Source organism: Rhinoderma darwinii, chromosome 3 (genome assembly GCF_050947455.1).
Source record: "Rhinoderma darwinii isolate aRhiDar2 chromosome 3, aRhiDar2.hap1, whole genome shotgun sequence".
Lineage (NCBI taxonomy): Eukaryota > Metazoa > Chordata > Amphibia > Anura > Rhinodermatidae > Rhinoderma > Rhinoderma darwinii.
In genome coordinates, this window is record NC_134689.1 from 144,956,231 (window position 1) to 145,100,409 (window position 144,179).

General features: G+C 43.7%; 1 long non-coding RNA gene across 1 annotated transcript; it reads right to left on the reverse strand.

Annotated features, from left to right (window-relative positions):
- Positions 1–43,597: 43,597 nt before the first annotated feature.
- Positions 43,598–99,090, reverse strand: LOC142751120 (uncharacterized). The gene is made up of 3 exons (XR_012882715.1): positions 99,014–99,090; positions 50,104–50,217; positions 43,598–43,677 (listed from the first exon to the last, which is right to left on the reverse strand). It is a non-coding gene; the product is annotated as an uncharacterized LOC142751120 (long non-coding RNA).
- Between the last annotated feature and the right edge of the window lie 45,089 nt (positions 99,091–144,179).

Consider the following 144,179-nt stretch of genomic DNA (forward strand, 5'->3'; position numbering starts at 1 on the left):
GTAAAGAGAATGGATTTTTTCTGTCGCCATGTTGTGAGAGCCATAACGGTTTTAAATTTTTCGTCGACGGAGCTGTATGAGAGCTTGTTTTTAGCGAGACGAGTTATAGTTTTTATAGGTACCATTTTTAGGTACATGCGACTTTTTGATCACTTTTTATTTCAATTTATGGAAGACAAAGTGACCAAAAAATAGCAATTATGTCAGTATTTTTTAGTTATTTTTTTTACGGCGTTCATTGCGCGGGATAAATAACATAATATTTTTATAGTTCAGGTCGTTACGGTCGCATCGATACCAAATATGTATGGCTTTATTATTTTTTTCAATAATAAATGACTTGATAAGGGAAAAAGGGCGATTGTGTTTTGTGTTATTATTTGAAACTATTATTGTATTTTTTACAACTTTTATTTTTACTTTTTTACACTTTTTTTTACACTTTTCTTTAGTCCCACTAGGGGACTTGAAGGTCCAACTGTTTGTTTGATGTTCTAATACATTGCACTACCTATGTAGTGCAATGTATTAGAACTGTCAGTTGTTCACTGACAGCAAGCCGATCAGGCTCCGCCTCCGGGCGGGGCCTAATCGGCTAACGTAATGGCAGATAGGAAGCCATTGTTAGACATCCTGTTGCCATAGTAGCAGTCGCCAGCCTTGCCATCGCATGGCAAGGCTGCCGATTGCATACAAACCACTTTGATGCAGCGATTGCATTGAATCGCTGCATTGAAGGGGTTAATGGCAGGAATCGGAGCTAGCTCCGGTTCCTGGCGATAGATCGGAGTGTCCGCTGTAACATACCGCGGACACCCACTGCTGATGACGCCGGCTCAGCTTCTGAGCCGGAAGCTGAGCCGGCGCCATCTTGCCGATGGTACCGGAAGCCTCCTGGGCCCCGCCGACGACGGGGCATAGGAGGATTCCGTTACTGGCGGACCAGGAGGTAAGTATTAGCCCTCCGATCGCCTTTGCAGCCACCGGCAACCCAGCGATTACGTTGCTGGGGTGCCGATGGCTATAAACTCCTCACATGCTGCGATCTCTATTGAACGCAGCATGTGAGGGGTTAATCGGTCGGATCGGAGGCTAGCTCCGGTCCTGGCCGATACCTCAGGGTGCCAGCTGTAACATACAGCTGTCACCCGGCGGTGATGTCGCTGGCTCAGCTCCTGAGCCAGCTTCATCTCCTTCACGTACAGTTACGTGGAGATGCGGGAAAAGGCCATCTCCCATGACGTAACTGTACGTGAAATGGCGGGAAGGGGCTAAAGAGAACCTGTCACTATAACGTTTTAAAAAAAATGGCCAAGTGAATACACCCATAGAACTTCATTGTTCTGAAAACCGCCATGTGACCGCTGTTAAAAAACCCACCATCACACAGTCGTTTTTCACTGTCATGTGAATATAGCCCGAGGTGTTTCAAAGTTAAAGGATCTCTTTAATGTCAGTCTCCTGACAAATTTAAGTAAGCTTTAATATTGCTAAAAATGAAAATAAACTAATAATTCTGTGCTGTTCCTACAATGCCAGTACCCATATGTCCCCAGTTCTGTTTGTTTACCTTTGTCACGATCTGTGGGTATGTGGACCCACTATGGCCACACCGCCATAGCAGGGAGGCAGTTGGCCAAACAACAGGGAACCCCCGCAATACAAAGTCCCGCACAAGGGTACCTGGATAGTCCAGACAGTGGCTGCAGCTCTGGCACGGATGGAGGTGGGTGCAGCAGGTAACGCCAGAGGTGGCGGATGACAGCAGGTGCCGCAGGTTGTGCCAGATGTGGCGAATCCCTCTGGACGTGGCATATGACACTGGACGTGGCGGATGACACAGGTGCTGTAAAGGATCTGCCAGGCACAGCTTCGGGGTTAACTCCCAGAACTAATCAGTCAGCACCTGAGAATACATCCCTGAGACTGACTCCTGCTTCCACCATTCAGGCTGGCAGGCTTAGGAGTGGGAGAGCCTATCGTAACCTGGCCAGACTCAGCTAGCTCCCGCCCTCGGTCTATTTAAGCCTGCCCTTCCTGTCCCTCGGTGCTTGTGACTCTTTCCTTGTGGTTTCCTGGCCCAGCTACAGCTCCTGCTATTTTTGATCCTGCTCCATACAGACCCTGGCTTACCGACTACTCTTCTGCTTTTCGTTTTGTACCTCGCACACTCCTGGCTTGACTCGGCTCGTTCACCACTCTGGTTGCTCACGGTGTTGCCGTGGGCAACTGCCCCTTTTCCTTGCTTGTGTTCCTTTGTATGTTTGTCGTGTTTGTCGTGCACTTACTGAGCGCAGGGACCGCCGCCCAGTTGTACCCCGTCGCCTAGGGCGGGTCGTTGCAAGTAGGCAGGGACAGAGTGGTGGGTAGATTAGGGCTCACTTGTCCGTCTCCCTACCGCCTGCCATTACATAATCACAAGCCCATACCTAGTCTACCCCTGGTCCCTGACACCACTATGGATCCCCGTGAGACCCTGGCTCAGCAAATGCAGGGTCTCTCCCTACAGGTCCAGGCCCTGGCTCAGAGGGTCAACCAGCCTGATGCTACCCTGGTAGTTCCCCTCACCGCACCTCTTGAACCCCACCTCAAGTTGCCCGACCGGTTCTCAGGGGACCGGGGGGCTTTTCTCTCCTTTCGGGAGAGTTGTAGGCTTTACTTTCGTTTAAAGCCTCATTCCTCAGGTTCTGAGAGCCAGCGGGTGGGTATAATTATGTCCCGGCTCCAGGAAGGGCCCCAAGAGTGGGCCTTCTCCTTGGCTCCTGACGCCCCTGAACTTTCCTCCGTTGATTGTTTCTTTTCTGCTCTCGGACTTATTTATGACGAGACTGACAGGACTGCCTTTGCCGAGAGTCAGCTGGTGACCTTAAGTCAGGGTAAGAGACCTGTTGAGGAGTATTGCTCTGACTTTCGGAAGTGGTGCGTAGCTTCTCGGTGGAATGACCCTGCCTTAAGGTGCCAGTTTAGGTTCGGTCTGTCGAATGCCCTGAAAGACCTGCTAGTTAGCTATCCCTCTTCTGACTCCCTAGACCAGGTTATGGCTTTAGCGGTACGACTTGACCGACGTCTCAGGGAACGACAACGTGAACGTTTATGTGTTTTCTCCTCCGACTCCCCCATGATGCCTCCCGAAGCTCCGTTGCTTCGTTCCTCCCCGAAAGATTCAGAGATACCTATGCAACTCGGGGCCTCCGTGTCCCCCCAACAACGTAGAGAATTCCGCAGGAAGAATGGTCTCTGCTTCTACTGTGGTGACGACAAGCATCAAGTGAACAACTGTCCTAAGCGTAAGATTGCAGCCAGAGAACTTCAGCGTCTAAGTGATCATCGGGGAGGTCACTTGGGCGCACAGGTATTTCCCGTAAATATGAAACGTACTAAGATCTTGCTTCCCTTTCAGGTCTCCTTTGGTGGTAGGTCTGCTACCGGCAGTGCCTTCGTGGATTCAGGGTTCTCTACTAATATCATGTCTGTGGAATTTGCTATGTCCCTTGCTATGCCTCTGATTGATTTGCCTAAACCTGTCCCGGTAGTGGGTATCGACTCCACTCCTCTTGCTAATGGTTATTTTACACAGCATACCCATGTTTTTGAACTCCTTGTTGGCTCCATGCATTTGGAGCAATGCTCTGTACTGTTGATGCAGGGATTATCGTACGATTTGGTTCTAGGTCTTCCCTGGTTGCAGTTGCATAATCCCACGTTTGACTGGAATACTGGGGAGCTAACCAAATGGGGTAATGAATGTTGTACGTCATGTTTTTCTGTTAATTCTATTTCTCCCCCTAAGGAGGCAAATACGCTACCCGAGTTTTTTCTCTAGGGAGGCCTCCGAAGTGTTACCTCCTCATAGAGAATACGATTGCGCTATCGAATTGGTACCAGGAGCTAAGCTTCCTAAGGGTAGGATATTTAATCTTTCTTGTCCCGAACGTGAAGCTATGAGAGTGTATATCCAGGAATCCCTGGCCAAGGGTTACATTCGTCCCTCTTCTTCTCCAGTAGGTGCTGGCTTCTTCTTCGTGGGGAAGAAGGATGGTGGTCTTAGGCCATGCATTGACTACCGCAGCCTGAATAAGGTCACGGTAAGGAACCAGTATCCCCTTCCTTTGATTCCTGATCTCTTTAATCAGGTTCAGGGGGCCCAATGGTTTTCTAAATTGGATCTACGGGGGGCGTATAACCTTATTCGCATCAAAGAGGGGGATGAGTGGAAGACTGCGTTTAACACGCCCAAAGGCCATTTCGAATACCTCGTCATGCCCTTTGGGTTGTGTAATGCCCCTGCGGTCTTCCAGAATTTCATAAATGAGATTTTGAGAAATTACCTGGGGATTTTTCTGGTAGTGTACCTTGATGACATACTGGTGTTTTCCAAGGACTGGTCCTCCCACATTGAGCATGTCAGGAAGGTGCTCCAGGTCCTTCGGGAAAACAAACTGTTTGCCAAAACTGAAAAATGTGTGTTTGGGGTACAGGAGATTCAATTTTTGGGTCAAATCCTCACTCCTCATGAATTCCGCATGGACCCCGCCAAGGTTCAGGCTGTGGCGGAATGGGTCCAACCTGCCTCCCTGAAGGCGTTACAGTGTTTTTTGGGGTTCGCTAATTATTACAGGAGATTTATTGCTAACTTCTCGGTCATCGCTAAGCCCCTTACGGACCTCACTCGCAAAGGTGCTGATCTCCTCCACTGGCCTCCTGAGGCTGTCCAGGCTTTTGAGGTCCTTAAGAAGTGCTTTGTCTCGGCCCCGGTGCTGGTTCAGCCCAACCAAATGGAGCCATTTATCGTGGAAGTTGAAGCATCTGAGGTGGGAGTGGGGTCTGTCTTGTCCCAGGGTACCAGGTCCCTCACCCATCTCCGCCCCTGTGCCTACTTCTCCAGGAAGTTTTCGCCAACTGAAAGTAACTATGATATTGGCAACCGTGAACTCTTAGCCATTAAATGGGCATTTGAAGAGTGGCGCCACTTCCTGGAGGGGGCTAGGCACCAGGTAACGGTCCTTACCGACCACAAGAATCTGGTTTTCCTAGAATCTGCCTGGAGGCTAAACCCGAGACAAGCTCGATGGGCGTTATTTTTTACCAGATTCAATTTCTTGGTTACCTATAGGGCTGGGTCTAAAAATATTAAGGCTGATGCACTGTTGCGTAGCTTCATGGCCAGCCCTCCTTCGGAGGAAGATCCTGCTTGTATTTTGCCTCCAGGTATAATCATTTCCTCGATCGATTCTGATTTAGTCTCTGATATTGCTGCTGATCAAGGTGCAGCTCCCGGGAACCTTCCTGAGAACAAGCTGTTTGTTCCCCTGCAATTCCGGCTAAGGGTACTTAGGGAAAATCATGACTCCGCACTATCTGGCCATCCAGGCATCCTGGGTACCAAACACCTCATTACCAGAAATTATTGGTGGCCTGGGTTGCCTAAAGACGTTAAGGCCTACGTCGCCGCTTGTGAGGTTTGTGCTAGGTCCAAGACTCCCAGGTCCCGACCAGCGGGCTTACTGCGTTCGTTGCCCATTCCCCAGAGACCTTGGACACATCTCTCCATGGATTTTATCACCGATTTGCCTCCATCCCAAGGCAAGTCGGTGGTGTGGGTGGTGGTGGACCGCTTCAGTAAGATGTGCCACTTTGTGCCCCTCAAGAAACTACCCAACGCCAAAACGTTGGCTACCTTGTTTGTCAAACACATCCTGCGTCTCCATGGGGTCCCTGTCAATATTGTTTCGGACAGAGGGGTACAATTTGTTTCATTGTTTTGGAGAGCCTTCTGTGTGAAGTTGGGGATTGATCTGTCCTTCTCCTCTGCCTTCCATCCTGAAACCAATGGCCAAACGGAGAGGACTAATCAATCTCTAGAACAATACTAAAGGTGTTTTGTCTCTGACTGTCAATTTGATTGGGTCTCTTTCATTCCCCTCGCCGAATTTTCCCTTAATAACCGGGTCAGTAATTCGTCAGGGAACTCTCCTTTTTTTTGTAATTTTGTGTTTAATCCACGGTTCTCCTCCGTTTCCCCCTGGTAGTTCCAACAATCCCGAGGTAGAGGTCGTTCATCGGGAACTGTGCACAGTCTGGGCCCAGGTTCAGAAAAACCTAGAGGTGTCCCAGAGCGTACAAAAAACTCAGGCTGATAAAAAACGTTCTGCTAACCCCCTGTTTATGGTCGGGGATCTGGTGTGGTTGTCGTCTAGGAACTTGCGTCTCAAGGTTCCGTCCAAGAAGTTTGCTCCCCGGTTTATTGGGCCGTATAAGGTCATTGAGGTCCTCAATCCTGTCTCCTTCCGGCTGGAGTTACCCCCGTCTTTTCGGATACACAACGTGTTTCATGCCTCCCTCCTCAAACGCTGCTCCTCGTCCTTGGCTCCCTCAAGGAGACCTCCTGTTCCCGTCCTCACCCCTGAGGGGGTGGAATTCGAGGTGGCCAGGATTGTGGACAGCAAGATGGTCCAAGGCTCCCTCCAGTACCTGGTCCATTGGAGAGGATACGGGCCCGAGGAGAGGACTTGGGTACCTGCCCTGGATGTTCACGCTGGGGTATTGGTCAGGAGGTTCCACCTGCGTTTCCCCAGTAAGCCAGGTCCACTTAGAAAGGGTCCGGTGGCCCCTCATAAAAGGGGGGGGTACTGTAAAGGATCTGCCAGGCACAGCTTCGGGGTTAACTCCCAGAACTAATCAGTCAGCACCTGAGAATACATCCCTGAGACTGACTCCTGCTTCCACCATTCAGGCTGGCAGGCTTAGGAGTGGGAGAGCCTATCGTAACCTGGCCAGACTCAGCTAGCTCCCGCCCTCGGTCTATTTAAGCCTGCCCTTCCTGTCCCTCGGTGCTTGTGACTCTTTCCGTGTGGTTTCCTGGCCCAGCTACAGCTCCTGCTATTTTTGATCCTGCTCCATACAGACCCTGGCTTACCGACTACTCTTCTGCTTTTCGTTTTGTACTTCACACACTCCTGGCTTGACTCGGCTCGTTCACCACTCTGGTTGCTCACGGTGTTGCCGTGGGCAACTGCCCCTTTTCCTTGCTTGTGTTCCTTTGTATGTTTGTCGTCTTTGTCGTGCACTTACTGAGCGCAGGGACCGCCGCCCAGTTGTACCCCGTCGCCTAGGGCAAGTAGGCAGGGACAGAGTGGCGGGTAGATTAGGTTGCACTTGTCCATCTCCCTACCGCCTGCCATTACAGGTGCAGTAAAAACTACTCCAACTAGTAGGCACAGGAACAAAAACATAGCACGGAATACAGGAACAGGTAACAGAGCACGGGTAACAACTGGAATGGGAAACACTAAGGGACCATTTGCAAGACAGACTTGGAATATACTAACAACACTCAGGCAAGGATCAAACGGGATGGGGCCTTCTTATAGTCCAGGAAATCATGTGTGTTCATGATGATGATTCTCTTCATGTGCGCGCGCTGGCTCCTTAAGAGCGGGCGCGAGCGTGTGCGCGTGCACCCTATGGGACACAGCGGACCGAAGCGGAAGTGAGCGCTGGCATCTCCTTGGAAGGAGATGGAGACCAGCGCTCACAGATCCATGGCTGCGGGCGTCAGGAGGTGAGTTAACCCGATGGCTTGCAGTCATGGACTCTGCAAACTTACTCCACTAAGGTCCTTTTACACAGCACTCATTTGCTTCTTTCACTAGGAGCTATGATCGTTACTGCGATTGTTCATCCCCACAGCACATCTCCCATGTCCACAGCACATCTCGCTGCCGACTAGCAACCATTTGTTGATCAGCCAATGAACAAGCGCTTTCCCACAAGGCAATGATCGTTTGACCGATCATTGGCTAGTGTAAAATGGCCTTCAGACATCACGTCACTTGATTGTGGAAGCTAATTTCGGCCTTCTACTATGACATTATGTTCATGCTAATGTACCTTCCTACAGTGGTAATTGGCAGTCGCAATCATGTCATGTCACTTGGAATATATGCTAGAGAATATATTCATGGGAAAAGGAAAGTACACCCACTTTCAATACCATGGCTATATTTATCAGGGCCTAATTAACAATTGTGTGGTCCTCGCCAACTTCTATAAACAAACAAATAATTTTTGGTGACAACAAATAAACAACAGATTTCAGATTTTATCCAAAAAGTAAACCAATATTCAGAAACCAAGTGGAAAGAATAGTGGGCCCAACTTTTTCCAAAACAATGTGAGAGACCAATAAAAACCTACAGAAAATGCTTACTTTAATTATAATTGCTAAAATTAGTTCTATATGAATTATAGTGTACTTATTTTTTCCCACACAAGCCTAAGATGCTATACTATACAAAGCCATTTTAGACAATTGTATGCTGCCAACTGTATGGTTCCAGTATGACTGGGCCCCTGTGCACAAATCATGGTCCATAAAGACATGGTATGACAAGTTTGGCATGGAGGAACTCAAGTAGCCTGCACAAAGCCCTGACCTCACCCCCATAGGAGAGCCAGACCTTCTTGTCTAACATCAGTTCCTGACCTCGCAAATGCTCTTTTGGCTGAATAGGCACAAATTCCCACAGACACCCTCCAAAATCTTGTGGAAAGTCTTCACAGAAGAGTGGAGGCTCTTACAGATGCACAAAGGGGCCCAACTGCATTTTAACACCCATGGTTTTGGTATGGAATGTTCAAAAAGCTCATGAATGTGTTATTGGCGAAAAGTGTGTGGACACCTGACCATGTAACTAGTTCTAGAGCACAACAAAATTATGATGTTTCTTTTGGAATCCTTATACTTGGAAATTACTGATAGACCTCTATGTAGCCTAAATACATTCAGAGTGACTTAGTCATATGTGAAACGGGAAAAAGAGATTAGCAAACGTTGCACATAGCTGTCATAGTTTTGATCAAATAAATGTAGACAGCAATGACTTCTAAAATCATGCTGCAACACTAAATATGTAAACGTAAAACATAGATACATATACAATTCAGAAACTGTCCAATCATCCCAAATTACTTTTCCTATTACATATTTAGATTTGGGAATTCACATATCAACATAATTTTCTTTCCATCCAGCAAAATGCTTCAATTGGTGTGAAGGAAATGTCAATGTCATGTCTAGTCCCTCTGTAATGGAATCTCAGTGCGGTCACTTGTTCGTCTTTCTGGCATAGATCCGTCAAGTTCAAACACCTGAAAATAGAAACAAATTTAAATGTCACATATTTTTCTGTGCATAATGAAGAGTACTGACATTGATCAAGATATTTAATACAGTGTTAAAGGAAAATCTTTTTGTATGAAAGAGGACATGTCAGACAGATAAAGCAAACACACTCCAAGAATTACATCCAGGAAGCGGATCACATAGTTAAGTGATGGCAGTTCTATTTACAGCAGGGGTGTCCTCAAGAATTGCAATTATGACCTAGAAATGAATGGATCCTATCTCAAGTGTATTTCCATGAAGGAAGGAGAAGTCTTCAAGTATCAACTTGACAAACAGACTGTTATGTTATGTCAAAGTTAACTAATATAGTTTAACCTTACACTACTGTACTATGTCGTAGATACAATAGATATCTGAAAATCCAAAGGACAACTATGGAAATTAATAAAATTAATTATCCACTAGTATCCATCCTTTATGATTGCAAATAAAAAAGTATTTTAACTTAATTTAAAGGGGTTTTCCCATAATCATTATTTATAACCTATCCACAGGTTAGGTGATAAATATCTGATTGATGTGAGTTCGACTGCTGGGACCCCCACCGATCACGAGAACGGACTTATCTTGTCGTTCTCGCGAGCCCCATAGGAAAGGAGCCGTAGTGCGCATGCTCAGCCACTGCTCCATTCAATTCTATGGGGCTGCCAAAGATAGCGCTCAGCAGCTCCGCAGAAATGAATGGAGCGGTGGTCTAGCATGCGCGCTACCGCCCCTTCCTATGGGGCTCCCAGGAATGGTAAGGCATGCACATTCTTGTGATCGGTGGGGGTCCTAGCGGTTGGACCGCCACCTGTCAGATATGAATCAATAACAATGACAAATACTCAATCAATCACAAATAATGATTATGGTTGAACCCCTAGAAGTCCCAGGCCATAATTCCAATTGAGAAATTAGCATTAATCCTTCACACAATACTTTGGCTATAATCATTTTAAATCTCAACCACTTCCAACATACAAAGGACATGAGAAATAAAGACCTGTTTATTTTCATTATAGTTATGTTAATAGGTAGAGGGAGGTACTGGTTGTCATTTATACTGTATATATATCATAATTCAAACCTACATCTTGAAGTTTCTGGACACCAATGCAAAATCTATAACAGGGCCCCCATCTACCATGACTCCTACTTCTATATATATGCTGTGATCCATTTTACACGACACGTTTGCAAGATGACTTGCTACAAACTATAGGAATAAAACAGCATTTACTAATTGCAACTTGTATCAATAAATATTGTTTACTGTATATCTATTATATAGAGAGGGTGCCTAGGAGACGCCTATTTCTATTTTTCTTAAATCAAGTAATTTTTTATTTTCAGCAAAAATAAAACATTTGTGATACAACATCACAACCCAAATACAAACTCCCCCCTCCCCCATCTTCCAGAGTATATATGATCATGAATACACAATATTAGCACATATAGCAGCACCAAATACATTACATAACATACATAAATCCATGGTATATATATAAAATAATCACCAAAATCCTCCATATGCCAATCAGGTTTCCCTAAGCAGCAGGCATGGTCTACAAGGCTATTACGTTCCAGAATGCAGCTCAGCCGCAGCATCAAGCGATGAATTCAGGCCCCGTCTCTCCACCCATGAAGACCATATTTTATCGAATGTGTGTTTAGCATTCCTAGCCGTGTAAATATATTTTTCCATACGTATTAGCCACGTGACATTGTTACAAAATTCTGATAACGTAGTCGGTCGATCGTCCAACCAATGTTGTGCAATAAGCTTCCTAGCCACATATAACATACGGGCAATGGCTAAGTTGACATGTTCAGAAACAGAGATATCCTCCACGTACCCCAAAACACATACAAGCGGAGTGAAATCCACCGACACCTGGTATACAGAAGAAATAGTATCCACTACCTCAGACCTCAAAACTGTCGCAGCTGCACACATTGCCACATCATATGTATCAACGTGCCAGGTTACCCACCACATCTGGGACAGTTGGGGGAGTCCCTGAAGCCAATTTCAGTCAGAAATACTGGTGTTCTATAAACCCGGTGTATCAGAAATAGATTTGAAATACGATGGGCCTCATTGATAGATAATTTAGGAATCCGCGATAATATATCCCCCCACTGACTTTCTTCTATGGGCCCAAGATGTCTTTCCCATTTACCACTCAACATGGAGGGTAATCCACCTAGAAATCTTGTCAGAAGACTTTTGTATAGAAGAGATATAAGGCCAGAGGTGTGACTTTCCTTGCTAATAATTCCTATCAGGACATTGTCCATTACTGTGACAGCAGTAGTCCTACTCTCCATTCCATCCGCATGACGAACCTGAAGATATTTATAAAATTGAGTATGAGGGAGACCAAATTCTGATTCCAGACATGAGAATAACTTCAGTTCCTGATTTTCCAACAACTGGTCTATTCGATGTACCCCTTTATTCTTCCACAAAGCAAAATCTGTTAGAGTAGTCTGGAGTCGACTATTTCTAATTGTTGTCTTTTTGTATTGCAGAGGGACACTTGGGGCCCCTCAAGCACCAGGGTCCACGTGTGACTGCTATCTCTGTACACTGTATAGCTATGTGCCTGTATATAAGCAGTGCATAATATATATGTAAAGGGTTTGCCAGACACAGGTTCTGTGTCGACGCCCGGGGTTAATCAGCCTTCATCAGCTTCAAGGTCTGCTAGAGTGACGCGATCTGTTACCACTCAGGCTTGCAGGCTGAGGAGAGGGATAACCTATCACAGCCTGGCCTGATGGTGCTAGCTCCCGCCCTTGGTCTATTTATACCCTCACTTGCAGCATGTTCCTTGCCTGTGATTGTCTGGTTTCCTGGCTCTGCAATTCCTGCTATTTACCTGATTGACCGCTGTTACTTATTGACCCTGGCTTGCCTGACTATTCTCCTGCTCTGATTTTGTTACTACGTACTCTCCTGGTTTGACTTGGCTCGTTCACCACTGCCTGTTGCTCACGGTGTTTCCGTGGGCAACTGCCCCTACTTCCCCCTTTGCTTCTGTGTGCCCTTGTCTTGTGTTGTCTATCTTGCACTTACTGAGCGTAGGGACCATCGCCCAGTTGTACGCCGTCACTTAGGACAAGCCGTGCAAGTAGGCAGGGACTGAGTTGCGTGTAGATTAGGGCTCACCTGTCCGTCTCCCTACCCCGATTCATTAAAAAAAAAAGGTGTTCTGAAACTTAAAGTAGGATGCAAAATAAAGTTTTTTATTTTTGGATTTTCCATATTTTTTAGAAGCCTGACATTCGTCTATTATCACAACAAAATGTATTGAAACTTAAAAACAACAAATGTTAATTAATTCTCATATAATATGCAAATTGAGAGAAAATTGTGTACCATAAGTACATATAAATCTATCGATCAGTTCCGATATAAGGACATTTTATGAGCCAAAAAGTGAATTAAAGGGATTGTCCAGTTTCAAATTAATGTTATGTTTTGTATAAATAAAAGTTATACAATTTTCTAAAATACTTTCTGTATTCATTTATCACAGTTTTTAAGATCTTGTTGTTATTCAGTAGGAACATTCATTGTATACTTCCAGTGGATAAATTCCTGTCCATGGAAAAATGTATAACTTTTAATTATACAAAAATAACATTAGTTTGCTGAAACCGGACAACTCTTTTAAAACAATGTTTGGTTTCCCCGCAAACAACTGTTTTTCTTTGGTCCTTTGAAAGCTATTGTATGACAGCACGGGGTGTTCCATCTGTGTTTAATTCTATGTAGAAGAAAACATATGTTTAGTATGTCTGCATCAGTAGATAAATGTATGTGTAAGTGCATATACAGTAGTTCATCTTAACAGCAACTGTTACCATATGTCCCTTTGTTGCTATTTTTAAAACCTGTTAACATGCAAATTTGAAAATGATGCAACAAAGATTAAAAAAAAATTCCACACAGACGGAAAATTAAAAAAAGATCACTTTAATAAAGATTCTTAGCTATGCTCCCTTTTGTTATGTATGCCATGCCAAGGTTTTCTATAATTTACTGAGTTATAATTTGCTTTGAAAATTAAAGTAATAAACCCCAGTTTGTTGTTAGTCTGAGTACTGGCTGTGATTGTCACAGTGGGTGGTTGTAAACGCGGCGGAAAAAAGTATTGTCAAAACCATATGCAGACAACATAAATGCTATTTTCTAAAGCCTATTATCAAAGCAGTATTTTTAGACAGAGCATCACGTTTAAAAATTCATCCCACGTGATAGAAACTACAGTTAGTGTCAATTCACTCTAGTCTCACCAGTGTCTGTTATTTTCCTTTTACATCTCTCTAATTTTCCATTAATGTTCAGATGTAGCAATCTTTAACTTGACTTTTAACACATTAAATACACAGTGGCAAGAAACTATAACTTGGCTTTTTAAATTGTTTTCAATGGCTTAAGTGATAAGTTATCCTGCTGCAGCAAGATATCAGGTTTCAAGATTAGGATAGCTACATCTGTATGGTAAGATTATATGTATATACAGTTAGCACTTTAATTATTTGGACAGTGACACATTCTTCATGATTTGAGTTCTGCATGCCACCACATTGGATTTGAAATGAAATAACTGAGATGCAATTGAAGTGTAGACTTTTAGGTTTAATTCAAGGGGTTGAACAAAAATATCCCGTGAAACGTTTAGGAATTGCAACCATTTTTCTACACAGCCTCCTCCAGGGACTTAAAATCAGCCCTGGCATTTTTAAGCACACAGGCTCACCGCAGGCCATACGCAGCCGATAGTTGGGCTGGAGTACATGCGACCACCTTTCAGCTATACAAGACATGGGGAGATTTATTAAATGTCACGGTTGGTGGGTTTGTGGACTCACTAGGCCGCACCGCCGTAGCGGGGAGGCAGCTGGCCAAACATCAGAGCACCCTAGTAATACAAAGTCCCGCACTAGAGTACCTGGGTAGTCCAGACAGTGGCTGCAGCTCTGGCACAGATGGAGGTGGGTGCAGCAGGTAACGCCAGACGTGGCGGATGACAGCAGGTGCCACAGGTAGCGCCAGACGTGGCGAATCACTCCGGACGTGAAAGATGATACTGGACATGGCAGATGACACAGGATGTGGCAGATGACACAGGACGTGGCAAATGACAGCAGGTGGAGCAGACATGACTCCAACACTAGTAGGCACAGGAACAAGTACACAGCACGGGATACAGGAACAGATAACAGGGCACGGGTAACAACTGGAACGGGAAACGCTAAGGGACCATTTGCAAGACAGACTTGGGATAAATTAACAACGCTCAGGCAAGGATCAGAAGGGCAAGGGCCTTCTTATAGTTCAGAAAATCATGTGAGTTGATGATGATGATTGTCTTCATGTGCGCATGCTGGCCCTTTAAGGAAGTGAGCGCTGGCGTCTCCTAGGAAGGAGATGGGGACCAGTGCTCACAAATCCATGGCTGCGGGCATCGGGAGGTGAGTAAACCCGAAGGCCCGCGGCCATGGATGCTACAGTATCCCCCATCTTACACCCCCTCTTCTTGGGGCCAGAGCGAGAGAGCAATTTCTTAATAAGAGCAGGGGCACTGAGGTTCTCTTACGGCTCCCAGGAACTCTACTCAGGACCAAACCCCCTCCAGTCCACCAAATAGAAAGCCCTTCCTCCTACCCTTTTGCAGTCCAGGATCTCCCTCTCCTCGAACACATCAGAAGAACCGCTGGAAGCAACTGTGGAAATGGAAGTCTTGCTGTAGCAAGAAAAAGTCAGCCCTGGCCGGGCAGGAAGACTTTCGTATGAAACCCCTCTCCAAATTCTCCTTGATATAGGCCGACATGGATAGAGACTCTGGCAAGGAGAGAGGATATACCCGTCAACGGGGAAGAGAGGCATTAGGAACAAATTTAATGGGGCAGTCATAAATCCAATGTGGAGGCAGCATCTCAGCCTCCCTTTTGCTGAAGACATCTGCAAACTGAGCAAAATGGGGGGGGGGCAGTCCCGCCAATGACTGAGGCAGAGGAGGCTGGACAGGATAAATCTGAAACAGACAATGACCGAGGCACTTGCAACCCCATTGGAGAACCTCTCCAGAACTTCAGTCCAGGACTGGGGCATGCAGTCGAAGCCAAGGCAGGCCCAGCAGAACAGGATTGATGGCCTTGGCCCTTGGGCAAAACAAGGAAATAAATTAGTACAAAATGAAGGACTCCAAATTGGAGCCTCAACGGCTTGGCTTTAGAAGCTATCGAGTCAGGCAGAGGCAGTACATTCACTGAGGCAACAGCCAAAGATGTCTCCAGGGGAACTGTGGTCAACTGGAGATGATCCACTAGCTCCTTTTGGATGAAGTTTGCCGCAGACCTGGAGTCTAGATAGGCAGAAACCCGATGTGTCCTCTCGCTGGATACTAGGGTCACAGGAATAGTCAACATGGAACAGAATGCTTTTGTAAAGGATCTGCCAGGCACAACTTCTGTGTATATGCCCATAGGTAATCAGTCTGCACCTGAGTCTATGTCTCTGAGACTGAATCCATCTTCCACCACTCAGGATGGCAGGCTTAGGAGTGGGAGAGCCTATCGCAGCCTGGCCAGACGGAGCTAGCTCCCGCCCTCTGTCTATTTATGCCTGCCTTTCCTGTTCCTCCTTTGCTTGTGATTCTTCTCGTGTGGTTTCCTGGCCCAGCTACAGCTTCTATCTATTTGATCCTGCTCCATACTGACCCTGGCTTACTGACTACTCTCCTGCTCTGCGTTTGGTACCTCGTGCACTCCTGGTTTGACTCAGCTCGTTCACCACTCTTGTTGCTCACGGTGTTGCCGTGGGCAACTGCCCCATTTCCCTTAGCTTTGTGTACCCTTGTCTGTTTGTCTCGTGCACTTACTGAGCGTAGGGACCGCTGCCCAGTTGTACCCCGTCGCCTAGGGCGGGTCGTTGCAAGTAGGCAGGGACAGAGTGGCGGGTAGATTAGGGCTCACTTGTCCGCTTCCCTACCCCCACCATTACATAATCACAAGCCCATATACCTAGTCTACCCTGGTCCCTGACATTACTATGGACCCCCTTGAGACACTGATCCAGCAAATGCAGGGTCTCTCCCTAAAAGGTCCAGGCCCTGGCTCAGAGGGTTAACCAACCTGACGCTACCATGGTAGTGCCCCTCACCTCACCTCTTGAACCCCACCTCAAGTTGCCTGACCGGTTCTCAGGGGACCGGAAGACTTTTCTCTCCTTTCGGGAGAGTTGTAGGCTTTACTTTCGCTTAAAGCCTCACTCCTCAGGTTCTGAGAGCCAGCGGGTGGGTATAATTATGTCCCGGCTCCAGGAAGGGCCCCAAGAGTGGGCCTTCTCCTTGGCTCCTGATGCCCCTGAACTTTCCTCCGTTGATCGTTTCTTTTCTGCTCTCTGACTCATTTATGACGAGACTGACAGGACTGCCTTTGCCGAGAGTCAGCTGGTGACCTTACGTCAGGGTAAGAGACCTGTTGAGGAGTATTCTTCTGACTTTAGGAAGTGGTGCGTAGCTTTTCGGTGGAATGACCCTGCCTTAAGGTGCCAGTTTAGGTTGGGTCTGTCGAACGCCCTGAAAGACCTGCTAGTTAGCTATCCCTCTTCTGAATCCCTAGACCAGGTTATGGCTTTAGCGGTACGACTTGACCGACGTCTCAGGGAACGAAAACTGGAACGTTTTTGTGTTTTCCCCTCTGACTCCCCCATGATGCCTCCCGAGGTCCCGTTGCTTCACTATTCCACGGAAGACTCGGAGGTACCTATGCAACTCGGGGCCTCCGTGTCCCCCCGACAACGTAGAGAGTTCCGCAGGAAGAATGGTCTCTGCTTCTATTGTGGGGATGACAAGCATCAAGTGAACACCTGTCCTAGGCGTAAGAATAAGCAGCCGGAAAACTTCCACGCCTAAGTGATCATCGGGGTGGTCACTTGGGCGCACGGGTATTTCCCGTAAATATGAAACGTAATAAAATCTTGCTTCCCTTTCAGGTCTCTTTTGGTGGTAGGTCTGCTACCGGCAGTGCCTTCGTGGATTCAGGGTCTTCTGCTAATATCATGTCTGTGGAATTTGCTATGTCTCTAGCTATGCCTTTGATTGATTTGCCTAAACCTGTCCCGGTAGTGGGTATCGACTCCACTCCTCTTGCTAATGGTTATTTTACACAGCATACCCCTGTTTTTGAACTCCTTGTTGGCTCCATGCATTTGGAGCAGTGCTCTGTACTGTTGATGCAGGGATTATCGTCCGATTTTGTTTTAGGCCTTCCCTGGTTGCAGTTGCATAATCCCACATTTGACTGGAATACTGGGGAGCAAACCAAATGGGGTAATGAATGCTTGACGTCATGTTTTTCTGTTAATTCTATTTCTCCCCCTGAGGAGGTGAACACGCTACCTGAGTTTGTTCAGGACTTCGCTGATGTTTTCTCTAAGGAGGTCTCCGAAGTGTTACCTCCTCATAGAGAATACGATTGCGCTATCGAATTGGTACCAGGTGCTAAGCTCCCTAAGGGCAGGATATTTAATCTTTCTTGTCCCGAACGTGAAGCCATGAGAGAGTATATCCAGGAATGCCTGGCCAAGGGTTACATTCGCCCCTCTACTTCTCCGGTAGGTGCTGGCTTCTTCTTCGTAGGGAACAAGGATGGTGGTCTTAGGCCATTCATTGACTACCGTAACTTGAATAAGGTCACTGTAAGGAACCAGTATCCCCTTCCTTTGATTCCTGATCTCTTTAATCAGGTTCAGGGGGCCCAATGGTTCTCTAAGTTTGATCTACGGGGGGCGTATAACCTTATCCGCATCAAAGAGGGGGATGAGTGGAAGACTGCGTTTAACACGCCCGAAGGTCATTTCAAATACCTCGTCATGCCCTTTGGATTGTGTAATGCTCCTGCGGTCTTCCAGAATTTCATAAATGAGATTTTAAGAGATTACCCGGTGGTATTTCTTGTAGTGTACCTTGATGACATACTTGTGTTTTCCAAGGACTTGTCCTCCCACATTGAGCATGTCAGGAAAGTGCTCCAGGTCCTTCGGGAAAACAAACTGTTTGCGAAAACCGAAAAATGTGTGTTTGGGGTACAGGAGATACCATTTTTGGGTCAAATCCTCACTCCTCTTGAATTCCGCATGGACCCCGCCAAGGTCCATGTTGTGGTGGAATGGGTCCAACCTGCCTCCCTGAAGGCGTTACAGTGTTTCTTGGGGTTCGCTAATTATTACAGATTTATTGCTAACTTCTCGGTCATCGCTAAGCCTCTTACGGACCTCACTCGCAAAGGTGCTGATCTCCTCCACTGGCCTCCTGAGGCTGTCCAGGCTTTTGAGGTCCTTAAGAAGTGCTTTATCTCGGCCCCGGTGCTGGTTCAGCCCAACCAAATGGAGCCATTTATCATGGAAGTTGACGCATCCGAGGTGGGAGTGGGGGCTGTCTTGTCCCAGGGTACCAGGTCCCTCACCCATCTCCGTCCCTGTGCCTACTTCTCCAGGAAGTTTTCGCCCACTGAGAGTAACTAAGATATTGGCAACTGCGAACTCTTAGCCATTAAATGGGCATTTGAAGAGTGGTGCCACTTCCTGGAGGGGGCTAGGAACCAGGTAACGGTCCTTACCGACCACAAGAATCTGGTTTTCCTAGAATCTGCCCGGAGGCTAAACCCGAGACAAGCTCGATGGGCGCTATTTTTTACCAGATTCAACTTTTTGTTTACCTATAGGGCTGGGTTTAAAAATATTAAGGCCGATGCACTGTCGCGTAGCTTCATGGCCAGCCCTCCTTCGGAGGAAGATCCTGCATGTATTTTGCCTCCTGGTATAATGATTTCTTCTATTGATTCTGATTTAGTCTCTGAAATTGCGGCTGATCAAGGTTCAGCTCCCGGGAACCTTCCTGAGGACAAGCTGTTTGTTTCCCTGCAATTCCGGCTAAGGGTACTTAGGGAAAATCATGACTCCGCACTATCTGGTCATCCAGGCGTCCTGGGTACCAAACACCTCATTGCCAGAAACTATTGGTGGCCTGGGTTGCCTAAAGACGTGAAGGCCTACGTCGCCGCTTGTGAGGTTTGTGCTAGGTCCAAGACTCCCAGGTCCCGACCAGCGGGCTTACTACGTTCTTTGCCCATTCCCCAGAGACCTTGGACCCATATCTCCATGGATTTTATCACCGATTTGCCTCCATCTCAAAGCAAGTCGGTGGTGTGGGTTGTAGTAGACCGCTTCAGTAAGATGTGCCACTTTGTGCCCCTCAAGAAACTACCCAATGCCAAGACGTTAGCTACCTTGTTTGTCAAACACATCCTGCGTCTCCATGGGGTCCCTGTCAATATTGTTTCGGACAGAGGGGTACAATTTGTTTCATTGTTTTGGAGAGCCTTCTGTAAAAAGTTGGAGATTGATCTGTCCTTCTCCTCTGCCTTCCATCCTGAAACTAATGGCCAAACTGAGAGGACTAATCAATCTCTAGAACAATATTTCAGGTGTTTTATCTCTGACTGTCAATATGATTGGGTCTCATTCATTCCCCTCGCCGAATTTTCCCTTAATAACCGGGTCAGTAACTCGTCAGGGGTCTCCCGCTTTTTCTGTAATTTTGGGTTTAATCCACGGTTCTCCTCCGTTTCACCTGGTAGTTCCAACAATCCCGAGGTAGAGGTCGTTCATCGGGAACTGTGCACAGTCTGGGCCCAGGTTCAGAAGAACCTAGAGGCGTCCCAGAGCGTACAAAAAACTCAGGCTGATAGAAGACGTTCTGCTAACCCCTTGTTTATGGTCAGGGATCTGGTGTGGTTATCGTCTAGGAACTTGCGCCTTAAGGTCCCGTCCAAGAAGTTTGCTCCCCGGTTTATTGGGCCGTATAAGGTCATTGAAGTCCTCAATCCTGTCTGCTTCCGACTGGAGTTGCCCCCATCTTTTCGAATACACGACGTGTTTCATGCCTCCCTCCTTAAACGCTGCTCCCCGTCCTTGGCTCCCTCGAGGAAACCTCCTGTTCCCGTTCTCACCCCTGAGGGGGTGGAATTCGAGGTGGCCAAGATTGTGGACAGCAAGATGGTCCAAGGCTCCCTTCAGTACCTGGTCCATTGGAGAGGATACGGGCCTGAGGAGAGGACTTGGGGACCCGCCCGGGATGTTCACGCTGGGGTATTGGTCAGGAAGTTCCACCTTCGTTTCCCCAATAAACCAGGTCCACTTAGAAAGGGTCCGGTGGCCCCTCATAAAAGGGGGGGTACTGTAAAGGATCTGCCAGGCACAACTTCTGTGTATATGCCCATAGGTAATCAGTCTGCACCTGAGTCTATGTCTCTGAGACTGACTCCATCTTCCACCACTCAGGATGGCAGGCTTAGGAGTGGGAGAGCCTATCGCAGCCTGGCCAGACGGGGCTAGCTCCCGCCCTCTGTCTATTTATACCTGCCTTTCCTGTTCCTCCTTTGCCTGTGATTCTTCTCGTGTGGTTTCCTGGCCCAGCTACAGCTTCTATCTATTTGATCCTGCTCCATACTGACCCTGGCTTACTGACTACTCTCCTGCTCTGCATTTGTTACCTCGTGCACTCCTGGTTTGACTTGACTCGTTCACCACTCTTGTTGCTCACAGTGTTGCCGTGGGCAACTGCCCCATTTCCCTTAGCTTTGTGTACCCTTGTCTGTTTGTCTCGTGCACTTACTGAGCGTAGGGACTGCCGCCCAGTTGTACCCCGTCGCCTAGGGCGGGTCGTGTAAAGTAGGCAGGGACAGAGTGGCGGGTAGATTAGGGCTCACTTGTCTGTTTCCCTACCCCCACCATTACAGCTTTATTTGGTACCGTTCCACCTAGGCTTGTCTCTCCAACCAATCCTAGGCACTGGGGTCTCTCTGGCCTCTGGGGACACAGACGCGCAATATGGCCTCCGAGGCCGCAATACAGAAAAGGTCCAGTAGTGTGTCTGCGTTGTCTCTCCTGGGTAGACAATTTGATGCGGTTCATCTGCATAGGATCCTCTGGTAGGATGACTGAGGAGGATGGTGAAGATTGCTGGAAAGTAGAATCCAGCCTAGGAAGTTCTCTCTCCCGGAGAACCTCTTGGGAATGCTCCCGGATCCTCCTGTCAACCTGCGTGGCAAGTAGGATGAGATCGTCCAGGGTAGATGGCAGATTGTGAGCGACCACCTCGTCCTTAATCCCCGAAGACAGACCCTGCCAGAATGTGGCCACTAAAGCCTCGTTGTTCCAGGATACGGAACTGAATGGAATACTCGTCCACGGAGAGGTCTCCCTGGTGTGGGGTCAGCAGAGATGCAGCAGCAGAAGAAACTCTCCCAGGTTCCTCAAAGATTGAGCGGAAAGTCCGTAAGAAGTAGCCCAAGCCACTAGTCTCTGGCCCCTGATGTTCCCAGAGAATTTGCCCATGCCAGGGCTTTGCCAAAAAGGAGAGAGCTGATGAAGGCGATCCTGACGTCATCAGAACAGAAAGCCCTGGCATGTAGTCTGAAGTGGATCTGGCAGTGATTCAAAATTTCCCTGCAGGTCCTCGGGTCTCCGTCATAGCGTGAAGGTAGCGGCAAGAAGCACAGGGGATTGGCACTGGTACAGACAGGAAGTGTAGCAGGAGGAGCAGCAGGAATCGGTGCGGTGACAACTCTGGTTGGAGCAACCAGCCGATGGGCAATGGCGTTCACCGACAGGAGGAGTTGGTCTTGCCGTGACTGGAGATTCTCCATCCCGGCCAGCATGGCTTGTGTCATCAAGGTCTCAGGTTGACCAGCGGGGTCGATGGCCTGAGCGTATTGTCACGGTTGGTGGGTATGTGGACACACTAGGTCGCACCGGCGTAGCGGGGAGGCATCCGGAAAAAACAGGAACAGGTAAGAGGCCACGGGTAACAACTGGAACGGGAAACACTAAGGGACCATTTGCAAGACAAACTTGGGATAAACTATCAACGCTCAGGCAAGGGTCACAAGGGCAAGGGCCTTCTTATAGTCCAGGAAATCATGTGAGTTAATGATGATGATTGTCTTCATGTGTGAACGCTGGCCCTTTAAGAGCGTGCGCGCGCATCCTACGGGACAAAGCGGACTGGAGCGGAAGTGAGCGCTGGCGTCTCCTAGGAATGCGATGGGGACCAGCGCTCACAGATCCATGGCTGCGGGCGTCGGGAGGTGAGTAAACCAGACGACCCGCGGCCATGGACACTACATTAAACCAGGTGTAAATGAAAGAGGAATAGTCCTGGTAGCTCCAACTCCAACAAATCCATTGCTCTTACACAAGAATAATGAATTTGCTCATTATTCTAGGGGATTTTTTTTTGCGGAGCGGAAAAAAATTCAAGCAGACTTCTTTCCGCTGCAGGTGAATGGGGTATAAAATAGCCCATTCACTTCTAATGGATGCAGAAGGTTAGTGTATATGAAAGGGATTTAGGTGTGGAATCAGGGACTTTTTAGTCCCAATCAAATCTTGATTGCGTGATCATGGCCTAATACTGATGTATAAAGATTGCAAATTATACCATTACACAATGCTAAAATATCACCATACTGTAGCTAAATAGTATGATTTATATTTTATATTCAGCCATATACACACACACTCACATGCTGGACAGATGATGTATAGATTCAACCCTGAAACTGGACATGCAGCATTCGTGCCTCTCACACCTAGGACACATGCGCACGCACACCCCTCACACCTAGGACACATGCGCATGCACACCTAAGGACAAATCCGCACGCACAACTCTTACACCTAGAACACATCCCTCACTAGGATATATGCCGCACATGCACCACTCACACCTAGGATATATCCTCCACTCTCGCCAGTCACACCTAAGAAAAATGCCACACGTTGTCTATCCACACCAAGGAAACATGTTGAACACGCACTACTCACACCCGGCACAGATGCTGCAAACACCACTCCCATACTAGACACATACCACTCACACACTAGACACGTACCAGACACTAGACACATACCACACACACTACTTACACTAGAGACATACCGCACACACCACACAAATGCTAAACACATAAATCACATAACACTTACACACTAGACCTATACCATACATACCACTCACACTGAAAACAACACGCATGCAAATGCCACTAATACATTAGAAGAAGAAACTAAACTCAAACAAATGCATACTTGTGCTCAGGGGGCAGTAGAAAAAGCCAGCTCATCACTGATTGGCTGATGCTCAGTCAAACAGAGTTAGGTTTGATTTGTACATGCAGACTGGGCAGGTACTGATTCTCCTTTTCCTGTGCGGCGCCAGAGATGTGCACTAATGAGTGAGGCATCAGTGCAGAAAACAAGTCTAGAGCTGATTGGCTGTGGCTCGGCCAACAAGCACTATACTTCATTTCTGCAGTGCTCCTTCCCAACATTGCAGAGTACACAGCAATAAATCTCAGAAAGATGTGGGTTTAAACACCAGGAGGCAGTAGTTATTGTAATGTTGGTGATTGTATTCACCACTGTTCGCAGGGCCGATTCTAGCTTTTCTACTGCCTAAGGTGAAAATTGAAATGGAGCCCCCCAGATTTTGATTGACATCCCGCTGGCTGTTCTACATCACTAGCAGCCTACACCAACTCTTGCGGATGTGCCGTTGCCTTGTATCTGCATGTGGGGTGCAGCCGGGCAGAGTACACCTCGCTGCACCATGTGTGCCCAAGTAGTACAAGGCAATGGCACATCCGAGAAAGTTGGAGGAGACTGGTAGTGATGTATAACATGGACAATTGGGGTTGGAGGCAGGACTCGGACTCTTCAGGATAGCGGCACCTCCCCATGACCCTTTAATGAGTAATTAGAATATAGTGTGCGACGGTTAAAAAGTTGATTTTATAGATTTTTCTGCATCTGAAAACAGCATACCTGTGAGTGTTTGGAAATATAGTACCAGAACAAAGCTCCGTACATATATACAGCATCAGAACAAAGCTCAGTACATATATACAGCACCAGAACAGAGCTCAGTACATAAATACAGCATCAGAAACAAGCTCAGTACATATATACAACATCAGAACCAAGCTCAGTACATATGTACAGCATCAGAAACAAGCTCAGTACATATATACAGCACCAAATCTAAACTCAGTACATATAGTGCCAGAACCAAGCTCAGTACATAAATACAGTACCAGAATAAAGCTGAGTACATATATACAGCACCAGAACAGAGCTCAGTACATATAGTGCCAAAACCAAGCTCAGTACATAAATACAACACCAGAACAAAGCTCAGTACATATATACAGCTTCAGAACAAGGCTCAGTAGATATATACAGCTCCAGAACCAAACTCAGCACATATATACAACACCAGAACCAAGCTCAGTACATATATACAGACCCAGAACAAAGCTCAGTGCATAAATACAGCACCAGAACGAAGCTCAGTACATATATACAGCTCCAGAACAAAGCTCAGTACATAAATACAGCACCAGCACTAATACAGCTCGATTTAGTGCAACCCCTGCCGTATAGGTTTGTACAGCGTAAAACTACAGCTCCCAGCATGGACCGAACAATGATAAGGATATGCTGGGAGTTGCTGTTTAACACAGTCCTGATTAGAGGCAGAATAAACATTTACATTAAGTGACTCACCGGTGACTATCTCAGATTCCAGTTGTTCTTTTTCTCTTTTCTTCTCCATCCGGTCCAGACGTCTGTGACGACTTCTCCCAGCCATTTCTGCAGTTTGCCGCTCAGATGTCTTCAGCTTTTCACTGTTCAAACATTTCTGCATCTATAAACAAAGATAAAATTCTCATGGTGACACACACTGTAAATGTGACAGACACCCCTAAATATAATAGTTATATACACTGCACCTCTAATTATAATAGTACCTTACACTGTGTCCCCGATTATAATAGCACCATACACTGTGTGTGTGACACACACACACACACACACACGCACACACAGTGCTCCCCATAGATAGTGCCCCCCATAGAGCCACATGTAGAAATTTCCCCACATATAGCCCGCCTGTAGATAGTGCTCATATATAGCCCTCTGTAGATGGTACCCCACATATAGCACCCCCTGTATATAGTGCCCCATGTAGCGCCCATGGCCGCGGGCCGTCGGGTTTACTCACCTCCTGTGAGCGCTGGTCTCCGTCTCCCTCCTAGGAGATGCCAGCGCTCACTTCCGCTCCGTCCGGCTGGGTCCCGTAGGGTGCGCACGCACGCTCGCGCCTGGCCTTAAAGGGCCAGCGCACGCAATTAGGAAATCATCATCATCAACTGCCACGATTTCCTGGTCTATAAGAAGGCCCCTGGCCTTCTAATCCTTGCCTGAGCGTTGTTAGTCTTTCCCAGTCTGTCTCGCAAATGGTCCCTTAGTGTCTCCCGTTCCAGCTGTTACCCGTGCCCTGTTACCGTTCCTGTATTCCGTATTGTTCCTGTGCCTACCCGCGTTGAAGTGTCTTCTGCCACGTCAAGTGCCATCTGCCACGTCAAGTGTCTTCTGCCACGTCAAGTGCCATCTGCCACGTCAAGTGCCATCTGCCACGACCAGTGCCATCTGCCACGTCAAGTGCCGTCTGCCACATCAAGTTCCATCTGCCACATCAAGTGCCATCTGCCACATCAAGTGCCATCTGCCACATCAAGTGCCATCTGCCATGTCAAGTGTCATCTGCCACGTCAAGTGTCTACCGCTCATCGGATACTGCCCGCCACGTCTGGCGCCACGTGCCGCACCTGCCTCCGTCCGTGCCAAAGCCACAGCCACCGCCCGGACTATTTCAGGTACCCAAGCATTACTGTCTGCCATTTTACTTTCGCATAGACTGTGACCTGGTCAGCTGCCTCCCCGCTACGGCGGAGCGGCCTAGTGGGTCCACTTCTGATGTATTCGAGGTAAAGGAGATCCTGGACCGCAAGAGGGTAGGAGGAAGGACTTTATATTTCGTGGACTGGAGAGGGTTTGGTCCTGAGGAGAGGTCCTAGGAGCCAGAAGAGAACCTCAGCGCCCCTACTCTTATTAAAAAGTTCCTCTCTCACTCTGGCCCCAAGAAGAGGGGGCGTAAGAGGGGGGATACTGTAGCGCCCATGGCCGCGGGCCGTCGGGTTTACTCACCTCCCGACGCCCGCAGCTATGGATCTGTGAGCGCTGGTCTCTGTCTCCCTCCTAGGAGATGCCAGCGCTCACTTCCGCTCCATCCGGCTGTTAGGAAATCATCATCATCAACTGCCACGATTTCCTGGTCTATAAGAAGGCCCCTGGCCTTCTAATCCTTGCCTGAGCGTTGTTAGTCTTTCCCAGTCTGTCTCGCAAATGGTCCCTTAGTGTCTCCCGTTCCAGCTGTTACCCGTGCCCTGTTACCGTTCCTGTATTCCGTATTGTTCCTGTGCCTACCCGCGTTCAAGTGTCTTCTGCCACGTCAAGTGCCATCTGCCAAGTCAAGTGTCTTCTGCCACGTCAAGTGCCATCTGCCACGTCAAGTGCCGTCTGCCACGTCAAGTGCCGTCTGCCACGTCAAGTGCCATCTGCCACGTCAAGTGCCATCTGCCACGTCAAGTGTCATCTGCCACGTCAAGTGTCTACCACTCATCGGATACTGTCCGCCACGTCTGGCGCCACTTGCCGCACCTGCCTCCATCGGTGCTGAAGCCACAGCCACCGCCCGGTCTATTTCAGGTACCCAAGCATTACTGTCTGCCATTTTACTTTCGCATAGACTGTGACCTGGTCAGCTGCCTCCCCGCTACGGCGGAGCGGCCTAGTGGGTCCACAAACCCAGTGTCCGTGACACCCCACATATAGCCCCCCTGTTGATAGTGTCCCACATATAGCCTCCCCTGTATATAGTGGCCCACATATAGCCCCCGCTTAGTGTCCCACATATAGCCTCCCCCGTAGACTGTGTCCAATATATGGCCTCCCCTGTAGATTGTGTCCCACATATAGCCTCTCCGGTAGATAGTGCCCCACATATAGTATCCCCTGTAGATAGTGCCCCACATATACCCCCCCTGTATATGGTGTCCCACATATAGCCCCCCTGTATATGGTGTCCCACATATAGCCCCCCGGTATATGGTGTCCCACATATTGCCCCCCCGTGTAGTGAACCACATATAGCCTCAACTATAGAATGTGTCCCACATAGAGCTCCCCCTGTATTTAGGGCCCCACATACAGCTCCCACTTAATGTCCCACATATAGCCTCCCCTGTAGATTGTGCCCCACATATAGCCTCCCCTGTAGATAATGTCCCACATAAAGCCTCCCCTGTAGGTTGTGCCCCACATATAGCTCCCCCTGCATATGGTGGCCCACATATAGCCTCCCCTGTAGACTGTGCCCCACATATAGCCTCCCCTGTAGATAGTGTCCCACATATAGCCTCCCCTGTAGATAAGGCCCTACATAAAGCCTCCCCTGTAGTTTGTGCCCCACATATAGCCCCTCTTAGCGTGCCACATATAGCCTCCCCTGTAGACTCTGCCCCACACATAGCCTCCCCTGTAGTGTCCCACATATAGCTCCCCCCAATGTAGATAATGCTACTCACACTTTTAAGTGGAAAAAAACAACTTTACATACTCACCTTGATTCCGATCCCACGCCGTCCTGTGTCTGAACGACGGCGCTGATTGTTAGGGCATTATGACTTGCCCCGTCAATTAGCACCTTTCAACAACGGAAGCGGTGCAATGACGTCATCACACCACTAGCATCGTTGAAAGGCGCTGATTGGTGGGGCAAGTCACCCTGCCCTGCCAATCAGCGTCATTGTAAGGCAGGTACAATTAGTGCAGGAGGGGTTGGCGGTGGCTCGTTTCAGTGGCTCATACTCAGAGAGGCAGCAGGCCGCCGGCACTAATTGTTTGGGTGGCCAGCAGGCTGTTCACCGGCCCATCTGGCATTTGCCAGAACTGCCAGATGAACAGTCCGGCTCTGGCCTCCTCATCTCAGGGGCTCAAAAGTAGTTGGACAAATGTGTTTTTTTTATTTGTTTAGAAAATCCTTTGCAGGCAATGACTGCCTGAAGTCTGGAACCCATGGACATCACCAAACGCTTGGTTTCCTCCTTTGTGATGCTTTGCCAGGGCTTTACTGCAGATGTCTTCAGTTGTTGCTTGTTTGCGGGTCTTTCTGCCTTAAGTTTTGTCTTAAGCAAGTGAAATGCATGCTCGATCGGGTCGAGAACTGGTGATTGACTTGGCCATTGCAGAATATTCCACTTCTTTGCCTTAACCAGTTAGTGACCACCAATACGCCTTTTCACGGCGGTCACTAAGGGGCCTTAGGCTAGGCCGTTGCCTTTTCACAGCGGCCCAGTCTAAGTCCTGCACGGGTGTCCCGAGCAGGCTGGAGCCGGGGCTGATGACAGCCATGCTCCTGCTCCAACAGCCCCGATCGAAGTTTACTTTGATCGCGGCCGTTTAACCCGTTAAAGGCTGCGGTCAATAGCGACAGCAGCATTTAACTTGTTTACAGATGGAGATTGCTCCCTCCCTCACCCATCAGCGGCCCGCAAATGCAACCGCGGGCCTCCGATGAGGTGCCATGGCAGCCGGGGGTCTGATAAAAGCCCCCAAGTCTGCTCTGGGCATATGCCAAAGGCACGTCCCAATAAATTGCAGTTTTACACTGACAGGCAATAATGGTTTGGTATACTAAGTATACCAAACCATTATAGCAGCGATCTAAAGATTGCATAGTAAAGTCCCCTAGTGGGAATAAAAAAATAAGTAAGTAATGTGAAATAAAAATTATTAATAAAAATTACAATAAAAAACATTTCCATAAAAAGTGATTTTATTTAGTAAAAGTGTACAAAATAAATAAAAGTACACATATATGGTATCGCCGTGACCATAATGACTCAAACAATAAAGTTAATATGTAATTTAAAGCGCAAGGTTAACACCGTAAAAAAAAAAATACAAAAAACAATGGCGAAATTGCTATTTTTTTACATTGCCCCCCAAACAAGTCCCATGTACCCCAAAACAGTACCAATCAAATCTACATCTCATCCTGCAAAAAACAAGCCCAAAACATCACGGCTCTTGGAAAGCGACGATGCAAAAACAAATAATTTTATTTCAAAAGTGTTTTTATTGTGCAAAAATTGTAAAACAGATAAAACCTAAACATATGCGGTATTGTTATAATCATACCGACCCATAGAATAAAGGTAATGTATTATTTACACCGCACATTGAACGGCGTCAATTTAAAACGCATAGAACAATGGTGGAATTTTAGGATTTTTTTCTATTCCCCCAAAAAAAGTTAATAAAAGTTAATCAAAAAATTATATGTACCCCAAAATGGTGCCATTAAAAGGTACATCTAATCTCACAAAAAAACAAGTCCTCATACAGCTATGTCGACGAAAAAATAAAAAAGTTATAGCTCTTTGAATGCGACTATAGAAAAATGAAAAAAAAAAAAAATAGCTTTGTCATTAGGGCCTGAAATAGGCTGGTCACTAAGGCGTTAAAAACTCCTGGGTTGCTTTCACAGTATGCTTTGGGTCATTGTCCATCTGTACTGTGAAGCGAAGTCCAATCAACCTTGCTGCATTTGGTTGAATCTGAGCAGAAATTACATCCCTGAACACTTCAGAATTCATCCGGCTTCTTCTGTCTTCAGTCACATCATCAATAAACACCAGTGACCCAGTGCCTTTGGCAGCCATGCATGTCCATGCCATCACACTGCCTCCACCATGTTTTACAGAGGACCATGAGTCGTTCCAAGCCTTCTCCATACTTTCTTCCTCCCATCATTCTGGTACAGGTTGATCTTAGTTACATCTGTCCAAAGAATGCTGTTCCAGAACTGGGCTGGCTTCTTTAGATGTTGTTTGGCAAAGTCTAATCTGGCCTTTCTATTTTTGAAGCTGATTAATAGTTTGCACCTTGTGGTGAACCCTCTGTATTTGCTCTCATGAAGTCTACTTTTTATTGTAGACTTAGATACTGATACACCTACTTCCAGGAGAGTGTTCTTCACTTGGGTAGATGTTGTGAATGGGTTTTTCTTTACCATGGAAACGATTCTGCGATCATCTACCACTGTTGTCTTCCGTGGATATCCAGGCCTTTTGAAGTTCACGAGATGAACAGTGCGCTCTTTTTTTTTTTTTTTCAAGAATGTACCAAACTGATGATTTTGGCCACTCCTAACATTTGTGATATCTCTCTGATGGATTACTTCATTTTTTTTTTTTTTTAGCCTAACGATGGTCTGTTTCAATAGCATTGAGAGCTCCTTTGACCTCATGTTATGGGTTTACATCAACAGCTTCCAAATGTAAATGTCACACCTGGAATCAACTTCAGACCTTTTACCTGCTTAATTGATGATGGATTAATGAGGGAATATAAATATATACTATTTTTACAAGAACAAGTTTAGTTGTGAAGTGGCTTTGAGGGTCCCATACGATACAAACCCCCATAAATCACCCCATTTTAAAAACTGTACCCCTTAAAGTATTCAAAACAGCATTTAGAAAGTGTCTTAACCCTTTAGGTGTTTCACAAGAATTAAAGCAAAGTAGAGGTGAAATTTACAAATTTAATTTTTTTTGCAGAAATTCATATTTAATTCATTTTTTTTCTGTAACACAGAAGGTTTTGCCAGAGAAATGGAACTCAATATTTATTGCCCAGATTCTGCAGTTTTTAGAAATATCCTATATGTTTTGCTAATGGACTGAAACACAGGCCTCAGAAGCAAAGGAGCACCTAGTAGATTTTGGGCCTTCTTTTTATTAGATTATATTTTAGGTACCATGTCAGGATTGAAGAGGTCTTGGGATGACAAAACAAAAGAAACACCCCGAAAAAGACCCCATTTTGGAAACTACACCCCACAAGAAATTCATCCAGGAGTGTAGTGAGCATTTTGACCCCGATTGTAGTGAGCATTTTGACCCCACAGGTGTTTCATAAATTTTCTGAGACTTGAGCAGTGAAAATAAAAAAAAAAAAATGTTTCCAATAAGACGTCGCTCTAGCTAAAAAAAAAAAAATTTCCCAACAAATAAAAAGGAGAAAAAAAGCACCCCAATATTTGTAAAGCAATTTCTCCCAAGTACGGCAATACCCCATATGTGGTCATAAACTGCTGTTTGGGCACACAGTAGGGCACAGAAGGGAAGGAGCGCCATTTGGCTTTTGGAGTGTAGATTTTGCTGGATTGGTTTCTAGGCACTATGTCACGGTGGAAACCCCCCAGAAGTGACCCTATTTTGGAAACTACATCCCTCAAGGTAATTCACTTAGATTGTGTAGTGAGCATGTTAACGTAGCAGGTCTTTTCCAGAAATTTGTCTGCACTCGATGTTGCAGAGTGAAAATGGCAATTTTTCCATACATATGCTAATATGTGGTGCCCAGCTTGTGCCATCATGAAAATACAGCTCCCTAATTATTATGCTGTGCTTCCCGGTTTTAGAAACACCCTACATGTAGCCCTAATCTTTTGCCTGGAGAACGGCAACGAGGAGCAATGTCGCACTGACATATGCAAACATGCATATGGACAATTTTGAACACCATTTTGATTATTCCGAAGTGAATTTCACTGCCCACTGTGTGGTTACGCTACATTGACGACATGTTTGCAGTATGGCGGAGTGACATTGACTCTCTGTAAGCATTTGTGGCCAGGTTAAATTCTTCCCCTACAAAGATAACATTTACATGTCCACTCTTAACTTTTCTTGAATGCGTTAAGTCAAACAATTTGTCATAATACCAATTCAATACAATCTCACACCCAAAAAAATACGCTAACGTATACATTCTTTTAACATTGGAGTATATGTGCGACAGATTTCTGACCACCAAAGGATTGCCAAAGGCATCTGTTGCAGCCACCCAGTTCAAAACTTTATAAATTAAACAGATACGTCTTTTTAACATGAAAGTCTATGGGCCACGGATGACTAATAGATGAGATCCGTTGGAGGTATACTTTTTTTTTATACATGTTTGTATAACATCTCGCACCACACATCTTGGGATATGTCAGGTTTAGAGATAAGTTAAGAGAGGGAATACACTAAATGGACAAACGTATTGGGACACCTACAGGAGCTTGTATTACATGCTATTCTAAATGCATTAATATGCAGTTGGTCACCCCCTTAGCAGATAAAACAGCTTCCACTCTTCTGGGAAGGCTTACTACAAGATTCTGGAGTGTTTCTGTGGAAATTTTTGCCCATTCATCCCAAAAAAGCATTTGTGAGATCAGACACTGATGTTGGACGAGAGGGACTGGCTCGCAATTTCCGTTCTCGTTCATCTCAAAGTTGTTCGATGGGGTTGAGTTCAGGACTCTGTGCGGGCCAGTCAAGTTCTTCCACACCAAACTCGCCTAACCAACCATGCCTTTATGGACCTTGCTTTGTGCACTGGGGCATAGTCATGATGGAACAGAAAAAGTCCTTTCACAAACTGCTTCCACAAAATTGGAAGCATGCAAATGTCAAAAAGGTCTTGGCATGCTGATAGATTAAGATTTCCCTTTCGAACTAAGTGGCCTAGGCCAACTCCTGAAAAACAACCCCCATAGCATTATCTCTCCTCCACCACACTTTACAGTTGGCACAATGAAGTCAGGCAGGTAACGTTCTCCTGGCATTGGCCAAATCCAATCTCGTCCATCAGACTGCCAGATAGAGAAGGATGATTCATCATCACTCCTCAGAATATTTTCCAGTGCTCCAGAGTCGAGTGGTGGTGTGCTTTGATCGTAGAATATTTAGGAGGGTAGAAACTTGATGAACTGACTTGTTGCAATGGTGACATCCTATTATACTACCACGCTGGAATTCAGTGAACTCTTTAGAACGACACATTCTTTCACAAATTTTTGCAAGAATTAAACGGTGTGTCCCAATGCTTTTGTTCTGACAAATAGAATAGAACTCAAATTTACCATCAATCTCCTGCTCTATTCCTATCTAAGGTAATCTTGGGCATTTGACATTCGGACAAAGTTTAGATAAGTTTTCAGTAGTATCAGCTATTTATTCAGCTGTGTAGAAGAGGCCATTTTAATAACACCCATAAAATGAGAGACTTTATTTGTGAATCTTATGTAATTTTGTATTCCTACCCTACATGGCAGATCAAGCTGGAATAGTCAATTATGGTAGGCTTGGCTGTATACATGACCAGGAAGATAACAGGGAAATAAAACATAAGGTCATGCCGAATTCTACATGTAAATCTGATACAATTCCCCGACAAATTCAAATTTTTAAATTTGGGCTTTTTCAGACAAGCATTAACATCCATTTACTGTTCCACTTCCACTTGTAAAATAAGAAGACTCAACCACATGACCTACTGTAGGTCTACAAAGAAACTATCTAGTTTGGACTGTGTTGTTCTAAAATCTAAATTTTTGATACACAAACGGTTTTTATTTAAAATTTTGATATTTTATTCCTTTGCTTATTACCTAAACTCATTCTAGTACTGCATTTTTTGATTGATATTTGTTATGGCAGGAAGAAGGGCAAGGGGATAAGTGAGCCCTAATCTACCCACCGCCCTGTCCCTGCCTACTTGCAACGACCCGCCCTAGACGACGGGGTACAACTGGGCGGCGGTCCCTACGCTGACTAAGTGCAAGGGAAAACAAACAGGGAACAAGCAAGGGAAGGGGCAGTAGCCCACGGAACACCGTGAGGAACCCAGAGTGGTCAACGAGCCAGTCCGAATCAGGATGTCACGAAGTATACGAACGCAGAGCAAGGAGCAGGAAGCAAGCCGGGGTCAGAGCGAAGCAGGATAAGCGGAAGCTGTAGCAAGGCTGAAGCAAGGCAGTAGCAGGCTGGAGCAGGGCTGTAGCAGGGCCAGGAAACCAGGAAGAATCACAAGCAATGAGGAAGAGAAAACGGCAGGTATAAATGGACAGGGGGCGGAGCTAAATCCGACTGACCAGGCCGCGATAGGCTCTCCCACTCCTGAGCCTGCCACCCTGATTGGTGGGAGCCGGAGTCAGTCTAAGAGGTCCGGCCTCAGGTGTCGATTGATTAATCCTGGGAGTATCCACAGACGTAGTGACTGGCAGATCCTTTACAGTACCCCCCCTTTTATGAGGGGCCACCGGACCCTTACTAAGAGGACCTGGTTTAGTGGGGAAGAGAAGGTGGAACCTCCTGACCAATACCCCAGTGTGAACATCTTGAGCAGGTACCCAAGTTCTCTCCTCCGGCCCGTATCCTCTCCAATGGACCAGGTACTGGAGGGAGCCCTGGATCATCCTACTGTCCACAATCTTGGCCACCTCGAATTCCACCCCCTCAGGGGTGAGAATGGGAACAGGAGGTTTCCTCGAGGGGGACCAGGACGGGGAGCAGCGTTTAAGGAGGGAGGCATGAAAGACGTCGTGTATGCGAAAGGATGGGGGCAGCTCCAGACGGAAGGATACAGGGTTGAGGACTTCAATGACCTTATAAGGCCCAATAAATCGGGGAGCAAACTTCTTGGACGGGACCTTAAGGCGCAAGTTCCTAGACGACAACCACACCAGATCCCCGACGACAAACCGGGGGTTAGCAGAACGTCTTCTATCAGCTTGAATTTTTTGTACGCTCTGGGACGCCTCTAGGTTCTTCTGAACCTGAGCCCAGACTGTGCACAGTTCCCGATGAACGACCTCTACCTCGGGATTATTGGAACTACCAGGAGAAACGGAGGAGAACCGTGGATTAAACCCGAAATTACAGAAAAACGGGGAGACCCCTGACGAGTTACTGACCCGGTTATTCAGGGAAAATTCGGCGAGGGGAATGAATGAGACCCAATCAAATTGACAGTCAGAGATGAAACACCTTAAATATTGTTCCAGGGATTGATTAGTCCTCTCCATTTGGCCATTAGTTTCGGGATGGAAGGCGGAGGAGAAGGACAGATCAATCTCCAACTTTTTACAAAAGGCTCTCCAAAATAATGAAACAAATTGTACCCCTCTGTCAGAAACGATATTGACTGGGACCCCATGGAGACACAGAATGTGTTTAACAAACAAAGAAGCTAACGTCTTGGCGTTAGGTAGTTTCTTAAGGGGCACAAAGTGGCACATCTTGCTGAAGGGGTCTACTACCACCCACACCACCGACTTGCCTTGAGATGGAGGCAAATCGGTGATAAAATCCATGGAGATATGGGTCCAAGGTCTCTGGGGAATGGGCAAAGAACGTAGTAAGCCCGCAGGTCGGGACCTGGGGGTCTTAGACCTAGCACAAACCTCACAAGCGGCGACGTAAGCCCTAACGTCTTTAGGCAACCCAGGCCACCAATAGTTTCTGGTAATGAGGTGTTTGGTACCCAAGATGCCAGGATGACCAGATAGTGCGGAGTCATGGTATTCCCTAAGTACCCTTAGCCGGTATTGCAGGGGGACAAACAGCTTGTCCACAGGGAGGTTCCCAGGAGCTGAACCTTGATCAGCCGCAATATCAGAGACTAAATCAGAATAAGTGGCAGAAACGATTATACCAGGGGGTAAAATACAAGCAGGATCCTTCTCCGAAGGAGGATTGGCCATGAAACTACGCGACAGTGCATCAGCCTTAATATTTTTGGACCCAGCCCTATAGGTAACCAAAAAGTTAAATCTGGTAAAAAATAGCGCCCATCGAGCTTGTCTCGGATTAAGCCTCCGGGCAGATTCTAGGAAAACCAGATTCTTGTGGTCAGTAAGGACCGTTACCTGGTGTCTGGCCCCCTCCAGGAGGTGACGCCACTCTTCAAAAGCCCACTTAATGGCTAAAAGTTTGCGGTTGCCAATATCATAGTTACTCTCCGTGGGCGAAAACTTCCTGGAGAAGTAAGCACAGGGGCGGAGATGGGTGAGGGACATGGTACCCTGGGACAAGACAGCCCCCACTCCCACCTCGGACGCGTCAACCTCCACGATAAATGGCTCCATTTGGTTGCTCTGAACCAGCACTGTGGCCGAGATAAAGCACTTCTTGAGGGTCTCAAAAGCCTGGACGGCCTCAGGAGGCCAGTGGAGGACATCAGCACCCTTGCGAGTGAGGTCCGTAAGAGGCTTAGCGACGACCGAGAAGTTGGCAATAAATCTCCTGTAATAGTTAGCGAACCCCAAAAAACACTGTAGCGCCTTCAGGGAGGCAGGTTGGACCCATTCCGCCACAGCCTGAACCTTGGCAGGGTCCATGCAGAATTCATGAGGAGTGAGGATTTGACCCAAAAATGGTATCTCCTGTACCCGAAACACACATTTTTCGGTTTTCGCAAACAGATTATTTTCCCGGAGGACCTGGAGCACCTTCCTGACATGCTCCACGTGGGAGGACCAGTCCTTGGAAAACACCAGTATGTCATCAAGGTACACTCTAAGAAAAATTCCCAGGTAATCTCTCAGAATTTCACTAATAAAATTCTGGAAGACAGCAGGGGCATTACACAACCCAAAGGGCATGACCAGGTATTCGAAATGACCTTCGGGCGTGTTGAACGCAGTCTTCCACTCATCCCCCTCTTTGATGCGGATAAGGTTATACGCCCCCCGTAGATCAAACTTAGAGAACCATTGGGCCCCCTGAACCTGATTAAAAAGATCCGGAATCAAAGGAAGGGGATACTGGTTCCTTACAGTGACCTTATTCAAGTTACGATAGTCAATGCACGGCCTAAGACCATCATCCTTCTTCCCCACGAAGAAGAAGCCAGCACCTACAGGAGAAGTAGAGGGGCGAATGTAACCCTTGGCCAGGCATTCTTGGATATATTCCCTCATGGCTTCACGTTCAGGACATGAAAGATTAAATATCCTACCCTTAGGAAGCTTAGCACCTGGTACCAAATCAATAGCGCAATCGTAATCTCTATGAGGGGGCAACACCTCGGAGGCCTCCTTAGAGAAAACATCAGCGAAGTCCTGAACAGACTCAGGTAGCGTGTTTACCTCCTCACGGGGAGAAATAGAGTTAACCGAAAGACATGACGTCAGGCATTCACTACCCCATTTGGTGAGATCCCCAGTATTCCAATCAAACGTGGGATTATGCAACTGCAACCAGGGAAGACCTAATACCAGATCAGACGATAATCCCTGCATCAACAGTACAGAGCACTGCTCCAAATGCATGGAGCCAACAAGGAGTTCAAAAACAGGAGTATGCTGAGTAAAATAACCATTAGCAAGAGGAGTAGAGTCGATACCCACTACCGGGACAGGATTAGGCAAATCAATAAAAGGCATTTTTAGAGACATAGCAAATTCCACAGACATGATATTAGCAGATGACCCTGAATCCACGAAGGCACTGCCGGTGGCAGACCGACCACCAAACGAGACCTGAAAGGGGAGCAAAATTTTATTGCGTTTCATATTAATGGGAAATACCTGTGCACCCAAGTGACCTCCCCGATGATCACTTAGGCGCGGAAGTTTTCCGGCTGCTTATTCTTGCGCCTGGGACAGGTGTTCAGTTGATGCTTGTCATCCCCACAATAGAAGCAGAGACCATTCTTCCTGCGGAACTCTCTACGTTGTCGGGGGGACACGGAGGCCCCGAGTTGCATAGGTACCTCAGAGTCTTCCGTGGAAGAGCGAGGAGACGGGACCTCGGGGGGAATCGCAGGGAAGTCAGAGGGGAAAACACTGAAACGTTCAAGCTGTCGTTCCCTGAGACGTCGGTCAAGTCGTACTGCTAAGGCCATAACCTGGTCTAGGGAGTCAGAAGAGGGGTAGCTAACAAGCAAATCCTTCAGGGCGTTAGATAAGCCTAACCTAAACTGGCACCTTAGGGCAGGGTCATTCCACCGAGAAGCTACGCACCACTTTCTAAAGTCAGAACAGTATTCCTCAACAGGTGTCCTACCCTGACGTAAGGTCACCAGCTGACTCTCGGCCAAGGCAGTCCTGTCAGTCTCGTCGTAAATGAGTCCGAGGGCAGAGAAAAAACGATCAACGGAGGAAAGTTCAGGGGCGTCAGGAGCCAAAGAGAAGGCCCACTCTTGGCGCCCTTCCTGGAGTCGGGATATAATGATTCCCACCCGCTGGTTCTCGGAACCTGAGGAGTGAGGTTTTAGACGGAAGTAAAGTCTGCAACTCTCCCGAAAGGAGAGAAAAGTCTTACGGTCCCCTGAGAACCGGTCAGGTAACTTGAGGTCTGGTTCTAGAGGTGAGGCGAGGGGTACTACTATGGCAGCGTCAGGCTGGTTGACCCTCTGAGCCAGGGCCTGGACCTGTAGGGAGGGGCCCTGCATCTGCTGGGTCAGGGTCTCAAGGGGGTCCATGATAGAGTAGGAGAAAGGGTAGACTAGGTATAGGCTTGTGATTATGTTATGGCAGGAAGAAGGGGAAGGGGATAAGTGAGCCCTAATCTACCCACCGCCCTGTCCCTGCCTACTTGCAACGACCCGCCCTAGGCAACGGGGTACAACTGGGCGGCGGTCCCTACGCTGACTAAGTGCAAGGGAAAACAAACAGGGAACAAGCAAGGGAAGGGGCAGTAGCCCACGGAACACCGTGAGGAACCCAGAGTGGTCAACGAGCCAGTCCGAATCAGGATGTCACGAAGTATACGAACGCAGAGCAAGGAGCAGGAAGCAAGCCGGGGTCAGAGCGAAGCAGGATAAGCGGAAGCTGTAGCAAGGCTGAAGCAAGGCAGTAGCAGGCTGGAGCAAGGCTGGAGCAGGGCCAGGAAACCAGGAAGAATCACAAGCAATGAGGAAGAGAAAACGGCAGGTATAAATGGACAGCGGGCGGAGCTAACTCCGACTGACCAGGCCGCGATAGGCTCTCCCACTCCTGAGCCTGCCACCCTGATTGGTGGGAGCCGGAGTTAGTCTAAGAGGTCCGGCCTCAGGTGTCGATTGATTAATCCTGGGAGTATCCACAGACGTAGTGCCTGGCAGATCCTTTACAATATTGTACTGTAATGCAGCCTGCCTGTTTGAATTTGAAACTTCTAACATGCAGCTCCTGAAGCTGTCATCTGCAGACTGCAGGGCACCAAAGCTCCTGAGACATCCTTGGACAGCAGAGAGCAGGCCCAAGGAGGAGTGCCACACACACACACACACACACACACACACACACACACACACCCTGGAAGAAACTGCTGCACACACACCCCTGTAGAAAGTTCCACCCCCCTGTAGATAGTGCCAACCCTGCAGATAGTGCCCCACACACCCCATCCTGTCGACAGCGCTACACCCACCTTCCTGTAGATAGCTCCATTGGGTCTCTCCCTAGGAGTGGAATTCCTAGCCAGAGCGTTACCGATGCTCTGGTCGGGGATTCCTCCCCTGGAGGAGCCCCTGATGTCACTGTCCCATCAGGGACTCCCCTGGACTGGAATCCCCGGCCAAAGCGTTGCCGGCGCTCTAGCCGGGGATTCCGCTCCTAGTGGTGGCCTTTTCCTGTGGCACTCACTACAGAGGGCACTGTGGCATTATCTACCGAGGGAACTGTGGCATTATCTATGGGGGGGTGGCACTATCTACAAAGCGCAAAGTGGAATTATCTACGAGGATGTATGGCAATATCTACAGGGGTCACTGTGGCACTATCTACAGAGGGCATTGTGACAAGTATCTACAGAGGCCACTGTGGCTCCATCTACAGAGGGCACTGTGGCATTATCTACAGAGGGCACTGTGGCATTATATATGGGAGGAGCACTATCTACATAGCACACTGCGGCATTATCTATAAATGGGTTTGTGGCATTATCTAGACAGGGCACTGTGGCACTATCTAAAAAGGGGCTGCCCAATCTTGACATTCTTGTGTCTGCCAAAAGCTGCCAACTAAGCTGCCAGACTGCATTTAGCGACACTTAAGCTGGATTGTTAAAATAAGCACGTGGAGTAAACACGCTAATTTCTGGTAAATTTAAACCTAGCGGTATTATTAAGGTAATGTAGTATTGTCATTGTAATGTAGTATTATTATAGTAATGTAGTATTGTTATAGTAATGTAGTATTATTATAGTAATGTAGTATTATAGTAAAGTAGTATTGTTATAGTAATGTAGTATTATTATAGTAATGTAGTATTGTTATAGTAATTATAGTATTATTATAGTAATGTAGTATTATAGTAATGTAGCATTGTTATAGTAATTATAGTAATGTAGTATTATAGTAATGTAGTATTATTATAGTAATGTAGTATTATAGTAATGTAGTATTATAGTAATGTAGTATTATTATAGTAATGTAGTATTGTTATAGTAATTATAGTAGTATTATAGTAATGTAGTATTATAGTAATGTAGTATTATTATTATTATAGTAATGTAGTATTGTTATAGTAATTATAGTAGTATTATAGTAATGTAATATTATAGTAATGAAGTATTATTATAGTAATGTAGTATTGTTATAGTAATTATAGTAGTATTATAGTAATGTAGTATTTTTATTATAGTAATGTAGTATTGTTATAGTAATTATAGTAGTATTATAGTAATGTAGTATTATTATTATAGTAATGTAGTATTATTATAGTAATGTAGTATTGTTATAGTAATTATAGTATTATTATAGTAATGTAGTATTATAGTAATGTAGTATTATTATAGTAATGTAGTATTGTTATAGTAATTATAGTAGTATTATAGTAATGTAGTATTTTTATTATAGTAATGTAGTATTGTTATAGTAATTATAGTAGTATTATAGTAATGTAGTATTATTATTATAGTAATGTAGTATTATTATAGTAATGTAGTATTGTTATAGTAATTATAGTATTATTATAGTAATGTAGTATTATAGTAATGTAGTATTATTATAGTAATGTAGTATTATTATAGTAATGTAGTATTGTTATAGTAATTATAGTAGTATTATAGTAATGTAGTATTATAGTAATGTAGTAGTATTATTATAGTAATGTAGTATTGTTATAGTAATTATAGTAGTATTATAGTAATGTAGTATTATAGCAATGTAGTATTATTATAGTAGTTCAAATAACTAATTGATTTACAATAATTTTGTATTGTAACAAATTTGAAAGTAATGCGGCCGTCAACTTCATTTTTACCCGGCCGAGTTTGAGACGCCTGTTCTAGACCATGGTTGACCTTTCATGACTGGACAGGGTGTATTTGGATGTACTTGTCAACCATGTCTACCTTATACCATATGATGTGACAAAGCTTTATCAGTGGTGGATATTGTCAGGACGAATGCCACAGATCATTGTGCTTAGATTCTAGCTCACTGGTTTTTACAACATGATAAATAAGTGAAAAATCTACTGAGCCCTTCCAAAAATTCACTGAAAGTGTTTGGGACATAATCAAGTGTAACCTTGTATGAGAAATTGCACTAAATATCTCTTGATAATTTGTGACAGTCTATATCGCAGAATATCTATGTGTTGGGAGATAACTTGCATGCTCCCTCCCTTTATGTCAAATTGTGCCTATATTCTTTTGAATACTGCTTTAAGTGTTTCATGTTGCCATGCTATATGTAATGTCTTTTTTTATATGTTTGTGTTTACTGCGCAACCTGTTTGCTATGATGAAAGGCTGGCCGGTCGTCGTACGCAGCTGTCTTCAGCTTTTGCCATCACTGCTGGAGGAGACGATGAATGTCAATGCGGACCCACGACTTGGGCGGACATATTGTTTGTGCAGCCTGTGAAGCTTCATAGCAGCCCTGTAGGAAGGGGGTTGCAGCCAGACAGCAGGAGCTAGAGTTTTAGGAAGAGGGGAGGATCAGGTGTAGTTTTATATCTTATTTCATTCCCGGCAGTAATGGGAGAAGATTTGCAAAGGGGCAGAGCTTTGCTAGTTGGGGCTGAGATCCTCATGGCAAGGAAGTGGGGGTTGGCAGCCATTTAAATGACAGCGGAGCGGTGTCTTAGGCTATTGTGATAATTCAGAAGTGTGAAAAGAGTAACTTTGACTGTGGAAAGATTTTTAGTCCCAGACAGTATTATTTGGACTTATAAGAAACTTCTGATCTCCATTGCTCATGCAAACGTATTAGTTAAACAGTAAAGCCTAAAACAAAGGTCATCCAGTGACCAAACTATGTAGGTGAAATCAGAGAAGAATGACCATACTAGCCAAAATTCAGGAAGACATTTACTAAAATGGTCATATGCTAGTGTGGTGGTGTGCCAAAGGCCATCTCTGAACATACAACATTTGTTATAATAAAATGGTGGGCTACCGCAGCAGAATATTACTCTGGGTTCCACTCGTGTCAGTTGAAAAAATAAATCTGAGGCTATGGTGGATACCAAGGTTCAGTTGTTCAGGCTGATGGTGGTTGTGTCATTAGAGAAAGATTTTGTGCTTCTTTTAATTTTTCAGTCATTCTGTGAATGCGCTCCATATTTCCTATGTACATTCTAGAGTCCACACACAGCAATCTAAGCAGTGCTTATATCCTTTGGGTTAGGCAATCAGTGGGGAGTCAGCAGCCAAACAAGATCAAAATGTCTGACATGTTTCTAGGTACCCTTTTAATATAACTTCAACACCAATCTAGCAAATTCCTTATCCGCTAATGACAAGTGTTAAATAGTCACATGAAAAGCAGTTGCAAATTGAGGTATATTAGCAGACATAATGCTCTTATGAATGATCTCCTTTTTGTCTGGACATTAGCCGTTACATTTAGTCGGCACTGGCATTTAATGAACACTATCCTTCTATTGGCAATTACCATTAGAAGGGTTAAGGATGCCCTTGGCGATATCGCACGTATTCTGCCCTAGAAGTGTCTCTAGGAGTGCTTTAGAGGGGAAATGCAGTCTGATAGACATCATCGACTGGAACAACCTCATATGAAAATATACATCCACAAGGAAGAAAAGAAAACCTGGACCACACATCCACTTGCTATAATTGATCTATTGCGGCTCAGCAAAATAAAATGTACGAATATGAGGTTCATTTTGATCAAACTGCATAAGCCCACTTGCCACTTCACGGCGACCTCTTTCAAGTTGGTCTCTACTCTACTCAGTGTAGTATCCCATGGTAACCAATGCCGCTGCAACAAAGCACAAACAGAGGGAGCAACCCAGGAGACCAACAGCACCCATGCTGCCAGTCTAAGCCACCTTGGCTCTGGACCACGTCCTGCCACAGATACAGCACTACAACAACAAAATATTACCACAAAAAAATTAACAGATGGAAAAAGCTCACCTTTCCTCATGAAAATATGGTGGTATGCATGCCTCCGAAGGAATTAATACTTACCACTAGATTCATGATCCATGACTCCTGAATCCTGCATTTTGTCATGTGCATGAGGCCGAACACACTAATATGCCGGCAGAGTTTTTTTGTTTTTTTTACCTAGATTGGTATTTCAATCAAATATAAATTTGACTTGTTTTCTTTAATTCTTGTTTTATACTTTGGTGATTGGTTTATACAGCATTTTCATTCTTTGCCATATGTATTTTATTTTTTTCTGCAACTGATCCAAGTTGATTGTAAACTGCTGAAAACAGAAAAAACTTTTGCATCAGTTACGTAATCTAATACCCACTCACCTCAAAGAAAAACAGAACATAATGGGAACATGACAAAAAAATGACAGAACTGATATATTTGGACGATTCAAACTGATGCATCAATTTGTCCCAAAAATGAATAGGATCTGTCAACATCAGTTTAAAAAAAAAAAAAAAAACATACTGCAAAACTTTTAAATGTAGTCTGAAACCAAAAAGGATAAAAAGGTTCCCCAACAAGTAGCAATTCTTACACCAACAAATCCAACAGATATACATATCTAGACAGATGGCATGATATTGAACTATAGTTTAATTACAAACACAATTTTTTTAATCATTATCATTATTTTGAAAAATTACTTTTCAAAAAATGCTAAATACCATATACAGTGCATTCATCATAAAATTCTACAAAAGAAGTATATTCCTTATCCCCCCCCCCCACCCGATGGATTATGAGGATTGACCCTTCAACGTTAAAAGAACACTCGTAATCATAAATCCGTCTTTTCAGTTTAATCTAAGCTTCACATATTATTAAATGAGCAAACATCAATTTTCTCGCTATAAAAAGCCTTGTCTTATGACTCATTTCTCTTTATGTATAGAATGAAAAGATCCTGCTGGCATGTCGCCAAAGACAAACAAGGGGATCCAGAGGGAATACCATATTCATTTTAAGCTGTATATATCAAAATCTTTATCCAGTATGTCACGACCGTGGGGAATGTGGACCCACCTTTGCCACTCCGCCATAACGGAGTAGCAGCTGGCCAAACAAATATATATAACAGTCGCTTGGTCGAGGGTACATGGATGGCAGGCTGGTGCCGGATAACTGGAAGCTGGCTTGTGCTGGATTATCGGACTAGTCATGGATACAGGACACAGATACGGAAGTCGTTACCGATACAGGACTTGACACGGACACTGGACACTGAAGTCGTCACGGACACTGGACTTGACATGGACTCCGGACATGGATACTGAAGTCGTCACGGACATTGGACTTGACATGGACACCGGAGACGGATACTGAAGTCGTCACGGACACTGGGCTCGACACGGACACCGGACACGAATACTAAAGTCGTCACGGATACCGGACGGAAACAGATACTGACGTCATCACAGACACTGGATACGGAAACAGGCTATGGAACCTTTGCAGACTAACACAAGTAGAGGACAGAGCGCGCCGGAATCCCTGAGAAGGGAGACGCTGGCCGAATAGACATAGACCTGTGGTCGCATCTTCCGGTAAGAGGGGGATGCAGGCAGTCCGCGGCTGCGGGCATTACACAGTATAACTCAATTCCGAGGAAAGGCAAAAGTTTTAAATAGGCTGATTCTATCTTCCTTAGTTAATTAAAGACTACACCAGGTCTTAACACTCGCTTTAATATTTTTATTCAAAGGTTTAATATTTAAGTCAATAAAAGCCTCTAACCTAGATGATATTGAAAGTATGGAAATGAAGAACCTTGCACTACAACTATTATGTTGCAATCATTACCCAGTTCACAACTACCTATAGGCAGGAGTATAGACTTTGCCAATTTATTCTGAGGCCAGAAAAATATCTAAATCTGTCACTAGCTACAGAACGAAAGAAAGATCCTCAGAGGTATTAGAGAGAGGTACATCTGCGTAAAGAGAGATTTTATCCTCTCTACCCCTTTGCACAAAGCCCTTAGGCTGCCTACCCTTCTGAATGCACTCAGCCAGAAGCGCGGTAACCAAGGCAAACAAAAAAGGGGAGAGAGGACAACCCTGTCTAGTAAATCTAGAAGGAAAAAAAGTTCTCCGACAATGAGCCATTAATAACTAGCCGAGCTTTTGGATTTGGATATAACTGTTTGATCCAACTCATAAAATTATATCCCATATTTTTCAAGAACGGCCCACATGTATTGCCACTCCATGCTGTCAAACGCATTTATAGCATCCAAAGATAAAATAGAGTAACTTTCCATACCCGCACAGTTCTAAATGTTATAGAGCAATCTCCTAATATTAATGTTTGTAGATTTTTTAGGAAAAAAATCTATTTTGGTCCAGATGAACCAGATCAGCAATCACTTTTGCCAATCTACTGGAGTTTAGCAACACAGTTTAGTAAGGAGATTAGATTAGACGAAATGCATCCAGTGACAAAACATATTTCCCCTATTTTGGGATTAATGTTAGATTTGCTTCCAACATAGAGGGTGGAAGGGCCCCTTTTCATATTGGAATTTTAAAGACACTCTTAAGTTCGGACGACAGGGGGGTCTGAAATTCATTTAAAAAAAATCAAACGGGAGCTTATCAGCACGGGGGATTTACGCAGAGCTGATTCCTGCAGTGCGCTCTGTAATTTCGCCATAGTGATTGTTGCATCCAGTAGGACTCTTTGTGCAACAGAGAGAGAAGGAAAGAATATTTCGTTAAGATACTCCTCCAACTCCCTTGATTTTTTTTTGCACCCTGGTAGTGTATAGTTCTGTGTAAAACTCGACAAAAATTAACGCATTCTTATCTCTAATATTATGAATTTTACTATCCCTATCTCTTATTGCCAAAATGACGTGTCTTGCATCCTGCACCCTATCCATATTAACCATTAACTTACCTGGCCTCCCAGCTTCAGCATACAACCCTCTCCCACAGAAAATATTAGAAGTCTGTGCCTTTTTTTTCTAAAAGCGGCTTTAAAGCTTCCTCTGCTTCTGCCCAGTTCTTCTTCACTATAGAGGACCCATATTGCAGGAAATCATTTTTCACCTTATTCAGTTGACATTTAAGCGGAGTCTCCTCATTAGCATTTGATCTTTTACATAATACAGCTTTTTTGATAAGCAGTCCCCTGATAAAGACCTTAGCAGAATCTCAAATTGTCTGAAAAGAAGCTGGGTGGCCATTAATCTAAAAAAAACTCCACTGCTTGTCTAAGTGTATCCTTCCATGTTGGAATCAGCTTCAATCAATAAGGATTGAGCCTAAATATTGGTTTAACATGAGTATTACCAATTTCTAGTTTTATCTAGGTTGGAATGGTCGAAAACACCTCTGGATTCATAGGACACATTTTGGATGTAATAAATTGATTTATTACGGTCATGTAGCTGTGCAAGAAAACCTCATGAGATTTGTTAAAACAAGAGTAAATTAATCTATGATGATACGACAGTCTCCACGCACTGTGCCAGCCATATTTCATCACCTAGACTGCCAAGGGAAAGGAATACATCCTAAAGTCATGTCCTCCCATCCTTTGCCAATCTCTCCACTCATCTAAAACGTAATTAAAATTGCATACCACTATAAGTGGATATGTAGTTTTATCATTGAGAAATAGTTGTAACTTCACGGGGACAATGGAAGCGAAGGAAAAGGGGGCATAGATTGAAGTCATAAACACTTTCTACCCTATAAGTTTGGTAATAGGAAGACATACTGGCCCTCCTCATCTATTCATTTTGAAATAACTTGACACTTAATATCCTGATGTATTAATATACTCACCACTCTGGAGGAGTTTGTGTAACAAGTATGGAATTGCTTAGGTATCTATCGTTTTTGTAATGAGAAAATTATTTTCATTGTCACATGTGTCTCCTGGAAACCCACTATGGCAAGAAGATAGTGTTTTATTAGATCGAATATTACAAGTTTTTTAGTCTTGCAGATTGCACACATGTCACGATAGAATATGTATCAACACATGTCATAGTAAGGAAATTAAAAAAAAAATAAAAATAGGGAAAAAAAAGGCCTTTCTCCTACCAACTTATTTCCCTATCGAATCTTCCCCCTCCCAAACCTCCTAGTTGACCAGCTGGTGTGTTGCCAAAAACCCACTAGTCCTTACATGGATATTAACGCCCACCCACCATACGCCACGCCAGACCGCCGCCAACCAAGCGAAAAGTCTAGAACATAATTTAGTACTAAACTCACACCATGCTGATGCTCTATTGCCACACAGTAAGCAGTACTGAGCTCCGGCCATGCTGGTACTGGTCATAGCAACTGCCCCAACAAATCTCCAAAAACACACAACAACGAGAACAACAACAACTACTATGACTCAGCAGGTAATTCCTACTTTAGCAGACGGCATTGTTGATTGGTAGCTCTAGATACCCTAAAAGTCCATCCTCATCGCTGCGTCCGGAGCAGAGAGAAAAAAAAAGTCTTAATTTAGATCGAAAAGTCGTAAAATATCTCTCACCATTTTTAAAGGGCCAATTCTGATTTCTCAATCTCTGTATTCAGTACCACTGCCTCTAATGGTCCTAGGGATTATGTGGGGACAACTGTCATAAGACAAAGCTGTTGGGTCTTGCTAGATCTAACACAGCCCTGATTGTTACAACATTATCAGAGCTATATTCCCCTGTAACTTTGAACAAAAATTATTCAATGTGTCCAAAGCCCTAAAAGCCCCTGTTCCGATGCAGTTCCCTTACGTATACTGGTCCTAGGTGGGACTGCTACCTCTGCACCCCCCCCCCATTACAGCTATGCCCCTGCGTCTTAAGAATTGATTACATTTGATTTTATGAAATAAACAAATGAACACACATGTACATATGAGGACAGATTTATCAATTTCTGCTATAAATACGTAAAAAAAATGCCATATTGGCCAAACGCCATATTTGTGAAGTCCCTACTACGCTTTTTCTGAAACATAGTTACTGTCACACTGTGTATAACTCATTTCTCATTTATTAAATTTTTCCTACACTTTTTTCACTATTTCTCTTTTCTGAATCTTGTCCCACCAAACAGTTTTTTCCTATAGCATGAGTCATAAACAGGACACACATACAAATGTGTTAAAAAAAAGTGGACGAGACTTCAGATTTTCGTTGTGTGTAACTGATCTATGGAGGATTTTGACATTCTTCTAAATAAAAGTGTTGGAATACAATGGCAGGTCTGACCTTGCGTTACTTTAAGACAACGGCAGATTGAATAAGTGCCCTGATGAAAAATTTGGCGGACACTGCGCTGGGGGAAGAGACTAGTGCACCACTTGCATTCAAAACTTCTCCCCCATTGTATTTAAATGTTCAGGAATGAGCTTTAGTATACAGGTCACACTGGTAAAAGGTTATGTGCAATATATCTATAGGCAGTACAAAATAATTTTAAGAACAGCTGCTCAGTGTTTATTACTTGCTCTCTGATCCATTATAATGAGGCTGATTAATACTCAGCACAGCGAGATCATTAATCTTCTTCTAGTACTTTAGGGAAGAAAGCAGTTCTCTTTTGCTTTCAGTACAGAACTAAAGCATTCCATGAGCAACAACAAGTCATTAATAAATGTCAATAATACTAAGAGTTTTGTTTTCGAAAAAAATTAAATATGATGGTTTGAGCACAATTTTATTTCCCCTGATAATTGAAATATAATTTTTTTTATATATACAGGCATGATTTGTTTAATCCAATGCAAATAGTGAATATTTTACATAATTAGAATTACTGTATGTTATTAGACATTTTATACAATTAGATTTTGTCAAGGATTAGATATTGGCAATGAACGACGTTGAATGTTTATTAAAATTCTGAAAGGAACAACATTCTATTGTAAAACATACTTTAGATTTATACTGACAATAGGTTCAAATTCACTGACTTTTTTTATTCCAGGTATTGCTTTCACCTCTAAAAATATGACAAACATCAATGAATATAAAACTACAGTATAATAAAATTTGGGTTACATGCAAATATATCACATAGCTCTATTCAGGCATCATTAAAGGGGTTGTCCAGTCCCTAAAAATTGATAGCCTATCCTCAGGATAAGACATCAATAGCTGAAGGGTATGGGGTCCGATTCCAGTGACGCCAAACTATCAGCAGTTTTGAGGGGGGTGCAGCGCATGTACAAGCGCTGCTACCCCTTAATTCCTACTTGCTCACTGTGAATTGTCGACATGCATGTAGCGGAGATTCACAGTATTGCAGCCTTCTCCTATTCACTTCAATGGGAGAAGAAGGCTGCAATACCTGTGAATCGCAAGAAGAAATTAAGAGGAAGCAGCGCTTCTACAAGCACTGCACCCTCTTTAAAACAGCTGATCAGTAGGGGTTCCGGGAGTCGGATCCCGACCCATCAGCTATTGATGGGTTATCCTGAGGATAGGCCTTACATTTTTAGGGACTGGACAACTCCTTTAAGACGCTATCCTCAATAGTTTTGAATACAACTTCCCCATCTAAACACACTAGGACCAATTTCACGGGATTAACCTATCAGTATGTTTTTGGAGTGAGGAAGGAAACTGGAGCATTGCCATTCATTGAATTTGAACCCAGTACTAACCACTGAGCCAAGTTTCTGCCTAAATACATACCATTAAAAGGTCTTGATTCATACAGAAGAGAAGTGATATTAATTATACCTTAAACAGAGGCGTAGCTAGGTTCTTCAGCACCCGGCGAAAAGATTCAGTTTGGCACCCCTTCCGCGAACCTCTTTCCCGACATCTCCTTCCTCCTCGCCAGGTTTGCTTTCTCTACCAATAAATGAGATGTGATTTTTTTTTCATCTTTTTTTGTACATTTTACAAGTAATATATGTAGTTATATAAGGGAGGGAGTTAACATAACAATAAGAGGTCAGTGCCTGACTAAAACAAATAGTAAAACTTAGGCTAATGAGACTATATTTTGACGTAATGAACAGCCTCCTCTTGTAGATAGTGCCACACACCCCCCGTGCAGATAGTGCTACACACCCCCCTGTAGTTAGTGCCACACACCTTCTCTTCTAGATAGTGCCACACAGCCCCCCTGTAAATAGTCGCACCTCACTTGTAGATACTGCCACACAACTCCCTGTAGATAGTGCCACACCCACCCACCCACTTGTAGATAGTGCCACACAGCCCCCTTGTAGATAGTGCCACACAGCCACCCTGTAGATAATGCCACACAGCCATCTGTAAATAGTGCCACACACCCTCCTGTAAATAGTGCCACACACACCCTCCTGTAGATAGCACTGCACCCCTCCTCCCTTCACATAGCACCATTGGGTCTCCATAGAGGAGCCTCACATGTCACTGTCCATATACGTATAGTGACATCAGGGGCTTCTCCATCAGTGGAATCCCCGGGAAGAGCGTCGGCAACGATTTGGCCGGGGATTCCTCCATACCTTCCAACTTGCAATTATCACAAAGAGGGACAACTGATGTGGCATGCATAGCAACACAGTATAATGCCCTCTAGCTGCCCTCACACAGTATAATGCCCCCTAGCTGCCCTATACAGTATAATGCCATATAGTTGCCCCATACAGTAGAATGCCCCCACAGATGTCCCATACAGTATAATGCCCCGATAGCTACCTCCATACAGTATAATGCCCCCATAGCTGCCCCCATACAGTATGCCACCTTAGATGCCCCTAGTGCCAGTGCCCACATAGATAGGGCCACAGTGCCCATGTAGATAGTGCCCACAGTACCCATGTAGATAGCGCCAGTGTCCCCTGTAGATAGTCCCCCTAAATAGTATGACAGTGCCCATGTAGATAGTGCTACACCCCCTTGAAGATAGCAGAACCGTCCCTGTAGATAGCGCTACCTCCCTCCCCCTGTAGATAGAGCCATTGGGACTCCCACTAGGAGCGGAATCCCCAGCCAGAGCATAGGCCGGGTATTCCGCTCTTAGATGCTACTTTTTATAAATGCACAGTAACATCACTGTCTATATGTGGACAGTAACGTCAGGGGCTACTCCTGAAGCTGAAACCCCTGCCATAGTGTCGGCAACGGGAATTATGCTACAGAGGGGCCACTGACTTCACTGTCCATATATGGACAGTGACGTCAAGAGCTTCCGCGGGCATATCGCTCTAAGCATGGCTGTGCCCGGGGAGTCCTCGCGAGCGGAGGAGTGCCCTCTGCTTCTCTGCTCTGAACTAATGATGAAGCAGGGAGCTTACTGTTCCCTGGTTCAGCATTAAGTTCAACTGTATCTGCATCCTGCGGATGCAGATATAGTTGACTGCGGGCATACCACAGGCCGCCCGGGATGGATGGGAGGCATGTTTCCTCTCCTGGAGGATAGTGACGTCAGGGGGGATTCCGCTCCAGGACCAGTAGTCAATTGTACCTGCGCCCAGCACGGCGTTCCAGTACCGTCTCTCCCTGTTGTGCCCGGGGCACACCAGTTGCCCCACCTGCAGCCCCCTAGCTACACCACTGCCTTAAACTCTTAAACTTTCCTTTACAAGGTGCTCAACATTTAAATAAAAATGTTAAATACATTTATTGGCATTTCAATGATATGTCCCAAAAGTAAGAAGAGCTATATTTGTACATAATAATTGAAATTTTTCACACATATATATGCTGCAATCATTTCAAGAATATATGCAGCTTATTCACTTGTCATTACAGGGGAACGGATTTATGTAGGAGGGAAGAATGTGTCAAGAAGTTTGTATGAGTATGAAAATAAAAGAAACCCCCCCCCCCCTAGTTGAATATAAAACAATTATTGGTGCCACTTCTGCCCTTCTTATAGCTATGCCCCTGTCTGTGGTTAAAGGGATTTTACTATCTTGGATATTTATGGCATATCCACCTCTGGGACTCAACTCTATCCTTAGAACAGGGCCCGGGATCCCATCTTACCTTTTCTTGCTCCTGTTGATCTATGATGTTTCGTATCTCCCATAGAAGTAAATGGAAGTTAGAAAAACAGCGCAGCACAGCGAGCTATGCTGTTTCCATAACTCGGGGGATACACTCACTGTGCTACACTGTTTCCGTTACTCCTATTTACTTCTATGTGAATTACGGAAACAGCGCAGCTCAGTTGCTTTTGGTCTCCCAACCACCTTGATAGCCCGTGGCCAAAGAGCAGCGAGAGCAAGAGAAGGTAGAATGGGGGTCAAGGGCTCCATTTTAGAGATAAGTGCAGGTCCCAAAACAAAAGTTCAAAAACATAATATGAATTAATTGATGAAGACTTCTGTCGCTAGCAAGTAAAATAATAACGTTTGTCTATAACTAAATAAGGCTTTTTCATCTATTTGGAGCCTAAATGCATAATAAGGATTATTTAGAAAATATTTTGGAAATATTTTTCAAAGGAATGTAGGTCTAGATACATTCGGATTGCCAGTTTTGTTTTGAACTTTCAGTCAATATAGCCTTTTATTGCATGCATTGTTATTCCCACTTTACTGCTTTTATATAGACAAAGCATTATTAAAAATATGTAGTCCATTCTTCCTAACAAACTTATTTTGTGACTAAATAAGGAATATTTTCTGGAGTCTCTGTTGTCAGCAAAATAGTTTTAAACCACTTGGAGATTCAAGCTTGTTTCTAATAATACATTTTTTATTAGATAGATACTTCAATGTCAACACATAGTCATTCATCAACAACCAATGTAAGAAAATACAGCCATAGAAATTGATATATGTGTGTGTAACATGTATACAATTCCAAATATAGAACGAAAACTAGCACACTATAGCTATTACGGTATATAGAAATCAAATTAGTGTAAGCAATAAACACCAGTAACTCAGTCCTTTCTAGTTTTAAGTAGAACTTTTCTATATCAATATCCTAAATGATCACTCCAAATATAAATCAAATCGCACACATCAATAAATTAATCCATAGACAAATAAAGGCATACACAAAGGAGATGGAATTTTCATTGTTTGTTTCTAGAATTTGACATGACTTGCATGAACTTTGAAATCATCACTATATTCAGCACATGAGCATAACTTCCTATAACTGTGCACATTTACCAAGTTTGAAAGCTGGATTTTTTTTAATTAACATATTACCTCAAAAGTAATTTGAGTATTGACGTTTTTATGGTCCGAATTACTTTTAACCATGAAATAAAATACAGGTTTAGCAGCTAGGCAGATGCTTTCTGTAGTAATATAGCAGATTTATTAATGCAAATCTGTTCATTAGGTCAAAAAGAGGGACGTTTAAGGAGCAAAAAGGGACAGAGAGATTTCAGTCGAAAGTAGGGACTGTCCCTCCAAAAGAGGAACACTTGGGGATTTTATATTGGTAAAGTCGGATAGAAATAATGTAACATTGGTTAAAGAGCAAAAGTGGAAACAACTATGGCAGTTTTTGGAGATTTGGGCAGGGAAAATATACAATAGTCAGGAGAGAGTATGTGTGAGTATCCTTTGAACAAATAGACATAAAAGAAAACAGTCTAATTCAGGGAAGTAACAGGGACGTCCTATAGCAAAACTTAAAACAGCACACAACGTCACCCTTACCATCAACACTGCAGGCGTAAAAGTTGTAGTTATTATGTTTTTCACCTTGTCCCTTATGTCTTTTGCTGCCTTTCAATGATCCGTTAGTGCTTTGCTTTCCAATACATTGTCTCCTTTTTCTCCTTCGCTTTCAGTGAGTTCAGTGTGTGAGTGTGTATTAGGGTCAGAGATAAGAATTTGCTGCAGGAGTTACACTTGCAGAGCATGTCTATGCAACCAAGTCTCCATCAGTTATTACAAAGTGGTGATGAGAGATCCTATGATCGAAGGGATGAGTAAGAGGATAACAGTTGAAAACGTGGTCTTCCTGGTGATAGTTATGATTATATCAACCTTAGAATTGGGTAGAGGCAAGGATAATAATGCTGGACAGCACCGGAGAACTTACTAATAATAAATAATCACTCTGTGGTAAAAGACACAGTAGGAGCAACAATGGGACAAGTATAAAATTTAAAAAAAGGCAGCTCTTGAGCGGGAGGATATTTGGAATTAAATTTTTGCTCGCAAACTAGTCAATCAATCATAAGCTATTCTAAGAATTTGGAGAGAGATGAGCTGCCCAATATGTCGGGTGTGAAAATTTTGCCAGATTATTAGATGATACAGCTATAGAAGTATTCCTTGTGAATTAAAATAGCCAATATCTGTTGATGTATTCTTGCCACAGAAAATCCATGGGCAGGAAGTTAGTTCTTGCAAACAGGGTATCATCAGAAAATCTCAACTGTTACTGTATGACAAGATTATAGGACTTTTGGATAGCCTTCTTTTTGATTTTTGATGAGGGTATGTTCACACGTACAAAAAGAAGCGGCTAAAAATTACAGAGCTGTTTTCAAGGGAAAACAGCATCTTGAATTCAAGGCTTTTTTGAAGCTGAAAATGAAGCTTTTTTCATTTGAAGCATCTTTTGTGGGAGTTTATTTTAAGGTGTTTTTTGAGGCTTCTTTTTACAAGGGGTTTTTAAAATTCAGCAGCGTAAAAATACACCTCATGTGCACAGCTGTTTTGCTAGTGTTTTTCCAGACGTATTTTAAGGCGTTTAAGCTCAGAAATACGCCTGAAAAACTACATGTGAACATACACTAAGAGCAACTTGATGGATTTTTGCCAGTTACTTAATGGCAACTCAAACTAAACCACTATGAGGCCACCAGATAGTAGAAGCTGTAAGCAACTCCAAAGTTACTGTATGCTCTGCATGTGTTGTTTGACAAGGAGGAGTTTCTCTATTCCCCATGATATCGCTGCTCTTATTCCATTGTGGAACCATTGCCAGAAGCAAAATTGTGTCTACAGCAATATGATGGAGATCTACTATACTACATGACCAAAAGAACGTGGGCACTTGAAAAGTACAAATTTGCTTGTTGAAAATTTCATTCCGAAACTACTGTCAATAACAAGATGCACCAACTAAATGTTATTAACCCCTAGCCGCACTGGTCAGTATATATACATCAGTGCAGTAGGTGACTTCCCACACGAGGATGTATAGTTACTGAGACGTTTCCGATACACACTGTGAGTGACTGTGTGCACCGGAAACAAGGAGAGCAGCTGTGCCCGAAGCTAACACTTCCAAGTCACCAGCAATGGACCCCGAATAGCAGTCCGCTGCTGGCGATCGATGTGATCATGGATCTGTACAGATGCACCAACCACATTGTATCTACGTCAAAAAGTTTTAAAAACCGTTCCCAGGACTTTTAGTTAAGTCCAGGAATGGTTACAAAGGTCCCCCCTCACTGCCCCATGCCCCATGTGACCGGCAATGGACCAATAGAAGCGGTCCATTGTCGGCAATTGCTGTAAATGGGGGGTTGGTTCAGACCCACCAATCACAGTGCGTTTTTTTCCAGGGCTAGCAAAAAATACTGGATACAGTCTCTGATCTCTTAGTTGGTGAATAGAAGTTGGGGACATCAGAGCCTGTATCGTGTTGTCAGCCCATCATAGTTAAAAAAGCAGAATTACCCCTAATTTTCACATCCCCCTGTTCACAGTCTGTGACACCACCACCTCCCAGTGTATAATGGAGATTTTTTTTTAATTTTTTCTTTTTATCATAATTCACAAAAAATAATTTCGTTCTTAGGTAGTTTTCTAGCTCGTCTACGTCAATTAGTCACATCAGTTGTCAGTTACTCAGCGTTAATCCGTCGTGTCAGCTTGTCAGTGTCAATCCGTAGCGTCCGTTTGTCCGTCGTTTCACTTGTCAGTCAGCGTCAACCATCACTGTCAGTCGCGTCACTTGTCAATTAGTAAGCGTCAGTGCCAGTTAGGGCCTGTTCACATCAGTGTTCGCTTTCCGTTGAGGGGTCCTGTCAGAGGTTTCCGCCGTGGAACCCCGCAACGGAAGTCAAACGGAAACCACAGCTTCCGTTTGCATCACCTTTGATATCAATGGTGACAGAAACATCGCTAATGGTTTCCGTTTCTCACTATTCCGGCAGGTTTCCATTTTTACGACGGAATTAATAGCGCATTCGACTGCGCTATTGATTCCGTAGAGAAAACGGAAACATTCCGGAACGGTGACAAACGGAAACCATTAGCAATGTTTCCATCTCCATTGATATCAATGGTGATGCAAACAGAAGATAAGGTTTCCGTTTGATTTTCCGTTGAGGGGTTCCACGACACAAACTGACACGAACGGAAACCAGAGGTTGATTTCAATGGTGACGGATCCGGTGCCCATGGTTTCCGTTTGGCTCCAGATCCGTCATTTTGCCTGAAACAATAGCGTAGTGGATCAAAGCTCAGACGGAATGTCAGAGCGTGAACCCATCGCAGATGTGAACAGAGCCTAAACCCAGACTGTGCATAAAGGACTGCTTCCGCATCTACCACACCTCCCTGGATTAAAAATTTTATACTTTTAAACCCCCACCCTTCCCTTTATCATTCTGGTCTTTTGCAAATTTTTTTAATTGGACACCCTAAAAAACAACAACTTATAATAAAACTAAAAGCCCTCATTATACTCCTAGATGAATACCTAATACTCTAACAAATGTGTATGATCTGCACAATTATTTTGGCCTATGCTTGTGGCCAAAAAGCATCCAAGTAAAATGAATGCCTCAAAATCCTTGTGGTGCTCCTTCATTTCCACACACTTCTACATATTCAGACAACATATTTAGACTACTTTGGGGGTATTTCTGCCCCAATAAATGTTGAGGTGCTTTCCTTCACTTACATGCTCTGTGTCTGAAAAATCTGTCCTATAATTGACGCATTTGTGAAAAATGTAACATTTTATTTTTCATGCCAGATTTCTACTAAATTCAGCAAATAAAACAATGGGGTCATAAAAGTGATCACACCCCTAGATGAATTCTTTATGGGGTGTAGTTTCCATCCAGCAAAATCTGTGCTCCAAATGGTTCTCCTTCCCTTCTGAGTCCTGCCGCGGGTCCAAGCAGCAGTTTATGACCACAAATGGGGTATTGCCGTAATCGGGCGTAACTGCTTTTCAAATGTTGGGGTGCTTATTGTTCCTTTATTCCGTGTAAAATTTTAAAAATTCTATGTTTTTTCAGAAAAAAAGTATATTTTCCTCTTCAGAGACTAATTTCCCTAAATTCTGCAAAAAACCTATGGAGTCAAAATGCTAACTATACCCCTATATAAATTCCTTGAGGGGTGTAGTTTTTAAAATGGGGTCACTTTTGTGAGGATTCAACGTTTTTGCTCCATAAGACCCGTTCAAACATGACATTGTGCCTAAAATATATTCTTAAAAAAAAGGAGGCCCCAAAATCCACTAGGTGCTCCTTTGATTCGGAGGCCTGTGTTTCAGTCCATTAGCAAACTAGGGCCACATGTGGAATATTTCTAAAAACTGCAGAATCTGGGCAATAAATATTGAGTTGCGTTTCTCTGGCAAAACCTTCTGTGTTACAGAAAAATATGTATTACAAATGAATTTCGGCAAAAAAATGAAATATCACCTCTATATTGCTTTAATTCCTGTGAAACGCCTAAAGGGTTAAGAAACTTTCTAAATGCTGTTTTGAATACTTTGAGTGGTGCAGTTTTCAAAATGGCGTGATTTATGGGGACTTTCTAATATATAAAGCCCTCAAAGTCACTTTAAAGCTGAACTGGTCCCTGAAAAAATAGCCTTATGACATTTTCTTGAAAAGTTGAGAAATTGCTGGAAAATTAAGAGGACGTTGAAAAAACAATGCAAGCATAAAGTTGACATATTGGAAATGTTAACTAGTAAATATTTTGTGTGGTATTACTATCTGTTTTACTAGCAGATACATTAAAATTTAGAAAAATGTGAATTTTTGCACATTTTCTCTAAATTTTAGCGGTTTACACAAATAAATATTGAATATAATCGACCAAAGTACAATATGTTATGAGAAAACAGTCTCAGAATCGCTTGGATAAGTATAAGCACTCCAAAGTTATTACCACATAAAGTAACAACACGTCAGATTTGAAAAAATCAGCTGTCTCCTGAAGGCCAAAACAGGCTGTGTCTTGAAAGGGTAAAGACTGTTCAAATATGCCTTATGGCATGCAGCGCTATTCTTCTCATCAAGTATGACAGAATTTACAATTACGTTTTTGAAAGCAAATGTTAACAGAGCCTTACAGTTGAAAGGTTGCACATAGAAGTGGCAGAAGATGCTAAATATGAATTAATGCAAAATTATGCACATATTAGCGGATAGCAAGATGGACTGTACCTGACTGTCAGACAGTCAGATTATAATGTGTGTGGCCCCTGCCTCTTACCTGGTACCCCACTTAAGGATGGCACTGTAATAGAGTCAGACACAGTGGTGGTCAACAAAAACCTAACTTTACTCTACTTAAGTACTGCCAACGAGCTTAATAATTACAGCTCACAGCTTGATGGTTACAGAGTAGGGTACACAGTGTAGCAGTTACATTCACAAATGGGCACAGGTTGGCGGTTACAGTCTCAATTAGGCACATAGCTTGGCGGTTGCAGTCTCTTAATGAGTATAATTCAACTGTTGGCACTTGCAGTTCATAGGGTCTACTTTTTCTGGCAGGGATGCACAGCCTCCACCTGCCTCGGTATAGAAGCTTTCTCTCACAGGAAGTGGTCCATAAACACTTGTAACAGTCACAGAGCCTCCAAGTCCTCAGGGCCCTAATCAATAATGTCGGCCTTCTCAGATCAAGCAGGATTCATAGGGTCTGCATCTTCAGTGATGTGCGCTTGCACAATCCAACTCCTCTCCACAGATCTTCCTCCCATCTCAGCTATACTGTCAGTCTTGTGTGGCATCTCCTACGTGCTCTCTCCCTCTCTCCCTGAGGCACGCAACAGCACCTAAACTTGTTCCACCTATGATTGGAACCCATGCGATCCCACGCTCAGTCGTTCGCACACATGACCAGAGCCCACCAACCTCTTCCACATGCCCACCGTGTTAAATCAAACAAACATAGATTCATAATTTAAGACACTGTACCAACATTACAAACATATGAACAGCAACACAGTATAATGTGAACAACATTATGGGGACAGTTCAAGTGAAGCACCTCTTTACATTTCCCCCGAGTTAAATGGGTGCAGTCCTCGGCACTACCTATCTACTATGCCCGTCCAACTCCAGAGCAGAATCTCCACCTGTAGGAAGCCAAGGACCACCCAGACAGTGGGTTCTTCATGCGACGGGCAGTTCTCGGAGACTGTAGGTAAGAATGGACCTGTATGGTTGGTTGGGTCTGTACATGAATGTAACAGTCTATTATCCCACGGTCAACTCTCTTAGCAACCCGTGACCTACATCAGTCGGGGAGGCAAACAGGCTTCTCCACAACAGCCTCAGCAGTGACTCACACTTTTGGCCATGGGTTCATAAGTCTCCTCTTACCATGGCAAACTCGAATGTGAGAGCAGGATCAAAACCCTGACGCCACTTCTGGTTCTGTGGGCAAATCCGGCCTTGTCACTGCAGCAGCTCAACTGTCCTTATCTCCCTTCCTCAGGTTGAACTCTACCTGCTCCACATGGCGTATATGCTGCGGTGGCTTGGGTATGAGTCCCCCACTTGATTGACCGCTTGTGCACAAAGATCTTCTCACTGGTGTTGCTAAAGTGCACAAATACGTACTCTTGAGTCCGGTTGAACCAGACCACAGTTCTGGCCTGTCTCTCAGCTTGTACTCATCCCCCTTCTGGGTGGACAACCACCTTCTAAAAAACTGTGTTATTTTTCTGCCGCTTTCACACCTGCACTCTGCTTCATTCCTAGGCCAACACTGGTCTCACTAAGGCCCCTCCATGCCACCCGTCTTTCAGGTAAATGTCCTTCTCCGTACATGCTGCTTAGGCAAATTAATTTATGGAATACATCAAAAGGGTCATGATGAAAGCATTAATTTAGCATTTATATAAATCCCTTGGCATAGGAAATATAAACTCTTGTTGACCTTAGTTTCAAAGCATTTCCATGTTTCCCCGCAATAGTTTATCCTGGGTCCATAGAAAAATGATAGGCAAATCATATAGATCACAAGGGAATGCTTAGCGTAGTATAAAGCTTAGATAAGTCCGATAATTGCAGTTTGTAATGGGAGGTTCTCATGCGAGATGCTCTTTTCTGGGTGAACGCCCCACATTATAAGTAGAGTAGTCTAATTTAATAGGGATTAATAGGGTTTAATAGGGACAATAATTACATCTATTGCTCGATTTTTCTGAGTGGTTTGTTTGAACTAGCTATGAGCTGATTTCCCAGAGTACCGAAGTCTAAGGGCCCTTTCACAGAACAGTCGTTCCCGATAATTGTCCTGTGTACACAGGGCTACGATCAGCCGATGAAAGAGCCAATGCTCATTCATCGGCTGATTGTATAGTTTTAAATGCCGAAACTATTATTGTTGTCGGCAGAAGATGTATGTAAACAGGAATATGTGCTGCCGACATGATAGAAATGTATGGGGACGAGCGATCGTAGTAACAAGCGCTCGTCCCCATACTAGCTGCTTGTGAAAGGAACAAACGAACGCTAATCAACGAGCTGTCTCGCTGATCGGTGCTCATTTACACGGCACATGTCGGGCCATGTAAAAGTACCCTGAATTGTAAGGCTATATTCACACGCTAAAGTAAAAACGGCTGTAAAATACAGAGTTGTTTTTAAGGGAAAACAGCCTCTGATTTTCTGCTGTTTTTAAAGCATTAAGGGTATGAGCACAAACAAACTCAAAAACATCTGAAAATATGGAGCTGTTTTCAAGGAAAAACAGCTCCTGATTTGTAGCCGTTTTTTTTAGCAACTTGCGTTTTTCGCTGCGTTTTTTACTGCCCTTTTTAGAGCTGTTTTTCTATAGAGTCAATGAAAAACGGCTCCAAAAGCGGCTCAAGAAGTGACATGCACTTCTTTTTCGCGGGTATTTTTCTACGCGGCCGTTTTGTAAAAAAACGCCCCGTCGGAACAGAACGCCCTGTTTCCCATTGAAATCAATGGACAGATGTCTGGAGGCATTCTGCTTCCGATTCTTCGTACGTTTTTTGGCCATTTACGACCCGAAAAACGGACAAAAGTAAGCCTTGTGAACATACCCTAAGGCTGGGTTCACACGACCATGTTACGTCCGTAATGTACGGAACGTATTTCGGCCGGAAGACCCGGACCGAACACACTGCAGGGGGCCGGGCTCCTAGCATCATAGTTATGTACGATGCTAGGAGTCCCTGCCTCGCTGCAGGACAACTGTCCCGTACTGTAATCATGATTACAGTACGGGACAGTTGTCCTGCAGCGAGGCAGGGACTCCTAGCATCGTACATCACTATGATGCTAGGAGCCCGGCCCCCTGCAGTGTGTTCGGTCCGGGTCTTCCGGCCGAAATACGTTCCGTACATTACGGATGTAACATGGTCGTGTGAACCCAGCCTTAAAGAGGCTCTGTCACCAGATTTTGCAACCGCTATCTGCTATTGCAGCAGATAGGTGCTGCAATGTAGATTACAGTAACGTTTTTATCTTTAAAAAAACGAGCATTTTTGGCCAAGTTATGACCATTTTTGTAGTTATGCAAATGAGGCTTGCAAAAGTCCAAGTGGGTGTGTTTAAAAGTAAAAGTCCAAGTGGGCGTGTATTATGTGCGTACATCGGGGCGTTTTTACTACTTTTACTAGCTGGGTGTTCTGACGAGAAGTATCATCCACTTCTCTTCAGAACGCCCAGCTTCTGACAGTGCAGACACAGCCGTGTTCTCGAGAGATCACGCTGTGTCGTCACTCACAGGTCCTGCATCGTGTCAGACGAGCGAGGACACATCGGCACCAGAGGCTACAGTTGATTCTGCAGCAGCATCAGCGTTTGCAGGTAAGTAGCTACATCGACTTACCTGCAAATGCCGATGCTGCTGCAGAATCAACTGTAGCCTCTGGTGCCGATGTGTCCTCGCTCGTCTGACACGATGCAGGACCTGTGAGTGACGTCACAGCGTGATCTGCCAGAAGCTGGGCGTTCTGAAGAGAAGTGGATGATACTTCTATACACAACGCCCAGCCAGTAAAAGTAGTAAAAACACCCCGATGTACGCACATAATACACGCCCAGTTGGACTTTTACTTTTAAACACACCCACTTGGACTTTTGCAAGCCTCATTTACATAACTACAAAAATGGTCATAACTTGGCCAAAAATGCTCGTTTTTTAAAAATAAAAACGTTACTGTAATCTACATTGCAGCGCCGATCTGCTGCAATAGCAGATAGGGGCTGCAAAATCGGGTGACAGAGCCTCTTTAATGTTTTTTGATTCGTTTTTTGGAGCAGTTTTTGGAGCTGTTTTTCTATTGACACAATGGGAAAACGGCTCCAAAAACGGCACAAAAAAATGCCCCATCTGAACAAAACGCAGTTTTCCGATTTAAATCAATGGGCAGATGTTGGGAGGCATTCAGCTTCCCTTTTTAAAGGCGTTTTTTGAGGTGTTTATGCCCGAAAAACGACTGAAAAACACAGCGTGTGAACATACCCTACTACTTTACACCAGACATTATTAATTATAGCTGAGGTTTTATCAATTCATGTCCCATATACATATACATTAAAGGTGTAATGAGATTTATTTCCACAATTGATTAAGGTGCCATCTTGTGTGGACGAATTTTGTCTAAGGCTGGGTTCACACGACCTATTTTCAGACGTAAACGAGGCGTATTATGCCTCGTTTTACGTCTGAAAATAGGGCTACAATACGTCGGCAAACATCTGCCTATTCATTTGAATGGGTTTGCCGACGTACTGTGCAGACAACCTGTCATTTACGCGTCGTCGTTTGACAGCTGTCAAACGATGACGCGTAAAAATACAGCCTCGTCAAAAGAAGTGCAGGACACTTCTTTCAGACGTAATTTGAGCCGTTCTTCATTGAACTCAATGAAGCACAGCTCAAAATTTAAGGCTGTCATAGAAGCCTCGGAAAATGCGAGGAGGAGCATTTACGTCTGAAACGAGGCAGCTGTTTTCTCCTGAAAACAGTCTGTCATTTCAGACGTAAATGCCTGCTATCGTGTGCACATACCCTAAGGGTATGGGCACACACACTAATTACGTCCGTAATTTACGGACGTATTTCGGCCGCAAGTACCGGACCGAACACAGTGCAGGGAGCCGGGCTCCTAGCATCATACTTATGTACGATGCTAGGAGTCCCTGCCTCGCTGCAGGACAACTGTCCCGTACTGTAATCATGTTTTCAGTACGGGACAGTAGTTCCACGGAGAGGGAGGGACTCCTAGCATCGTACATAAGTGTGATGCTAGGAGCCCGGCTCCCTGCACTGTGTTCGGTCCACTACTTGCGGCCGAAATACGTCCGTCAATTACGGACGTAATTAGTGTGTGTGCACATACCCTAACACTACCTTATTTATACAGTGTAAACAGGTTTTATGTGGTTTCTCCAAGTTCAGTACATGTTATTTGTGCAGACAGTGATAGGTAAACTAACCAAGTTTGAGGGGAAAAAAAATAACTAAACTATGTTATTGCAGTCTGTAAGATAATTGAATATACCACAAAGGCTTTCAGCTGAGCCACAGGCATTAGTTGTTATTGATTCAGCTAGGGTTTGTTAATGATGTAACAAGTAAAAATACCATTGTCCCTAATGAAACATGCTGTGCCGACATCAACATATGCTCTGCCTGTTCTGTTTATTAGCTTTTGATTAATACGTGAGCAGCATCAACCTGAATATCTCAGAGCTGCAATTATGTTGAGTTAAGTTATTTCAAGTGATTTTAATAAAACCATACGTCAACTTATTATCATCAGGGATATAGCAATGCACCAGAGTAAAATTCTAATAAAAAGAACACTTCAGTGAGAGAACTACAAAAAAAAAGAGATATGCCATTTTTGTATATTTAAAGGGGTTGATTTAGAACAGGCAATCCCTTTAATATGAGAACCGCTACAGCAAATAGATGATTATGTGGGCCCTGCACCTGAGAACCCGGCAAACAGCTAATATTGGCGGGGGTGGATACTCTGCAGAGGAAATGTACTACAACATGTGGCCATTCAGATTAATGTTTCTCCATGTAATATATTAACTGACTGGATCCACCAGAGCGATTTGTGGGGCTTGTTAGCGCTCTGACTTAGGGCAGATTCAGACGAACGTTGCGTTTTTGCGCACGCAAACAACGCGGCGTTTTGCGCGCGCAAAAAACATTTGACAGCTGCGTGTGTCATCCATGTATGATGCGCGGCTGCGTGATTTTCGCGCAGCCGCCATCATAGAGATGAGGCTAGTCGACGCCCGTCACTGTCCAAGGTGCTGAAAGAGCAAACTGATCGGCAGTAACTCTTTCAGCACCCTCGACAGTGAATGCCGAACACAAAATACAGCAACCTGCTAAAAAAAAAGAAAAAGTTCGTACTTACCGAGAACTTCCCGGCCGTTGCCTTGGTGACGCGTCCTTGGTGACGCGTCCTTGGTGACGCGCCTCTCTTGACATCGGGCCCCACCTCCCTGGATGACGCGGCAGTCCATGTGACCGCTGCAGCCTGTGCTTGGCCTGTGATTGGCTGGAGCTGTCACTTGGACTGAATTGTCATCCCGGGAGGTCAGACTGGAGGAAGAAGCCGGGAGTTATCGGTAAGTCAGAACTTCGTTTTTTTTTACAGGTTCATGTTTATTGGGATCGGTAGTCACTGTCTATGGTGCTGAAACATTTTAACTCTTTCAGCACCCTGGACAGTGACTATCTCCTGACGTCGCGTACCGGAAATTTTTTTGCCGGGTTCGGCCAAAACGAGTTCGGCCGAACCCGGTGAAGTTCGGTTCGATTGTCCGGGTTCGCTCATCTCAAAGACACTCCATTTGGATGTTTGGAAACAGAAAAGCACGTGGTGCTTTTCTGGTTACATTCATCCTTTTGACAGCTGGTGCGCTGTTTCAGTCGGTTCGCACGGAAGTGCTTCCGTGCGACCTGCGTGGTTTTCACGCACCCATTGACTTCAATGGGTGCGTGATGCGCGAAATACACGGAGATATTGAACCTGTCGCGCTTTTTGCGCAGCTGACAAACGCTGCGCAAAAAGCACGGACTGTCTGTACTGCCCCATAGACTTGTATTGGTTTGTGCGTGGCGCGTTAAAACCACGCGGCCCGCACGGACCGAATACACGTTCGTGTGAATCCCCCCTTATAAAGGGAGTGTCCTAGTGGGGGACCCTTTGTATGACATCCATATACTCTTATAGGGCATATAAAAAGGGGTTGTCAAGATGAGACAACCACTGTAAAGATCAAATGTATGGTCATGATGTTCACTTATTTGTGTAAGCCTAATAAAAATGTACTGTTTAAAAAAAAATAATAAAAAATAAATCTATATATACACAGTATATAATATGGCAACACTTAGGCTGGGTTCACACGACCATGTTAAGTCCGTAATGTACGGAACGTATTTCGGCCGGAAGACCCGGACCGAACACAGTGCAGGGAGCCGGGCTCCTAGCATCATAGTGATGTACGACGCTAGGAGTCCCTGCCTCTGCGTGGAACTACTGTCCCGTACTGTAATCATGATTACAGTACGGGACAGTTGTCCTGCAGCGAGGCAGGGACTCCTAGCATCGTACATCACTATAATGCTAGGAGCCCGGCTCCCTGCACTGTGTTCGATCCGGGTCTTCCGGCCGAAATACGTTCCGTGCATTTCGGACGTAACATGGTCGTGTGAACCCAGCCTCAAAGGGTATTGTCCAGGATTAGAAAAACATGGCTGCTCTGTTGCATAAACAGCGCCACACTTGTCCATAGGTTGTCTGTGGTATTGCAGCTCAGTTCCATTGAGGGCGGATTCACACGAACGTAATTTACGTCCGTGCAACCCGCGTTGTTTTCACGCGGCTCGTGCAGACCACTACAAGTCTATGGGGCAGTGCAGACAGTCCGTGTTTTTTGCTCGCGACGTGTTCTATATTTCTGCGTTCTTCGCGCATCACGCACCCATTGAAGTCAATGGGTGCGTGAAAATCACCACGTGCTTTTCTGTTTACAAACATCCAAACGGAGTGTCATAATGATGGCGGCTGGGCGAAAAGCACGCAGCCACGCATCCATATGAACAGGACACACGGAGCTGACACGCTGCTGTTACGCCCGCAAAACGCAGCGTTTTTTGCGCGCGCAAAACGCTCACGTTCGTCTGAATTTGGCCTGATATGAAGTTGTTAGAGTTGCAATACCACACACAACCTGTGGACAGGTGTGGCACTGTTTCCTAAAGAAAGCTGCCATGTTTTTTGAATCCCATACAACCCCATTAACATCTGTAATATGATATACAATAGAACATTCCACTATTAAATAACAGTCAGGTATAGCTATAATGTGACTGACTAAGCAGATATTAAACCCTTAATGATGCAGCTAGTTTGGGCCTTAAAGCGACCCTCCGGTCCCAGGACAACAGTTTAAATATGACAGAGTATATGGAGTAGTATCAACTGGTGCCCTCCAGTTGTGCCCCTCTGCGGTGGATCCGCCATTTTAGAGTCCCCCCTGTCTGAACTGCTTCTTAGACTACAAGTCTGAGACACTCCCACTGTTCTCGGATAGGCCAGAGCTGCTCATTTGAGCATTTCTATACAATCCGTGAACAGAGGAAGTGTCTTAGACTCTGAGAAGCGCTGTGGCAATTTTGGACAACCCATAGGAGACCCTAAAATGGCAGTTTCACAGCAGAGGTGCACAACTGGAGGGCACCAGGTAATATAAATCCATATACCCCATCACATTTATAATTTTGTCTTGAGACTGGAGGGTCGCTTTAAGGCTCAGACCCCATTTTTCAAATCTGACATGTGTCATTGTATGTGTATAACTTTGGAATACTTTTATTTATCCAAACGATTATTTTCTCATGTCACATTGTACTTTATGTCAGGCTGCGTTCACATCTGCGTTGTGGCTTCCATTATAGCGTATCCGTCAGAGGACCATAAGAACGTTAACGTTTCTGGCAAGAAACCCATTGATTTCAATGGGTTTTATTTTTGCATCAGTTGTGCTTAGTTAGGCTTCGTTCCATCAGGTTTAAGGCGGGATTCACACGACCGGGTCGTTCCCGAGCCCGAGTGTCGGCCGGTAAAATCGGCCATTTTGCCCGGCCGGTTTGCATAAAGTTATGCATCCGTGCCGGGCCGGGCAGATCCGGACAGTGACATCAGCGGCAGCTCCTGAAGGGGAATCCCCATGTATTCGGGGATTCCGCTTCAGGAGTTTCCCCTGATGTCACTGCCCAGATATGGACAGAGACATCAAGCGCTCTGTCCAGGAGCGGAATCCCCGAAAACACGGGGATTCCGCTCCTTCAAGGAGCTAAAGTGCGGCTAGCACATAGCAGAGCGGGGAGATACCTCCCTGCTCTGCTATAGTGGCGTCGCTGCAGTAGTAGCAGCCGCAGCAGCAGCAGCTGCTGCTACTAGCGGCGCCATCGAAGGTGTCGCCGAGCCAGGGTGCTTTTAACAAGCAGGGGAAGGGAGCCAGCGCAGCGCTCCCTTCACCTGCTGTACACCCCGGCCCTGCAACACAGTGTACAGCGATGCCATTCGTCAGAATGGCATCAACTCCTCCTCCTCACATGCACTCTGCGCTGTGAGGAGGAGGAGATAGAGCGCAAGCGCCGAGAAACCCGGCCATCACTCGGAACACATTCCGGTGATGGCCGTGTAATACCCGGCCCCATAGACTTCTATGGGAGCCGGGTGGCCGGGTGCCCGGGCAAAGATAGAGCATGTCCTATTTTTTGACGGCCGGATTTCCCGGCCGTCAAAAAATCGGTCGTGTGAATAGCCCCATTAGGGGTCTATCATTCCTAATGCAGCCGGGTGCCGGCCGATTTATGAACGGCCGGCACCCGGCCGGGAAACCCTGCCGTGTGAATGAGGCCTAAATTTTTTTGACAGAAGAAATACAGTAGTCTGCTGCGCTATTGTTTCCATCAAAAATAATGGAAACCTGACAGAATGGAGCTTTCCGCTTTTTTTCTAGCATTGAAGTCAGTGGATGACGGATATAAATTGATATGCCATCCGTTTGTATCAGTTATGCATTACATTTAACGGATCCGTATTTTTCTGCACATGCGCAGACTAAGGGCCTGTTTACATCAGCGTCGTCTTTCCGTTGAGGGGTTCCGTCTGAGCCTTCCGTCGGGGAAGCCCCTCAACGAAAAGGCAAAAGGAAACCATATCTTCCGTTTGCATCACCAATGATTTCATTGGTGACAGATACTTTGCTAATGGTTTCTGTTTGTCACCGTTGTGAAAGAGTTCAGTTTTTTTACTGAATCAATAGCGCAGTCGACTGCGCTATTGAGTCCATCAATAAAATGGGATCAATAAACAACAAGGCTTAAAACTTTAGGGTATGTTCACACGGCAGCCTCCGTTACGTCTGAAATTATGGAGCTGTTTTCAGGAGAAAATAGCTCCGGAATTTCAGACGTCATGGCAAGTGCAGGCGCTTTTCGCTGCGTCCATTACGGACGTAATTGGAGCTGTTTTTCCATGGTGTCAATGGAAAACGGCTCCAATTACGTCTCAAGAAGTGACAGGTACTTCTTTGACGCGGGCGTCTTTTTTACGCGCCGTCTTTTAACAGCGGCGCGTAAAAAAATGACCGTCGGCACAGAACATCGTAAAACCCATTCAAATGAATGGGCAGATGTTTGCTGCCGCTTTGGAGCCGTATTTTCGGACGTCATTCGGTGCCAAATGCCCGAATTACATCCGTAAATAGGATGTGTGAACCCAGCCTTAGCAACAATTTCTCACATTTTCAAGAAAACTTCAAAAGCCTTTTTTTCTAGGGACCAAATCAGTAATCAGTTCTGAAGTGGCTTTGAGAGGCCTATAAGTTAGAAACCTCCATAACCACCTTTTAAAAACTGCACCCCTCAAAGTATTCAAAACAGCATTTAGAAAGTCTCTTAACCCTTTAGGCGTTTCACAGGAATTAAAGCTAAGTGGAAGTGAAATTCACAAATTATTTTTTGCAGAAATTTAAATTTAATCCATTTTTTTATGTAACACGGAAGGTTTCACCAGAAAAATACAACTCAATATTTATTGCCCAGGATCTGCAGTTTTTAGAAATATCCCGCATGTGGCCCTAGTGTGCTAATGGACTGACACACAAACCTCAGAACTAAGGCAGCACCTAGTGGATTTTGGGGCCTCCTTTTTATTAGAATATGTTTTAGGCACCATGTCAGGTTTGAAGAGGTCTTGTGGTGCCAAAACAAAGAAAACACACTAGAAGTGTCCCTATTTAGGAAACTACACCCCTCAAGGAATTAATCTATGGATGTTGTGACCATTTTGACCACACAATTTTTTCACAGAACTTATTTGAATTGGGCTGTAAAATGAAAAAAATGGCCAATATTATTTTGGGTTTGCTCAAATTTTCTTGTTTTCACAAAGAATAAAATAACTAATTTTGTTACAAAATTTCTCCTGAGTGCTGCAATATCCCATTTGTGATCATAAACTGTTGTGTGGGCCCATGGCAGGGCTTAGAAGGGAAGGACCACCATTTGGCTTACTGGAGCTTTTCTGGTGCAAAGTCATGTATGCATAGCCCTTGAGATAACAGTACAGTAGAAACCCCCCAAGAAGTGACCCCATTTTAAAAACAACACCCCTTATAACATTCATATAGGGGTCTATTGAGCATTTTGACCCCCCAGGTACTGTGTAAAAAGTAATGCTAAGCAGATGGTGCAGAGTGAGAATTGCAATTTATTTTTTTCTGTTTCAAAAGAATTTTATTGAAAATTTTCTAATTTCAAACAGTAAAACATTTACAGAAAACCCAACCCCCCACCCGGTATCTCCACTCATGAGAAGCCGCACAGCAGCTCAGAATGTCCATCTTGTACTGTTCCAGGTCGAGAAGTCCTCCATATATCACCCTGAGGACAGAATTCCTATAAAATAAGTCACTTCATTTCCACAAATCATACAAAATATATATAGAGGGCACACATATCAGACAAGTATGTCATGATCGAGGACGCAGCCCAGATAGAAAGGTTAAGTTTTGTTCAAAGGAAAAGAAGACTCAGCGACTAGCAGCTCCCGCAGCCCACCCAATCGGCATGGCCAACACCAGTAACATTCTTTACACCAGGAGAACATTTGGAGCTAAGCCCGGAGTGTCCAGCCAAGGAGACCATAGGTCTTCAATTTTTTCCACATTGCCCCTTTTCCCATATATGTACTTCTCCATTCTTAGCATAGTGTTGACCTTTACTTTAAATTCAGAAAGTCTAGGTGGGTCAGTATCTTTCCAATGAGAAGCAATCAATTTTCTAGCCTGGTGCAAAAGGCGCATCACCACCAGTAGCTGACTCTCCATCACAGGCAGGGCATCAGTGTAACCCAGTATACATATCACAGGATTTAGATCATTTGACAGCCATATATCATGTTAATAAAATCAACCGTGTCTCTTCAGAAACCCAAAAGTGTAGTACAACTCCACATTACACGGAGTAGGTCGGCTCCGTTTTCCCCACATTTCTAACACATAAAACCCTGTTTATAGCCCATTTTGTGTAAAACTAATGGTGTTCTGTAGACCCCGTGTAGAAGATATAACTGGGATAGTCTATACATTTCACTTACATAGTTACATAGTTACATAGTTAGTACGGCTGAAAAAAGACACATGTCCATCAAGTTCAACCAAGGGAAGGGAAAAGGGAAGGAAAAATTTCTACACATAGGAGCTAATATTTTTTTGTTCTAGGAAATTATCTAACCCTTTTTTAAAGCCATCTACTGTCCCTGCTGTGACCAGCTCCTGCGGTAGGCTATTCCATAAATTCACCGTTCTTACTGTAAAGAAGCCTTGTCGCCTCTGCAGCTTGAACCTTTTTTTCTCCAGACGGAGGGAGTGCCCCCTTGTTTTTTGAGGGGGTTTTACAAGGAACAGGATTTCACCATATTTTTTGTATGTGGCATTCATATATTTATATAAGTTAATCATGTCCCCCCTTAGTCGTCTTTTTTCAAGGCTAAATAGGTTTAATTCTTTCAATCTTTCCTCATAACTTAAATTCTCCATGCCCCTTATTAGCTTCGTTGCTCTTCTTTGTATTTTTTCCAACTCCAGGGCATCCTTTCTATGAACTGGAGCCCAGAACTGAACTGCATATTCTAGATGAGGCCTCACTAATGCTTTGTAAAGTGGCATTATTACATCCCTGTCCCGTGAGTCCATGCCTCTTTTAATACACGACAGTATCCTGCTGGCCTTTGAAGCAGCTGATTGACACTGCATGCTGTTATTGAGTTTATGATTTACAAGTACACCCAGATCCTTCTCAACAAGTGATTCCGCCAATGTAGCGCCCCCTAGGACATATGATGCATGCAGGTTGTTGGTACCCAGATGCATAACTTTACATTTATCTACATTAAACTTCATCTGCCAAGTGGACGCCCAAACACTTAGTTTGTTTAAATCTGCCTGTAATTCATGAACATCTTCCATAGTCTGAACTATATTACATAGCTTGGTGTCATCTGCAAAAATAGAAATAGTGCTATTAATCCCTTCCTCTATATCATTAATAAATAAGTTGAATAATAGTGGTCCCAGCACTGAACCCTGGGGTACACCACTTATAACCGGTGACCATTCAGAGAAGGAATCATTGACCACAACTCTCTGGATACGGTCCTTGAGCCAATTCTCAATCCAATTACAAACTATATTTTCTAAACCTATAGTCCTTAATTTTCCCATTAGGCGTCTATGGGGGACAGTGTCAAATGCCTTTGCAAAGTCCAAAAACACTAAATCCACAGCGGCCCCTCTGTCTAGACTTCTGCTCACCTCTTCATAAAAACAGATTAGGTTAGTTTGACAACTTCTGTCCTTAGTAAAACCGTGCTGGCTGTCACTTATAATGCTATTTATTGTCACATAATCCTGTATATAGTCCCTCAATAGCCCCTCAAACATTTTCCCCACGATGGATGTTAAGCTTACTGGTCTATAATTACCCGGGGAAGACCTAGAGCCCTTTTTGAAAATAGGCACCACATTTGCCCTGCGCCAGTCCCTTGGCACTATACCAGTCACTAGAGATTCTCTGAATATTATGAAAAGGGGGACAGAAATAACTGAACTAAGCTCTTTAAGAATTCTAGGGTGTAACCCATCTGGTCCCGGGGCCTTGTGCACATTTATTTTATTTAATTTAGCTTGGACCATCTCTACATTCATCCAATTCAGTATATCAACTGATATATTAACAGCACTGGCACCGGCTACATCAGCTGCTCTTTCTTCAGTTGTATATACAGAGCTAAAGAACCCATTTAGTAACTCTGCCTTCTCTTGATCCCCTGTGATCAACTCCCCATTACCATTATCTAGGGGTCCTACATGTTCAGACCTTGGCTTTTTTGCATTTATATGCTTGAAGAATTTTTTGGGATTTGTTTTACTATCCCTGGCCACCTGCCTTTAATTTTGTATTTTTGCTAATTTTATTACATTTTTACAGATTTTATTAAGCTCTTTATATTTTACAAAGGCTAAACCAGAACAAGAAACAAGTCACGACCAGGTGTTTGAAAAAATACAAAAAATCTTTATTAAAGTAAATTAGACACATGAAGAAAACGTATAACACTTAGACATACTAAAATGCCATGGACCCTTGAACACAAACGGAATCCGAACGTAAAAGCAGCATGGCCCCCCAGATGTAAAAATGGTCTGACACAACCTATAAATGGCTAAAGTGCATAAATATATATTAATGAGCAGGTACTAGGCATGGTACGCTTTTGCACAGATGAACACATAAGTAAGTGTAGAGAATATATATAAGGTACAATCTTAAGTAAAAATGACATGTAAAGTAATATACCTACACCTGCGTATAAGAGGATAAATAGGAGATCAAGACCAGGAGGGCGACCTCTGCTTAACCCAACGCGCGTTTCGCTGGTGCTTCGTCAGGGGTTATCAACCCCTGACGAAGCACCAGCGAAACGCGCGTTGGGTTAAGCAGAGGTCGCCCTCCTGGTCTTGATCTCCTATTTATCCTCTTATACGCAGGTGTAGGTATATTACTTTACATGTCATTTTTACTTAAGATTGTACCTTATATATATTCTCTACACTTACTTATGTGTTCATCTGTGCAAAAGCGTACCATGCCTAGTACCTGCTCATTAATATATATTTATGCACTTTAGCCATTTATAGGTTGTGTCAGACCATTTTTACATCTGGGGGGCCATGCTGCTTTTACGTTCGGATTCCGTTTGTGTTCAAGGGTCCATGGCATTTTAGTATGTCTAAGTGTTATACGTTTTCTTCATGTGTCTAATTTACTTTAATAAAGATTTTTTGTATTTTTTCAAACACCTGGTCGTGACTTGTTTCTTGTTCTGGTTTAGTTGTAATTAGTCACTAGGACCACTAGTATTATTCGGGTTTTTATTCGGTTTGCTATTTTACAAAGGCTGCAGCTGTACCCTCAGATTTGTATTTTTTAAATGCCCTTTTTTTGTCATGTATTGCCCCTTTCACAGAAGGTGTAAGCCATGTGGGGTTTAATTTGAGTCGTTTATACTTATTACCTGTAGGAATAAATTTTGCACTATAATAACTCAAAGTAGATTTGAAAATCTCCCATTTATCATTTGTTCCATTATTTGACATTAGTTCTTCCCAGTCTATATCCTGAATTGCAGCCCTCATCCTGGGGAAATTGGCTTTCTTAAAATTAAATGTTTTTGCCCTCCCAGCCTGCGTTTGTTTTTTACAGTATAGGTAAAATGTAACTATATTGTGATCACTGTTACCGAGGTTTTCACGAACATTGACATTCCCAACAAGATCTGCATTATTAGAAATGACCAGATCCAACAGAGCTTCACCTCTAGTCGGGTCTTCCACAAACTGGCCCATAAAATTTTCCTGCAACAGGTTGAGGAAATGTCTCCCCTTTGCAGTTGAAGTCTTAGGGACCTGTTCCAAGATCATTCGCCAAACTTCTCCTCTATAGGGCCCACATCTTTCTCCCATCTCCCTTTAAGGGATATAGGCTGTGCTTTAAGGGTGACTTCCAATAGACATTTATAAAATAGAGAGAGAAGTCCCTTCACCCCCCCCATCTGGGCCACTAAATCTAGAAGTACAGATTGTGGGGCCTGTGACATCGGAGTCTGCCTACTCTGTAACTCCCAGGCATGTCTCAGTTGTAGATATTGATAGAAGGAGGAATGTGGCATGGCAAATTCCGATTGAAGATCCTCAAATGTTCTAAATATATCGTCATGAAAAAGCTGGCTCAGAACTTTTACACCTCGTGTTTTCCAACCATCAAATCCCTCTAGTTTATCAAATTCCTTATAATACAGATTACGCCATATAGGGGAATGTTTGGTGTAACCCTCAAAACCTAACACTGCCTTCACCTTGGTCCATACTTTGTGTATTAGAATCAACGTGGGAAGAGCCAGGCTTATGTCACCAAATCTCACCGACTCAAGAGCCAACAAAAGGACTCTCTCCCCCATAATATGTTCCACTAAATGTTCTGCTGAGTGACCCGGCTGTCAGCGCCCCATCCCCTCAGATGTTGGAGCTGCGCTGACAGGTAATATAGCCATGGGTTTGGTACAGCTAACCCCCATCCTCCTTAGGCCTCTGGAGTGTCTCTAGTCGTATCCTCGGCACACCTTTCTTCCAGATAAGATCTCAAAAGATTGCATTAAACTTATGAAATATTCTAAGGGGTAGCCATATCGGGGTATTATAGAACAAATATAAAAGCTGCTGCACATGGTACAAAGCATAATGTGTATGCAAAGCAAGGTTCAGTCTGGCGAATTGCGAAGTTGGCGCTGATGTTGATCTAACCAGCGTACCGCTGCCTGCGGTTGTTCAAAGATGTGTAGCTCCTAGGGCAACCACCCTTAACCGAGTCGGGTATATCATTGAATATGGAACTTGAAGGACACTCAGACAGCGTTTGATATCCATGAACTGTGATCTTTTCTTCTGGACATCCATAGAATAATCAGTGCACAGAAAAATCTTTTGTCCATTTTTCTCCAGGCCAGGATGGTCTCTAGCTTTCCACAGGAGAATGTCTCTGTCTCTGTAGTGCAGTATTTTCACCAGCATGGTACAAGGTGGACTTCCAGGAGGCATAGGCCGCAAGGGAACACAATGCGCCCTTTTCACTGCAAATAGCTGGGTTAAAAGATCTTTGACAAATGTATTCAACAGCCATTTTTCAACATATTCCGTGTGGTTGACCCCCTCGATCTTTTCTGGCATACCAACAATCCGTACGTTATTGCGCCTCAGGCGCTTTTCTAGATCATCCTGCTTAGCCTTAATGGCCGCTATAGCAGCAGAGTGACTGTCCATGTGCCGTTGCATTGATAGAAGCATATCCTCCACTTCCCCAACTCTTTCTTCTAAGGCAGTGGATCTTTCAGATATTTTTTTAACATCTTCTCTAAGTATAGAAATGCTCTCCTTAAGACTGCCAACTTGGAATGCCAGTGATTTGTGACAGTGAGCAAAAGCTTTCATCACATCAGTAAGAGTAAGCATGGCGGGATTCTCCCGCTGTGCTCCCACCACTGCAGCACCTCCATGCTTCTGTGTCCATGAGCATGTTAGTCCGTCTTCATCAGTCTCCACAATCTCCCGACTTTGTTCGGCGATGGAGAGCAGTGCAGCAGCACACTTATCACAGTCTGCAGAGGCAGTACAGGCATACTTGCTGAGCCTCACCACCACCTACCTCTGCTGTTCCAAGGCGTGGCTGGAGCGGGCCGGCGTATGCTACATGGCGCCATCTTGGGTCTATTCCTCTCCTCCTTTGCCTGCCTTACCCTTCGCCATGGGACTGCAGTTTTGGCTCAAATTGATACCGGTAAGCACTAGGGGTATTCCCTCACAGAATAAGACCATTGTGGCTGATAGTAGCGGGAAGTAAAGGAAAATTATTCAGGATCTCTGCAGGAGCTCACGTCCTCTTCACCCTTTCAAATCGCACGCTAGCTCCGCCCCTGAGAATTGCAATTTTCTAAACATATATGCCAATTCAGTGCCCGATATATTGTGCCTAGCATGTGCTATCGGAGACATAGACAACAGAAAATTTAATTTGGGTTCTACCGGGTATGGCAATACCCTACATGCGGCTGTTATCTGCTGCCTGGGCACACAGCATGGCTCAGAAGGGAAGGACCACCATTTGCACTGTTGGAGCTTTTCTGGTGACAAGTCATGTATACAGAGCCCCTGAGTTACCTGTACAGTTGAAACCCCCGAAGGAGTGAACCCGTTTTATAATACTTCATCCCTTAAGACATACATCTAGCTAAAGGTGAACTGAGCGTTTTGACTCCACAGGTACTGTGTAAAACGTAATGCGCCGCAGATGGTGAAGAGTGACAATTGCAATTTTCTAAACATATATGACATTTCAGTGATCAATATATTGTGCCTAGCATGTGTTATCGGAGACATACACCATAGAAATTGTATAGGTATGGCAATACTCTACATGTGCTGTAATCTGCTTCCTGGGCACACGGCGGGAATCAGAAGGGAAGGACCACCACTTGGACTACTGGAGCTCAGAAAGGAAAGAGCAGGGGATAAGCTGTGCGGAGTGCATCAGGGTAAATAAAACTGGGGTAAATTAAAAATCAAGGGATGTATGATAAATTTTAAAACACTCTTTCATACTGTAATGTCGGGGTAGGGAAACAGACAAGTGAGCCCTAATCTACCCGCCACTCAGTCCCTGCCTACTTGCAACGACCCGCCCTAGGCGACGGGGTATAACTGGGCAACGGTCCCTACACTCAATAGGTGCACGACAGACAAACAGACAAGTTTACAAAGAAGCCAGGGAAATGGGGAAGTTGCCCACGGGAACACCGTGAGCAACAAGCGAGGTGAACGAGCCGAGTCAAACCAGGAGATGAGCGAGGTACAAAAACGCAGAGCAGAAGAGTGGTCAGAAAAGCCAAGGTCAATCACAAGCAGAGGATTCAGGAAAGGCAGGTATACATAGACAGAGGGCGGGAGCTAGCTCCGTCTGGCCAGGCTGTGATAGGCTCTCCCACTCCTAAGCCTGCCATCCTGGGTGGTGGAAGATGGAGTCAGTCTCACAGACATAGAAGCAGGTGCAGACTGATTACCTATGGGCGTCGACACAGAAGTTGTGTCTGCCAGATCCTTTACAGTACCACCCCTTTTATGAGGGGCCACCGGACCCTTTCTAGGTGGACCTGGTTTATTGGGGAAACGAAGGTGGAACCTCCTGAGCAATACCCCAGCGTGAACATCCAGGGCGGGTACCCAAGTCCTCTCCTCAGGCCCGTATCCCCTCCAATGGACCAGGTACTGGAGGGAGCCTTGGACCATCCTGCTGTCCACAATCTTGGCCACCTCGAATTCTACCCCCTCAGGGGTGAGAACAGGGACCGGAGGTTTCCTCGAGGGAGCCAAGGACGGGGAGCAGTGTTTAAGGAGGGAGGCATGAAACACGTTGTGTACTCGAAAAGACGGGGGCAACTCCAGTCGGAAGGAGACAGGGTTAAGGACTTCAATGACCTTGTATGGCCCTATAAATCGGGGAGCAAACTTCTTGGACGGGACTTTAAGGCGCAAATTTTTTGACGATAGCCACACCAGATCCCCGACCACAAACAAGGGGTTAGCAGAACGTCTTCTATCTGCCTGAGTCTTTTGTATGCTCTGGGACTCCTCTAGGTTCTTCTGAACCTGGGCCCAGACTGTGCACAGTTCCCGATGAACGACATCTACCTCGGGATTGTTGGAATTACCAGGTGAAACGGAGGAGAACCGTGAATTAAACCCAAAATTACAGAAAAAGGGGGAGACCCGTGACGAGTTACTGACCCTGTTATTAAGGGAAAATTTGGCGAGGGGAATGAATGAGACCCAATCATATTGACAGTCAGAGATAAAACACCTTAAATATTGTTCTAGAGACTGATTAGTCCTCTCAGTTTGGCCATTAGTTTCAGGATGGAAGGCCGAGGAGAAGGACAGATCAATCTCCAACTTTTTACAGAAGGCTCTCCAAAACAATTAAACAAATTGTACCCCTCTGTCAGAAACAATATTGACAGGGACCCCATGGAGACGCAGGATGTGTTTGACAAATAAGGTAGCTAACGTCTTAGCATTGGGTAGTTTCTTGAGGGGCACAAAGTGGCACATCTTACTGAAGCGGTCTACTACAACCCACACCAACGACTTGCCTTGAGATGGAGGCAAATCGGTGATGAAATCCATGGAGATATGGGTCCAAGGTCTCTGAGGAACAGGCAAAGAACAAAGTAAGCCCGCTGGTCGGGACCTGGGAGTCTTGGACCTAGCACAAACTTCACAAGCGGCGACGTAGGCCTTAACGTCTTTGAGCAACCCAGGCCACCAATAGTTTCTGGCAATGAGGTGCTTGGTACCCAGGATGCCTGGATGGCCAGATAGTGCAGAGTCATGATTTTCTCGAAGTACCCTTAGCCGGAATTGCAGGGGAACAAACAGCTTGTTCTCAGGAAGGTTCCCGGGAGCTGAACCTTGATCAGCCGCAATTTCATAGACTAAATCAGAATCAATAGAGGAAATGATAATACCTGGAGGCAAAACACAAGCAGGATCTTCCTCCAAAGGAGGGCTGGCCATGAAGCTACGCAACAGTGCATCAGCCTCAATATTTTTAGACCCAGCCCTATAGGTGACCAAAAAGTTGAATCTGGTAAAAAATAACGCCCATCGAGCTTTTCTCGGGTTTAGCCTCCGGGCAGATTCCATGAAAACCAGATTGTTGTGGTCGGTAAGGACCGTAACCTGGTGCCTAGCCCCCTCTAGGAAGTGGCGCCACTCTTCAAATGCCCATTTAATGGCTAAGAGTTTGCGGTTGCCAATATCATAGTTACTCTCAGTGGGCGAAAACTTCCTGGAGAAGTAGGCACAGGGGCGGAGATGGGTGAGGGACCTGGTACCCTGGGACAAGACAGCCCCCACTCCCACCTCGGACGCGTCAACCTCCACGATAAATGGCTCCATTTGGTTGGGCTGAACCAGCACTGGGGCCGAGATAAAGCACTTCTTAAGGACCTCAAAAGCCTGGACAGCCTCAGGAGGCCAGTGGAGGAGATCAGCACCTTTGCGAGTGAGATCCGTAAGAGGCTTAGCTATGACCGAGAAGTTAGCAATAAATCTCCTGTAATAATTAGCGAACCCCAGGAAGCACTGTAACGCCTTCAGGGAGGCAGGTTGGACCCATTCCGCCACAGCCTGGACCTTGGCGGGGTCCATGCGGAATTCATGAGGAGTGAGGATTTGACCCAAAAACGGTATCTCCTGCACCCCAAACACACATTTTTCGGTCTTAGCAAACAGTTTGTTTTCCCGAAGGGCCTGGAGCAACTTCCTGACATGCTCAATGTGGGAGGACCAGTCCTTGGAAAACACAAGTATGTCATCAAGGTACACTACAAGAAATACCCCCAGATAGTCTCTTAAAACCTCATTTATGAAATTCTGGAAGACCGCGGGAGCATTACACAACCCAAAGGGCATGACGAGGTATTCGAAATGACCTTCGGGCGTGTTAAACGCAGTCTTCCACTCATCCCCCTCTTTGATGCGGATAAGGTTATACGCCCCCCGTAGATCAAACTTAGAGAACCATTGGGCCCCCTGAACCTGATTAAAGAGATCAGGAATCAAAGGAAGGGGATACTGGTTCCTTACAGTGACCTTATTCAAGTTACGGTAGTCAATGCATGGCCTAAGACCGCCATCCTTCTTCCCTACGAAGAAGAAGCCAGCACCTACCGGAGAAGTAGAGGGGCGAATGTAACCCTTGGCCAGGCATTCCTGGATATACTCTCTCATGGCTTCACGTTCGGGACAAGAGAGATTAAATATCCTACCCTTAGGGAGCTTAGCTCCTGGTACCAAATCAATTGCGCAATCATATTCTCTATGAGGTGGTAACACTTCGGAGGCCTCCTTAGAGAAAACATCAGCGAAGTCCTGAACAAACTCAGGTAGAGTGTTCACCTCCTCAGGGAGAGAAATAGAATTAACAGGAAAACATGACGTCATGCATTCATTACCCCATTTGGTAAGATCCCCAGTATTCCAGTCAAACGTGGGATTATGCAACTGCAACCAGGGAAGGCCTAAAACCAAATCGGACGATAATCCCTGCATCACCAGTACAGAGCACTGCTCCAAATGCATGGAGCCCACAAGGAGTTCAAAAACAGGGGTATGCTGTGTAAAATAACCGTTAGCAAGTGGAGTGGAGTCGATACCCACTACCGGGACAGGTTTAGGCAAATCAATCAATGGCATAGCTAGAGACATAGCAAATTCCACAGACATAATATTAGCAAAAGACCCTGAATCCACGAAGGCACTGCCGGTAGCAGACCTACCACCAAAAGAGACCTGAAAGGGAAGCAAGATTTTATTACGTTTCATATTTACGGGAAATACCTGTGCGCCCAAGTGACCTCCCCGATGGTCACTTAGGTGCGGAAGTTCTTCCGGCTGCTTATTCTTACGCCTAGGACAGTTGTTCACTTGATGCTTGTCATCCCCACAGTAGAAGCAGAGACCATTCTTCCTGCGGAACTCTCTACGTTGTTGGGGGGACATGGAGGCCCCGAGTTGCATAGGTACCTCCGAGTCTTCCGTGGAAGAACGAAGCAACGGAACCTCGGGAGGCATCATGGGGGAGTCAGAGGAGAAAACACAAACACGTTCAAGTCGTTGTTCCCTGAGACGTCGGTCAAGTCGTACCGCTAAAGCCATAACCTGATCTAGGGAGTCAGAAGAGGGATAGCTAACTAGCAGGTCTTTCAGGGCGTTCGACAGACCCAATCTAAACTGGCACCTTTAGGCAGGGTCATTCCACCGAGAAGCTACACACCACTTCCTAAAGTCAGAACAATACTCCTCAACAGGTCTCTTACCCTGACGTAAGGTCACCAGCTGACTCTCGGCAAAGGCAGTCTTGTCAGTCTCGTCATAAATGAGCCCGAGAGCAGAAAAGAAAAGATCAACGGAGGAAAGTTCAGGGGCGTCAGGAGCCAAGGAGAAGGCCCATTCTTGGGGCCCGTCCTGGAGCCGGGACATAATTATACCCACCCGCTGGCTTTCAGAACCAGCGGAGTTAGGCTTTAAGCGAAAATAGAGCCTACAACTCTCCCGAAAGGAGAAAAAATTCTTCCGGTCCCCTGAGAACCGGTCAGGCAACTTGAGGTGGGGTTCAAGAGGTGAGGTGAGGGGCACTACCAGGGCAGCATCAGGCTGGTTGACCCTCTGAGCCAGGGCCTGGACTTGTAGGGAGAGGCCCTGCATTTGCTGAGCCAGGGTCTCAAGGGGGTCCATAGTAGTGTCAGGGACCAGGGTAGACTAGGTATATGGGCTTGTGATTATGTAATGTCGGGGTAGGGAAACAGACAAGTGAGCCCTAATCTACCCGCCACTCAGTCCCTGCCTGCTTGCAACGACCCGCCCTAGGCGATGGTCCCTACACTCAATAGGTGCACGACAGACAAACAGACAAGGGTACAAAGAAGCCAGGGAAATGGGGAAGTTGCCCACGGGAACACCGTGAGCAACAAGCGAGGTGAACGAGCCGAGTCAAACCAGGAGATGAGCGAGGTACAAAAACGCATAGCAGAAGAGTGGTCAGAAAAGCCAAGGTCAATCACAAGCAGAGGATAGTAGTTCAAGAAGCTGCAGCAGGGCCAGGAAACCAACAGAGAAGAATCACAAGCAAAGGAGGAACAGGAAAGGCAGGTATACATAGACAGAGGGCGGGAGCTAGCTCCGTCTGGCCAGGCTGTGATAGGCTCTCCCACTCCTAAGCCTGCCATACTGGGTGGTGGAAGATGGAGTCAGTCTCACAGACATAGAAGCAGGTGCAGACTGATTACCTATGGGCGTCGACACAGAAGTTGTGTCTGCCAGATCCTTTACACATACAGAGCCCTGGTTTTTCAGGACACGTGTCACAGTGACGTATTGTGTCCTTCCTTGTACCCATTTTTGAGCATACTCTACACTTCTTTTGACTCCCTTCCCACCAGTTTGGGGAACTTTTCCTGGAAAGTGTTGCACTGGTATTGTGCGTGTGGCCTCACTTCAAGAAGTGCTGGCTGCCCCCCCCCCCTTCCTGGTCCCTAAAGGTAAGGTTCTTGATAACCACCTCTTGAAATTCCAGGAAAGTTCCCCTCTGGCCTGCACATCGATGTAGTACGTACGCATTTTACAGTGCCATCTGTATGATGTGCACGGCCAGCTTCTTATACCACACCCTGGATTTCCGCATGTTGCTGTAAGACCTCAGGACATGATCTGACAAGTTCTCACCTCTCATGCACCTATTGTAGTCCAGGATGCACTCTCTCTTGTCCTTGTACTTGACACACAATAAGTTACTGCTGGATTGTGCCCTGCTCTCACGCCTTCTGAGTGTTTGGCCAAGCGGTGTCTTAGGGAGGACTATCAGATTTTTTTCTAACAGTGCCATATGCCGCAGTACTTCTGGAAGCGATGCACTTGAAGAGTTATCTTCAAGGTATACAAAATAATCAGGTAGAGATGATAATCCTGGTTCAGCAGTGGGTGCACCAAATCCCACCCAATTTTTGTGTTAACTCCTAGTAAGGAAGGGGGGGCATTCTGGGGGCTGAATGCTGGTGTTCTTTCCTTCATATACCCTAAATTTGTAAGTATACCCTGATGCACTACACAGCTTATATATCTTCACGCCATTCTTTTCCCTCTTACTCGGCAGGTACTGGCAGAAATAAAACCTCCCTTTAAAATGTAGCAGGGACTCGTCAATACAAATACACTTCACGATGGTGTATGTTTGGGCACTGAAATGGTCTAATAGAGGTCTCAGCTTATAAAAACGGTCAAAACTGGGGTCATGTCGGGGTGGGCACTCTTCATTATCAGCATAATGTAAGAAGCAAAGTTTTGCCTCATAACGCATCCTGGACATGGCCATCTGGTACATCAGGGTGTGGTATAAGATGTCCGTGCTCCAGTAGGCCAAAATGAATGGCTTCTTCAGAAGCCCCATGTTCAAGAGTAGTCCCCAGTATTTACCCAACTCTGCTGCGGGATTGGGCATAAAATGATGTGCGGTTCTTGGTGATATACTGTTGGGCATATAAATTTGTCTGGAAAACCATAAGCTCTATAAAGTCATTAGTGAAAAAGAACTTGAAAAAGTCCATCTCACTGAGCCCTGCCATGTTAAATTTGATCCCCGGGCTGCCCGTGTTCTCAGGGATTTGGGGCTCATAATTGTCTGGTGTGGGGATACAAATTAGTTCACTTCGCTCGGGTGTTTTAACTGCGGCGGGATCACATCCCTCAGGGGCTTCAACTGTGGTGGTGGTCCTGGGGCGTCTCCTTGCGGGTCTCTCCTCTTCATCACTGGATAAGGAGGTTTATAAATAGAACAGAGTCTCAACATTTGACGAGACTGTGTTGGAGGCAAGAAATGAATATGCCTCTTTGGCAGTAAATGACCATTGGACATGTTTATTATGTTGTGGTTAGACACGTGTAAAATGTATGCTGTTATAAAAATTTAAAAAATAAGTATTAGGTATACAGCAAAAAAAAAAAAACTATAGGAAACTCGAAAAAAAATCTATACAAATATGTTTCCCTAACCAGGAGGATCAGGCTGCTACCTAAACTATACAAACATTTTTGTGTGTTTTTTTTCGTTGTTTTTATAGAACAAGTGGAATTCCCTTGACGGTTCCATGACACTAACTAACCATAAAACTAAACTAACTAGGTGAGCTGCTGCAGATAACTATCTAAACAAACTTTCTTTTATTTCATTTTTTTTATTTTTATAGAACAAGTGGACTTCCCTGACACTAAACCTAACTAGGGCGAGGATTCCTAACACTAAGGGTATGTGCACACACAAAATCAAGGGAAAACAGCTTCTGATTATCAGACCTCTTTTAATCATACTCGCGTTTTTCGCTGCATTTTTTATGGACGTTTTTGAAGCTATTTTTCTATAGAGTCAATGAAAAACGGCTCTAAAAACGGCTCAAGAAGTGACATGCACTTCTTATTCGCGGCCGTTTTTTTTACGATGCCGTTTTTTAAAAACGGCCATGTAAAAAACGCCCCGTCGGAACAGAACGCCGTTTTTCCCATTGAAATCAATGGGCAGATGTTTGGAGGCGTTCTGCTTCCGAGTTTTCAGACGTTTTTCGGAGACGAATACGGCCCGAAAAACGGCTGAAAACACTCCGTGTGCACATACCCTTAACCTAACTAGATTTTTTGTTAACTTCTCTAATGGTAAAACTAACTAGTTTAGGGTCAGGCGACGATTCTCTGACCCTAAACCTAACTAGTTTATTTAGTGCATGCTTTCCTAATGCTAAATGTAATTATTGTGACGGTTACCTGACACTAAACCTAACTAGATTATTCCAAGCTTTCCTGACGCTAAACTTAACTAATTACGATAATGAATGCCTAAGACTAAACCTAACTATGGTGATGGATTCCTGATGCTAAATTCCCTGACACTAAACCGAACTATGCTTTTTGACAGCTCCCTGACTCTAACAGTAAGGCCCAGTTCACACAGAGTTTAGAGACAGATTTTGGCCAGCCTGCACTTCCTGTGTTTTTTTCGCAGCATTTTTTGACCACGACGATTAAGCTCCGCGGGCCAAAAACCCAGAGAAAAACGCTTTCTCTGCTTCCCATTGATTTCAATAGGAGGTCAGAGACGGAACTGCAGGAAGAAAGAGCATGTCGCCTTTATCTCCACCCCTCATTGAAATCAATGGGAGGCGATTTTGGAAATGTTTTCCCGGTTTCCACGTCAAAAACAGCGCCAATAAACTCTGTGTGAACATACCCTAACACTAAACTAACTAGCTGATAACTATCTAAACTAATTTTTATATATTTTTTTTATAGTTTTATACAGAAAAAAAAAAAAAAGACCGAGTGCTCCCTCCTTGCTTTCTCCTGTGCATGTCAAAAAGAAAAGCAAATAATTTTTATTTATTTTTTTGCTTTAAATTCGTGACCGCAGCAGTTACACAATTTACAGTTTGATACAAATTAATACAAGTGTACAACATCATAATTCACATACATGATTATATTACTTTTAATATCAGTTTAATATTACAGTAACATTTAATAACATTCTAATAATTATGTAAAATGTACACATTCTCAGAGGTTGAGAACATGCCCTCTACTACCATTTAATATCTAAATGAAAGATACTGTATGGGATTTAAAAATAAGCGCTTAAAGCATGATTTGGATATTACATATGAATTAAATAGTTAATCTTATTAAGCAGCCATCTGTCATGCAACACACTGTTTTAAGGTCATATTCAAAAAATCAATGAGTAGAGGTAAAGGTTTCAAAATTACATGCATGCATACATAGCCAAAATGCTTCTGATTCATACAATACGTTGGAATTCCCTTGCTGTATATGATATTTTTACTCTCAGAGAAGGATTAAATGAGGGATGTTATGTCTTGATTTAGTTAGCCTTCAGACCATGATGTTCTCACAATAATTTTGGCTTGCAAATAAAGATAGTCATTAAATGTTTTAAAAATCATAATGTAAAAGAGTAACTGCACTTTCAAAAAAACTTTTGATATATCATAGAGACATTTCAGAAGTTTTGATTGGTGGCGGTCCGGCTGCTGAGACCCCCACCATTGCTGTAACGAATGTGCAGAAGCACTCAGTTGAATTGCATCATCGCTGTGGTCAGCACTCCGTGTTAGGCTAAAGACGACGTCAATGAGCCCATCTTCATCCTAACAAGGAGCACCGATCAAAACATCTGATGTGTCTTTATAACATATTAAGAGATTTTTTGGAAGTACAGTTATTCTTTTTAAGCATTTTTTAATTGTTATAATTTTAGTTACCAAGATCAAGAGTACTAGGTAAGCATCCACAATTGCACATCAATTACTTTAGAAAAACATTATCATAATTCACAGTTTAGAAAACCACATAAAGTTGAGATATGTTTGGTAACTTTAACTCGGTTACACATTGAATAATTTTGGCATTCATCAAGATTATCGCTCATTGAAATTTCACATAATTCTTATGTATGAATGACTAACATATCTGAGAAAATCAAGTGTTAAATTGTTATTGATGGCACAGGAAATTTCAGACTGCCAGAACATAAAGATAAATGTCGTTGAGATCCCATAAAAAACTAATGTGTATATTTGATGGCAGGTAAAGAACTGTGTGTATTTCTTGGCATGTAAAGGGCTCCAAATACCCTGCATAGTCATTAATTTAAAAGATAACATGCTGCCTACCTGTAGTTACCACTAGGGGGAGCTTTAGAGTATTACGGTTGGCCAGTACCTTGGCGAGGATCTTGTAGTCCACGTTCAGGAGAGAGATGGGACGCCAGTTTTTCAAGTCCCGTCTCTCTCCCTTCCGCTTATACAGGATTGTGATCATTCCTTCCCTCAATGACAGAGGCATTCTGCCCTCCATCACCATCTCCCTGCACAGCTCCAACAGGTCCGAGCCAATGAGGTCCCACAGCGCTATGTATAGCTCTGCTGGGAGACCATCACTGCTCAGGGTTCTGCTGTGCCTGAGGGATGTAGCGGCAGAGTGAAGCTCCTCCATAGTCAAGGGTGCATCCATTGCTGATGCACCTGCAGGATCAAGAGGATTAGTGATCTGAAAGGAATTTGTCAGCAGTATTCGGATCAAAGGTCTTCAGGGAGTAGAGGTTGCTGTAGTAGTCTCTGACTACTGCCATCACTCCCTCCTTCCCCGTCATGATGTTTCCTGTCTCGTCTCGCAGCTCTGACATGGGTGTGTGGCTTGCGTGGAGCTTCCTGAAAAATAAAGAGTTATACATCTCACCCTTCTCCAGGTGCTCCCCCTTGGAGCGAATGATGATGCGATTGGACTCCTCCACAAAGTGTCCTTTCAGGCCCTTTTTGGTCTCCTCCAGCCCAACTCTGACGTCCCAGCGCCACTGGTGGAGGTCTTGCAAGGAGCATAGCTGTCATTGCAGATCCCTGAAGTCCCTCCTCCGCTCACATGCCTGTTGACGGCTCTTTGCCTGAAAGAAATTTAACTTTAACATATTCCCACCAATCAGCAGTGTTGTTAGACATTTATCATTCCTCCACAAATGTAGCCATTCCTAAGTTCCTTCAGCATCTCTTCCCTTTCAAGCAGGGCACAGTTAAGCTTCCAGGAACCCGGGCCGGGAGGAAACCCAGAGCCCAGAACAGCTCGCAGCCTAACGGCCCTGTGGTCAAAGAAAAAGCAGGGGACCATGGAATAGCAAGCATGTTTCACCGCCTAAGAGGTGAACTCAAAGATTAGGCGCGATCGCTGTGAGCCATCTGTAGTTGGCAGTGCCGACCCACATGGAGCCTACAGCGTCCCGAAAGGACGCCTGAGTCACCGTCTCGATAAGCAGTTTAGAGGAACAATCTAAGTTGGTCTTTGCTAAGATGCGCCCATACTCTTCGATGGGGCAGGTAAAGTCCCAACCCAACACCACTGCCCTAGTCATGACTAGCTGGGTGCATAGGAGCTAAAAAAGTTCCAATCGCTCGCTCCCGACCAGGGGGGCATACACATTGATGAACCTAAGCAGCTCGCCCGCCCAAAAACCGTCTACAACCATGAGGCGGCCGCAGACGAGCTCTTGGACGGAATCAAGTGTGAACTTGCCCCCCTTGATAAGGACAGCAACTCCTGCTGCACCCATGCTGCCCCCAACAGACCAGTAGGAAGGGTCGTTAACTTACTGCCTGGCCAGACAGTTTTATCACCTAGAGGAAGGTAAAGCACATTCCTGAAGCATATAAATATCACAGTCCTGTCTATGTAAATAGGTTAGTACAGTCTGCAGTTTAGACCTGTTCCTGATGCTTCTCACATTGATGCTAAAGATGTTGAGATTAGCCATACTGCAAGCTAAAAGGAGAGGTTAGAACGATACTCCTTAATTACACCACGGTCCTTCTTCCTACATCTCCAGGGTACTGCAATGAGGGTGGCTCGTGCACCCTCATATGCAAATTTATTCCTGGGGCTGTGGAGATCATGGAGAGTCGATGGAGCGGGCTCTATTTTGGGCTTGATACATCAATAATATCTTCAGGATCTCGCAGGGAACATCTAATCAATTAGTTAGTTTTATCTCATAACTCAATTGTAATGACAAATACATTAGGATAACATCCAAATGGAATATGCAGGAAATACATTTTTTAGACATCTCAATCAAAAGCGGTAATGATAATTTTATCCAAACAGATCTGTTCCGCAAATCTACATCTACCAATTCCCTTCTTCATGCAACGTCACTACACCCTAAACAAACAATTGAAGCTATACCGATTGGACAATCTCTAAGGATGAGTAAAGTCTGCTCAACCGAGGGAGATTTTATTGCTAGATCTCAAGATCTGAAGCAGAGATTTATTAAACATGGCTATAGCAATCACTGTATCAAAAGAGCTTTTTCTAGAGCTAAAATAACATCCAGGAACCAACTATTACATCCTAAAACTCAATCTCAAGGGGGCATGACATGGATGCTGGCAGAGCTCATCTATCAAATGTCTGCTCCCGCCAGCATCCATGTCACGCCCCCTTGAGATTTGAGTTTTAGGTTGTAATAGCCTGAGATAATCTGCGGGCCATCCTCCATTACAATGTCAGTTCCCTCAAGGAACTGTACACAGTGGTGCTCCCCACGGGTACAGCTACACCCGTAGGGGTCTTTTACGCCATTTGGTGGTTCTAAAGCACGGAGACCTAGTATCAGAACCAAATCCCCGGCCTAAAGTTAGAAACGGAAGTGCGCGGGCTGCACTTTCGGTCGGGTGCACGGAGGCCAGGTGAGGTCAAATAATGGCCCCTGAAAGAGCGGGTCGCTCTGGGACGCTGTCCCAGGAGGTTCCCCTAGGTGCAGGCTCTTGTGCGGCCTACTATTCGGCCTGAAGCCCCGGCCGTCCATCACGATCTCTGGGGATGGTAGGCTTGCCATCTGGACTCCTGACTGGCTCCTAAGCTGCTTCCAGCTACTGGTGAAGTGCCTGATGACCACCTTACGGACCTTCCAGATGTGCTAGAGGCCGGGTACATAGCGGAGAGTGTATCCTGCAGCCTCTCACTCCCCTGGGTGTACCACCATCAAGATTTGCCAGGGTTAGGTTTTGAAACGTGTGGTATGCTACCACCTCCCTGCTGCCCATCTATACATTGCACAGATGTAATCTGGACACTATGAAACACGTGGAGGATCTTCCCCCTTCCCTGTGCTTATAATCCTTTAACTTATGTTTGGCATTGCACCGGTCGAAGCTGATTTTCTGCTTTTCCACTATCATGCTACTCGGGGTGCTCACATAATGGCTTCCTCTAAGCAACCTAAAATCACGGATAAGATGGATAAGTCCACTGGTCCTACGTCCGGGCGCTGCGCATCGCGGACTTCTGAGGCTTCTGCCTCCCCTTCCACTCCAGATGACTCCCCTCCTGAGCAGTGCATGCTGGATGTGCTGAAGGCCATTACTGAATCTCCCATGGTTCAGACTGAGAAAATATATGCCTTCCAGAGAGACTTTGGTCTCCATAGCGAGCTAAAGTTGATGACATGGAGAACCGCTTGTGACGACGTAACATCCGCTTCATTGGCCTCCTTGTATGTGTGGGAAAAACAACCCTTGCTACATTTTTGGAAACGTGACTCAAATCGGATCCCGACTAGAACTTCTCCACCTGGGGCACCGCCACACACCTTCATCGCCAAGTTTCTGAATTTGAAAGACCGAGACAAATTGCTGGAACATGCAAGAAAGCATTGGCCTCTAAAACACACTAACCAGGATGTGAGAGTCTTTCCTGATTATTCAATGGAGGTACAAAAACAACGGCAGCGATTTGCAGAGGCCAAGAAATGTTTGAGGGAGAAAAACATTCTCTAATCTATGGTGTACCCTGCCAAACTCAGATTGGTGCACAATGGCTCTGCAGTATTCATTGACAAACCGGAAGTAGTCTTTGCCTGGTTGGAACGTTATGGACTCGGATTTATTTGCCCCTGTATTATTGTATCTTCTTATACTATGAAGGACTATAGCAGTGGGAACTTGCTCTACACCGTGGAATGATTTTCTCTTCTATGCAGATTTACATTTTCCTCGCTGATATCGACAGCCATAAGGGACGTCGGGAGATAAACCAGGACTTGGATATATTGCCGTAACACTCCTCTCTTCCATGTCATAGCTATATTGAGCCTCTTGGCTTTCTGTAGAATCCATTCTGTATTCTAAGGTAAGGGGCTTGCTCCCCTTTTTTACTTTCTGTTTAAATATGCCGTGAAGTTTTGTTTCTGGTTTTTGCTACATGCTGCAATTGGGTAGGAAACCTGTCTCGAGTTCGGCGCACTGGCATAGCTATAGGGGTCGCAGCGGTCACAATTGCGACCGGGCCCTGAAGCCAGGGGGGCCCACAGCCCCCCGCACCACATCAATAAAAAGTTACTATAGTAACTCGGGCCACGGGCCCCTGTTACTATAGTAACAGACTGTACTTACCTTCCTGGTTCCGGATCGCAGCGGAGGTCCTGACGTCAAGCGCTGTGCGCAGTGCATGACGTCACAGCGCTATGCGCCGCGCACAGCATCGAGACGACAGAACTACCGCAGCGGCTGAAGAGGAAGGTAAGATTAGCCCTGACTGGCGGGGTCCGACTCCCAGGACCCGCCAATCAGCTGTTTTGAAGGGGCCGCAGCACTTGTACGAGAGCTGCTCCCCTTCATTCCGGTCACATCATTCCGGTCACACTGTGAATCGGTGTCGGCGATTCACAGTGTGAGCGAGTAGTGAAATGAAGGGGAAGCAGCTCTCGTACGAGTGCTGCGGCCCCTTCAAAACAGCTGATTTGCGGGTCCCGGGAGACACATCAGCTATTGATGGCTTATCCTGTGGATAGGCCATCAATGTTTAGGGACTGCACAACCCCTAAGCCTACGATGTAGCAGGCTTAGAGGGCCCATGAGACAGGATCACAGATTGTGTGATGCTGTCTGCTGGGCCCTGTATCTAAGCCAATCACATGGTAGGCTTAGATAATTGGCCCATGCGTGATCCTGTCTGCTGGGCCCTGTATATAAGCCTACCACACTGTAGGTTTAGATACAGGGCCCCAGCACACAGTAATCTTATACTGTATAAGATTACTGTCTGCTGGACCCTGTATCTAAGCCTACGTTGTGGTAGGCTTAGATACAGGGTCCCACAGACAGTATCGTTTTTCTTGTGTGTTTTCTTACAGGTTCGGTCGTTGGACTACGGCGGATTTCAGGACTACTTCGATGACGGCTTTTTTTTTATTATCAATAAAATGGTTAATGAGGGTTGTGTGGGTTTTTTTTTATTTCAATAAAATATTTTTTCTATGTCTTTGTGTTTTTTTTAAACTATATTACTACCGCCTTAGTAGTGGCCGCCGGCTGATTGACAGTATACATTGCTAAGGCGGGGCTTAGTGTTAGCCGGTGCAGAGGCTAACACTAACCCCCTTTATTACCCCGGTACCCACCGCCACCAGGGGTGCTGGGAAGAGCCGGGTCCGATCCAGTACCTGACCATCTGTAGTGATGGTAGGCCACTGGGGTGGCCGCAGGCTGGTATTATCAGGAGGGGAAAGGCCAGATACAGTGGCCCTTCCCACCCTGGTAATGCTAGGCTGCTGCTGCTTTATTGTATCTGGCTGGTTATGAAAAATGGGGGGGACCCCACGTCATTTAAAAATAAATAAATAAATAAATAATTGGAAAGAACGATGTGGGGTCCCCCCCAATTTTCTTAACCAGCCAGATACAACACAGCAGCAGCAGGCAGCATTACCAGGGTGGGAAGGGCCACTGTTTTTGGCCTTCCCCAGCCTAATACTACCAGCCTGCTGCCACCCCGGTGCCTGCCCGTCACTACAGATGGTCGGGTACTGGTTCGTACCCGGCACTTCCCAGCATCCCTGGTGGCGGTAATAATGGGGGTTAGTTTTGGCCTCTGCACCTGCTAACATTAAGCCCCGCCTTAGTAATGGGCATTGTCAATCAGCCAGCGGCCATTACTAAGGCTGTGATAATAAAGTTTAAAAAGATACAAGCACATAGAAAAAATATTTTATTGAAATTAAAAAACACAACCCTCATTAACCATTTTATTGAGAATAAAAAAAACGCCGTCATTGAAGTCCTCGTATCCGAAGTCCAACAACCGAACCTGTAAAAAAACACAAACACACAAAAGTAATCAGTAACACATAAAGAAGCAAAATTATTATTCTTACCTTTCCTGGGTCCAGCGCTGGAGCCGCAATGTCAGCGAGCTGAGCCCTGTATCTAATCCAATCATGTGTGATACTGTCTGCTGAGCCCTGTATCTAATCGTATCATGTGTGATACTGTCTGCTGGGCCCTATATCTAATCCTATCATGTGTGATACTGTCTGCTGAGCCACTGTATCTAATCCTATCATGTGTGATACTGTCTGCTGGGCCCTATATCTAATTCAATCATGTGTGATACTGTCTGTTGAGCCACTGTATCTAATCCTATCATGTGTGATACTGTCTGCTGGGCCCTATATCTAATCCAATCATGTGTGATACTGTCTGCTGGGCCCTATCTCTAATCCTATCATGTGTGATACTGTCTGCTGAGCCGCTGTATCTAATCCTATCATGTGTGATACTGCCTTCCGAGCCACTGTATCTAATCCAATAATGTGTGATACTGTCTGCTCAGCCACTGTATCTAATCCTATCATGTGTGATACTGTCTACTGAGCCACTGTATCTAATCCTATCATGTGTGATACTGCCTTCTGAGCCACTGTATCTAATTCTATCATGTGTGGTACTGTCTGCTGAGCCACTGTATCTAATCCTATCATGTGTGATACTGTCTGCTGAGTCATTGTATCTAATCCTATCATGTGTGATACTGTCTGCTGGGCCACTGCATCTAATCCTATCATGTGTGATACTGTCTGCTCAGCCACTGTATCTAATCCTATCATGTGTGATACTGTCTGCTGAGCCACTGCATCTAATCCTATCATGTGTGATACTGTCTGCTGAGCCGTGTATCTAATCCTATCATGTGTGATACTGTCTGCTGAGCCACTGTATCTAATCCTATCATGTGTGATACTGTCTGCTGAGCCAATGTATCTAATCATATCCATAGTTTATAGGGTCCTAGTGCTATAGATATGCTATGCTGTCTCCTATACACACATTTTTTTTTGGGCGGACACATATGTATTGGGGCTATTTCCCCTGACATTTTAAATCCTGAGGGTATGTTCACACGGCAGCGTCCATTACGGCTGAAATTACGGTGCTGTTTTCAGGAGAAAACAGCACCGTTATTTCAGACGTAAAGGCATGTGCAGGCGTCTTTCGCTGCGTCCATTACGGCCGTAATTGGAGCTGTTTTTCCATGGAGTCCATGGAAAACGGCTCCATTTACGTCTGAAGAAGTGACAGGCACTTCTTTGACGCGGGCGTCTTTTTTACGCGCCGCCTTTTGACAGCGGCGCATAAAAAAAATGACCGTCGGCACAGAACATCGTAAGACCCATTCAAATGAATGGGCAGATGTTTGCCAATGCTTTTGAGCTGCATTGTCGGATGTAATTCAATGCTAAAACGCCCGAACTACGTCCGTAAATAGGGTGTGTGAACCCAGCCTTAGTGACGCCCCTGGCTGCTAGTGCTGCATTGTTGGGTCACTTAGGAGACCCAGCGATGCAGCTGAAAGCTGCGGACCGTCGGCCATGAGGAGATTGGGGGGGGCCAATAAGAACTTTTGCATAGGGGCCCATGAGCCTTTAGCTTTGCCCCTGGTTCGGGGAGATGGGTAGGGTAGGTTTGGTTTGGGTTTTTTTGTTTATGCGTTTCATACCTGTCTGATTATGTACATGTGGACCGATGAGATGATCTTTGGGAGTACTGGAGTTAAAAATTCCCAGAGGGGATGTAGTTTTTATGTTCCTCCCCTATGTATTGTTACCATCCGGATCTGTTTTGACCTAAATTATATCCATGGAGACGTTGCATCATCTTAAAATTATCACCTGTAATGTCCGCGGCCTCAATGACAAATTTAAAAGGTCCTTAGTCTTTAAATTTCTCTCCACATACAATCTGCAGATTATACTTCTACAAGAGACCCATTTACTTGGTCCCAGACTGCGAGCTCTTACGCGACCATGGGTCAGGCATGGTTATCATGTTTCTTACCCTAATTACTCCTGTGGGGTCTCTTTGCTGGTTCACAAATATTTGCAATGTAATGTTAACTCTGTTACAACTGATCCTAGGGGAAGGTTCATTGTGTTGTCATGTCAGATCCATTTTAAGTCCTACTTTATAGTTAATGTCTATAACCCCCCTGCGGCTACCGTCCAATTACTCTCTGATATAATGCTACTGGTATCTGAGTTTGGTCCTGCTCCTCTGTTTCTCTGGGATTTTAATCTTTTGATGTGTTCTAAATTAGATAAACTGGGGAGGGGGGGGGATCCCAGGCTGTGATACCCCCTTAGATAACTGGGCTGCAACTTTTCATTTGAGGGAAATTTGGCAGGCTCGCTACTTTTATTCTACAGCTTATTTGTGCCACTCACCTGCCTATACGCCCATTTCCAGAAAGGATTTGGCATTTGGAAATGACGTTTGCTTAATATATGTGATAGACGCTACCTCGGGGGATTTCAGACCACTCCCCTCATGATTACTTTGAGATTACCTGAAGTTGCAAAATGGAAGATCTGGAGATTGAGTCCCTTATGCAACCTCCTTAGAAAGAGAAACTACAGATTTTTGGAATATTAACCCCTTCCCGTCTTAAACAACTTTCAGATTTTAATTTTCGTTTTTTCCTCCCCACCTTCCAAAAGCCATAACTTTTTTATTTTTCTCTCTATATAGTCCTATGAGGGCTTGATTTTTGCGGAACGAGTTGTAGTAGTTTTTTATAGCGCCATTTATTGTGCCATATAATGTACTAGGAAACGGGGAAAAAATTATTTGTGGGGTAGAAAATTAAAAAACAGCGATTCCTCCATTGTTTTTTGCGCTTAGTTTTTACGGAATGTTCTGTGCAATTAAAACAACATGTTAACTTTATTTTGTGGGTCAATACGATTACGGCGATACCAAATATATATATATAGTTTTTTCTATATTTCACTACTTTAGTTAGTTTTTAATGATATCATTTTGAAGTACATGCAAAGTTTTGATCACTTTTTATTCCTTTTTTTGTGGGAGATGAGGTCACCAAAAAGAGAGATTCTGGCGTTTACAATTTTTTTTTTATACGGCTTACACCGTGCAGGTTAAATAATGATATATTGTAATAATTCACACTTTTACGGATGAGGCGATACCAATTATGTTTCTTTACTTATTTTTTTACTATGCTCTAGGGGGGAAATGGGAAAAAAAAAATTTTTTTAACTTTACATTTTTTTAAAATTTTTTTACAAATAAAACAAAACGTTATTTTCCTAATTTTTACTTTTTTTATTAGTCCCCCAAGGGGTCTTCAACCAGCGATTGTTCTATGCATGATATACTGCAATACTAATGTATTCCAGTATATCGTCTTTCTGACAGGCTTCTATTAAGGGCTTAGTAGGAGCACAAAGATGGCGGACCTGAGGGCCTTAATTAGGACCCCAGGCAGCCATAGCAACCATCGCCACCCTGCGATTGCATTGGGGGGCGCGATGTGCGATGTGCTGCTAGAGGGGGTCGACCCCTTTTTCTAACGATTTAAATGTCAAGGTCGCTATTGACTGCGACATTTAACGGGTAAAACTGTGAAGTGTCGGTTGTAACATACAGCCGACACCCGCATCGTATGGAGTGGGTGCACTCCGTGAGCCTGTTCCATACTTCCCGTATCCAGCTATGACGTATGGATACATCAAATGTCGGGAAGGGGTTAATTCAGGTTCAACTGATGGCAATCTTGTATGGGACGCCTTTAAGGCATATGTTAGAGGGGCGATAATCTCACATAGGAGGAGCCTGGCTGAACAATGTACGGTTTTAGAGGTTGAACTGGCTGTGGCGGAGGAGGAATATCTCAGTACTAGGGACACCTCGGCCTTTACTGTCTTCTCAGCGAAGCAGCGTGAATATACCCTTTTATTGACAGAGCTCCACAGGAAGAAAATGTTGTACCCCCAACAGAGGGTTTTTAAACAGTGGGATAAGAATGGTCTTCTGCTGGCTTACTTGGCTAGAGAGGATACCACCCCAAATCCCATTTTGAAGGTCACCTCTTGTACTGGGATGCTGGTTAATGACCCCCTGATCATTAATGACACCTTTGCTATTTTTTACTTTGATTTATACTCATCTAAGGTCTCAAATAATAATCCATCTGATCTAGAGGCATACTTAGACACAATTGTATTTCCCACCCTGGATAGAGAAGATGTGGGTTTGCTGGAGGCGGACCTATCTCTGGAGAAAGTTACTGAGGCTATTGACTCTTTTCCAAAGAGAAAAACTCTGGGTCTAGATGGTTCACCTATACAATGTTATAAATTGCATATTGAACTGATTGCATCTCATTTGCTTAACATTTTTTAATCCTTCAATGGAGGTAATACTCTTCCCCTTTCTATGAGAGAGGCTCTTATAGTGCTGATCCCACAACCCCGTAAAGATCCTACAGATTGTGGCTCATACCGATTCATTTAACTCCTCAATTGTGATATTAAAATATTAGCCAAAATATTGGCAATGCGTTTGCAAAAAATAATTACTCATCTTATGCATCCAGACCAATATGGTTTCATACCAGGGAAGGCCACTGATGTTAAACTTCAAAGGTTTTTCACTAACATATCATCTACAGTAGGGTCGAGTGGCTCGAGAATCGTGGCCTCATTGGACCTTGAGAAAGCATTCAACTCGGTAGAGTGGTCGTATTTGTGGTCTATGCTTGGTAAATTTAGAATTGGACCCAGGTTTATCTGATGGGTGCAGTTATTATACTCCCAGCCCATAGCGTGTGTTAAAACTAATTGTCATATCTCTCCCGCATTCACACTTGCCCGAGGAACTAGACAGGTCTGTCCACTGTCCCCATCCCTTTTTGCATTGGCCATTGAGCCATTAGCACTAAATATAAGGGCCTCTCCTGTTATAAAGAGTTTATAACGCGGATGATACACTTCTTTTCCTAAATGATCCAGGTCCATCTTTACAGGCAGTGTTATCTCTATTTGACTTATTTACATATTTTTCTGGCCTCTGTGTGAAGTGGTCAAAGTCTTTGATAATGGCGATAGACAATGTGGCTAGAGACACTGCACTCCCTTCACCATTAGAATGGGCAGGCAAAATTACTTATTTAGGTATAGTGATAAGCCCAGATATCTGTACTTTTATACCTGACAATGTCACTCCTTTGGTTCAACTTCTTCAAGTAGACTTTGATAGAATGGAAACACTTCCCCCTCACAGTTACAGGCAGAATTTATTTGTTTAAGATGAAGGTGTTGCCTAGATTCTTGTACCTCATTCACAACTATCCAGTGTGGTTACCGTTATCCCTGTGTTCCAGTATTGACAAAGATCTTAGATCTCAGGTACTCCTAGAATAGCTTTAGGCACGCTACAATTTCCAACACTGAGCAGGGTGGACTGGCGCTCCCAAATTTATACCTCTACTTCCTTACCAGCCAGTTGGTGGTGGTTTACCCATAGACACTTTAATCCTTGTACTGAGCTGGAGGCTTCACTTCTCGGTTCCTATAAGGCTCTGGTGAACTCTATTTATAGACAGGGACATGCACTTATGGTCCCAATGCAAACCACTCTGAAGGTCTGGCAAAGATCTTCGTTGCTCTTTGACTCCGAGGAGGTGTCCTGGTCACCTAGGACACCACTCTGGTATAACCTGCTTCTGCCGCAGTTCAGAGGCCTCCAAATAGACAAGCCCGTCCAAACTACCATGTGTCAGATATACAATGCACATGGAAAGTTACCTCAATATTACAGAAAGTTGAAATAAACATAGGTAGCTACTATAGAATATAACCTTTACTAAATACCCCTAAAATCAGGTGTATAGACTCACAGAACAAACAGAAAAAATAAACGGTATGTGGAGACCTCCAGTGTACGACAACTGTAAGAGCCCCTAAAAAATCCACCAACAGTAAAACAATAGTATGAACAGCAATGAGATCAGATGCATAGGAAATATACCAAAATCAGCACACCATGAGTTAATGTCTACTGAAAAATGGGTTGGTCTTACCAGAATCAATGTTGGCTGTCTGTGCTCAAAGCGTTTTAAATGGAGAAAACGCAGACGCTAGGCCGGCGTTGGTCTGTGGAAAGAGAAGACAATCGTAGCCATCCTTATATCACCCTAAAACTGAGAGAACAACAGGGCAGATATTCCGACCTTGTTTATCTGACCCTAAACAGGAAAGTGGCCCTTGGGGGCCCTCACCCCACACTACACAGTCCCTACATATATCTATGCATTATCCCAACGCGTTTCATCCCTTATGAGAATCATAAGGAGATTTTGAAAAAAATTGAAGAATTAGTTAATATTTTAAATATATAACAATTTAAAGAGGAAAGTTTCTCAGATGTTCATTCAAAAAATCCAACACTTCAAATGAATTCCACACAGACAGTTTTAGGAACCGTGTGGAATCCTTGTGTTACAGGGGGTGATATTCCTCAAGAAACAGCCTAACTATAGAATGCTATATATATATATATATATATATATATATATATATATATATATATATATATATATATATATGTATATACTACACAGCGGTATATGTACCTGTTCAGACACAAAGGACAAAGGAGTCAATACCAGGTGTGTAGTGTTATGCTAATAGCATTTGGTCTGCAGTATGGATAACAGAAGGCCAGCAGCAAAGCAATAATGGACCAGAATTCAGTGGATTCAGTTTATTCAGACATGCATGTGGGCGGAGCTACACACCGGACGTCGTTGTCATGGTGCTACACAGCAAACACAAATGCATTGTACACAGCAATCGTATGTGTTACAGAACAAAATAACCGTTAGTGGTCTGGCTAGGAAATAGCAGTGGGAAAGCGGAACAAAGAACATATAGCTAAATAAAAAAGCTATAGGTCAGAATGCAAAAGGAGAGAGTATCTATGCACTCACATAACGGAAGTGGCACTGATGTAGGGAGCAGGGAGGTTGTCCAGGTACACTGGCACACCTCCATTTCCCCAAAGCAGCATCACAGATGGGTGCTAGAACTACTGCATATCTGAACCTCATGTAAACAGATTACTCCATGTGAAAATAGACATAGTGGATGCATAAAACAAAAAGAAGGAAGAAGGAGAAGCGGAGAAGCGAGGGGGCCATTATTAAATGCAGCCAAAATTGATGTGTCCATTCAGCCCTGCCGGTGCGAGCGTCCCCTTTTTAAAAATCCACTCAGTTTCCCTTTGCAGAATTTTTCCGTCCCAGTTTCCCCCTCTGTTTGACGGGGGTACAAGATCAATACCTATAAACCTCAGGCCGATAATGTCCCCATTGTATTTAGTGTTAAAGAGGCTCTAAGCTGGTGGTAAAACTTGCTATTGAGCAAAAAGTAATTTCTCGTCAACAGAAACCTCAGGAGTTTCAATAGGAAATCACTATGGGCCCGATACTGCAGCCCCCTAGTTCTCAAAAAGAATTCCACTGCCCGTAGACCCATGTCGTGGGGAATAGAGGAGTATAAAGCTTCTAGATCTATGCTTGCCAATAACATCCCTTTCTCAAGGGAGATACCCTCCAGTTGTTTAAGGAGGTCTGTTGTATCTCGCACATATGATGGCAATGCTGTTACAATGGGGAAAAGTATTTTATTCAAACAGACTCCAATATTTTGACAGAGACCGTCAGTTCCTGATACTATGGGTCTACCCTTGAGTGGGTTAACTCCCTTATGGATCATAGGGACGGATTAAAGTGCGTAATACCATCATCTATTTTTTGTTACAATTGCGTGTAGTACTTCCACAATTGAGGTTAATAAGCTCATCTGATTCCATATTAACAAATACATAAATGCACAATACGTCACCCTGATGCAGCCTCCCTAACCCTAGTGAGTGGTCAACCCTGGGTATATTGACTTTAGAAGATGTGGTAGTGGAAGAAAAAGTGGTCACTTTTGCACAACTTCGGTCCAAACATCTGATCCCGACTCATCTCAGGTGCCGTTAATTCCAGCTTAGGCATGCGCTCTGGTCACAATTTGCAGGGTATAATGTTAGACTTTGTATGTCCCCAGTGGAGGATTGGGTGACACAAGAGACGTTGGTTAAACCATTATCCACACTGTACAGACAGTTTGTAACGTCCACGTCCGCGGACAGCTGCGGCCATGGACTTCTGAGTGCTAGTCGGCATCTCCTTCCTAGCAGATGCCAGCACTCACTTCCGCTCTGCAGTGTCTCGTAGGTTGTGTGCGCACGCACGCTCGTGCCCGGCCTTAAAGGGCCAGCGCGTGCACATGTAAAATATTGTTAATTAAGCCCTAATCATTATGGACTATATAAATGGCCCTGCTCTTTCACTCCTTGCCTGAGCATTGTTTGTATTCCTATGTTAGTCTTGCAAATGGTCTCTTAGTTGTATCCGGTTCCCAGTGTTCCCGTGCCCTGCTACCTGTATCCTGTATCCCATTCTGTATTTGTTCCTGTGCCCTCTCTAGTGTTGGAGTCATGTTGTGCTGTATGCTAGGCCTGAGGTCATACACCATGTCTGGTGTTGTCCGCCAAGCCTGGTACCTCCTGCCACGTTTTGCATCACCTGCTGTCAAAGTACAATCTGTGCCTAGCCTTACCATTACGTGGTGACTTGCCAATCATGTGAAGGTGTTCTGGAGGACAGGAGTGGAGGAGAGGTAACAGACTGAGAGCTACGTAATGGTAAGAGCAGAGTTCACAGCAGCACTGAATCTGCATGCTCATCTCCTGAAATACTCTGTGCTGCCTTAAACTCTATGGACAGGTCAGGATCCTGTTTCTTTTAAATGCTGCACTGTAGCGCAGCCTTATATAGTGGATCGAGCGGGTTCCCCAGCAGCATTTAAAAGAAACCGTGTTTGTGTATGTGTGTGTATATATGTGTGTTTGGGTATGTGACTTTGTCTGTTTTTGTTTTTATATGTGTGTTTGTGTATATGTGTGTGTGTGTATATATGGGTGTGTTTGTGTATATGCGTTTGTGTATATGTTTGTGTATATATGGGTGTATTTGTGTATATGTTTGTGTGTAGATGTTTGTGTGTGTTTTTGTATATGTGTGTGTTTGTGTATATGTGTGTATATGGGTGTGTGTTTGTGTGTATATATGGGTGTGTTTGTGTATATGTGTTTGTGTATATGTGTGTTTGGGTATGTGTGGTTTTTGTTTGTATATGTGTTTGTGTATATGTGTTCGTGTATGTGTGTGTATAACTGTGTGTGTGTGTGTGTTTGGATATGTGTGTTTTTGTTTGTATATGTGTGAGTTCGTGTATATGTGTGTGTGTGTTTGTCTGTTTATGTGTGTGTGTGTGTGTGTTTGTATATCTTGTTGTGTTTGTGTATATATGTGTGTGGTTGTGTATGGTTGTTTGTTTGTTTGTTTGTGTGTGTGCGTGTATATATGTGTGTAGGTGAGTAGAAGTATTGTTATTGTTCACATTGATAACTGGTTTTTTATGTTGTTGCAGATTTTGATGTACCGATTGGACTACGTCTTCGATTCGTTGGACTACTGCGTAGATCTACGTTTTTTCAAATTTTAATAAAATGGTTAACGAGGGTTTTGTTGGGGATTTCTTATTTCAATAAAAATGAATTGTCTTTGTGGTTTTTTTTTAAACTTTATTAGTGCCTAGATAATGGCAGTTGGCTGATTGACAGCGTCCATTATTAAGGCGGTACTTAGTGTTAGCCGGTGCAGAGGCTAGAACTAACCACCCATTATTACCCCGGTACCCACCACCACCAGGGGTGCCGGGAAGAGCTTGGTACGATCCAGTACCCGACCATCTGTTGTGATGGTCGGGTACTGGGGCGGCCGTAGGCTGGTATTATGAGGCTGGGAAGGGCCAAAATCAGTGGACCTTCCCACCCTTGTAATGCTAGGCTGCTGCTGCTGTGTTGTATCGGGCTGGTTATAAAAATGGGGGGGACCCCCACGTCGTTTTTTTTTTTTTAATTTAACAAATTTAGCAATAGACGGGTCCCCCACATTTTTAATAACCAGCCATATACAAGGCCGCAGCAGTCTGGCATTACATTGGTGGGAAGGGCCACTGGTTTTGTCCATTCCCAGGCTAATAACACTGTGTTGTATGTGGCTGGTTATGATAAATTGGGTGGAACCCCATGTCTTTAAAAAAAAAAAAAATTAAATAAATAATTTAAAAAAATGACGTGGGGTCCCCCCCACTTTTATAACCAGCCAGATACAACACAGCAGCAGCAGCCTAGCATTACAAGGGTGGGAAGGTCCACTGTTTTTGGCCCTTCCCAGCCTCATAATACCAGCCTGCGGCCGCCCCAGAGCCCGACCATCACAACAGATGGTCGGGTACTGGATCGTACCTGGCTCTTCCTGGCACCCCTGGTGGTGGTGGGTACCGGGGTAATAATGGTGGTTAGTGTTAGCCTCTGCACCGGCTAACACTAAGCCTCGCCTTAGTAATGGATGTTGTCACTCAGACAGCGGCCATTACTAAAGTGGTAGTAATAAAATTTGAAAAGAAAAAGACAAAGATATAGATAAAATATTTTATTGAAATAAAGCACCCCCAACACAACCCTCATTAACCATTTTATTGTAGAAAAAAAACACGTCATCTAAGTAGTCCTCGAAACCGACGTAGTCCAAACACCAAACCTGTGAAAAAAAATAATTAAATAAAACATGTCGTAGGCTTAGATTCAGTTTAATGTGTGATACTGACTGTTATACCATGTATAGAAGCCTGCCGTGAAGTTGACTTAGATACAGGGCGCCAGCAGACAGTATCATACATGGCCATACATACATATATACAAACATACATACAAGCATGCACATATATACATGCAAATATACATACATGCAAACATACACACATATATACATGCAAACTATCATACATACATGAATACACACACACACATGAAAACATTCATACAAACAAACATGCAAAGATACATACATACATATATACAAGCATGCACAAATATACATGCAAACATAATTACATACATGCACATATATATAAACATACATGCAAACATACATGCAAAAATAAAAACACGCAAACATACATACATGCACATATATACATACATACATGACAACATACATACAAACATACATGACAACATACATACATACATACATGACAACATACATATATATATACACACATGCAAATATACATACAAACATGCATACATACATACATGCAAACATACATTCATGCAAACACACATACATGCAAACATACATACATTCATGCAAACATACATACATACATACAAATATACATACACACATGCACATATATACATACATACATGACAACATACATACATACATACATGACAACATACATGCAAAAATACATACATGCAAACATACATACATACATGCAAATATATACATGCAAATATACATACAAACATGCACATATATACATACATGCCAACATACATGCACAGATATACATACATGACAACATACATACATGCCAACATACATACATACATACATACATACATACATACATGCCAAAAAAAATAATAATACGTTCATACTTACTTTCCTCCTGTCCGGCCTCCAGCGATGACGTTTCATCCATGTCGCCGCTGCAGCCTGTGATTGGCTGCAGAGGCGGTCACGTGGGATGAAGCGTCATCCTGGCGTGCGTGACCGCCACTACAGCCTGTGATTGGCTGCAGCGGCGAAAGGGATGAAACGTCATCGCTGGAGGCCGGACAGGAGGAAAGTAAGTACGAACGTATAATTTTTATTTTTTTATTACATTTATTAAAATTGTATTTTCCGCGCGCCGAGCATGTACTGTGAAGGTTGCTGAAAGAGTTAGTGCAGCCCATTAACTCTATCAGCACCCCGGACAGTAGCATGCTCGGCGCACGTAAGTGACAGGTTCGGTCAGAACTAGTTCGGTCCGAACCGAACTTTTCTGTGAAATTCGGCGAACTAGCCGAACCGAACTTTTGATAAGTTCGCTCATCTCTAGTTATCATTCCTTTTTTCAGCCGTGTTCTCATCCGAGTACCCATATAAAGGCTATAACCATATCTTAATTGTAAATTTGGAAGCTGTTAAATCTACTGTTTGAATCCCTGCTATATCCGTGTCACGATGGGTGTGTGGACCCACTGGGCCGTACCGCCATAGCGGGATAGCAGATGGCCAAACAGGATACCAAGACAAAGTCTATAGTTCGAATAAGGGTACCTGTGGAAATACAGACAGTAGCGATGGCAGGCTCGGATGGGACCATGGCAGCAGGTAGACACCAGGCACGGTGAAATACAGAAGGCGTAGTATACGACACAACACGGCTCCAACTCTCTATGGCACAGGAACAAGGTAGCATGGGATACAGGATACAGGTAGCAGGAACGGTAACACTGGGAACTAGAAAAAACTAAGAGGCCATTTGCATAGAATAACACAGGTAAACATAACAATGCTCAGGCAATGAGTGAAGGGGCAGGGCCCTTCTTATAGTTCAGGGTGATCTGGGAGCAATCAGTCAAATCTAAAACATGTGTGTGTGCTCTGGCCCTTTAAGGCCGGGAATTAGCTCGAGCGTGCACCCTAGTGGTCACTGCAGGACAGGACGGCTGCATCCGCTGGCATCTCTGGGGAGGAAGACGTCTGCAGGATGATAGGAGTCTGCGACCGCGGATGTTATAATCTGAGAGTACCCCCCCTCTTCTTAAGGCTATCTTATAGCAATGGCAAAAATTGCTATATAACAGGTTCACGTTAAATATTTTTCAGAAGTTATTTCTTTGTTTTATTATTGTTCTTTGTTTCAGGTCTGTATGGTTTACATGTGCCTTACGAGTCATACTCTATTCAGAATGTACTTGCAACCTTTATGTTATCACTGTGTCTTTATGCTGTATGATTTTAGGGTATATTTTAATCACCCCTATGTCTAATGCAGATTCATTGGAGTTAATCTTTATAACTTTCAATGGTCCTAAAAATTGCATCCCTACATGTAAAGGGTCTTAATAGCCCCTTCAAGAGATCCTTTTTTTGGAGAAAGCTTAAGAAACAAAAATGTGACATAATATGCGCCCAAGAAACTTATTTGAATATAATTGATTTTAGAAGGGTTAGAAACCAGAAATTCTTTCATGTATTTTATCCCCACGCTATTGAAAAGAAAAAAGGTGTCCTTATTGCATTTAAAAATAGTCTTGCATTCCAATGTATCAACTTGAATAAAGATATAGATGGCAGATATATCATAATAATATTCTAAATAAATATTTCTTTGTACACAATAATCTCCTTATATGCCTCACACACTCACTAAATTATATTTTTAAGAGAAGTCTTAACCCAAACCATGAAAATAAAACAAGGCTCTCTCATAGTCTGCGGTGACTTTAATTCTGTCCCAGATTCTGTTACGGATAGAAACCTTCCCTCTCCATCCTCTAATGGTTTTGGCCTTCATTACCTAATTTTTGAAGAGTAGCAATATGATGCTTGGAGAGTCTACCACGACAATGAATGAGATTACAGCTTTTTCTCCAATTTTCATACAATCTACTTCATATAGACTTAATTCTGGTTGACAAATAGCTTCTACAAAAAGAAGTCGCCTTCACCTGTATTGATACAATTACCTGGTCAGGCCATGCCCCCATATCTATTTCAATAAAGGAAACATTATATGGTATGCTGACGTCTCCATGGAGACCTGAGAATTTAATCACTAAAAAAATCTGACTATGATAAGCAAACACAATTCTAGAGGTCTACTTCTGTATAAATAGCAATGTCAAAGCTAAATTTATTGGCAAGGGAACAAGTTTTTAAAATTGTAAGCTAATAAAATTAAAACAAAAAAAACACTAAATTCAGCTTCTCTATCATTGTCATGGTAATGAAGTCTTAAACGCTAAGGCAATTTCGGAATAATTTGCTAAGTAAAAAAGCTCATTATATAATTTAAAATTCCATTCCAGTATTTTACATTGATAAATTTCTGAAAAGTATGAGACTTCTAACCTTCAACATAATATACTGAACAAAGATATTTCTATATCCGAAATAAACAGCACCATATTATCTTTAAAGCCCAATAAATCTCCTGGTCCACAATATTCCAAAACAATTGCTACTAACCTGTCCCCTTTCTTATTAAAAACTTTCAATTAAGTCATACAAAACGGTGTGGTCCCTTTCGGAAATGGTCCATGTACTAATAATCATGCGTCCCAAACCAGGGAAAACCTCTGACTCACCAACAAATTTCAACACAGATATAAAATATGTACACAAAATTTGTGGCTACTCGATTAACTTGGAAAACATTCTACCAGATTTAATAAAAAATGACCAAGTGGGTTTCATTAAAAATCGCCAAAATTCAGACGGTACTAAAAGATTAATTAATCTAATAGAAAGGGCTGACTTTGATCAGGTTCACTGCCGGCTGCTCTCCCTCAGCTCAGAGAAAACAATCGATCGACTCCACTGGGGCTTCTTGAAATCAGTCTTAGTAAAAATCGGATTTAATTAAACTTATCTATCAGCAGTATTAGCACTATACTCTAATCCCAATGCTTCAGTATACTCCTCAGGTTTTATACTAAATTCATTCTCTATTAGTAATGGTACTAGAGAAGTTTGTCCTATGTCACCTTTAATTTTGGAGCCTTTTCAGAAAACGTCAAATCATTTCAGCAATAACAGGTATCAAAATTTGTGACAAAGACAATCGCATAGGACTTTTCACTGATGATGTCATCATGGCACTTTATAATCCACTAGAGTTTTTACAAGAAGTCCATTACTTCCAAGATTTTAGTAACTCCTTCTTTTAAATTCAAATAGGATAAAGAATTCTTTCCTTACTTAGGAATGCATCTAACTTTCCTGACCAACAATCTTAACACAACCATAAAACTCTAATGCATAGGTAAGATATCTGCGGTCAAAATGATTCAAAACTTTTAGATTTCTTAGAAAATGCTCCAATTTTTCTCCCCATCTTTACCCTAAAGAAAATTCAATCCCTTATACAGTCCTTTATTTTGGGCAATAAAAAATCAAGAGTTAGAGCTGACATATTTTTTTTCACCCTCGGAAAAAGAAGGTCTAAACTCCCCCTTTATATTACAATAGTACAGGGCTACAATTTTAGACCAACTTTGCTACTTATGGTTAAAAGACTCATCAAAATTGAGGGTGAATATTGAAAAATAATGCTAAGGCATACACAATATTGATATGAATTTCCAATCACATTTCCTACTTAAATCAAATTTTCACTACAAAATTACAATGGGAAACATTTCTATTATGGAAGATCAATGGTCCTCATCCTTCAATTGTGGTATCTAAAGCATCTAAATGTATTAATAACCTGGAAAATGCTTGGAAGATCAAATATAAATGGTATCTTACCCTATTAAGATTGAATAAAATGTATCCATTTATAATGAAAATGTGATCCCATTCTCAATCAATATTTAATTTTATATCCAAAATCTGCAAATTTCTAATTTATCCTCAACCCACTTTGGAACATTTTGACTTTTCAAACTGTTATAATGCACATCATTATTGTTATCAGGTTAAAATGGCACAACACTGGAAAGACGATTACACTCCTTTTCAATATACTGTATAATAAGGAGAGTAAGTTAAAAAATTACTGGAATGAATGTATGCGTGCCTTTGCCTTTGGAAGCAACGTTTAAGTTACAGTGAAATGGGGAGTTTGGCTCAATAGCGAACTTAACCATGTACTACAAGCTATTCAATATATACATTTCTTCCACGTAGCAAACAATACTGCATATACTGAAACATGTTTAAGTTTATTTTTCTTTCCTTAAAGTTTAGTATTATTTCTACAGGTGTTTATCCTTGTATTACGTTACTTAAATGTACAAATTATGACAAAGTATATATTTCTGGGCTTTACTGTAACTTTTGAAAATGTAAAAAAAAATTCAAAATGTTAAAATCAAAAAGGTCTAGATGCTTATTTAGTGATGAATGGCATTTAGGGTTATAAATAATCTAGTAATAAATTACTTATAATTTAACAACAAAGGTTGAACTTGATGGTCCTGTGTTTTTTTTTTTTTGTTTTTTTTACCTATGTAACTACGTAAACGCACATTGATGTTTTGTTATCTACTAATATTGGCTACTATTATAAATGTTTTTAATTCATTTGCATAATGAATATTAATTTAAATTAAATTCCACTTCCACTATATCTGGATGATCAAAACTTTGCACGTTTGGTGAATAAAAGCTTTACTTTTGAGCCTCATGCACACAACTGTAATATGACAGTGTTGACAGTGTTTCTGAAACATATATGCATTTCCTTTTTTTTTTTTTTACTTTCGAAGTCAATCGACTAATCCAAACACAGAGCATCCATTTAAGGCCTTATTCACATAAGCATGTCCGATTTGTCACCACAAAAAACAGGTATGTGTGTCGTCCGTTTTTCTCCTCTGCGAGCACTTACTAGTTTGATTTTGCTTTTTTTCTGCATTTGTTTAGCAACTGATCTGTGAAAAACTAAAAGCACACGGATGTCGTCCTTGTGCTGTCCGTTTATATCCCGCACCCAAAGACTTTAATAGGTCTACAAAAAAAGGACCAGAAAAGGATATGCTGTGAGTTTCTCACAACAGACAAACGCTAGGTGAAAAAAGATGTGTAGACAGCCCATTGAATTGCTGATTAAGGGGCATGTGACCAGGCACATCCATCAGCAGCTCCCATTGAATAATACTGCATGCGTCAAGGAAAACTAGCGTAAGCGCAGTGTTATTCAACGAATGTCGCTGATGGACATGCCCCTCTTTTTCCTGCTATGTCCAGAATGGTAGTGCCATACAGTCCGTAGAGAAGGCTGTACTGAAGACATCAGTGCTGATCTAATAACTATATATTAGTAAGTGGCACATTAGTGAGTGTTGGCGACTGCCATCTTGCTGCAATTCGGGCACTGCAATTCCCAAAAGTTTATTATTTTGACGAATCCGAAACTTTTGGAATACTCGGACAGAAATCGATTCGTGTGGATTTAATTCACTCATCTCTAGGAGTATCATATGACTGCAGGTTCGGACTACACACAGGATTTACTTTTAATCTATAACCATAGAGACATATAGGTCTGCAAAAGGGAGAATTTTTCCAATAAAAACTAGTCACAATGTTACTTTTATTTTAGATCCATTGGAGCAATAAAAAATTGTTACAACAGTGAACATATACTTTATTTACACATGAGATGACTGCACAGCACAAAAAAAAAAGTTTTTAAGAAGCCCCTATTAAATTATAGATATTATTTTTTTTATATGTAAAAATATGTTTAATCAACTAACCCTGCTTAGTCAAATTCTGTTAATTAATGTAAAATGAGTTTTATAAAAAAGTGAGATGTCTAAAATGTTAGCATTGCTTCTTGCTTACATTAAATTTCATTAGGTCAGCCAGTTTGTTTTTTACTTTATGACTACTGAAATGTGATTTAGCGTGGGAGGTAATTACTGCAAATGCACAGCTACAATCTCATCAATCTGTGTACAATATATTATAATGATACAGATAATAAAGAAGAAATATTAAAATAATAAATTCATTTGGCTAAATTCTTTAGTGTGGGTTAAGAAGTTGTTAAAGTGAATACCATAATTCAGATGTTTAATTAGCTAAGGGAAGAGAAAGACTGTCTTTGACCTAATATTCTAGAAATATGGTTAGTATATTTTACAGAAAATGAATAAAATGGCTGGTAACTCTACTGGAAAAGGTAATACTCTAAAAATCTACATACAGAAGTTCTGGAAGTCTAGCTACTGCTTGCTTGGGTCTCCCTTAGACTTTAAAGATGAGAAGCTTACAAGTGCGGCAACCTTTCTATTAAAGCTGATGCAACAAGCAGTCACTGACAGACAATTGCATTGGCAAACAGGGGTCCTAGGGACCCTTATTCTGCCGATAGGTGGGAGGCATATTCCATTAATGCTTAAAGTGTAGCTAAACGTTCGGAAAACTTGGATTGGTGGAGGTCTGAGCATGGAGACCCCACCAATCACTAGAACGAAGCAGCTGAAGCACTCGTGTGAGCGTTCAGCTGCTTCGTTTCTGTTCGGCTTATTCCGGAAAGCCGATGTATCGGACTACGGGCTCATAGACTTTCTATTGAGTCCGTACACCGATACATTTATTTCCGGAAAGAGCTGAACAGACACGAAGCAGCTGAGCGCTCACACAAACGCTTCACCTGAATCGTTCTAGCGATTGGTGTGGGTCTCAGTGCTCGGACCCCCACCAATCCAAACTTCTGACATGTCACTATGACATGTCAGAAGTTTGCTGAATGTTTAGCTACACTTTAAAGTGTATCTGTAAATGGTGTACTGTATACAAAAAGGGGTTACGGATTTAACCCCTTGTTGACATACAACGTACTATTACATTGTTGTCGCCAAGGTTTTAAGGAGCCTGCTGCTGCATGGCCAGGAGCGTAGCTAACCTCCGATCCGGCTGATTAACCCCTTAAATGCGGTGCTTAAAAGTGAGTGCTGCATCTATGGGGTTTACCAGCAGATCGGAACCCAGCGATGTAATCGCAGGGTTCCAATAGCTGCTTTGGCAGACTGGAGGCCTAACAATGGCCTCCTGTCTGCTAAGTACAGAAGCCTGTTAGGTCAACGCTCAATAAATTCTTTCAGGGTGTAGTTTCCCAAATGGGGTCACGTATATGGGGTTTCCACAAATTTAGTGCCACAGGGGCTTTGCAAATGTGACATGGCAACGCAAACCATTCCAGCAAAATTTGAGTTCCAAAAGCCAAATAACACTCCTTCTATTCCAAGCCCTGCCATGGGTACGAACAGCAATTTATGTTCACATATGGGGTATTGCCGTGCTCAGGAGAAATTTCTTTACAAATATTGGGGTGCTTTTCTCCTTTAGCCCTTGTGAAAATGAAAAAGAAATCTAAGCTAAAACTACATTTTATGGGAAAAAAATTTAGATTTTCATTTTCACGGCTTACTTCCAATTAATTCTGAAAAATATCTGTGGGGTTAAACTGCTCACTATACCCATAGGTAAATTCCATAAGGGGTGTAGTTTCCAAAATGGGGTCACCTTTGGGGAGTTTCCACTGCATTTGTCCCTCAGGGGCTTTGCAAATGTGACATGGCACCTGAAAACCATTCCAGCAAAATTTGAGCTCCAGAAGTCAAATGGCACTCCTTCGCTTCTGAGCCCTGCCGTGTGTTCAAACTTAAGTTCATGACCAAATATGGGGTATTTCCGTAATTGGGAGAAATTGCTTTCCAAATGTTGTTGTTTTTTTTGGCTTAATTCAAAGAAATTTAGCAAAAAAAACTGTGGGATCAAAATGCTCACTATACTCCTCGATTAATTCCTTGGGTGTAGTTTCAAAAATTGGGTATTTTTGATCGGTTTTTCTATGTTTTGAAACCACAAGACCTTTTCAAACCTGACATAGTGCCTAAAATATTTTCTAGTAGAAAGGAGTCCTGAAAATCCACTAGGTGCTCCTTTGCTTCTGACACTTTTGTTTCAGTCTAATAGCACACTAGGGCCACATTTGGGATATTTCTAAAAACTGTAGAACCTGGGCAATGAATATTGAGTTGCATTTCTCTGGTAAAACCTTCTGTGTTACAGTAAAAAATGTATTACAAATAAATTTCGGCTAAAAAAAATGACATATATTTCACCTCCACTTTTCTTTAATTCATGTGAAATGCCTAAAGGGTTAAGACACTTTCTGAATGCGGTTTTGAATACTTTGAGGGGTGCAGTTTTTAAAATGGAGTTATTTATCGGAACTTTCTAATATATAAGGCCCTCAAAGATACTTCAGAGCTGAACTGGTCCCTGAAAAAATAGCCTTTTGAAATTTTCTTGAAAATGGGAGAAATTGCTACTAAAGTTCTAAGCCTTGTATCGTCCTAGAAAAATAAAAGGACATTAAAAAAGATGCAAACATAAAGTAGACATATGGGAAATGTTAACTAGCAACTAATTTGTGTGATATTACTATCTGTCTTACAAGCAGATAGGCCTAATTCACATGACCGTGTTCGGTCCGTGATATACGGTTCGCATGTCGGCAGTATTTCCCGGACTGAACACAGTGCAGGTTGGAACGCTACTAGCATCATAGTTATGTACGATACCAGGAGTCCCTGCCTTGCTGCAGGAAAACTGTCCCGTACTGTAATCATGTTTTCAGCACAGGACAGTAGTTCCGCAGGGAGGCAGGGAAAGCTAGCATCGTACATAACTATGATGCTAGGAGCCCGGCACCCTGCACCGTGTTCGGTCCGGGAAATGCGGCCAACATACGGACTGTATATCACGGCACCGAACACGGTCGTGTGAATTGGGCCATACATTTAAATTGAGAAGAATGCTAATTTTTCCAAAATTTTCTTAAAATTTTTCGTGTATTTATCAATCAATTTTTTGGACTAACATGAAGTACAAGTCACGAGAAAAAAATCTCAGAATAGCTTGGATAAGTAAAAGCATTTCCAAGTTATTACCACATAAAGTGACACGTCAGATTTGAAAAAATATGGTGTCCACAAGGCAAAAACTGGCTGCGTCTCCAAGGGGTTAAAACCTCCTCAATGTGCTCTTACACGTCCAGAATGTTTTCCTGGCTCAAATAGGCTGTGTCCACGAGGCCAAAACTGGCTGTGTCTCCAAGGAGTTAAAACCTCCTCAATGTGCTCTTACACCTCCAGAATGTTTTCATGGCTCATCCATGTGGGCCTCTGCCACTGGCTGTTGTACATTTGGACCATCTGTATGTATTTCTGTCTGCCAACCAGGGCCGGCCTTAGGGGTGTGCGACGTGTGCCTGTGGCTGTGTGGTAGTCTCTACCATGGGGCTGTGTGGCACTCTCTACCAGGGGGCTGTGTGGCACTCTCTACCAGGGGGCTGTGTTGCACTCCCTACCAGGGGGCTGTGTGGCACTCTCTACAGGGGGCTGTGTGGCACTCTACTGGAGATTGTGTGGCGCTCTCTACAGGGGGCTGTGTGGCGCTACCGACAAGGGGGCTGTGTGGCGCTACCTACAAGGGGGCTGTGTGGTGCTATCTACAAGGGGGCTGTGTGGCGCTACCTACAAGGGGGCTGTGTGGCGCTACCTACAAGGGGGCTGTGTGGCGCTACCTACAAGGGGGCTGTGTGGCGCTACCTACAAGGGGGCTGTGTGGCGCTACCTACAAGGGGCTGTGTGGCGCTACCTACAAGGGGCTGTGTGGCACTACCTACAAGGGGCTGTGTGGCACTACCTACATGGGGAAACTGTGAGTGGTGGGCTGATGGTCATTTTAATGTTAGTGGGGGGCTGATGGTTATTTTACTGTGAGTGGGGGGCTGATGGGTATTTTTCTGTGAGTGGGGAGCTGATGGTCTTCAAGTGGTTTCCGCCTCTGACCTCCAATTGAAATTAATAGGAGGCAGAACCTGCGGCGCCCATTTGTTGCTTTTTTTTCCTGCGTCTTTTGCTTTAGCTTTAACAGCTGAAGAAAAAACGCCCAAAAAAAAACGGTCAAACAATGCTGTCCGTTCCTGAAGGAATGTTGAGGCAGATTTTTTGCCTTACAAACAATGTGTGTGAACATACCCTACAAGTGTAGTGCTTGTTTTAGCCCATTTTGTCTTTCTCGTTAAAACAATTTTTGGTAGGGGTGCCCTGAGGAAATTTTATTTTTCCAGTGCTGCCTTTATTACGAAAGGGTACTAGGCTACAGGATCACGCCGGCCTACGCAAGGATCCCGTTGTGGAGCAGCTCAGTTCATCGTGGGAATGGGGCCTAGGTGAGTACAATTTTTGTTTTTGTTTGGGGGCACTGTCTACAAGGGGGAGGTAGGGGATTATGGCACTGTGTACAGGGAGGCTGTATGGCAAAATCTACAGGGGGCACTATACTGTGTGGTGGCCACTAAGCGGACATTATACTGTGTAGGGGTACTACAGGGGGCATAATACTGTGGGCACAATTAGAGGACAAAATACTGGGTTGTAATATATTATATTATTAAATATTATTATTATACTGTATGGGGGCACTAATGGGGCATTATAATGTTTTTATGGGGCATTTTTTTTTTAACGATGGGGTGGGGCGCCGAAAGATCATTTTGCATGGGGCACCATCTATCCTAATGTCGGCCCTGCTGCCAACCTCTGGTGACAGGTGAACAGAACATGGGAGAGGGAGAGAGCTTTTTACAAGCACCAGCATCATTGCTGGCTGGAGATCATGGAAAAAGTCTAGCAGCAAGGAGTACTGACTCACTCTACTTTAGGATGTGGTCTTCAAAAACTAAATCTAGTAGGGAAGTGTGTGTATATGTGTGTGTGTCATACAGTCATAGTGTGTATGTGAATGTATGTAAATGTGTGTGTGAGTGTACAGTATGTGAGTATGTCAAACTTGCCGATGACTACCTGCCATGATTAGTCTCTTCAGAGTTTGGCTCCCAGAGTTCTTTGGTTCCTCATTTTTGCAGCACATCCCCACCCTTTACATCATCTACACAATGCCATCATAGTGTCACACACTGTTCTCGCTGAATATAATAGCGTCACACACTATGCGCTCTGAATATAAGGCTGGATTCACACGAGCATGTTCGGTCTGTAAAGGACGGAATGTATTTCGACCGCAAGTCCCGAGCCAAACACACTGCAGGGAGTCGGGCTCCTATTATCATAGTTATGTACGACGCTAGGAGTCCCTGAATCTCCATGGAACTACTGTCCCGTACTGAAAACATGATTACAGATTATTTACCATCATAGTGTCACACACTGTTCTCGCTGAATATAATAGCGTCACACACTATGCCCTCTGAATATAAGGCTGGATTCACACGAGCATGTTCGGTCTGTAAAGGACGGACTGTATTTCCACTGCAAGTCCCGAACCGAACACACTGCAGGGAGCCGGGCTCCTAGCATCATAGTTATGTACGTCCCTGACTCTCCATGGAACTACTGTCCCGTACTGAAAACATGATTACAGTACGGGACAGTAGGTTCCACAGAGAGGCAGGGATCTGGGTGTACTTGTACATCATAAACTAAATAACAGCATGCAATGTCAATCAGCTGCTTCAAAGGCCAGCAAGATATTGTCGTCTATTAAAAGAGGCATGGACTCGCGGGACAGGGATGTAATATTACCACTTTAAAAAGCATTAGTGAGGCCTCATCTAGAATATGCAGTCCAGTTCTGGGCTCCAGTTCAAAGAAAGGATGCCCTGGAGTTGTAAAAAATACAAAGAAGAGCGACGAAGCTAATAAGGGGCATGGAGAATCTAAGTTATGAGGAAAGAGTAAAAGAACTAAACCTATTTAGCCTTGAAAAAAGACGACTAAGGGGGGACATGATTAACTTATATAAATATATGAATGGCACATAAAAAAATATGGTGAAATCCTCTTCCATGTAAAACCCCCTCAAAAAACAAGGGGGCACTCCCTCCGTCTGGAAAAAGGTTCAACCTGCAGAGGCGACAAGCCTTCTTTACTGTGAGAACGGTGAATTTATGGAATAGTCTACCGCAGGAGCTGGTCACAACAGGGACAGTAGATGGCTTTAAAAAAGGCTTAGATAATTTCCTAGAACAAAAAAGTATCAGCTCCTATGTGTAGAAATTTTTTACTTCCCCTTTCCCATCCCTTGGTTGAACTTGATGGACATGTGTCTTTTTTCAACCGTACAAACTATGTAACGTCATATGAAGAAACAGGCTATTGCCATGGCAATTGAAGGGTCCCTTCTGGTCCTTGCAGGCTCTTATGGGTGCCACCACAGGGCTTAAATATGTAGTCTGGAGAAAGGAGAGGCAGGGACTCCTAGCATCGTACATAACTATGACGATAAGAGTCCAGCTCCCTGCAGTGTGTTCGGTCCGGGACTTGCGGCCGAAATACGTTCCGTCCTTTACGGACCGAACATGTTCATGTGAATCCAGCCTCATAGCTATACACACAGTGCCTCTGAAAGAAATAGCTCCACACATTGTGCCACTAAATATAATAATGCCACATACTGTGCCCCCTAATTATAATGGTGCCACACGCTGTGACCCCTGAATATAATAATGCCACACACTGTGACCCCTGAATATTATAGCATCACACACTGTACCCCATGAATGTAATACTGCCACATACTGTGTCCCTGAATATAATAGTGCAACACATATTGTCCTCTGATAATAGGAGTGCACCCTAGTGGCTCTAAAAACGTCAGTGCCACCCATAGTGTGCCCTAAAAATATAAGTGGCACACATATTGCCCTTGATAATAAGACTGTTGCCCATATTACTGCTAATTCGCTCAGTAAATAATACTCACCATTCCCCATTCCCATGCCATCTTCTATCAATGCAGGACAGGCTCCTGTGGAATAATGAAATGAGCCTGAGTACATCTCACACAGAAGGCATCGGGTAATGGGATAGGGAACCATGCACCATTGCACCCATCAGCATGTTCAATTATATGCAATTGCTTTCTGCGAAACGTCTGTTGTTTTAACAACCGGTTCAGGAGAACTGTGAAGTACCTCCTGAATCTCACCACTTTGTCTAAGGTCAGTATTTAAAAGGGTGAGGTGGTCTGTATTTATTTAGGGTGCTGGGTACCTGCATTTAGGGGTCTGTATTCATTTAGGGGGTCTGGAGTTTTTAACTTTAGGCGATCTGGTCTTGGGTCTGAATTATTTAAGGCGGTCTGGTCTAGGGACTGTATTTGTTTATTAGGTCTTGGGTCTTATTTGTTTTGGGGTCTGTATTTTTTTAGGTGGTCTGTATTTATTTAGGGGGTCTGTATTAATTTCTGGGTGTGACGAGGGGGTTCAAAAGCACTATTTGTGAGTTAAATGTCATAGTTTTGCGGAGTGGCTTATATAAATGGGCACTGCATATAGTGATTTTTTTTTTCAGATTCTCTCTGATGTCCCTTCTCAAAAGTTGGCAAGTATGGTATGGTACCTGTATAGTCATTGACTCCACAAGACCTCTGAAGGTATCTTAAGCTAAGAAGTAAGCAGCAGACCCTTTAAGTTCTATAAGTTGCTAGGTGGGGCATCCCTTGATCAGACTTGTTATTACAGCACATGCCACAGATGCTCGATCGGATCGGGAACTGGGGAATTTGGATCCCAAGTTAAGAATTTGAACTCCTAGTCATGAAACATTCCCAAAAACGCCAGGACCCAAGCTGTCGCCGCAGAACATTGTCCAGAGATCCTACTGCCTCCGTTAGCTTGCCTTCTTTGTATGGTGCATCTTGGTTCCATCTCTTCTCCAGGCAAGCGCTGACCACACTAATATATATATATATTTTTTTTATTTTTTTTTGGTGCGGATATTTACATATTTCACATCAATAGTCAGAAAGAGAATGTAATATTTCCATTTAATATGAGCATAAATATTACTGTGATTAGAATAGCTGAATACTGTACATATTTATTATGAATCCTCAGCTTGAAGCTCTATTTTTTGGTTCATATTATAAAGCTTTTTTAAAGGAGAGCAAGCTGTGATCAAATAGAAAAGATAAAACATGATAAATGCAGCCTCCAGGAAGATCACAAAGTAAGGTAAAGCAATACCTTGATATATTTTGGACATACTGTAATATACAGATGAATGTAGGGTTTAAGTAGATTTCAGGAGTAACTGCTAGCGATTCCACGTCGCAGAGAATAGGTGTATTTGTACAAGAGTAACAACAAATAATAATAGCTTTGTCAGTTAGTGTCAAAACTGATTGTTAAACTAAACACTCAAGTTGTATTACGTGAAGAAACTAAAGACTTCAAATAAAAGATACAATAATATAATATTGACTTCTATTCTATGTGTCAGTAGTCCATGTATTAGTGTTGTTGAGTACTAAAGAAGTTCTATAGTCTTTTATAAAGCTAAATCCCTTTATATAGAAACGTTATGTAACTTTCTACAATACTTTGTGGCAGATTTACTAAAAATGGCGGTTCATACTCCATTTATTAACTCCGCTAGAGTAAGATGCGGCAGATTTATTAAGAGGTGCATCCCTCGTAATAATTCTGTTGCATTTGTCTGCTGGCTGTGTGCCACAATTGTGGCATAATAAAGACGGCCGTCTGGCATCCTTCGGACATAAAATAAAAGAATAAAAATTGTTACCTCAATGCTTCACTTCGCTTCTTCCTTCCGGGTCCCCAAAAGTGGAGAGGGAGGCGCAAAATGGCCAAAATTCTACATTTTCCTTGAAAATTGCTACTCTTGGGCCCTTTTGCAATTTTCTATGTAAGAATACTAGCTTAGAAAGGTTAAACAATTCCCCCTTTGTGTTTCAGATTTCAATTATTTACAGTTTTAAAAATCTCTGCTTGCTGTCATTGAATGGATATATTCTATTGCTAGCATACTGATCACAAAGCTGATGTGTATGTTAAAGAGCCGTCTCTAAATAATTACCCAATATTATCAGCAGGATAGAAAAGAGAACTGTTGTGTTGCTACAGTATAAAATAGAAGGGCATTGAGCGGCAGGTACAGCCGTTAGTGCAGGCCAGCCATGACTAGGGCTGTAGCATGAAGCTGGGTCAGGGCTGGAAAGGGGTTAACTGGAGAAGGGAGGGGAAGAAAGGGAGGTCACAGAGGTGGAGCAAACAAAGGGTACCTTGGAGGAGGAGGTGTGACTTCCTCCTTTTTAAAGACATTCTTTCCCGAAGCAGAAAAAGGTCCCCTCGGTGCAATCACTACGTCTGACGACGATGTTATCGACCTTCTCTGTCAGATGACATATGCAGTGGTGAAGCTATGTCCTGCCAGGCTGCAGGAATGACTAATGTAGTGACTAGTGGTTGGACCCCATCTCCTTTCTCCAGACTACATACTTAAGCCCTGTGGTGGCACCCATAAGAGCCTGCAAGGACCAGAAGGGACCCTTCAATTGCCATGGCAATAGCCTGTTTCTTCACATGACATTACATAGTTTGTACGGTTGAAAAAAGACACATGTCCATCAAGTTCAACCAAGGGATGGGAAAGGGGAAGTAAAAAATTTCTACACATAGGCGCTGATACTTTTTTGTTCTAGGAAATTATCTAAGCCTTTTTTAAAGCCATCTACTGTCCCTGCTGTGACCAGCTCCTGCGGTAGACTATTCCATAAATTCACCGTTCTCACAGTAAAGAAGGCTTGTCGCCTCTGCAGGTTGAACCTTTTTCCAGACGGAGGGAGTGCCCCCTTGTTTTTTGAGGGGGTTTTAAATGGAAGAGGATTTCACCATATTTTTTGTATGTGCCATTCATATATTTATATAAGTTAATCATGTCCCCCCTTAGTCGTCTTTTTTCAAGGCTAAATAGGTTTAGTTCTTTTACTCTTTCCTCATAACTTAGATTCTCCATGCCCCTTATTAGCTTAGTCGCTCTTCTTTGTATTTTTTACAACTCCAGGGCATCCTTTCTTTGAACTGGAGCCCAGAACTGGACTGCATATTCTAGATGAGGCCTCACTAATGCTTTTTAAAGTGGTAATATTACATCCCTGTCCCGCGAGTCCATGCCTCTTTTAATAGACGACAATATCTTGCTGGCCTTTGAAGCAGCTGATTGACATTGCATGCTGTTATTTAGTTTATGATGTACAAGTACACCCAGATCCTTCTCAACAAGTGACTCCCCCAGTGTAGCTCCCCCTAGGACATATGATGCATGCAAGTTGTTCGTACCCAGGTGCATAACTTTACATTTATCTACATTAAACTTCATCTGCTAAGTGGACCCCCAAACACTCAGTTTGTTTAAATCCGCTTACAATTGACGAACATCTTCCATAGTCTGAACTATATTACATAGCTTGGTGTCATCTGCAAAAATAGAAATAGTGCTATTAATCCCATCCTCTATATCATTAATAAGTAAGTTGCATAATAGTGGTCCCAGCACTGAACCCTGGGGTACACCACTTATAACCGGTGACCATTCAGAGTAGGAATCATTGACCACAACTCTCTGGATAAGGTCCTTGAGCCAATTCTCAATCCAATTACAAACTATAATTTCTAAACCTATAGTCCTTAATTTACCCATTAGACGTTTATGGGGGACAGTGTCAAATGCCTTTGCAAAGTCCAAAAACACTATATCCACAGCGGCCCCTCTGTCTAGGCTTCTGTATCTTTGTATTTTTTAAATGCCCTTTTTTGTCACGTATTGCCCTTTTTACAGAAGGTGTAAGCCATGTTGGGTTTCATTTTAGTCGTTTATACCTTGTTACCTATAGGAATAAATTTTGCACTATAATTATACAAGTAGAAAATCTCCCATTTATCATTTGTACCATTATTTGACATTAGTTCTTTCCAGTCTATATCCTGAATTGCAGCCCTCATTCTGGGGAAATTGGCTTTCTTGAAATTAAGTGTTTTTGCCCTTCCAGCCTGTGTTTGTTTTTTACAGTATAGGTAAAATGTAACTATATTGTGATCACTGTTACTGAGGTTTTCACGAACATTGACGTTCCCAACAAGCTCTGCATTATTAGAAATGACCAGATCCAACAGAGCTTCACCTCTAGTCGGGTCTTCCACAAACTGGCCCATAAAATTTTCCTCACGTTGCTGTGAGAAATTTGAAAGCCCAGCAGCGCTCGCAGGCCAGGGAGGGGCATGTTGCAGGTTGCATACCCCCCACTCCATTGCTTTATATGACTTGGCTGCTCAGAGAGCGAAAGATTTGCAGACGGGGTTTATCCCACCTCCTTCCTGACCAGGGATGCGGGGCGGAGCCTTATGTTGATCCACTTGAGCTTCCACAGCAGCCCCTCCCTCTGTAGCTAGCAGTTTGGTCACCCTCCCTGCATCCAGTGGATTGGCGCTTTCTGATCAATCTTTGTCTTCTGAAGAATAGCAAGAGGCTCCTGCTTCCCTCCACTCCCTTAAGGTTCCACCTTGATCCAGTTCAACAACTGTTTCAGCGCTTAGCGTAGCAAGTCCCTCTAACAAAGCATTTACTTATCAAGTCTGATGGTCTTTATTCTTGTTTAGAGTGGTCTTCTCTCTCCGGAATCAACTTTCAGCCATTTACAGAGCTCCGTTTAGTGGTCAGCGTAAGGATCTATCTTCAAATTAGAAGATGGCCCCCTGTTGTCACATGATTCAATTGGACTACCTATATAAGCCTCTTTCTGAACACGACAGGTGCTAGAGTATTAGATTCCATCCTGACTTCAGAATTCTTGTTCTTGTACCCGTGATTGTCTATTTATGTACCTGACTCCATTTCTAAAACATTGACTGGGACTCTCACCTCGGCATCATTTTGACTATACTCCTGGATATTGATTTGGTACTGCATACTCATACCATCATCTGCCTGCATTCAACTAGATATATTCAAGGGGTTATTCCTGTTTCTAAAATTGATGACCTATCCTTAGGATAGGTCATTAATATTAGATTGGTGGGGGCTGACTTTCAGAACCCCGTCGATCAGCTGTTTGAAGGGGCTACGGTGTAAACGTTACCGAAGTGCCGGGATTGTGAATGAACATCCCATCCTGGCTGGAAGGAATGTCTAGTCACGGTCTAAACACTTCAGTAACGTTAATATGTCAGTATAAGACAGCACATAGTGAACAACGCAATATCACTATGCGCTGACTAAATGAATGGAGAGAAGTGCATGACGCTGATTGGTCAGCATCATACACTCCTCTGTACAACGCCCACTTGGTCTAAAGTAAAAACATGCCCACTTGGGCATTAAGAAACTAATTAGCATAAAGCTAATATCGCTCCTAACGTGGTGAAAATAGATCGTTTTTCTAAATAAAAAGCACTGTTGTCACCTACATTATAGCGCCCATCTCCTTATGTAGGAGATTGGGCACTTATAAGGTGAGGACAGTCTCTTTAACACTACTTTTGTATTGTATCAAACTTGAAAGTAATGCGGCCTGTCAACTTCACATTTTATCTACGTGTATGTGCGGCCCATTTACCCGGCCGAGTTTGAGACCCCTAATCTAGACAATAGATTTAGCACTGGTGCTGTTGAGCATTTCAGACAGCTCAGCAAGAAGAGTTTCTGCCTGGGACAAAAGAGTTTCTGGGTTTGAATTCTGACAGTACTCCCCTTCTTCCTAGGTGCTTGCTTATTTTTGCAAGACTAGGAACATAAACATTTTCTTCTGATTCCAAAGAATTCCCATCAGAGCCATACTCCTTTTACTGAATTAAGTACTGTAGCTTATTCCGATAAATTCTGGAGTCCAAGATCTTGTCAACAATATATTCATGCACATTTACTGGTGGTGAAGGCAAATTGTGGGCTGGAAAAGGATTTTCATTAAATGGTTTAAAGAGCAATGAAAAACAGGATGCACCTTTATAGTGTCAGGAAATTTTAAATGAAAAGTGAGGTTTTTTTAATTTGAACAGAAATTTTAAGTGTCCCAATATATTTATGGCCTTTTGGGGAAGGTATTTTCAGCTTAATGTTCTTGTCCCCTAGTAGGGGTTGTTTTAGGCCCTGTTCACATTTGCGTTTGTCATTCCGTTATTCTGCTCCGTCAGAGGAGCAGAATCACAGAAATGTTGGAAGAGCAGGCTCTGATGAACAATGGAGACAACTGGTTCTCAAGGGAACCCATAGAATTTAATAGTGTTCTGCCGGGTTTCCATGAGGGTGTCTGGATTTATCGTAAATAATAGCGCATATTCTTTACAGAATCTGCGACGGAGGCCCGTAATGTCACCTTCATTGCTGATGTCAACAGGGCCTTATCAGCAGTCTGTTTAAATTCTTTTTTGAGCATTGTGCAAACTCGCAACACTCTTTTCTTGAACAAGCGTTAATTCTCTGCTGGAAGAGAGGTAGAAGTCCGTAAACCAGAAATGGAGACTGTAGTCACATAGAAAGGACTTTGTTATTTAAACTATGCTCTTATTATAATGTAAACTCATTATAATAAGAAATCCAACCAGCCACCTTGAAGATAACTAATGAAGCATCGAAGGTTCTATTCAAGAGTTTGATTAGTTTGTCCATTTGATTGGGGAAGAAATGCAAAAGACAAATATACTCGTAGCCCAAGAGCAGAGCTAAACCTTTTTCCAGAATTTGGAAGTGAACTGTACCCCTCGATCAGAGATCAAATTATCTGGAATTCCATGTAATTTAAATACTTTCTAATCATTAGGCAGTTTGGTCCGCCATGGGCTTTCCCTTGATTGGAATAAAATATATATACACACACACACACACACACACACACATATACATTTATTTATATATACATACATATGATAGATAATTTTTTATTTAAAGAGGCTCTGTCACCAGATTTTGCAACCCCTATCTCTTATTGCAGCAGATCGGCGCTGCAATGTAGATTACAGTAACGTTTTTATTTTTAAAAAACGAGCATTTTTGGCCAAGTTATGACCATTTTTGTATTTATGCAAATGAGGCTTGCAAAAGTAAAACTGGGCGTGTTGAAAAGTAAAAGTACTTGGCGTGTATTATGTGCGTACATCGGGGCGTTTTTACTTCTTTTACTAGCTGGGCGTTCTGACGAGAAGTATCATCCACTTCTCTTCAGAACGCCCAGCTTCTGGCAGTGCAGACACAGCGTGTTCTCGAGAGATCACGCTGTGTCGTCACTCACAGGTCCTGCATCGTGTCGGACGAGCGAGGACACATCGGCACCAGAGGCTACAGATGATTCTGCAGCAGCATCGGCGTTTGCAGGTAAGTCGATGTAGCTACTTACCTGCAAACGCTGATGCTGCTGCAGAATCAACTGTAGCCTCTGGTTCCGATGTGTCCTCGCTCGTCTGACACGATGCAGGACCTGGGGAAGTGACGTCACAGCGTGATCTGCCAGAAGCTGGGCGTTCTGAAGAGAAGTGGATGATACTTCTCGTCAGAACGCCCAGCTAGTAAAAGAAGTAAAAACGCCCCGATGTACGCACATAATACACGCCCACTTGGACTTTTACTTTAAACACGCCCAGTTGTACTTTTGCAAGCCTCATTTGCATAAATACAAAAATGGTCATAACTTGGCCAAAAATGCTCATTTTTTAAAAATAAAAACGTTACTGTAATCTACATTGCAGCGCCTATCTGCTGCAATAGCAGATAGGGGCTGCAAAATCTGGTGACAGAGCCTCTTTAAAAAAAATGCTAATCCATAAAAAGGGATAATTTTTGAACCACTTGTTATGAAGCAATTGCTTTTTCCAATACCACCGTTTGTGTATAAACACTGGTAGGTAGGTAATTTTTGGACTGTTTTATTTTTATTTTAAAAAGCATAAAAATATCAACAGTGCAGTGTGTTTTTAAATGTGCTATTTGTTATCACCGGCTACCATTCATTTACCCATAGCCAAAAATATTGCGGTCACTTTGACATTACTAATGCTGTCTTGGCGTAAAATAGCTTGTGGAAAATTTTAAGAACTGCTCGTAAACGTAAAAGCCTTACAATATCCTAAAAATATTTTAATAAAAATATTGATGCCTACGTACAAAAGACATATGGTAAACCTTTGCTCATTTGTGTGGTATTATTATTAATTTTTAGGGTACGAACAGACATAGTGTAAACACTGCGGATTTTACGCAACGGATTCATTGTGGAAAATCCGCAGCGTTTTACAGTGGCAGCAGTGTGGATGAGATTTCAACAAATCTCGTCACCACACTGCGGAAAAAAGCCACAGAAAAAAACAAACCTAAATTGACTTGCGGTGCGGTTTCTTAAACCGCAGCATGTTTATTAATGCTGCGTATTCGCAGTTCTTCATTTTCAGGTTTTCCCATTGAATTCAATAGGGTGCTTAAACCCGCAGCAAAGCAGTGTGTGTTGCGATAGTTGCGTTGGAAATCGCAAATAATAAAAAAAAAAGTTATACTTACCCAGAGTTCCCTGCGTCTTCTCCAGTCTGGCCTCTCCAGATGATGTTGCAGGCCATGTGACTGCTGCAGCCAATCAAAGGCTGTAGCGTCACATGGCCTGCAACGTCATCCCAGGAGGCCGGATTACGCGCCGAGAAGAGGGAGGGGGTTAGTATGAAATATTTTTTTTTTCCGGTTAACAAAAGAGGCTGCTGAGACAGATAAGAGCTCATCAAATGTATATTCATGTTTATTTTTATAGATAAATATTATAGTGCGGACAGATACAGCAGAAGACCCCTGTGCAAGAACAGTAACTTGGCCCCTTGCTTACTATTAGCTCATTATAGAGCACACCCTTATGTATTTCTAACAATCTACTACTAATTCTTTATTATGTTATTCATTAGTTCAGTCTCTTACATGCAATCTTATAGACTCCTATGAGCCTACTGGGCCCTTGTTCATCTGCACAGGTTGCACATATGGTATGTCTCCACTAAAACGTCACACTTTTATGGGTGAACAAAGTATCAATTGTTCACTGGAACCTGTATGGAGTGCTGTCTATCTTCTGGAGAATATATATATACCCCATGTATGGGGTAATTTGTTTGGCCATTATACTGCATGGGCATTATACTGCTTGGGGGCATCTGTGGTGGCTTTATACTGTATCGGTGCATCTATGGGGCATTATACTGCATGGTGGCAGCTAGGGGGCATTATACTGTGTGGGGGCAGCTACAGTAAGGTCAAGAATTATTTGGACAGTGACACCATTTTTATGATATGGGCTCAGCATGCCACCACATTGGATTTTAAATGAAACAACTGAGATGTAAAGGAAGTGTAGACTTTCAGGTTTAATTCAAGGGGTTGAACAAAAATATCCTGTGAAAAGTTTAGGAATTGCAACCATTTTTCTACACAGCCTCCTCATTTCAGGGGCTCAAAAGTAATTGGACAAATTAACATTACCATAAATAAAACGTTTTTTTTTTAATACTTTGTAGAAAATCCTTTGCAGGCAACGACTGCCTGAAGTCCGGAACCCATGGACATCACCCAACGGCTGGTTTCCTCCTTTGTGATGCTTTGCCAGGCCTTTACTGCAGCTGTCTTCAGTTGTTGCTTGTTTGTGGGTCTTTCTGCCTTAAGTTTTGTCTTAAGCAAGTGAAATGCATGCTCGATCGGGCTGAGATCTGGTGATTGCCTTGGCCACTGCCTCTACCATGATTTACAGAGGATGTGGTGTGCTTTGGATCATGAGACGTTCCAAGACATCTCCTTACTTTCTTCCTCCCATCATTCTGGTACAGGTTGATTTTAGTTTCATCTGTCCAAAGAATGCTGTTCCAGAACTGTGGCTGGCTTCTTTACATGTTGTTTGGCAAAGTCTAATCTGGCCTTCCTATTTTTAAGGCTGATTAATGGTTTGCACCTTGCGGAGAACCCTCTGTATTTTCTCTTATGGTAGACTTAGATACTGATACACCTACTTCCAGGAGAGTGTTCTTAACTTGGGTAGATGTTGTGAAGTGTTTTTTCTGCACCATAGAAAGGATTCTGCGATCATCCACCACTGTTGTCTTCCGTGGACGTCCAGGCCTTTTAGAGTTCACGAGATCACCAGTGCGCTCTTTTGTTTCAAGAATGTACCAAGCTGTTGATTTGGCCACTCCTAACATTTGTGCTATCTTTCTGATGGATTTTTTTTTTTTTAGCCTAACAATGGTATGTTTCACTTGCATTGAGAGCTCCTTTGACCTCATGTTGTGGGTTCACAGCAATAGCTTCCAAATACAAATGCCACTCCTGGAATCAACTCCAGACCTTTTACCTGCTTAATTGATGATGGGTTAATGAGGGAATAGCCCATGCAGCCCATTAAATAGCTTTTGAGATAATTGTCCAATTACCTTTGGGCCCATGAAAAAGAGGCAGCTACATATTAAAGAGCTGTAATTCCTAAACCCTTCCTCAAATTAGGATGTGAATACCCTAAAATTAAAGCTGAGAGTCTGCACTTTAAGCCAATATTGATTATTTAACTGTACATTCAATATGTTTTGGTAAATGGCGAAAATGCCAAAACTTGTGTCAATGTCTATATAATTTTGGACCTAACTGTATGTGATAAGGAAGACCTACACTGTAAGGCTATGTCATCCAGGGCCCGGTGGATTTCTCTTATCCTCTGCCGTCCCCTCCCTTAAAATCTAAGTCTCCCGATTCATGGGCAGGCAAGGCGGTGTTCTGATTGCAGATGAGGTTACATAGGCAATCTGAAGTTGGACGTGGTTAGGGAACTTTTGGTCAGTACTCGGGGCTCCGCTATGCAATCTATTGCTACTCTGGTCATCCAAGGGTAGTGGGTCAAATCTTATAAAGTCCTGATCCTTTCAATCTCAGTGCTGGTGTGGGTAGCCGCACCTCCTTCAAGATGGTCGAGACATTTCGCTGGGGTGGTGAGGGAGTCTTTGTAGTAGACTCTAAGTGGCAGGTGAGTGCTCTGATGCTGGCAAAATCTTATCTCCATGAATCTGTGTATGAATGTCCCGCATCTGTGGACAGTGCCATTAAAATTGTCCTTGGCTTCGGCCACAGTGTAGGCCACAGTGGTAGTTTGCTTTACCAATCGCCTGAGGTAGGCAAGAAGAATCTCAAAATCATCTCAGGGTCACAGGGTGGAAAAATATTGTTGTATTAGGGAGAATAAAAGAATGTAGGGTACAGATTACTTTAGATTAAAGTCTGGTTGCTCAGAGCACTTGGAAAATGCATCCGGCTGTCTCTGTGTGCAAGCCACGCCCCTCAAATTTCTACTGATTTAGACCAGTTCTCCACAGAGATCTCTCGGCCCAATTCTCCCTCCCAAGTATGTTCTGCAAATTTAGGGATCACCTGGAAAGGTGGTGAATGTTTAGAGCTGGTTGTATTGGTACCATGTCCCTGGAGGAACAGGTCCCTCCAGAAAGTAATAGCGAAGTGACCGTAACCCACCATCTGCTGGAACATGTCTAATCTTTGGGCAAGATATGGCAGGCATCCCCAGGTAGGAGCTACTATCTAATTTGGCTGGGAACTTAGCGTTGTGAAAAAAGTGTGTGAGGGGGTTACAATAAGTTCAGAGCCAAACGTATTAGGGCAAAGCCCCACGTGGCGGAATTGCTCTTGAATTCCGCTGCGGACACTCCGCAGCGTTAATCCGCAGCGGAGCCGTTTCTCCATTGCCTTCCACTTCTTTTTAGTAGGCTTCGTTTAGACGAGGCGGAAAATTCCGCTGTGGAGCATAGGCTGCGGTGCGGAATTTGGTGTCCGCAGCATACAATGGATGTTGCGGACCAGTGGCGGACTGGTTGCGGACTCATTGCGGAAGTTCTCCATTGACTTCAATGGAGATTCTAAATTCCGCAATGAAGTCCGCAGATGTCATGCACATGTTATGTGTGCTGCGGATGCGTCTTGCTTTTTGGACATGACATTTCTTCATTCTGGCTGGACCTATGTTTTTCTAGGTCTACAGCCAGACTGAGGAAGTCAATGGGGCTCCCGTAATTACGGGAGCGTTGCTAGGAGACGTCAGTAAATAGTCACTGTCCAGGGTGCTGAAAGAGTTAAGCGATCGGCAGTAACTGTTTCTGCACCCTGGACAGTGACTACCGATCCCAATATACAGCAACCTGTAAAAAAAATAGAAGTTCATACTTACCGAGAACTCCCTGCTTCTGTCTCCAGTCCGGCTTCCCAGGGTAACGTTTCAGTCTAAGTGACGGCTGCAGCCAATCACAGGCTGCAGCGGTCACATGGACAGCCGCGTCATCCAGGGAGGTCGGGCTGGATGCCGAAAGAGGGACACGTTACCAAGACAACGGCCGGTAAGTATGAAATTCGTTTACTTTCACTAGGGAAAGTGCTGTCCCTTCTCTCTATCCTGCACTGATAGAGAGAAGGGAAGCACTTTTACCGCAGTACGCAGCAGCTAGTCCGCATCAATTTACTGCACATTTTTGGCAGATCTGCCGCAGAATCTGCAACGCAGATTCTGTGCGGCATTGATGCGGACAGCTGCGGAGGAAAACCGCCACGTGGGGCCATGCCCTTAATTTGTTTGTTTCATTCTCTCAACACAGTACAACACAGTATTCAATATGAGGGAGGTTCTGGACCTATTTATTAAGAATGATATATATTTAACCCCTTAAGGACACGGCCAATTTTCATTTTTTCCTTCCCACCTTACAAAAGCCATAACTTTTTTATTTTCTCGCCGACATAGCCTTATGAGCGTTTGTTTTTTGCAGGACAAGTTTTAGTTTTTTTATGGCAGCATTTAATGTACCACATAATTCACTGGGAAACTGAAATAAAATATTTATCGGGTGAAATGAGCAAAAAACAGCGATTTCGTCATCTTTTGGGGGATTTAATTTTTCGGCGTCCATTAGGCATAAAAATGTCATGTTCACTTTATTCTATGGGTTAATATGATTATGGCAATACCAAATTTATGTTGTTTTTTTATGTTTTACCACTTTTATAAAAAAATATATTTGCTAAAAATAAAAGTTGTTTTGTGTCGCCATATTCTCAGAGCCATAACTTTTTATCTTTACGTCAATTGAGCGATGTGAGGGGTTTTTTTTTAGCGGGGCAATCTGTAGTTTTTATTGGTACTGTTTTGGGATACGTGTACGTTTTTGATCACATTTTATTCCATTTTTTCGGAGGCGCTAAGGTGACCAATTGAGTTAAATAACATTATATTATAATAGTTCAGACTTTTACAGACGCGGCAATACCAGTTATGTTAACTTTTTTACTTTAGGGAAAGAATGAAAAAGGTTTTAGTTTTTTTTACTTTTAATACTTTAAAACATTATTTAACCCCTTAGTGACCAACAATACGCCTTTTCACGTTCGTCACTAAGGGGCCTTAGGCTAGGCTGACGCCTTTTCACGTGAGCCTAGTCTAAGTCCTGCACGGGTCTCCCTTGCAGGCTGGAGCCGGGGCTCAGCTGTCTGATGACAGCTGGGCTCCTGCTCCAACGCCCGCGATCGAAGTTTACTTAGATCGCGGACATTTAACCCATTAAATGCCGCCGTCAATAGCGACCGCGGCATTTAACTTGTTTACAGAGGAAGTGAGCTCCCTCTGTCACCCATCGGCGGCCCGCAAATGCAATCGCGGGTCTCTGATGGGTTGTCATGGCAGCCGGGGGCTTGATAAAAGCCCCCAGGACTGCCCTGTACATATGACTATTAGGACGCGATGGAGGCACGTCCTAACAGATTGCCTGTCAGATTTACACTGACAGGCAATAATGCTCTGGTATACGAAGTATACCAAAGCATTATAGCAGCGATCTGAAGATCGCACAGTAAAGTCCCCTAGTGGGACTAATGAAATAAATAATAAATGTGAAATAAAGATTAATAATAAAAATTACAGTATAAAACATAAATAAAACCATTTTTTTCCATAAAAAGTGGTTTTATTTAGTAAAAGTGTAAAAAATAAATAAAAGTACACATATATGGTATCGCCATGACCGTAATGACTCCATTAATAAAATGAATATGTAATTTAAACCGCAAGGTGAACATCGTAAAAAAAAAACGCAAAAAACAATGGCGAAATTGCAATTTTTTTCCATTGCCCCCCAAAAAAGTCATAATAAAAATGAATCAATAAGTCCCATGCAACCCAAAATAGTACCAATCAAAACTACGTCTCGTCCCGCAGAAAACAAGCCCAAAAAATCAATACATTGATAGAAAAATAAAAAAGTTACGGCTCTTGGAAAGCAACGATGCAAAAACAAATAATTTTAGTTCAAAAGAGTTTTTATTGTGCAAAAGTCGTAAAACATAAAAAACCTCTACATATGTGGTATCGCCGTAATCGTACCGACCCATGGAATAAAGGTAACATGTTATTTACGCCGCACAGTGAACGGTGTCAATTTAAAAACGCATAGAACAATGGTGGAATTTCAGTTTTTTTTTATAATCCCCCCCCAAAAAAAGTTAATAAAAAAATTATATGTACCCTAAAATGGTTCTATTAAAAAGTACAACTAATCCTGCAAAAAACAAGTCCTCATACAGCTATGTAGACAAAGAAATAAAAAAGTTATAGCTCTTTGAATGCGACTATAGAAAAACGAATAAAATAGCTTGGTCATTAGTGTAATGACGGGGAAGGGAGACAGACACGTGAGCCCTAATCTACCCGCCACTCAGTCCCTGCCTACTTGCAACGGCCCGTCCTAGGCAACAGCGTACAACTGGGCGACGGTCCCTACTCTCAATAAGTGCACGACAGACAAACAGACATGGGTACACAGAAGCTAAGGGAAATGGGGCAGTTGCCCACGGCAACACCGTGAGCAACAAGAGAAGTGAACGAGCTGAGTCAAACCAGGAGTGTACGAGGTACCAAACGCAGAGCAGGAGAGTAGTGAACGAGCCGAGTCAAACCAGGAGTGTATGAGGTACCAAACGCAGAGCAGGAGAGAAGTCAGTAAGCCAGGGTCAATATGAAGCAGGGACAAATAGTTCAAGCAGCAGCAGCAGAGCCAGGAAACAGGAGAATCACAGGCAAGGAGGAGCGGGAAGTGAAGGTATAAATAGACAGAGGGCGGGAGCTAGCTCCGTCTGGCCAGGCTGTGATAGGCTCTCCCACTCCTCAGCCTCCCAGCCTGATTGGTAGGAGGGGTCACTCGATCAGACTTAGGAGCAGGTGCAGACTGACTAACCACGGGCGTCGACACAGAAGCTGTGTCTGGCAGATCCTTTACAATTAAGGCCTAAAATGGGCTGGTCACTAAGGGGTTAACAGGTTTTGTTTTTTTTTTGTTTGTTTTTTTTTTTTTTTTTTTACTTTTTCATTAATCCCCCTTGGGGACATGAACCAGCGATAATTGAACCAGCGATAATTGAACCAGCGATACTGTATTGAAGTATATCGTGTTTTTTTACAGTTTCCTATGAAGCCCTGCCCCGGAGGCAGGAATTTATAGGAGTACAAAGATGGCAGACCTGGGGGCCTTCATTAGGCACCAAGGCTGCCATGATGAGCATTGGCAGTTGCGTTACGGAGGGGAGATGACACATCGGAGGGGGCCGCCAAGCCAAATCTAACGCTTTAGATGCCGCAGTCGCGATTGACTGCAGCATCTAAGGGGTTAAATGGATGGAATGCAAGTGATCTTTTTTTATTAAAGGTACATTTTATTAAGATCTCATAAAAAATACACAGGTACATAAAAGATAAACATACAGTTAATTGGTGTAAAAAGTGTTACAAAGTACTTAGGTACAGGAGGCCAATGTTTGTTTTGTAACAGACAAAACAAGGATATACAGAATCATGATATTACATATATAACACATCAAACAATGAAAAACCTAACATACAGTTTATCAATACGGAAAGGAAAAGTTAGAAGAATAATGCAGTCTAAAACAAAGTCCCAATGAAGGACCAGAGGACATAGAGGCAGTCGTTGGCAGAGAGAGCATGATAAGATTACCAGAACCTAATGGCTAGTACGCGGGTTAGCTAACTAAGGATGCCATATTTTTGTAGTTTTGTCCGGGCAGCCCATAAGTTTAAAGAGGGAGATTATTATTAGCATTACCATTATTATAACCATGTATATGAATAGTCTTTTTGGCATACAGTAGAACAGTATGAAGATCATAAGTGACCTAGACGCCCCTGAGTGTACCAGATCCTCAACTAGCAGAAGAAAGCAGACCCTGGCATTCATTACTCTTGGGAGGCCCACTTTATGTTTGATATACTCCATAACCTCTGCCCAAAAAGCAAGGATGACCAGACAGTCCCAAAATATATGTAAAAAAAAGCCATTTGTCCCATAACAACGAGAAAAGGTGGGGGAGACCATTCTAAATAATTTAACAGGAGTGTAATAAATTTGATGGAAGAATTTCACCTGAATACGGCGGTCCCTGGCGGAGAGTAAAGGGCCAATCAAAGTGATCTTTGATTTGGCCCGGTGCAGTGATTTGTCGGCTGTATTACACAGCCCTCACCCGCTAAGTATGGAGCCAGCTCAGCCCGTAAGCCCGCTCCATACTTCCCCTTAACGGCTGCCACGTACATGTTCATTGCATGTCGTTAAGGGGTTAAAGAGACCTGTACATGAATATTTTATAACCTTCAATGGTTATAATGTTACATCCTCAACTACTACAGGAACAGTGCTGTCTAAGCTATGCAGAAATTTGAAATCTGACAATGAAATACGCAAAAATTCCATCCAGGACCAAGCTTTCAAGGGGTTTGAGATAACTCCCAAACAGCTTATCTCCATAATGTAGTTCCTACGGGTAGTGGTAACTGAAGGATTCTGTTCACACTAGGTTTATTCTATCTGCAAAGAGGCTCATGTTCATGTAGGTCACTTGTTCCAACAAAGACTATGAATACAAACTTTTTCCTATCTGAACCCAGTTCACATGGTTTAGTATCCTTCATCTACATAGCTGTGTGCTATGGTTATTTCTGTGGAATTGATAGATTACTATCACCCCTTGAAACTTCACTTTCATAATACAGAATTGTATTAATTACGACTAGGAGAAAAGACAGCGTTCAATCGATGCCAGGATTAAATTGCATAGCGTTTTCTATTTAATTCAACACATACTAATGAGAATGAGATCATGGAACTCAATTTTATTTCAAATAAAAAAGCTGACACTTGTGTTATCTCAAAGTTTGGACTTATACAAAAGGCCATAGTGCAAAAGGATGATTGTGCTTATTATTCCGCCTCAGAAACAGTGCTACAACTGTCATTAAGTGCTTTTCCAGTGGCCTTGCCAGGTTTCTCATCTGAGGATGTCATAAGATAAAAGCTTATGATTCTCTTTAAGGCATATTGCCTTTCAAGGCTGCTAACCCTTTTAAGCTGAATTCTGAAATCCACCATTTACTTGTGTCACGTTTTGTAAGAAATATCTTAATGATCAACAAATAATATAGAATTTATTGAAAAATGTTAAGAAAAAAAGAAAAGCATTTAGAATAACTGTTATTTAGTTATACATCCTGATACTGACTGTCTATAAATCATCATGCCAATACTTTCCAGTCCTTGGAAACAGCACCACCTAGTGATGAAGTATAAAAACTACATGTATGTAAACTGAATGAAGCTACAATATGTGTATGTTCACACGCTAAACTATAAACGGCTGTAAAATACGGAGCTGTTTTCAAGGGAAAACAGGCTCTAATTTTTTGCCGTTTTTTAAGCATCATACTTTTTTTGATGCGTTTTTTGCAGCCATTTTTGGAGCTGTTTTCCTATTGACCCAATGAAAAACGGCTCCAAAAATGGCTCAAGAAGTGACATGCCGCGTAAAAAAATCCAAACCCTGTTGGAACGAAAAATCGTTTTTCTCATTGAAATCAATGGGCAGATGTTTGGAGGAGTTCAGCTTCCGTTTTTTTCAGCAGTTTTTCGGGCCATTTACTGCCCAAAAAACGGCTGAAAATAAGCCGGGTGAACATAGACTACAGTTAGAGGAAAAACAAACTGAATAGTAAGGTCCTGTTCACACAGAGTTTTTTGATGAGTTTTTTGACGTGGAAACCGCGCCGCAAAACTCGTCAAAAACCGCCGAAAATGCCTCCCTTTGATTTCAATGGGAGTTGGACAAGTTTTTTTACCGCGAGTAAAAAAAACGTGTCACGGTAAAAATAAGCGTCATGACCCATCTTGAGGCGGTTTCCGCCTCCAAAACCCCATTTCAATCAGTCAGAAAGAGGAAAAAAACGCCTCGATGAGTGTTTTGACGAGTTTTTGTCAAACCACTGTGCAAAAACCGTCTGGAGCAGTTTTTGCAGGAGGAATTTTCATCCTGCAAAAAACTCTGTGTGAACATAGCCTAAGAAATTGTCCCCTGCTCGAATAAGACGTTTTCACAAGAATCAAGTTGGGACGAACATCATATTACTGACAATTGACATTCTTGTATGGACAGCACCAGCACCCTGTTTACAAAGTCATTGTGCCAGGAGAATTTGAGGTGAGCAATGGTACTTCTGTACTTAACCCATTAGTGACCGCCCATAGGTGTTTTTACATCGGTCAGTAACGGGCTTTATTCAGATGTATTAGCTGCATCAGAATAAAGGGTAAAAGCTCCGTGCTCTCAGGTACCAGAGGTAGCTGAGGGCTTGGAGCAGAACTGCTCTAGCAGGCGGGATCTAAATCAGCATCAATCCTGCCCGTTTAACCCCTTAGATGCGACGGTCAATAGTGACCGCCACATCTAAGTAGTTTTAGAGGGAGGGGGCTCCCTCTCTCACCCCAGCGTTACACCCACGATGCGGGTGTAAATCCACATACTTTCATTTTGGAGCAGCAGCCGATCACGGTTACCACCCCTATTATCACTGGGAAGCTGATAGATAGCCATGAACGTTAACCCATCCGGCAATTGTCCGTGGCATTCTTTGAAATACATGGCTAGAGGGCTCGTTTCAACTCCATTTTTAATATCTCTTATATGTTTAGAGATCCTCAATTGTACCTCCCTTATAGTTTTCCCTACATATATTTTTCCGCAGGGACAATAGATCAAATAAACAACCATGGAGGATCGGCAGTTAAGAAAGCCTCGTATGTTGAATTTTTTACTACCAGTGAAATCAAAAAACATATTAAATTTTTAACTAATTTACATTGTGGACATGTGCCACATTTAAACATCCCTTTTAGTGTGTGATGTGGCCATACTGTAGTATCTGACCTTCTATACTGTGATCTGAGAAGGAGGTCGTGTAAATTCGGCGCTCTCCTGGAGGTCATACGTGGGTATTCACCTATCATATCTTGTATTTCATTGCAGAGTGTCAGATGTGACCAATTCTTTTGTAGGATCTCCCTTATTTTTCCACAATGTTGTCCATATCTGGATATGAACCTAACTCTGTTTGGTGTTATATGGGTTATGGTCATGTTATTTAGTGGGTCAATAGTTATTCTCTCCTGCCTATGATCATACAAAAAAAAAGGGTTTTCCTATCAGTATGTAAAGCCCTATTGTATCCACGTTTGATACTTTTTCTTGAGTATCTCCTTTGTTTAAATCATAATGCCAAGTCTTGGGCTTCTTTCTTAAAGTTTTGCAGATCAGAGCAGTTTCTACGAAGGCGTAAGAACTGGCCCACTGGGATGCCCCGTATAAGGGATTTTGGATGGTGGCTTTGTGCCAACAGAAGGGTGTTACCAGCCGCAGGCTTTCTGAAAGTGCTTGTCTCTAGTTTGTCATTATTTTTCCGGATCATAAGATCAAGAAAACTGATCTCCTGGGTATTAGCAACATATGTCAAATTGATGTTACAATCATTGCAATTAAGAACTCTCACAAAATCCGCTAGCTGTTCCCGTCTGTACCATTCCACACCATAAAAACATTGTCGATGTATCTATACCAGCAATGAACATGTCTTACAAACAAGGATAGACAGCCACCGATTCCCAATACCCCAAGTGGAGGCATGCATAGGAAGGAGCACATGACTATCCCATGGCAGTACCCGCCACTTGTAGGTAATATTTACCATCAAAGCTGAAACAATTATGAGTTAAAACAAATTCCAACATGTCTACAATAAACTCATTCTGATGAGAGAACTGTGGTCGATATCTATCAAGGTAGTGTTCTACAGCTTTTAAGCCAGCCCAGTGGGGGATTCAACATCCAACCCAACCAGTAAGCAGGCAGGGGGAATGCGTAAGTTATGTAATTTGGTCAAAACATCACCCGTATCAAGGACGAATGATGGTAAGGATTTGACAAAAGTGTTAAGTTTGTAATCCACAAACTGGCCGAGTCTATCCGTAGGTCCATCTATCCCGGAAATGATTGGACGTCCAGGAGGTAGCTGTCTATCCTTGTGAACCTTGGGAAGGATAAATAGTTGGCATTTTAGGGTCTTTTAATTTAAGGTATTTATGTTCATTGCTGGTTATTAACCCCTTCCCGCAAAAGAGCGTTACTGTACGTCCTTTTTAGCGGCTCGTTCCCGCAAATGGGCTTACAGTAACGCCCTGAGGATGAAGCAGGCACAGGAGCTGTGCGCGCTTCATCCTCAGCGGGTGTCGGCTGTAATATACAGCTGACATCCCGCTGCAACGGTGGCGATCACTGTTCTGTCTGATCGCCGTCATTTAACCCCTCAAATGCCTTTGTCAATAGCGACAGCGGCATTTAAGTGATTGACACAGAGGGAGGGGGCTCCCTATGTACCCCGTTGGCCCCCCGCGAAAAATCGCGGGGTTCTGATGGTTGCAATGGCAACCAGGAAGCCTAGCAATGGCTTCCTGGTTGCCAGGTACGGGAGACTATTAGGTCCTGCCCGAGGCAGGACGTAATAGGCTCAACTGACAGTTATAAAATGACAGTTATAATACACTGCACTACACAAGTACATACACAAGTAGTGCAGTGTATTGTACAGGGGATCAGAAGATCAGATCTTCTAGTCCCCTAGTATGTGTAAAATAAAAAAAAATAAAAAAGGTTAAAAAAAGTTTTAGATAAATAAATAAAAGTTTTACGTAATAAAAACAATAATCGTCTTGTTTCCCTGATCGAGCCCTTTATAATTAGAAAAAAATGGAGACTTCCGGTTCCGGCGCTGGCGATGCAGGACGCGTGTGACTGAGCTCCCGCTCCCGACTAACCTGCTTACCTGCAAAAGCCACTTCGGTGGCGACAACCGGCTGACAGACACCGACACCGGCCCTGCACACAGAAGATTACCCGGGGGTGCCTGCATGGACCGATACCTCCTCAGGAGCGCACATAAGCCAGTCATGGATGATCTAGACGCGGGAGTAAACAGGGGAGGTAAGATGGCGGCGCTTCCCGCCACTGCTACCCTGCTGTATTCACAGGATGAGGAACAGCTACCCCAGTCCCAGTCACCGATTACAAGCCCAGCAGAGCCCATAACCTCTTCTAACCACGCACCTGTGGATTATATAGCATTGGCTCATGAAGTGGCTAAATGCATAGCCCCCGACCTGCAGAAAGCGCTGGAAAAAACGGTGCAAGAGTCGCTCAACCGCATGCATGCGGACCTGGCACAAGTAACCTCCAGGACTAACGAATTGGAGCAACGTGTAGCGCTGCTGGAGGATGAGAATGAGCGCCTGCAGTCCAAGCTTAAAACGGTGCTATCCAGTACTACGCAGTTGGGGGAAAAGGTGGAGGACCTGGAAAACCGATCCAGGAGGAGTAACCTGCGAATAGTGGGCCTGAAAGAAACGGTGGTCCCTTCTGAGTTGCAGCGTATATGCGAGAGATCGTTGCCGGCAGCATTGGGTCTCCCACGTCCATGCCAGGTGGAGAGGGCACACAGGGTGGGAGCGGACGCAAGAAATCTACCACCAGCAGACAACAGCAGCAGTTCACTTCGCCCCAGACAAGTCATCTTTAAGCTGTTGGATTATAATGACAAGGTGGCAATGATGAAGGCATATCGAAGCAGATCCCGACCCTTGGAGATAATGGGCATGAAAGTGCTACTTTTTGAGGATTATTCTACGGAGGTCGCGAAACGTAGGCGAACCTTCAGAAAGATCTGTACGGAATTGTTTCAAGCGAAGGTGCGCTTTAACCTGCAGTATCCGGCTATCTTACGAGTGTTCCAGGCAAACGGGCGGATCAAGAGTTTCGCCACAGCGAAGAATGTGAAGGAGGCTCTGACAGAGCTATGTGGAAGCTGCCCACGACACGAGGTGCGACGCACTCCAGACCACAGCCCGCGCCACAAGTCAAGAGAAGTCGGAGGGAGTCGTTTGGATATGGAGCGGACTTGGGCTGAAGCTTTATTGCCCACACCTGGCAGAGAACGCGGAGGAAGATCCAGGAACAGAGGTGCGTCTCCAAAGCCACAGAGACGTCCGCGTGATCATTCCAGTTCCGCGTCCTCGGATTGAAGATTGAGGACTAATGTTTTTTTTTGTGATACCCTAATACGTTTGCGAGAGTCCTGAGGACGCTGTAGAGCAATTGCAGGCTCCGATCTTAAGCAGATAAGTTTACAGTTATTACAGATATTAGCAGAGAATGATATGGCTTGATGGTTGCACACGTTAGTCTTTTATCCCTACAATATTTCAGTCTGTTGCCAAATGTTTTCATGCCAAACTGTATGCATTCTGATATACTGCCCTAATGTTATAAATGGCGTTATAATATTAAGGATGATGTAATGACTTAGTTACACTGCTAGGGGCTTGAGTTTGAGCTCGAGCTGGTTTCAAGGTTATGCAGTCCATGCTCGTTAGTAGGTGGGGCTCTTCGAGCGGTAATTTTACGAGGCTGGTCTATCTAATGAGTTTGGCTAGGACCATTGCAGTCAAATACGACGGGAAGTCTAGGTAGGGGCTCCTGGATGGTTGCTGGGAGAAACCTTGAAGTGGAACAGGGATCAGGTCTAAAGGATACATGGTGAATGGAGCGGAAACTGGGGGTTGACCCGTTGCTATCGGAACGGGTATTGGCTGCTAGAGATTGCTGGTCAAGGATGAGATGGTGGGCGTGTAAGGCTCGGTCGGTTGGAAATTTCTGCTACGCAGGTCTGGGAGGGGGTGGGAGGGAGGGACGTGTTGGTGCACAACAGAAAAAAGTGAAGTCTCTGACGTCAATGTGTACTAGCAAGATGACTGCCCTTGTTTCCTTGCTCTTTCTGAGCTTGGTGGTTTAAGTGGCTTGTGAACTAAGTGGAGTTCTAAAACCGGATTGTGTTGCTGTACTTCTGTATTGTGTTGCTGTATTTCTGTGTTTGTGAATCTGTTTTGATTGCTAGCAAATAGAAGATAGCAAAAACTCACACAATTTAAAAAAAAAAATTGTAAATTTTTTTTTTTTTTTCCCTTGCAGATTCGTTCCAGCTCAGCAGTTGACGAGGGGGAAGGGGTTAACTGGACACAGATTCGTTCCAGCTCAGCAGTTGACGAGGGGGAAGGGGTTAACTGGACACAGGTGGTATAAATTAGTCATCAGACCTCATTTTGAGCTTGCTCTTTCTGAGCTTGGTGGTTTAAGTGGCTTGTGAACTAAGTGGAGTTCTAAAACCGGAGTTGAAAAGAGGAGTTGAAGCCCCAGTAAGTACTCTTTTACTTCTTTTTCTTTGACAATTGTTCGCTGTTTTGGTGTAACTTGGATAATGGATAGCAAGATTGGAGGTTTTCTTCAGTGCACAGTTTGTCATATGTATACACGACTGGAGCCGGAGTTCCAGGGTGAATATCTCTGTGGCAGATGTGAGCATGTTGTTCACCTGGAAGCTCGTATTAGAGATCTGGAGGAGCAGAATGCAACACTGAGGAGGATAGACAATTTTGAGCGGAGCTTGCTGCTCACAGAGCATGCAGTTAGTGGGTTAGAACTGGAGGGTGAAGACATGGGTGAGCAGGATCAGGTAAGTAGCTGGGTTAATGTAGTTAGGGGCAGTAGAAAGGGGTCAAAGACAAGGAAGGCCGATCCGGTTTCTGGCATTCCAAGCAAAATTGCCAGGTTGGGTGATGATGCGAGGGTGTCAGTCTCAGAAAAGGCAGCCCTAGTGGATACTGATCTCCCTAACAGCCGGGAGAACAGCCCAGCTAGTAGTCGGCGGGATGGTAATGCAGGCAAGCCAAGACAATTGATAGTTGTAGGGGATTCTATAATCAGGAAGACGGATAGAATAATTTGTCGCCAAGACCGCCTCAACCGAATGGTTTGCTGTCTCCCTGGTGCCAGGGTTCGGCATGTGGTGGAACGGGTGGACAAATTGCTGGGAGGGGCTGGTGATGATCCAGCTGTCGTGGTCCATGTCGGTACCAACGACAGAATAAATGGTAGGTGGAGGAGCCTTAAGAATAATTTTAAAGAACTAGGCTACAAGCTGAAGGGAAGGACCTCCAAGGTTGTATTCTCAGGAATACTGCCTGTGCCATGCGCATCACAGGAAAGACAGCGGGAGCTTAGGGAGTTAAATGCATGGCTGAAGTCTTGGTGTAGAGGAGAAGGATTTGGGTTCCTAGAGCACTGGGCTGACTTTTCATTGGGGTACAAACTGTATTCTGCAGATGATTTGCACCTAAATGGAAGGGGGTCCGCTGTGCTGGGGGAGAGAATTCTAGCTGGGGTGGCGGAGTATTTAAACTAGGGCTGAGGAGGGAGGTCAATGTAGAAAAAAAAGGGGTAGCCAGGTTAGAGAGGGGTCAGACTATATTGGTGGGGGGAGAAACAGAATGTGGGGAGAGGGCTAGACAAGATAAGGAGATCCTTTCGTTACAAAACATCAGTGTAAATAAAAAGGACCGATTAATGTCAAATCACATTTCTGATAATAAAAGTGAAAAACTGACAGGCAAGTTAAAGTGTATGTTCACAAATGCCAGAAGTCTAGCAAGCAAAATGGGGGAGCTGGAGGCCTTGATACTGGAAGAAAATATAGATATAGTTGGTGTTGCTGAAACATGGCTGGACTCTTCACATGACTGGGCTGTAAATCTACAGGGTTTTACACTTTTTCGGAAAGACAGGACAAATAGGAAAGGTGGTGGTGTATGTCTGTATGTGAGAAGTGATATGAAGGCGAGTGTGAAAGAGACAATAGTGGGTGAAGACTGTGAGGAGGTTGAAACCTTGTGGGTGGAACTAGAAAGGGAGGTAAACACTGAAAAAATTACTTTTGGTGTAATCTATAGACCCCCCAATATAACTGAGGAGATGGAAGGTCAGATATATAAACAGATGGAGCGGGCTGCACAGGCGGGTACTGTAGTGATAATGGGAGATTTTAATTTCCGGGATATTAATTGGTGTCATGGTTCGGCTTCAACTGCAAAGGGGAGACATTTCCTCAACCTGTTGCAGGAAAATTTTATGGGCCAGTTTGTGGAAGACCCGACTAGAGGTGAAGCTCTGTTGGATCTGGTCATTTCTAATAATGCAGATCTTGTTGGGAATGTCAATGTTCGTGAAAACCTCGGTAACAGTGATCATAATATAGTTACATTTTACCTATACTGTAAAAAACAAACGCAGGCTGGGAGGGCAAAAACATTTAATTTTAAGAAAGCCAATTTCCCCAGGATGAGGGCTGCAATTCAGGATATAGACTGGGAAGAACTAATGTCAAATAATGGAACAAATGATAAATGGGAGATTTTCAAATCTACTTTGAGTTATTATAGTGCAAAATTTATTCCTACAGGTAATAAGTATAAACGACTCAAATTAAACCCCACATGGCTTACACCTTCTGTGAAAGGGGCAATACATGACAAAAAAAGGGCATTTAAAAAATACAAATCTGAGGGTACAGCTGTAGCCTTTGTAAAATATAAAGAGCTTAATAAAATCTGTAAAAATGTAATAAAATTAGCAAAAATACAAAATGAAAGGCAGGTGGCCAAGGATAGTAAAACAAATCCTAAAAAATTCTTCAAGCATATAAATGCAAAAAAGCCAAGGTCTGAACATGTAGGACCCCTAGATAATGGTAATGGGGAGTTGATCACAGGGGATCAAGAGAAGGCAGAGTTACTAAATGGGTTCTTTAGCTCTGTATATACAACAGAAGAAAGAGCAGCTGATGTAGCCGGTGCCAGTGCTGTTAATATATCAGTTGATATACTGAATTGGATGAATGTAGAGATGGTCCAAGCTAAATTAAATAAAATAAATGTGCACAAGGCTCCGGGACCAGATGGGTTACACCCTAGAGTTCTTAAAGAGCTTAGTTCAGTTATTTCTGTCCCCCTTTTCATAATATTCAGAGAATCTCTAGTGACAGGTATAGTGCCAAGGGACTGGCGCAGGGCAAATGTGGTGCCTATTTTCAAAAAGGGCTCTAGGTCTTCCCCGGGTAATTATAGACCAGTAAGCTTAACATCCATCGTGGGGAAAATGTTTGAGGGGCTATTGAGGGACTATATACAGGATTATGTGACAATAAATAGCATTATAAGTGACAGCCAGCACGGTTTTACTAAGGACAGAAGTTGTCAAACTAACCTAATCTGTTTTTATGAAGAGGTGAGCAGAAGTCTAGACAGAGGGGCCGCTGTGGATTTAGTGTTTTTGGACTTTGCAAAGGCATTTGACACTGTCCCCCATAGACGCCTAATGGGTAAATT